This window comes from Castor canadensis, chromosome 6 (assembly GCF_047511655.1).
Source record: "Castor canadensis chromosome 6, mCasCan1.hap1v2, whole genome shotgun sequence".
Lineage (NCBI taxonomy): Eukaryota > Metazoa > Chordata > Mammalia > Rodentia > Castoridae > Castor > Castor canadensis.
The window spans coordinates 148,898,351-149,002,719 of NC_133391.1; the positions used below are offsets into that span (position 1 = coordinate 148,898,351).

The 104,369-nt window shown below is 37.0% G+C and overlaps 1 protein-coding gene and 1 pseudogene across 3 annotated transcripts; both read left to right on the top strand.

The window, feature by feature from the left end:
• Positions 1 to 8,422: 8,422 nt before the first annotated feature.
• On the top strand, positions 8,423 to 86,539 carry Zfr (zinc finger RNA binding protein). Of its 3 annotated transcripts, XM_074077654.1 has the most exons (21): positions 8,423 to 8,580; positions 8,867 to 8,966; positions 26,795 to 26,818; positions 28,536 to 28,818; positions 30,550 to 30,694; positions 33,649 to 33,867; positions 39,731 to 39,978; positions 42,124 to 42,315; positions 42,825 to 43,116; positions 45,203 to 45,399; positions 47,156 to 47,275; positions 53,091 to 53,236; positions 57,412 to 57,574; positions 59,244 to 59,449; positions 60,296 to 60,446; positions 64,037 to 64,178; positions 68,664 to 68,761; positions 69,597 to 69,692; positions 79,570 to 79,681; positions 79,789 to 79,886; positions 85,021 to 86,539. In XM_074077654.1, the coding sequence occupies exons 1-21, from the start codon at positions 8,544 to 8,546 to the stop codon at positions 85,198 to 85,200; spliced, it is 3,249 nt and encodes a 1,082-aa protein (XP_073933755.1). In that variant the 5' UTR covers positions 8,423 to 8,543; the 3' UTR covers positions 85,201 to 86,539. The 3 variants fall into 3 exon arrangements, 2 of the variants coding, with proteins under 2 accessions (XP_073933755.1, XP_020036113.1); XM_020180524.2 differs by lacking the exon at positions 26,795 to 26,818; XR_012449200.1 differs by lacking the exons at positions 68,664 to 68,761; positions 79,789 to 79,886; positions 85,021 to 86,539 and having other exon boundaries at positions 79,570 to 79,585.
• An 806-nt stretch (positions 86,540 to 87,345) lies between these two features.
• On the top strand, positions 87,346 to 89,532 carry LOC141424221 (UTP--glucose-1-phosphate uridylyltransferase pseudogene; annotated as a pseudogene).
• Positions 89,533 to 104,369: the final 14,837 nt, after the last annotated feature.

Genomic DNA, 104,369 nt, shown 5'->3' on the forward strand with positions numbered 1-104,369 from the left:
AACCATCACCAAAAAGGGTTCATGGAGTGGTTCAAACAGTAAGAGTACTGAGTTCAAACCCCAGTGCTGCCAAAAGAAAATTATGATGAGAGTAGTAGTACTTTTCCTATTCTATACATGGGGAAAACAAGATACAAGCAGGTTCAGTCATTTAGCCAAAGTCATAGTGTTAGCAAGTAGTGGAGCTGGGATTTGAACGTCAGTCATCAGACTCTAGGACTGTACTATTCAATGTTAGCCACTACGGCATTTACATTTAAATTAATTTAGTTTCTGTTACATTAACCACATTTCAAGTCCCCAATAGCCACATGTGGCTAGTGATTGTCATATTCGCAGATAGAGAACAGATCTATGTTAGGAGAAAATTCTATTGGATGGTGTTGCTCTGCGTGTGGGCTCTAAACCAATGTGCCCTTTGGTAGCTCTCATTGATATGATTATCGAGCTCTATATCAGGTTACAGGATGGCAGAAACTCTTCTCCAAGCTTTACTTATTTTTTATTTTATTTATGCATTTATTAAGCAGTGGGCTTGAACCCAAGGCCTTGATCATGCTAGGCAAGTATCTATCACTGGATTATACCTCTACCCCTCCAAACCTTTAGTTATTCATTGTGGCTGCCTTGAATCCTGCAGGTTCTTCAGATTCTTAAGAATGTATCACTGGCACAATGAAACCCTTATTACATTGGTGTTGGGTGTTGGGACTTGGCAGCAAACACCATGTGCTAGAATGTCAAGGGAGCTGGGAGGACTAAAATAGGCTGGCATTTGCTTATGTGCCTATTACCATGTCAGGTGGCAGTTGGAGGAGGGGAGAGGAAGATATCAAAGATGTATGTCATAAAACCATTGCCCTCAAGAAAGAGACACAATGAATTTCATTCATCCCACCAATATTTAAGTTTCTACTTAAATAGTCCTCAGCATTTGAACAGACATAGTTCCTGACCTTGTAAAGCTTATGTTTTTTCCTGAGAGAAAGAGAGACATTAAGCAAGAAATATCAGGTTTAATGAGTGTTGTGATGCCAAATAATTAGAGAAACAATAATACAAGTGCTCAAGTTTACATAAATGAGAAATGGTCACGTGCACTAAAACTGAAAACACAAAGGTATTTCCAAACACTACAAGTGACTCACCATTAATAGGACATGTTCCTACTTTAGACAAGTAGTAATCTTTGCAAAGTTTTCTGGAGGGTTGTGACATGTTGGTCAGATGTGTCCCAGCAAGACAGCCATAGAGTTTTGGCATTCTGGAGTCAGGTAGGCCTACTTTAAATCTGGACTCTGCCATGGATTAGCTTTGTGAACTCAGTTTTATCATTTCTAAGTGAGATGGTCATAGTAGTACTGACCTCATAGGGTTTTATAACAAATAGGTGAGATAATGCATCATAATGTACAAGTTTTTTATATTACATGAGAAACATACTTACCTGCCCAAACTCAATGGACTCAGAGATACACAGAGTACAGTGAAAGTGAGACTTTAATGGCAACCTTGCAAGGTTGGGTGCCTGGTGAGCAGAGACCTTGGAAGCTGTTACAAAAAGCATTATATTGTCTTGTGTGCATGTCCCTACCCTAGTTCCTCATTGGCTGGGTACAATGGGGTTTACATTCTCTTCACAGACATCGCCTTATTCCTATTAGGTTATTTAAAAAATATACCTCTTGGGATTGGTCAAATTTTAGAGGTAGGACTTTCGGTGGTTATTTGCCTTTGTGACAGGAAGGTCTCTATGTGATATGTGCTTTCTGGAACGTAACCCATTCCCTCACTCTATTGTGATTTAGCCCATGCAGTTTAAGTTCCCTTATCAGTTGCTCCTTCCCCAACATCTGTAAGCTGATACATAGTAAGGTGCTAGGGTTAAATGCCTTGAAAATGGGCCACCACTGACTTTATTCCTAACATATTACTACTGTTTTTAAAAATCTTAGATACTTTTATAGATGCGTAGAGATGGGTTTTTAAAAATATTTTCATTGCAATATTTTAGTGTAATAATTATGATTGCAGCATTATATTCCAACCATCAAACTTAGAGATAGGTTTAAAAGCATTAGATCCTTAGAAAGAGACCAGTAGGTGGTTGGAGTAGCCTTGGGCAAGAAATGAACTATGGTGGTGGCTGTAGATAATAGAGTTTTAGACATTTATAAAGTTCAAAACAAAAGATATATCAGCAATTCCACTCCTAGCTATGTATAAGAAGAACTGAAAACAGATGTCCACACAAATACTTGTATTATCAGGCAAGTATGGTGGTACATACCTGTAATCCCAGCACTTGGGAAACTGAGGCAGGAAGACCTTGAGTGTGAGGTCAGCCTAGAGTACATAGCAAAACCCTGTCTCAAAAACAAAATCAAGGCCAGGTACCATGGTTCATGCCTATAACCCAACTCTGAGGTGGAGATGAGGAGGATCACATTTCAAGGCCAGCCTGGGCAAAACAAAGTTATCAAGACTCCATCTCAACCAATAAAGCTTGGCATCTGTCATTCCAACTACTTGGGAAATGTAAATAGGAGGATTACAATCTAGGCCACCTAGGGCAAAAATGCAAGACCCCAATAGAAAAATAGCTAAAGCAAAAAGGGCTGGGGAAGTGCCTTAAGTGGTAAAGTGCTTGCCTAACAAGTGTGAGACCCTGAGTTCAAACCCCAATACTCTCTCCACAAAACAAAATAAAAAAAAAAAAAAACCCTCAAACCAAAACCTTGTCTATCAATGTACATAGAAGCATTATTCATAATAGTCAAATAATGGAAATAACCTAAACGCCCTTAAACATATGAATGAATAATGAAAATGTGGTATGTCTAAACAATGGACAATGAAACTGCAAAACATTATACTAGGGATTTAAGCCAGTCACAAAAAGCCACATATTGTATAATTGCATTTATAAACAGAGTAATTTCATGGTTGCCAGGGGTTAGGGAGGTGAAAATGAGGAGTGATGCTAATGGATATAGGATTTATTATTGGGGTGATGAAAATGATCTGAAATTAGATTGTGGTGACAGTTGCACAACTTTGGGAGCATACTAAAAACCACTGACTTGAACACTTTAAAGAGTGAGTCTTATGTGAATTATTTATTTATTAATAAAAATTTAATTGAAAAAAGTAGCTATAACAGTGACAGAGACCAGAGCCTCTCTATGTAAAAGAGCCTTTACTCTCAAAGATATTGCTGCTATCTATTCTGTCTTGGTAGTAGCAAGCAATCAACAAATAATCACAGATAGCAGTAAAGTCAATAGCACAGTAGGGGAAGACGGGACTGCTTTACTAAAATAACCAGCTGCTGGGGTAAGTCCACACAGAGATTTATACCTCTGAGATAAAGTGTCTCAGCAGGTCCCCAGAGTTCAGAGGACTGAACATGGCCCAAAAATTTCTAGAGGGTTCTCTTTCAGTCTGATATCCTCTATACACAATCATCCATGATATATACCAAGACCACCACAGAAAGAACCAAAAGGCTATGCCGGACACCAGTGGCTCACACCTGTTATCCTAGCTACACAGGAGGCAGAGATAAGGAGGATCGGGGTTCAAAGCCAGCCAGGGCAAAGAGTTCAGGAGACCCTATCTCAAAAAATCCTTCACAAAAGTAGGGCTGGTATAGTGGCTCAAGGTGAAGGCTGAGTTCAAGCCCCAGTATCACAAAAAAAAAAAAAAAAAAAAAAAAAAGAACCAGAAGGCTGTATTGCTCAAATATTACCCTGGAATGCCTCAGGGAAACTATCACCCAGGATTTCACAATGTGTTTTCATGAAAAGCCTGTCCCTTCTACAGCCATGATCTTGAGGATGATAACATAACAAAAACATAACAACAATACTAATAACAAGTAATACTTTTCGAGGACTTCTTATATGTAAGCCATGTTCCAAGAACCTTAAGTTACTTAACTCTCACAACAACCATATGGAGGAGATGTCATTATTTCCACAAGAAACTAAGACTCAAGAGAGGTTATGATTTACCCTAGGTCCACAAAGTAGTGCAGGAAGGATTTGAACCTATAAAATCTGGCCCTGGAAGAAACCACTATGTCGCCAAGTCTCTTACTGAAATGACTTGAGTCATCTTCTGTACAACCTTCCCCCCCTCCCTTTTTAACCAGTGGCTGTAACTGGTTTATCAAGAAAGCATTTTATCTCCATGGACTTCCCTAGTGTCTGACCTTGGACCATGGTTCTCATTTTGTTCTTTAATTCATTCAAAGTCCTTCATTTGTCTACTGTCCACCATCCATTGGTCAAAAACTAATGAAGACTATTCATCTACCACAGTACATCTCTTAGACCACACACTGATGCCTCCGACCTTGCACAGTGCTGCACTTCTCAGGGAGCCTATCATTCTATGACTTACTCTCCCATAGTTTCCTACCTTACTGACAGGGTAATTTCATAGTCCTGGTTGTAAGATAGTAAGTATAAGGGCAAACAGCTACCTCAGAAGGTCTATTGAGTACACTCACTGATACTTAAAAGAGCAAATGTATACTGATGGACCAGGTGCCCAGCAAACACTGACTGGTTTTCCTTTCAACACAAACTCCCAATATGCACTTCCTAAAAAACTTGAAAACTGCTTTCTAGGCCTGTTCAATATCATAGAAATGACCTTCCTGTCCTTTGACCCACTTTATGAATGTGAGAAGAATGGTGGTAGAGTAAAAGCCCACAATCACATGGTGCATACAACGAGCCAGACAGTTATCTACAGCTTTACATCTAGGAAGAAGTTACACCCTACCAACAACCCACCAGATACAGCTTCTACATCTTGATTTACAGAGGAGGAAAAATGAGGCACAGAGAGGTTGTGGCTGAGGTCACACAGCAGTGAATGATAGGGTGGGATGTGAAGCCAGCTGGCATCAGCTTCAGAGTCCTTGCTCTTATTCATCTTGCTATATTCTTTTTGGCATAAAGTAGCTAAAATAACATCTATTCTGGCTAATATATCTGTATTTTAACATGGCCTTTCAGGACACCAGGTCTTGACTCAAAGGCATGACTGAAGGTGAAGCTACATACAGTTATTTTCGATGACTCTAGGGGCTGACTTTCTTAAGTTAGTGCCACCTTGTGGCTACAGGACTGCCAATTAACATTTTCTCATTTGCCTTCATATGCTAATTAGGTTCATAATTATGACCCTGAGGCATTACAGGTTCTTAAACTGCCTTCTGAATCATCAAAGAAAAATTAAGTTGTGCACCATCTGGTTTTCTCATTCCACAAGTACAGACTGAGTACCTATCAAAAGGCACTCAATACTGGTGCTCTGCCTTTATAAAAACTGTAGTTTGAGGGGAGAAATATATATCAATCAATCTATCATACAATAAGTATAAAATTGCAGCTGTAACAAAGCAGCTAATGAGATATATCTGGTACTCTGAGAGCATAATAAAGGTCTGACCTATTGAGGAGGTCACAGAAGAATTAGGAAAGGTTGACTGAGTTGAGATCTCCAAGATTAAGCAGATAAAGGGAACATTCTAGACAAGGAGAACACGTGAATCCCTGTGGGAAATAGGAGGCCAAAGTAGTTGGAATGTAGAGAATAAGAAAGAAGGTTCAGGCGGCCAGACATAAAAAGTATCGTGGGCCATGTGGAACTGTTTGTTTCGTCCTGTGAGGTATGGGAGACACAGAAAGGTTTAAGCAGATTTGCATTTTGAACCATTTCTGGATATGAAGAACGCCAGATATTATAACTGGTTGCCTCCAGTGAAGTCTCATTTTCTGTTGTTGGCACAAAGGTTTGTATGCTGCTGTGTATCCTGGACTGGGTACCCTGGGACATACACATCTTTTTTTTGGATGTAGGTGAGTGACCTATACAGTGAATTACTAGAAAGTTGATTTGAAAAAGATTCACAAACATCATTTTTGTGTGTGTGTGGTACTGGAGCTTGAACTCAGGGCCTACAGCTTAAGCCACTCCACCAGTCCTTATTTGTGAAGGGTTTTTTCGAGTTAGGGTCTCCCGGAACTATTTGCCCAGGCTGGCTTCAAACCACGATCTTCTGGATAACTGCCTCCTGAGTAGCTAGGATTACAGTGTGAGCCACTGGCACCAGACTTACAAACATCATTCTTTTTTTTTTTTTTTTATTCATATGTGCATACAAGGCTTGGGTCATTTCTCCCCCCTGCCCCCACCCCCTCCCTTACCATCCACTCTGCCCCCTCCCTCTCCCCCCCAACCCCCAATACCCAGCAGAAACTATTTTGCCCTTATTTCTAATTTTGTTGTAGAGACAGTATAAGCAATAATAGGAAGGAACAAGGGTTTTTGCTGGTTGAGATAAGGATAGCTATACAGGGAGTTGACTCACATTGATTTCCTGTGCGTGTGTGTTACCTTCTAGGTTAATTCTTTTTGATCTCACCTTTTCTCTAGTTCCTGGTCCCCTTTTCCTATTGGCCTCAGTTGCTTTTAAGGTATCTGCTTTAGACAAACATCATTCTTTTTAAAACAAAAAGCTTTGGTACTGTTCTATATAAAATTACCTCATTGAGCACCCCCCAAATTCCCCCAGTCCTTTGAGGGAGATGATGCTGTTATTCCATACAGGTTCAAAAGGTTAAATATTGTATTCAGGCCATTCCACTATTCACTTTTCATTCCAGTCCTCTCTAAGACTTTCTTAAACATGCCCAACGTTAGGGGCAAGTTAAGACTCTTCCTACAGGCTGCATCTTTGAGAGTACCGATGTAAACAATTTTCACCACTGCCACACCTAGTCTGACTCCTAAGAACAGTCACCAAAGGGAAGAAGCAATTTTTCCTCTCTCTATTTACATGCTTACTCACTGGAGTGTGCCAACAACACACAAACCTCTAAAGGCCTGCCAACCAGCCAATCATAAAATTGGCCTACACAGAATTTTGGGGATAGGTGACTAACACCTGTGTTTTTCTCTCCCAGTTTTTTTCAAATGGGCTAGTTATAGTGAAGTTTACAAGAGCAGTTACATGTCTTGAAGCTCAATTGCTCAATGAAGTTCCAGGCAAATCACCTTTAAAATGCAGTTCTAATAGTCTACATGCAGGAGATACTTTTTCCTAGCAACACGCTAGGATCACAAATAACTTTGCCCTGGAAAACATCAGTAATCTCCAAAACAATGACACTGATTTTTCTCAAATGTTCCTACATTTTCTCTTTTGAAATGAGTAAGAGGACAAATCAGACAGGTTCTCAGAACCTGTACTTCTGTAGGAGGTGTGGGGGAGCAGGGTTGGCACAAATAAGAACTGAGGCATTGTTTCTGCTCTGAAACAATGTGAGATAAAGCCCTGAATTCATGGGTGAGTTCTGATTCACTCTGAATTTCTTTTTAATGTTCACATCCAACACTGAGGAGAGATAAGTAGTAGGGGCTGAAGGATGGGCAGGGAGCAGGTAAGAAGTGAAATGGAGCACTATGCCTTGATGGAAGGCAGGAAAAGAGTTAATGCAGCAGAAAACAGCCCATCAGAAGAAAGGAAATGGTTGCAAATTAACTAGGGAAGTAAAGGGAAACCAGTGAGGAAGCATGAAAAATGGTTACACAGGGACCAGTACTATTCCATCCTGACGACTAGAGATGTAGCACTCTTATCTAGCACGTTTTGAACTGATGTCTCTCTCACTCGGTTCCAGCCAGCCTGACCTTCCTTGTTGCTCTTGAACTTTCTTGAGTTAGGACCCTTCCACTTGCTGCCCTTCCCCCGGGTATCTATCAGGCAGCTTTCCTCACTTCCTTCAGGTCTCTACTCGAGAGAGGGTGTCCTAACTGCACCCGCCATAAAACAGCAGCTCCCCTTTTTCTTCTTTGCCCTGCTGTATTCTTAAAGCTCCCATCATCATCCAACAGACGTAATGTGTTTTGGCTGTGGCCTCTCTCATAAACCCCTCCGAGACGGTAAATTGCACGCGAACGGGGACTGTTTTGCTCACTGCCGTGTCTCCCGCAGTTCTATCAGCGCCTGACCCCTCGTGGGGGTCAGCGTTCGCGGGGTAACTTGGAGTGGGCGGGGCAGAGGTCTGGCAGGGGCGCTCGGGTAAGCTTGCAGTCCAGCACAATTGTCATTCTTTTCCTCTTCCTCGCCTCTTCTCTCCCTCCCCACTTCAAAGGCCGAGGAGCCACAGCAGGGAATACAGAGAATGGGGCAGAATCCTAAAAAGCTCAGCTCAAATTCGGATGAGAAGTGAACGAGCGAGCAGGACTGAAACACAGAGAACCTACGCACTCGGAAAAGCCAAAGGAACTAGTAGAAGCAAGGCGAAAAGGCTAACTACGTCACTCTCCCGGGTCGCGCGCTCTGAGGAGATCCGGCGCGCGCCCGTGGGGGCGGCGGTGACTACAGCCCCCAGGATGCCGCGCGCCTGCGCGCCTGCGCAGTGAGGGCGGCGGCGGCGGTCTGTTCTCCGCTGAGGAGGAGCGGGGCAGAGGAGGGAGGCAGCGGGTGAGAGTTCAGAGTTCAGCAGCAGCAGCCCGAGCCCATGATTCCCATATGCCCTGTAGTTTCCTTCACCTATGGTGAGTCTAATGTGGCCCGGGAGGCCTCTGCCCTTCTCTTCCCCGACCCCGGGGCGGCGGGGGAGAGCGGGGGTTGGGGCTGGCTCCGGGGAGGAGGCGGCGGCGGCCACCCGGGCGTGAGTGAGTGAGGGAGTGCGGGGCGGGAGGCGGACGGCGGCGCGGCCGCGGCCGGGCGGCCAGGGCGGCTTCTCACGGCCCTCTTTCTCTCCCTTACCCTCTCTCGGTATCCCGACCACTCCGTGTCTCTCCTCCCGCCATGGGACCCGACTCTCTGTGCCCGCCGCAGTGCCCAGCCGGCTGGGGGAAGATGCCAAAATGGCGACCGGCAACTACTTTGGATTCACCCACAGCGGGGCGGCGGCGGCGGCGGCTGCGGCCCAGTATAGGTAACGGCTCCCCACTGTCTTCCTCTCCCTGTCCTCGTCCCCCCCACCCCCGGCCGGGATCCCGCCGACGCGACGCCCCCGAGGCCGCCCCCGCGCCAGCTTTCACCCGGTGGCCCCCAGCCCAGGCCGGGCCCCCGGCCTCTGCAGCCGAGCCCCGCCCCGGCTCCGGCTCCGGCTCCGGCCGCGGCGGGGAGCGGCCCCTGGGGGGCGGGGAGGGGGAGAAGGCCGAGGTCTGGGGACGTGGAGGACCGCCCGGGCCTTCGGCGGCCCCGGAGGTAAAATGGCCTCCCGCGGCCTTGGAGCGGAGCCTAGTTGCCCTCCACCTCCCGGCTTGCCCCCCTTCGCGCCTCGGCCGGTCCAGCCTCCACCGCTCTCCTCCTCCGGCCTGAGGATGGAGAAGGCGAGCCCCGGCCCTCTCGCGACGCCTCGCTCCGTCCCAGCCCCCAGATCCCAGATAACGTGCCGTCGTCTTACTGCCGTCTTCCCTGTCCTGAGCCCTGGCCTCCCCCGCGGGTCCCGCAAACCATCTACTCGTGTCGCCGCATTTACCTTGTCCCCTCTCCCCCCCTCCGCCCCGTTTCCCCTGCACGGGGAGATGTTAATATACCAACCACCTGTGAATTGTGTAGCTAGGCTGGCAAAGACGTGCAAAAGTTTTCAGTGCTGGAAATGAGGGCTCAGTCTTGTCTTAGCCATAGACTTTAGGCCCGAGGTAGACTAGTCATTCTCGTTGGGGGTCTTTTACTCTCTTGGGGAAAAGAATATGCGAGCTAGGTTATACGGAGTCATTGTAATGCACGCGATGAAATCTCTACCTTAAGGCAAACTGTCAATCAGAATTGTCTGTAATTCTGTATACATCTTAGCAAAGAAAAAGACAAAGACGCACCTGACTGAATGTTTTATTGTTGCTACTTTTGAGTCAGTTTCTTGGTAGAGACCACAAGCGCACTGGGCTCCTGAGTAATAAGCCTATCTGTATATATCATTTTTATTGGCAATTGCTTTAACCCAGATAGTTTTTGTTTTTTGTTTTTTTCTTTTCTGTCTCCAGGAGGCAGATTGTGTAGTGGAAAGGGCGTCATTGGGAGTCAGAAGAGTTGAGTTTCAACAAGTCTGTTTTGTTCTTGATTTTAGGATGTTGAGGACATTTTATGTTTTGAGTTTTCATTTTCCTCATCTGTAAAATAAGATACTGGACTATGTTTTGGGGATGAAACTTGTGATTCCAAGGAGAAAAAAAAGTTGCCCTATTTTAGGGTGTTCTCACATAACCACTTATTGTAGTACTGCGGTTTTATGTATTACTGAAAAAAATCCCAGTCAATTAAAATAAAACATAATGCTTAAGACCTCATTGATTTTTTTTAAGAGCTGTTAAGATGTATAAATGTGCATTATATTGATGAAATTGCTATTTTACTGATTATTCAATGCCTTGATCTTAGGTGACATTTTACAAGTCTTTTATCTTGAGGCCTGTACTGAGAAAAAGGACTGAGGTGACGTTGTTACAGAAAATATTGGAATTTTTCGGATATTAACAAATCAAGTTGTGATACTAAACAGCAAAAGTTTCGGTTACTTTGGTAAAACTGTTTGGAGCATTTTGTGGAGGAAAAAAAAATCAAAAACCATTTTCTTTTTCTGGGAAACAAGACTATTGGCATCTGTGTCATAAATCTGCTGGCAAGTACCATGTGTTCTATGAAAAGCCGAATGTAGCCATCAAAAATTGCTTTGTTTTACATGGGTTTTTTTCTGTTTTCTTAGTATACACTAAGTGATAGATTAAGTGCTAGCTCGTTGAGAAGTTGTAGTTTGTTGCAGTTTTGAAATACTTTTTTTTTTGTTTTTTTGTTTTTGGTGGTACTGGTGATGAACTCCATGCCTTATGGTGTAGGCCTGTTACTTGAGCCATGTCCCAGTCCTTAATGTTTTTTCTAGATGCAAACCTACAGATCGAAATAAGGGAAGAGAACTGGGGGTGTGACTCAAGCAGTACATCACCTGCCTAGCAAGCCTGAGGCACTGAATTCAAACCCCAGTACTACGGGAGGGAGGAAGGAAAAATTTAAAAACACTTAATTTTTTGGATTAAAGTATTTATGTGTGTGTTTTATCTATTGCTGAATTTCTGTATTCAGTAAGTATTTTGAGGGTCTTGAGATTCAATTTCGGAAACTTTAACAACAATCCAAATTACTGAATTGATTGTTAATGTGCATGTTTTATGAGAAAATAGTTTTTGATATTACTCATCTATGCATACATCACTAAAACTATTAAAGACTCTCTGTCCTTTACATAAATGTGCATGAAAATTATTTGCATCTAAGAGCAAATCTTAACTTTATTTAAAGAGGATGAATAAGTAACATTAATAGTAAGTATATACAAAAATCTCCAGTGATGTTGCTAATTATCCTTCTGGCTGGAAATAGTTACAGTGGAACTTTTAGAGGCAAAAGAACAAAGCTTAGTTTGCAAAAAAAAAAAAAATTTCTTTTCAGTTTGAAAGATCTCAGCTCAGGAAAATCCCTTAAGTATTTACATGTGGAAGAAATGAATGAGTTGCCTCGCCTATTCTTGAATATAGATAACTGAAAGTAAACAGTCTAAATCTAAATTTAATTCTGTTTTTTAATTGTTTTTGTCACAGCTATGTATGTGATATGATTGTTTGTTTTAGGATTTTTTTTTTTTTTTTTAAAAAACAATGCTGAGATTGAACCCAGGGCCCCATGCATGCTAAGCAAGTGCTTTGCCACTGAGGCACACTTCCAGCCCCTACTTCAGGTAGGGCTTTGGTATTCATAATATAATAAACTTTTAGGGTTTTTTGTTATACATTTTTGTGCTAGGCATTTACTCAGTCTCTGTGCTACAATACAAGTCTTGTTTTTCTTCCTGTTTTGTAAGTTATTTATTTGGGGTGGTACTAGGCTTTGAATTTAGTGTGTGCTCTACCATTTGAGCCACACACTCAGCCTTTTTTTGCTTTAAGCTATTCTCAGATAGGATCTCATGTTATTGCCAGGGCTGGCCTGTACCCTGTAGCTAGGATGACAGGTATGAACCACTGTGCCCAGCTTACTGGTTGACATTATTTTTTGGTTTTTTTGCCTGGGCAGTCCTTGAACCAGAGGTGGCTTCATGGAAAAAAGGGAACTTGAGTGGGTAGTCCACTTAAATGGAGTATCTTTTGTGTTTGAAAGGATGTATTTTTAGACACAATTTTGTTTTGTAATAAGGTCTTGGGAAAAGAATTACTTTAATAGTTAATAAGTATATTAGGAACATGAGGAAAGTCTTCCCCCCCCCCCCATACTGGGGTTTGAACTCAGGGCCTACACCTTGAGCCATATCTCCAGCCCTGTTTTGTGATGGGTTTTTTCAAGATAAGGTCTCCTGAACTATTTACCTACACTGACATCAAATCATGAGCCACCAGCATCTGATGAAAGATAATTCTTAATGGCAAAAATACTTTCTGATTGTTTCATATGAATAAAATCTTTTTTCCCCCACTCCTTTATTGATAGTGATGCAGAATTTTAATAGTAATTCTTGAGTTTTTGAAGGAAATTTGTGGCATATACAAATACACATAATGACAGTTACAAGGTAATCCCCATTGTATTCTACAATTAATAAGATCCATTTCTTTGAGAGTTACAAACAGCCATTTTCCCTTCACTTGTTCTTTAGAAAAACCTTGGACATTTCTTGTCATTTTCCTATTCATTCAGGAGACTTGTCTGTTACCTGGATAACCTAAATCTTTAGCTTGTGCTTAAACTAGTTTTCTTTGTCCTATATATAACTTTTGGTGTCACTGATGTTTGAATGTTATTCTATTTTCGATAAAGTTGGATATTGGACATAATCATTTGGCAACATTTTTTACCATTCTTATATCTAGTGTTCATTGAATTTAGAGAATTTAAAGATTGCATAAATGTGCAAAATAATTAGCCCCATCTTTTTAGGCTATTAGCAAATGTTAAACGATAAATGTTGAAGTGAATTTTTACTATTAATGGATGTTTAAATTAAGGTTCTGCTAGTCCAAAGAAGGCAGGCATTTCATCTAATGATTTAAGGATGATTTTGGGACATGTGCTCCTAAATAAGTATCTTCATATCACTAACATAACTTGTTATTGATTAGTCTAACAATTAGCTTGGGTATCCTGATTGACCAGTGAGCTTTGTTCTTTTATACTTTTATGTTTTTTTACTTGAATGGAGTTAATAATGTGCCTTGAAGGAAAGAATAAAGGTAACACTAGGAAGGCAGAAAAAGAATTTATCACTGAGAATGTGAAAAAAACAGGTGAACAGGTCTTTGAAACCAGCTGTGGTGATGGAAATTTACTGGGTCTACTGAAACAAATTTTTTTCCAACTGCTAATCATGAACTCTCCTATTGTTGAGTCATAAACCCTAAAATGCATATTGTATGAATGAGTTTGAAATTAGTGAAAATTTTCTTTCTAAAAGGATAGCTGCTATTAAATTTGTAATATTTTCTGTATCTTATTAATAACCTTAGGAGTAGGTTAAAAGGGCTGGTGTATAGTTTGGTTGGTGGAGTGTTTGCCTAGCAAGCCCAAGACACTGGGTTCAATCCCTAGCATTACTTTTTTTTTTTTTAATGAAGATTAGGATGAGCCAATATATACTTTTATAGAATACTGAGTTGTATGCTTGGGTATGGTTTTGTAAACTGAAAAGAACATGAATTTGGACCTAGTCAGACTTGGATTTGAATTCCAGCTCCATCTCTTTGGCCACTTGGCTAAATCACTTGAACTCTGAGATTTGTTTTCCTCACCTAACTTGCCTGAGATACAGATTAAATATAAAACCTTGTAGATTAGAGCCTGGTTTTCAGTAAGCATTCCTACCAGTGCTGTAGGATGTCCCTACAAATAGAAATTTGAACTATAAGAATTTTAAAAGAACTTGAGAACTATCTTGTACTTCATATGTAGAGTTTCATAATAGCATAGTAAAAAATATATATATATTTTGACAGGACTGAGGTTTGAACGCAGGGCTTCACTCTCTCAAAGCAGGCACTCTACTGTTTGAGCCACACCTCCAGTCCATTTTGCTCTGGTTATTTTGGAGTGCTTGCTTTGCAAGAGTAGTACAACCCTGAGTTCAAACTCCAGTTATACCACCCCCCCCCACACACACACATAAAAGAATAAAACTAATGAACTGTGTAAAACATTTTAAGGAGAAAAATAATAGAATGAAAAGCCATAAATGAAAAATGGGCCAGACGTGGTGGCCAAATCTGTAATTCTAGTACTTGGGAGACAGATCATAGGGTTCTAGGTTTGAGGCCAGAGCCACCTAAAAAGTTCACTAGACCCCATTTCAACCAGTGGCTGGGCATGGTGGTGCCTGTCATTCCAGCTACACAGGGAAGCACAAATAGGATCACTGTCCAAATGGCATAGGCATAAAATGAGACCTTATCTCAAAAATAGCCAATGCAAAAAGAGGCAGCAGAGTGGCTCAAGTGGTGTAGTTCCTGCCTAGAAAGTGCAGTGCTCTGAGTTCAACTTCTAGTAATGACCCCTCCCCCCAAAAAAGAAAACAGACAGGTTGTATTCATAGAGTAAAAAAAAAATCAGTACCATCAGTTACTGATCATATCCTAATAATCTGTATATTTAAATACTGATCTTTTGAGATTTCAAAAAAATCTCTTTGTAGTAACTTGATAAAGGTATTTTATGTTTTGTAATGAAGAGAATATTATTTCAAGATTGTCATAACAATCTAGTAAGAAATGATAAAGGACTTGGAATATCAGATACCAAAACTATTTATTTTTTATTTATTTATTTGATTGTTTTTTGCAGTACCAGGGCTTGAACTCAGGGCCTACAGCTTGAGCCTGTCCACCAACTCTTTTGTGTGTGTGTGTGTGTGTGTGAGAGAGAGAGAGAGAGAGAGAGAGAGAGAGAGAGGGAGGGAGAGAGAGAGGGAGAGAGGGAGAGGAAGAGGGGGATGGTTATTTTCGATAGGGTCTTGAAAACTATTTGCCAGGGCTGGCTTCAACCCGCAGTCCTCCTGATCTCTGTCTCCTGAGTTGCTAGATTTATAGGTGTGAGCCACCAGTGCCTGGCTTCAAAACTTTATTAATAAAAAAGTGATATTGTACAGGGATAGACAAATAGAGCATTGGGTTAAAATAGAGATCCCAGAGAAAGCTATGGTTATGTAGACAGTTGGATTTGAATGTATAGCTGCTTAAGTAGGGATATTCGTTTTAAACAAAGAACCAGCTACATTATTACTCAGAATATGCCATCAGGTTAATCAGATGACAGTTCTTGGGCTTAGAAATGTAGAAATTAACTAAGTATGTTAGAATCACTTAGATAAATCTTTAATGTACTGATTATATCTTTAATCAGCTGATTAAAAGTGAGTAGTCACCTATTGTGTTTACTATGAATTGTCCTTGATATCACTCTTAATTAGGATACAGAATTAGGGTCATTTTTCTGAATATGGCATTTCTTGCTGTTTCATAAAGCCATGTGCAGCGTGTAAAGATCAGTGGAACAAAATAAACATTGGGCTTTTGTGTTGCGGTTTTGTATACTTTGTATATTAAAAGACCGGAGTCTCTGCTCAAGCAGTTTACACATCTGGAGCATGAGGGTGAAAACAAAATACACTTTCAAATAACTATGCTGTGTTGACAGAGTTTTAATGAAATGTAAAATGGGAAATTGGAGGATTCGACCATAGAGTTTGAAGTAGACGTGATGGTCTGTCATTTTGAAAATCGAGATAACATTTTAGATAAAGAACTATGTAGAACTGAGGCAGGAATGTGTTAATTGCATGGGTTTTTTGTGAGTTGGTTGTGTTTTTGGTACTAGGAATTGAACCCAGGGCCTCTCTCATGCTAGGCAGTTGCTCTACCACTTGAGCCAGGCCCCCAAGCACCTCCCTTCTTTTGCCTGGGCTGACCTGAAACTTGAGATCCTCCTGCCTCTGCCTCCTGAGTAGCAGGAATTACAGGTGTGTATCACTGCAACTAGCTGAATTACATGTTTGGAAGTGGATGGGCTCTGAAGTCAGACTCCTGAGCTGTATCTGGTTTCTTTTACTACCTGCCATGTGACCTTGAACAAATAGTTCTCTTTGTACTTTAGTTTCTTTACCTATGAATTAGAGATAATACCCTTACCTCATAGATTTGAGGTTTTTAAAAACATTTTTTACTGAAGTGTGATATTTATACAAAGAAAACTGCACATACAATAAGAGGATAGTTTGAAATGTCATAAACTAAGCAAACCTGTGTAACCTGCACCCAACTTTAATAAAACATTATTAGCATCCCAGGAAGCATCTACATTCTTCCATTGTGTTGCTTTTAGGATTCATTATTATTTGTGAAGTGCTCAGAACAGTAGCTGATATATCAATGTTAGCCACTGTTCAAGTAGGTATTTGGAAATGGGACTCAGAAAAGGGAGATGGGCTGGTAGTATAAATTTGATAGTATAAGAACCATATGGTGGTGATCCACTGTTAAGTTGTGAATACAGTGAAACCACAGAAAGTACAGTGCCTGGCATGTATCAGGCTTTTAGTAAACACATTTTGAATTAATGAAAGAAAAATAGAGAAAGTAAAAGGGGTATGGTTATAAACTTGGGGAGTATGTGTGTAGAGCCAGAGAGAGAAATACTGGTAAAGAATGTCCTTGAAATTGGAATTAGAGAAATATAGTACTTTTTTGGTGAGAAAACAATCATAAAGCCTTTTTTAAGCAATAACTGGATGATGAGGGCAAAGGATGTTGTGATTTATGAAGATAACTTCATAGCTTCTCTCACTTCCCCAATTCTGTTCACCCAAACTAGTTTTTTTTTTTTTACCGTAAGCAAAATTGTCTTTATAAAAATAGAAAGTTAATCATAATAATCATCTGCTTGTTACTATCAGGATATCTGGTTATTAGCGCTTTTTTGTAGATGTCTATAATCACCCACATTATAAAATATAAACAACTGAAAATATTCCTAGTGCTTTGGTTTAAAAAAAAAATGAGTTGACACAGGCTAATTTTAGTTCTTTTTTTCCATCTATGAATATTCTTATCACTCCCTAAAGAAATGTTAATGTTCGAGAAATGATGAAATACTTTTCTTGAGTACAGCATTCATCCATCAGCTTTTAGTGTCCCCGGTAGTAGTTGGTGAGTTTCTTCCCCACCCTCCACCATGTCTGACTGTTTACATGTAGTTACAAGGACTTCATTTGCAGATTTTGGAGCAGTAATATACTATTAGATTTTTTTTCTTTTTCTTCTTTCTTTCTAGAAGAATTAAAGTTTTTAAAATTCAGCCCTTTTTGCTCTAGTTACTTTACAGATAGGGTCTCACCTTTTGCCTTGGCTAGCCTTAGACTGTGATCCTCCTATTTATACTTCCTTCATAGTTGGGATTACAATTATGTACTACCACACCTGGCTTATTTGTTGAGATGGGGTCCTTGCTAACCTTTCTTGCATTGGCTGCCCTCAACTGAGATCCTTCCAATCTTTACCTCCCAAGTAGCCAGGATCATAGAGAAAGGCCACCACACCTAGCTATTGTGGATTTTTTTTAACTTTACAACCAATTGTTGGTTGTAAATTACAACAATTCTGATTTTATATAGTCAGTGATTATTTAAGTTGGCCTTATTTATGGCTTTTTGTTTAATAGCCATTCATTCGCAGATCATTCTGCCTAAAAAAAATTTTTTTTAATGTACTATTTTCTTTAGTGTATGTGTAACAGTAACAGGTTTCTCCGCTCCCTTGTATAATCTCAAGCTTTTAATTAATTATTGGTGCAGTCCTGAAAATTGAACCCAGAGATTTGTGCATGTTAGGCAAGAATTATACATCTAGTCTGTATCCCCAGCCCCAAAGTATCTTTAACTTACCCTCATGCTTAAGTAATCATCGCTTGGCCTCTATAGACGGTTTTTCCCTCTGGCTGCTTGTAAGAGTTTCTGTGTCTTTGATGTTTATTGTTCCACTTAGATATGTGTTGGTGTGAATTCTGTTCTATATACTCCTCCTTGGGGATTGTTAGTGTTCCTCAATCAGAAGATTGTTATCTTTCATAAATTTTGAAACATCTCTTACATTCTTTTTGGTTATTTCCTCTTTCCTGTTCTCCTCCGCTTGTAATATTAACTGGTTGTCAGTTAACAGTTTTTATTCTGTTCTCCAGAATTTGAATCTCTTTAATGTTTTGTTCTTCATCTTTGTCTTTATACATTCTGGGTAGTTTTTACAGATATTTTCCAGTTTACTAATTTTTTGCCATTTGTGTCTAATCAGTCATGTAATACCTTTCTGAGTTCCTGGTTAAAATTTTTATACATTGTACTTCATTTCTGGAAGTGCTGCTTCCACGTGTTTTTAAAAGTCCATCTGAGGGGCCAGGCATGGTGGTGTATGCCTGCAATCCTAGCTGCTTGGGTGGTAGAGATAGGAAGATCCCAGTTCAAGACTAGCACAAAAGTTAGCAAGATCCTGTCTCAAAAACCATGCCCAGCATGGTGGTACATACACTTACGTATCCTCAACTATTTAGGAAGCTGGGATTGGACGGTTGCAGTCCGAAGCTGGCCCAGGTAAAAGTGTGAGACCCTATGTGAAAAATAAACTAAAGCAAGAGAGGTCTGTGGTTATGACTCAAGTGCAAGCACCCCATCCCCACCAGAAAAAAAAGTTCATCTTGTGTGTGTGTGTACACTCAGGGCTTCACACTTGAAAAGCAGTGCAGCCCTGAAAGTGAAGTTTCATTTCACTCGAGACACATCTCCAATCTATTTTGTTCTGGTTAATTTGGAGATGGGGTCTCTCACTATTTAACTGGGCTGGCCTCAAACCATGGTCCTGATCTCAGCATCCCGAAGTATCTAGGATTACAGACGTGAGCCTGTGTTGTAGGCTTGGGGAGTCTCTGATCAGAAGATTCCCACAGAGTAGCATCCAGGCAGGATACACAGGTGTAGTAAGAGAGTTTATTAAAGATTATGGAGAAAGTTAAAAACAGCTATAATGGGCTAGGTTTGAGACTGAAGCAGAGAGAGAAAAGGGGTCCTTTTCCTGTTTCCAGGTGCTTTTAAAACCTATGCAAAGGGAAAAACTTGATGATTCCCAACCATCAATATTCGATGAGGGGGCGGAACACAGGTGTTCCCTGGGCTGAGATGGGAATGATTTGAGCTGTCCCTGGGCCAGAGTATGAATAATCTGGATGTTTTTTCAGTTGAAAAGAAGGCTTAGAGAAAGAGAAGAATGTTTAACCTAAATACAGTATTAAGCCATATATGTTTTAAAAGTCCTGAATTTTTCTAATCTTAGCCTGCCTCACCACAAGTACCTGATGATTTTTCTTGGTTTTGTTTTTATGATACTGGGGTTTGAACTCATGGCCTCATGCTTGCCAGGCAGGTGCTCTGCTGCTTGAGCCACACCCCAAGTCCTCATCTTATTTTGATTATTTTTGATGTATCTTGCTCCTTAATCTCAGTTTTGATAGTATCTTTTACTTATTTAAATATATTTGTATTCTGCACCCTTCACCTTAGCTTGTTTTCTTATGGGATTTGTTGGGGTGTGTGTGTGTGTGTGTGTGTGTGTTTAATCTTGAGATTTGTTTCTTGGAATATATTCCGCAGTATTTGGAGTGAAATACTCACTTTGTGGCATCTGAAAGCACTGTCTGCGTAGTTATATTCAACTAATTTTTTTACTTAGATCCTGGACAGATGTGAATTCCAGAGCCAAACCTAGAGGAGAGACTGTCTTGTTTTAAAAAAAAATTTTTCTCCTCTTTACTCAAGAGTCACACCTGAGACAGGAAAAATGTTTCCTTATATTTTCCTTTAAAGATGTAGGAGAGCTTTTTTTCCTAACTCACCCACTTTGGTGGTTCCTTTTCAGAGCCCCAAAATTCTAAGTTGTTGCTTCCCAGTCTTTTATGCCTGTATTAACACACAAAATGATATTTGTGCAAGCTGCAGGCATAGGCTTGGGGTTGTGAGCATTCGTGCACTGCCCAGTCTTCCTAAGAACTAACACCCACATGTGGTGGGTGGCTGGTTACTCTTTTAGACCAGAGAAGTGCTGCTATGTGACTTTATTAGCCCATAAAAGATATTTGTATGAGAATGCAAATAATACTGCTCACTTTTTTTTAAATTCTCACTTTTTTTTTTTTTGGTAGCAAAATTCTCTCCAAGGAAGCAGTACATTGATTGACATTCTGTGTGTAATTTTCTTACTTCCTTACAGAACAATAGTTTGAAGACCAGGGATCAGCAGATACCATCAGAATAGCCTCATCTACTCATAACTTTAAGCTTCAAAATTTTCTTTCTTTTCTGTTAGCTTGTTCATTCATTTAACAAAGCTATTTTATTTATTTATTTAGCAGTACTTAGATTTCAACTCAGAGCTTTTACCACTTGAGCTTGAGCCAGGCCCCCAGTCCTACAAAGATTAATTTTTAAAAATACCGTGTCCTCATTTTTAGATGTCTTAAAAAATTTTTTTTAGTTCTCTTATATTTAGCTGAATGCTAAATATTCATTTGTTTTTACCACTTTGAAAAATTGTTTTAAGTAGCAATAATTAAATTGGAGTGAAGGTAGTGCTTTATTCAGATTCATCCTAAAATTTATCATCTTAATCATTTTAAAGTATATAGTTCAATAGTATTAAGTATCTTTACACTATTGTGAAATATCTTCAGGCTTTTTTTTTTTTTTTTTTTTTTGCAAATTTGAAATTTTTCTTATCAGTTGAAATTACCGCATGAATTTTTATCTTTTCATTCTATTAATTTGGTGTATTGCAGTGGTTGGTCTTTTTTTTTCCCCCATTGGTTGATTTTGTATGTTGAATTTGTTGCCACAATTTAGACTGTTTAAGAACACAGCTATTATATAGAGTGGATGTGATGACAGAGTACACACACGAAGGCCACATTGCTCAAATTCAGGCTTTGGCTCTGTTTTTTAAGTAATGTTCTGCTAGGTTTCTATTAATTATAAACCTTACTTTGGTCTAAGTGGTAGTTTTTATTAATAAAAACTAGTTCCTTTTCCCTGTTGCATCATAGAAGGAACATTTTTGCTCAAAGGGGTAATAGAAAGCAGGAGAAAAATGAGTGCTGAATGATTACAGATTTCCAAGTTAATGGACTATATCATATGTTTGCACTTCTCAAACTTTACGATTTTTAGAAACCCTCTGACACTTCTAATTATTGAGAACCCCAGGAGTTTTTGTTGATTTGGATTACAGTAATGTTTACTATGTTACAAATTAAAATTAAGAAATTAAAACTTTATTAAACCATTTAAAATAGAAATAATAGAGCCAGGCTTTGTGGCACATGTCTGTAATCCCAGCACTCAAGAGCCTGAGGGAGAAAGATTACAATTTCCAAACCATAGTGGACTGCATAGAAAGACTCTGTCTCAAAAAAATAGCCAAGCATGATGGCATATGCCTATAATTCCAGCACTGGAGGCTGAGGCCGGAGGAGACCCTGTCTCAAAAACAAACCAAAACAAAACAAGATATTAAAGACTTGGTGTTCTTGAAGACCTTCTACCCTTAATGCATTCTGCTTTTATTTTTTTGATATTAATTCCCATATAGCTAAATAACAGGCTTCTTTTACTAGTTTGTAAATTTGCCAGCTTTGTGCAATTCTGTGTTTATTTCCTGTAATTGTACTTTAAGACATAGTACTTATGGGCTGGTGGAGGGCTCAAGTGGAGGAGAGCCAGCATGAAGCCCTAAATTCAAACCCCAGTAACAAAAAAAAAAAAAAAAAAAGACTTAGTACTTACCCTCTCTTGCTTCTCATTTCTCTTTCCAAATTCAGTGATAGGTTATTTTTTTTTCTCAGACAATGCATTCTGTTTCTAGTTTCATCAAAGATAAATAGTATCTCAGTAGTCTCTACTTTTAAGAATTTTGAAACACTTTTGCTTTAGTTTCTCTTTCCACACACTGTCTTGAAACTTATCCTATAGTTTTTACTGGTGACAATATCTGTGTTTTGTAATCATAATCTAGCTTTTGTAATTTAGGTTTATTCTAAAACTTTAAAGCAAAAAATGTTTTGTTATTCTGATAGTGGAAATAGTGTTTACTGTGGTCTCAAGTACCATTCTATAATTATAATTCTTAATATGTTCAATTTTGCAATCCTCTACCACTTAACAAAAAAAAATCTTCCTTAAGTTTAAATGGATTTTCTTTTTTTTATTGGCAGTACTTGAACTCAGGACCTCACACTTACTAGGCAGGCACTTTACCACTTGAGCCATTCCTCTAACCCTGATTTTTCCTTTTTTTACACTTGCTAATTGCCTAACTATAAAGTCTTCTACTGGGATCATGCCCTTCTTAAGCAGTTTCGTATTTCCTGGAGTTTTTCATTACCTTTTTTTTTTTTCCTTAAACCTTGTTGTCAGTGCCTTGAAATACCTTAATTTTTCTAGATTTCCTGTCTGTTGTGTCCAGTCCTGTCTTTCTGACATCTTTCTCTCAGAGACTATTCTTTCTCTTACTCTAAACCATTGATCTAAACCAGTGATCTCTGGGCCTGCAGCACAGCTGCTGATCTAGGCTTTCATCTTTCTCCACTGTTTGCAGGATCCCATGTTTTCTTCATTTGCTTTTTGTTTAACCTGAATATACCTTCATGTAACTTCCTAAGAAAAGGTATATAGGAGGCAAACTTCACTTTTTTTTTTTTAAACAGTGCTGGAAACTCAAGCCCAGAGCCTCTAGCATGCCAGGACAGTGCTCTACCACTGAGCCACACCCCAGCCCCTAAACTTCACTTCTTGAATGTTTGGTTTTTTTTTTTTTTAAATCCTTATTCTCACCTCACAGTTAGGCTGGGTATAAAATTCTACATTAATCACTTCTCTCTGAATTTGGAAGACATATTGTCTAATAACTAGCCAGTGGTATTATCAGTAAGTACTCTAATTTTTAGTTAGTTGTAAAGTAGGGTTAGGCTGGGTATAAAATTCTACATTAATCACTTCTCTCTGAATTTGGAAGACATATTGTCTAATAACTAGCCAGTGGTATTATCAGTAAGTACTCTAATTTTTAGTTAGTTGTAAAGTACCAGGTGTTTTTGTTTTGTTTTGCATATTTTTTCTTGAGGATTGATGGATCTTTTTTTTTTTCTGTTGATAGGTTGAAAAATACTATGTCTCCAAGCTTGGTTCTTTCATTCTGTTTTGTACCCTGTAGGCCCATTGAATTTGAAAACGTGCTTCCCTTCAGTAGGGGGAAGTTTTAATTTCTTTTGTCAGCTTTTTTTTTTTTTAATGTCTATAATTCCTTCTAGTTGGATGTTGGCCCTCTTTTCTCTTTTGTATTCTTGTCTATATTCCTTAATTTTATCTTACAGCCAGTGTGAAGTTTTTGTTTTATAGATGCAAATTAGATTTTTTGAAATTTTTCTTCTGTTATTTTGAGAATTTCCTACATGGAATACATTTGACCATGTATTTCCTACATGGTCATTCTATTTGTTTTACAGTTTATAGCAGGGTTTCTAATGCCTGATGATTTGGATTGTCCTTTTTTTATTAAAAAAAAAAAAAAAACCAATACAGTATTCTGGGAGTCCTGTTTCAAGTCCTCTGACTCACTTTTTGGGGGGCTTTACTGGAGTTTGAACTCAAGGCTTTGTACTTCCTAAGCATGTACTCTGCCACTTGAGTCATGCCTCCAACCCTGAATCACTTTTTTGATAAGCAGGTAGAGAACTGATTATTATCTTCCAGGGTAAATCCAAGAATATTAAGAGTTGGTGACATTAGTAATTCCCTAGATACTTTCTTTTCCATTTTTTTCATCAAGGAAAGTAACCTCTTATGTGTGACTGGAAGGATTTTTTTAATCTTTCTTACACATATGCTTGTTTCAGGATTTGTTATTTAACTTGTTTCTGTTAAAACTGAGAGAAGCTGATTTGATTTTATTCATTCACTAAGTAAAAGATTATTCAAATAGAAGCTTTTGCTGTAGTGGATGCTTAGTGATTTTTATTAAGCTTCACAAATGCATATTTATGGAACAAAACTTGGATTTTTATTTATTTCATTTCCTATTTTATTTAGGAAATAATTAAAAGAGTTAAATTTTACATCTTATGCAGGGAGATAACTGACACCTTTTAGCCTAGAATTTTTGTTTTTGTTTTTTGGCGGTATTGAGATTTGCACTTGGAGCTTGCTTCACACTTGCAAGGCAGGTGCTATACCAGTTCAGCCACTCCACTAGCCCTATCTTACTGTCTTTTTGTTTTGTTGTTGTTTTTGTTTTCGTATTTGAGACAGGGTCTTCCTACATAGTCCAGGCTTGAATACTAGATCCTTCTGCCTCAACCTTCCAAGTGGTGCACCACCATGCCCACTTGAACATCTTTTATTTTCAATACTGAACTATTGACCTACAACTAATTTTGCTTAAACTAATTTGAACTCAATTTGACCTGAACTTTATTTTCCGCCTCCTCATGCTGAGGACCACGCCCAGGGTCTCACTCATACTGGGCAGGTATAGTAGTATACCACTGAGCCCTACTTCAAGCCCTTGACCTGAATTTCATAAACTTACTTTTTTTTCAGTGGCACTAGGGTTTGAACTCAGAACCTTGCACTTAAATTTTTTAAAGTTAAAAAAAAATTTACTTAGCCACTGGATATTTAATTGAATTAGTATGAGTAGTCATCTGTATCATAAAAGATTATTTCTCGAATATTTGGAATCAAAAGAGAATTTTCTAGATGAGTTTAGGATAATAATTCAGAGAACCTTCATTCCGAACAGCAGTCTGCTGCCCTATTCCTTGGCCCAACAGAAATAATCATTCTTCCTGATGCTTCTGGTGAAAGTTAGGATTCCAGTCTGCATTATGAGTAGGGACCTGGCTACGTGGCCTACAGTTGGGTTAAGCAGCTGTAGGGATGTATATAGAGTAATTGCTGACTTCACAGACATCTTTTTATAAGGTCTCTGGGGAAAGATAACTATAAAATTTGTTATTAAACTGAGACACTTAGGAGAGTGATAGGAAATACAATTGATAATTGTAATGGGACAGCGTAAACCAAAGCAAATGGTCTTCCTTCCTGACTCACATGGACTTTTAGGTTTAGGATCAGAAGTGCAATGTGTGTCAAATTACCTGCATAGTTGATTTGAATTTTCGACTCTATTCCTACCTGCCTTTTGTCTGACAAGTGTTGATGATCAAGAAATGTATTAGTTCCTCTGGAATGGGGACAACACATGCTTTCATGTTTTGGGTTTTCTGCCTATTCCTGTATCTCTTGTATGTGCTCTCCCCTTGTCATGTGATCCAAGTCCAACCACATTGCTGCATTTGCCCTAGATCTAAAGTCCGCATATGAGGGAGAACATATGATTTTTGGTCTTCTGAGCCTGACTAACCTCGCTCAGAATGATGTTCTCCAGTTCCATCCATTTACCTGCAAATGATAAGATTTCATTCTTCATGGCTGAGTAAAATTCCATTGTGTGCAATACCACATTTTCTTGATCCATTCGTCAGTGGTGGGGCATCTTGGTTGTTTCCATAACTTGGCTATTGTGAATAGTGCCGCAATAAACATGGGTGTGCAGGTGCCTCTGGAGTACCTATGTTGCATTCCTTTGGGTATTTCCCCAGGACAGAAACCTTAAAGTGACAGAGGTTAACATGAGAAGGAGATGAGTAACCAGTGTAAAGATCAGTTAGAGATGAATCAACATGGGTCGTAACACATGTGTACACGAAAGCAATGCTAGGAATATTTCTGTATAGCTATCCTTAACTAGCAAAAATGCTTTGTCTTCCTTATTATGCTGATGTCTTTTCTTCAACAAAATTAGAGATAGGGCAGAACAGGTTCTGCCTGGAAGTGATGGGGGGAGGAGGTGGAGGGGGGCAGAGGGGGAGAAATGACCCAAACAGTGTATGCACATGTGAACAAATGAGTAACTTTTTAAAAGAGAGAGGGAAATGTGCTCAGATAGGTGGGATGAAAGTAACAATGCATTTGGCAGTTGACTCTATAGCTGCAGGTTCTGCACCTTGGGTGGCAAATATTGATGGGGGGTGGGGGAGGATGATTGTGATTGTACTGATGAACATGTATAGACCTCTTTTTTGGGGGGATCATTCCCTAAATAATATATGGAGATGACTTATATATGGGTGAATATGTATGTTATAAAGGATTTGAGTAAGCATCATTGGGTTTTAATAGGCCCTGGGAGTCCTGGAACTAACCCCTTATAGATACAATGAGATGACTATGTAATAATCTAAGGCTATATGAATTTTTGCATAACCAAAATCAGTCCAATGTAATATAATCTGAATTCGTGAAATTCACAGACTTGATGTATTTATATTTTAAATATAATTTCTCAAGTCTAGGAATTTTGAAGGAGTACTAGCATTTTTTTCTTACTGTCCATAGAAAACATCAGTTCCAGACCACTTCCCCACTAGTAAAATGTAAACTTTCCCTTTCCTGCTTTATAATTGGCATATATGTAGAAAGTGTTGGCTAGTTTTATATCAAAATATGGAAGCCTCATCCAGATAGAAATTTTAAGAGTTTCTTTGGACTCTAAGTTTTCTGTTTTTGTTTATTTTTTGTTTTCTTTTTCATATTGGACTGAAATCTGCCACCCTGTAACTTCCATCTGTTGGTTCTAGTTCTGTTCTCTGGAGCAGCATGGAGTAAGTGTCTTCTTTTAGAAGGCAACTATCACCTTTTCTAGACTGAACTTCCTTTTTTTAATACGAACTTCCCACTTTTATATGAAATAAAACCCATGCCTATAAGCTTAATATTGATTCCCTTTGAGTACATCCTAGTTTATCAATGTTCTTCTATAATACAGGTGAAATAAGATGACCTAAAATTTTAATTCTGTACTGGTTTTCTATGGTACCATGCACACCAATGCAGAATATCCTATACTATGTAACCAGTGAATTTGATACTATTAATTTATGAGTGCACCTTCAGTTTATGTTAGGTTGTTTTCTCTATTAGCCGTTCTTAACCGTTGGCTCATATTAAACCTTGGGGTCATCTAAAACTTGCCAGCTAAATAACCATTGATGTTCTTTTTTTTTTTTTTTAAGAAGGTATCTGCATTGGTAATAATTGCCTTAGCAGGTGGAATTAGGAGTAAATTACTCAGAAAATCTCATAACAACAAAATACACTTTCAGATGCTGATACCTTAGGCCTTTAGCTCTCAAATTTAAAAGTTAAAATAACATTTCTCAAAGTATTTTAGTTGATATTCATTTGATTACTGTTTTGGAAAAGATTTTTGACTCTTGAGGCCTAAATGGTAACAATTGCAAAGCATCTACCTTTGGGCTCCTTTCACAACGTGTCCTATTACATTTTTAAGAGAAAAATTAATTTATGCAATGAAATGCTGCCTATAAGCTGGAAAAGTTATCTAGAATATTCCATTGCAAGTTTTCTACCTCAGAGCAGAATTCCTCAGCCACAGCACTATTGACATACTTTTGATAATTCTTGGTGGTGGTAGTAAGGGGTGCTGTCCTTCACATTTTAGGATGTATAACAGTGTCCCTGGCCTCTACCCACTAGATGCCTAGCATACATCACCACTATCTCCTCTGCAGTTTGGTTGTCAAAGATATCTCCAGGGCTGGGGATGTAGCTCAGTGTTTTTAGTTCCCAGCGCCAAATGAAAAAGTAAATAGAGACAAGGCAGAAATCTTCCCCAGTTGAAAACTGCTGCCCTAGAACAACAAAAGTGTTTAAGTGCAGTGGTTATAGTAAAGTCATTTTTTTAATGACTTTGTTTTTTTCAGTACTGGAGTTTAAATTCAAGACCTCATACTTGCTAGGCAGGCACTTCATTATTTGAGCCATGCCCTAGCACTGCCTTAAATTTTTTATAAGATTTTGATTTGGTTGGGTTTTTAAAACTGTAGAATGTGATAAAGAACTTTACATACAACAAATACTTTTTTTGTTTATTTGTTTTTGTTTTGCAGTGCTACGGATCAAACCCAGTTCCTTGCACATGCTAGGGAAGTGCTCTACCACTGAGCCTCATCCCCAGTCCAACAGATGCTTTTTAAGTTCTATTTTTCTTTCCTTCTTTCCTAATGGTTCTTATTCCAGTTTGTCATCCTTGCTTTGCTATATGATCTGTGATTGGAAGCATAATATGTGTGAATATATATATATAATTAATAAAATTAAAGACTGAAAATTAAAGAACAGAAACCAATACAGTATCAAGTAGGAAGTTTATTGAATTCAAATACTTGGCCTTTGTAGTCCATGATTGAATTACTTGGAAATGTGTTTTTTAATTTAAGCTGATAATTTTTAAGATGATTAATTCCTTGATTTTAAAATTAAATTTTATTATATTTATTCTTCTCCTTCACAATATAGCCAGCAGCCAGCTTCGGGTGTAGCCTATTCTCATCCAACTACAGTTGCTAGCTACACTGTCCATCAAGCTCCAGTAGCTGCTCACACAGTTACTGCTGCCTATGCACCAGCAGCCGCTACTGTTGCAGTTGCCAGGCCGGCTCCAGTAGCTGTGGCAGCTGCTGCAACAGCTGCTGCTTATGGAGGCTACCCTACTGCACACACAGCAACTGACTATGGTTACACCCAGAGGCAACAAGAAGCACCACCACCACCACCCCCAGCTACTACACAAAACTACCAGGTAAGAAAACTACTTGTCTCAGTTGCCTCAACATGTAAGTTTAGTGGGCTTAGTGTATAACATAATACCCAAACCAGTGCTTCTCAGGCTTGAGTTTTTCAAAATATACTTGTAATAATAGAGAAAAGTGGAGGGTTTTCCTAGATGTTTTGGGATATGGTTCAAGCATTAAAAGTTTCCTTGCAATGAATTTATATTAATAATTCTGCCTCAGTATTTTGTTCTGCCTGTCTTAAAAAGTTGCACATGAATTACTAAGTGTTTTCATTTTGCCCTAAGTATTTGAGTAAAATAAAACATAATAAAGATGTCACTTGTTTGTACTATGACATTGTGTATCCATTTAAAACATAGGTAAGTCTCTTTTTTTTAAGGATTGTGGACCTAAACTATGTAAGACAAAGATGCTACATATTTTTTTCTTTGAACTTATCAAAGTAGTAAGTCTTGTTGCCTGTTAATGCTGTCAAGATGTTCTTTTTTAGTATATAACAAATTTTTCATGCTCTTTCTCATCTTGGTGCTTCTTCTTTAATCTTACTGTAGTCACAAAGAAGCAACATCTAGTTGCTACTTGTTAACTATTATGGGGCTTCTAAATTCTCTTTATAGTATATTTGAAACATTACTAGATCACCACTTTGGTTATTTAATTAAATTTGGTCCTAATTTCTTTAACCCATTTTTTAAATTTGCTTTTAAACTTTGGTCCTTCTGGACTTAGTTTTTCTACATTCATTTTGTAGCATAGAAATGTCTGTGAAATGTCTATGAAAAGAAGTTTAAATTAGCAATGTTCGTATTTTATTAAGTTCTGGCAAGTTTTTAATTCCTTTTGATTTGTGTCATTGTTTCATTATACCCAGATACTGAGTGTAGTAAATTTTGCTATCTTTAATAGAATTCGTTAAACCCATCAATTTCTGCGCCTTTTGAGCTTAGTTTCTGCCTTTCCATCTGCATGTGTTCCCTTTTGTCACTTGGTAACTCACCTTGATCTGTCTTGTTAAAAAAAAAAAGGGAGGAGCAGGGGGAGTCAAAACAGGGGAAGTGAAAAGAATATAGGAGTCATTGGTGGATTAGTTCAAGCAGTAGAGCACCTGCCTGGCAAGCATGAGAACCTGAGTTCAAACGACAGTACTGCAATACATACATACATTCATAAGTGAAAGAAAAGCGGGAGTAATCACAAAGGATATTAATACAGAGATGTTTTTGTTGTTTTTGGGAGAGAGGGGTGATACCATGCATGGTGGGCACAAGTTCTACCACTGAGCTATATACCTTCCAGGCCCCAGAAGTGTTCTTTTCTAATTCTATAGTTTCCATCTTTAAGGGAGAATTGCCATGATTTTTTTCATGAGGCACTGGGGTTTGAACTCAGGGCCTCATGCTTACCAAGCATGCTTAACATGCTTATCAGCCCAAGTGAGCTACCACTTTAGCCATTCCACCAACTCAGTACCATGAATTTTTAAATGAAATTTTTATTTGAATAAGTATTTTATTTGAATTTTAGTGATTGTTCTGATTGTAGAAATTAAACATGCTGCTTGATCTTATTTAATAAAGTCTAAAATGAGTCCTCTTTGTATTAAACTTGATTCTTTTAAATTTAGGTCTAACATAGAATTACATATTTAGTTTGTTTTCCTTTATATTTTAATATAGTAAGTATATTTTTCCTGCCACTTGTCCATAGCAGGGTTTCCTTTTATTCTTTCTCTTCAGGACTCATACTCATATGTAAGATCCACAGCTCCTGCTGTAGCTTATGATAGTAAGCAGTACTACCAACAGCCAACAGCAACTGCCGCTGCCGTAGCTGCTGCTGCCCAGCCTCAGCCTTCTGTTGCTGAAACCTACTATCAGACAGGTGGGTTTTATTAACATATACAGTTTTGTTATAAACTAGTGAAGCTAGGCTTTGTGGCACATGCCTGTGTTCCCAGCACTCAGAGGGAAGAAGCAAGAGGATCCAGGCCAGCCTGGGGTATATAGCCAGCCCCTGGTTCAAAAAACCAAGGAGAAAAAAAATGACCTATTAAAATGGGGTATTTTTTAATGAAGATAAACTTCTTTGTTTTGTTTTTGCAGTACAGGGGTGTGAACTCAGGGCCTATATCTTCAGCTGTCACTCCAGCAGCCCTTTTTTGTGAAGGGTTGTTTGGAGATAGGGTCTTGTGAACTATTTGCCCAGGCTGGCTTTGAACCACTAACCTCTGATTTCTGCCTCCTGAGTAACTAGGATAACAGGTGTGAGTCACCAGCGCCTTCCAAGATAAACTTCTAAGTGTATCTAAAATCAGTGTGTTTTTGCACAATGATTGAAAGACAGATTCTAGCCATGTCCTTGTTTTCAACTTCTGGAATACCTTTGAGAAAGAGGTGGTTATAGAAGCAGTTCATAAAACATACCCTTTTTTCCTGGAAATAAAAATTCCTTTCCTACCGAAATAAACTGTACAAAAGAAGTTGTGTCAATAACTTATCACATTCTGGCGAGAAATGCCCAGAACATTTTATATTGCTGATTGCCCTTGTAACCAACAGGACTTCTTTAATGTGGCCATATCTTTATCTGTAATGATAATTGGTTCTGTTATCAGCCACTGTACATATAAATAGTATAGATACTGGTTTGAATGAAGAAAGTGATTTTGTTTTGTAGAAGCCTGCATATTTGTAGACTTTTAAAACATGGATTTGGGCCAGATATGGTGGCAGACATCTATAATCCCACCTCCTCAGTATGTGGAAATCAGGAGGATCTCAGTTCAAGGCTAGCTCACACAAAAAGTTAACGGGTGAGACCCCATAACAGGTGTGGGCCTGTGGTCTCAGCTATTAGGAGGCATAGGAAGGAGTATCACAATCCAAGACTGGCCCAGGCAAAAAACATGAGACTCTCTCTGAAAATTAACTAACCCAAAAAGCAGGGGGCTGGGGGATTTGAGAGTACATACCTAGCAAATACAAGGCCCTGAGTTCAAGCCCCAGTATTCCTGCACTCCCTTCTCCCCCAAAAAAGATGGATTCTTGGGGGTTTTTTGTATTGGCTTCATTGAAAACTTTAAAACAATGCTCTCTGATGTCTGAAAATTGAGCAAGTCTTTTTTATTTATTTTGGCAGTACTAGGGTTTGAACTCAGGGCCTCATGCTTTTATTGCTAGGTAGGTGTTCTACCACTTGAGCCACTCTGCCAGCCTTTTTTGTATTTGGTATTTTCAAGGGTCTGTGGAACTTTTTGCCTGGGCTGACTTCTAACCATGACCCTCCTGATCTCCACTTCCTGAGTATCTAGGATTAAGGCATGAGGCACCAGCCCCTGTTGTTTTTTATTAATTTTTGAAGGACCTAAAGATGTGGGTAGAGCCTTGGATTAAAGGAGAGTAGAATTGGCTTCCAGCATTTGCTTTACCATTAGCATGGCCAAGTGATGTTTTTTTTCTGTTAAATAAGAAAACGTTACCTATAAATAATGTAGTTGACCAAGATTTCTAGTGTCCCTTCTTAGTTTTGTGATTTTATAGTGTCTCTTAAAAGTGGTTCAGAAATAATTTTAAGCTGGGCATCCACTAGCTTGTAATCTTAGCACTTCTAAAGCAGGGGAGGATCATGAATTTGAGGCTAGTCTAGGCTACTTCATGAGACTGTCTCCTCCTCCCCAAAAAAAGATATATGTATATGTACATACACATATATAAAATTGAATTATAATTAATGACTTAATTTTTATGGTCTCTTCTGATCTGTATGTATAATAATCTCTAATGAACTTCCTAGATAATTATCAGGCTAGAGTGCTGAATTATCTAACAGTCAGAAGATCTTGGTTTAGGCCTATGTTTTGACATTGACTGTGATTTTTGTAAGTCATTTAAGTCTTGGATATTAGTTTTCTTTCTGTAAAATAATCATCTGTGTGTTGTATGGCTCAAATTTCATAAGTAGTTAAGGATAAAAGTTATAACATATCTTTACTTAACTGAGCATAAATGAGTTTGGCCTTCTGATATTTGGATCTTTCTCTGCAATAAAATTTGTATGTTTTAGTGATTATTAATAAATGATTGGTGATTGATAATCAGGTTCATAAGAGTCTTTCAAAGTAGTCACTTATTTTGATTATAGTCATAGACAGTAGAAAGTTGAGTGGAGACATTAATGGTAGCCATTTAAGAGTAACTTTACTCAAGCTGTTAACATTTGAAGAATTAAGTCAGTAGCACCTTGTGAGTTGGAATTAAATTGAAGTTCACTACGGGTAAGTCAATAGACACAGTGGGTGGTATATGAACCGGTTCATAGAATTAAACACTGAACTAATGTGAAGTGAAATGTATACTTACAGGCTCTCTATTCAATTCCCAGCATTAGGCCTAACTCTCAAGTAGACTTGACTAACTTAATACACACAAATAACCTCCCCACACCCTTCTCCCCCACACATACTTTATCTTACAGTCTGCCATTTGTAAGATTTTTTGACAAAATATCATGTTAGAAATATGTGGAGTGGGGGAGGTGGCCCAAACAATGTATATGCATGTGAGAAAATGTAAAAACAAAACATTTTTTAAAAGGATGGGGAAGGGCTGATGATAGAGAGTTGGGGGAATATAATGTAGTGGATGCGTATATGGAAAACAAAAGAAATACGTAGAAAGCACTTAGGAAAAAGCAGTAGATTAATTTGTGGTCATTAGTGATATTCTTTTGCCGAGAAGAAGTTGCTTGCTTGCACTGCTAGCATCTATTCTTTTTAGTTTTTAATATTGTTATATAACTATAGTGACTCACTCTTCTTTGATGTCTTCTCACTTTAGCTCCCAAAGCAGGTTATAGCCAAGGTGCAACTCAGTATACTCAAGCCCAGCAAACTCGACAAGTGACAGCCATAAAACCAGCGACACCAAGTCCAGCTACCACTACTTTCTCCATTTATCCTGTGTCCTCCACCGTACAGCCAGTAGCAGCTGCAGCTACTGTGGTGCCGTCCTATACTCAGAGTGCTACTTACAGTACCACAGCAGTTACTTATTCTGGTAAGACTGATAAGCTGTGTTTAAATGAGTAAACAATAATAGAAACTGCCCAGATTTTCTATGGAATTACCTTATTCCCAATAGCAGAAATTGAATGAATCTATAGGTGTTAATAAAGTGTGCATAGTCTGACAAAAGGACCATAGTGTAAGTAGTTTGTTGTTGTTACTGTTTTTTAGTAATAAATCTTAGCAGAATAAAAAGCACTCTCTGGGAATTCGAAAGCTAATCATGAGCCTTGAGTATGGTATTCTAATTAGAGGAAGTAGCACACTGTCTTGTACAGGATCATTTCCTTTCTGACTTTTCTAAATGAATTTGAAAACTCAAGGTTAACACTTGGGAATACCATAGAGGAATTAATTATATTGTTTCTTTTCACCCTCAAAGAGCCATTTCATACTTATCAGGAATAAGTAATCTTAAAAATACTGGATAGCCATAAGATGGTAATGTATCTACCTCAGAAGGATGGAGTAGCTTTATTTTTCTTAAATAATCATAAGTTTTCCCTAGAGAAGTATGATTGCTAAAACCTTACATATCCACTACTCCTGCTAATTTCTAGCTGAGGTAATTGTATTGCAGTGACTAAAATCACATACTGTGTTTTTGTAGACACTAACTTTGTACTGTTGTTTTACATTTTATTTAATACCCTATTTTGTTCCAGGGAGAATTTCATATCTCTTACCTCTGACTGTAGGACACTGGATATATAATAGGCAGGCAAGTAGTACTTAAGAACAGCAGTTCATTGTGCCCAGAATAGAGATACGTGGAGTTAATATTAGGATATGAGACCGAAAATGTGTGTGAGAAAAGTGTTGTATACTCTCCCATGGTGGCTGTCTTACCTTGTTGGCAGGAAACAATGGGTATTGATTTGTTAAGTTGACTGTATGACAAACACATGGAAAGGAAATGGAATGAACAAACATTATTGTCTTTGAGTGCACTGGCTGAGCTGATAAATGATGAGGACCTGGGCAAAGGGGGCTAGGATTGTGAGGCATTTTATAATCTATTGAGAGTAAAGAGGTAATCCAAGATAGTCCAGGACATTTCTTATTTAGGAAAAAAAATCTTGTTAAGATCATAAGAAACTAACTTACTATTCCTTGTCATAGTAGACTTCCCGGGTACAGGTTTCCAGCTTCTCTCTTTGGTTGATTAGTTACAGTTGTAAATAAGATTACTGCAATGAAATGTGATTGGACATAGTTTTTTTAAGTGTCTACATTGGCAGTCAACAAAATAGGGAGTACCAGAGTATCCTTTCCTATTCATTCTTTCCATCCTATATCTGTTCCTATAAGGTATAATCACATAACTTGGTACATTGCCCTGAATTCTTCACAAAGTATTTCCTAAGAATAAAGCTCTTCTTTTACATTGCCACAATATTAAGAACTCTCTCCAGTAGCTTGAGTATATCTTACATAGTATAAAAATGAATTTGTCTATGGAGGGGTCGGGAGGTGAGGTAGTACTGGAGATTGAACTCTACAATTTTAGCCACACCTCCAGTCTGAATTTGTCTTAGACATGCTATTTTGTAAACTGCTTTATTCTCATTGTGACTGTCCTTTCATGTCACTAAGTATAGTGACATGATAGTGGTTATCCTCAACTTACTTTGGAAAACTTTTAATTCTGTAGAACAGTTAAAAAAAAAAAAAAAGTACAAGGAACACCCATATACCATTAACTTACAACACCGGTTACTAATAGTTTGTCACATATGCCTTAGCTTTCCTTTCATTTAAAACCTGTTTTCATATGGTTCAGCAATGTATTTTAGAAGTTTCAAGCAATATAATACTTTCTCCTGAATTTTTCAGGAAGTATTTCCTAAGAATAAGAACAGTCTTTTATATAGCCACAGTGTCAGTTTATTAAAAGAAATTTAATGTGGATACTATCAAATATGTAAGTTTTCCCAATTTACAAATCTCTCATATCTGAGGTTTATGTATGTTTGGTGTGTTCATATTTGTGCTTTAAATGCAGGTCCAATCAAGAATTTGGTTGTCATACCTTGTTAGTTTCTTTTAATCTAAAACAGTCTTCTATTGTCTTATCTCTCATAATACTGGCATTTTTGAAAAGTAGTTCCACAGTCTGGGTTTACCTCTTGATTTCTGTAGATTAAAGCAGCTTTTTAGATTAGAAAACTACTTGAGTGTACTTTCCATTTCATCACATGAGTAACATAAAATAAGTAATGTTTATGTATTACCTGTTGATAACGCCATCCCTGGTTCCAAGTGGCATTTACCAGAGCTCTCCATGGTAAAGATATCTTTTCTCTTTGTAATTAAGAAGTAATCTGTGGGCTTGTTGCCCACGGAGTAACAGGTGTTAGAGCTTTTAAAAATGTCTAATTAGTTTCCACAGTGGGAGTTCCAAAAAATAATTTTTGGGGATAGTACTAGGGTTTGAACTCAGGGCCTCTTTCTGTTAGGCAGGAGCTGTACCTCTTTAACCATGCCCCCAGTGTTTATGCCCAAGCCAGCCTGGACCACAGTCTTACTCACACTTCCTGAGTAGCTGATATAATAGGCATGTACCATCACGCTAGTTATTACTGGTTGAGATGGGGTCTTAAGAACTTTTTGCCCAAACTGGTCTTACACCAGTATCCTTCCCAATCTCTGCATCCCAAGTAGCTAGGATGACAGATGAGAACTATTGCACCTACAAAAAAAACACTGAGTTCTTAGGGATATTTTCATAAGTCTTCAAATCCATAACATGGGCTATCTTTCTATTTTTTGTGTCCTCTTCAATTTATTTTATCAGTGTTTCATAATTTTCATTGTAGAGATACTTATTTCCTTATGTAAGTTTATTCCTGGAGTTTTATTGGTTCTTTTTGTTTCTTGTAGTTACTGGAAATGGGATTATCTTTTTGATTTCTCTCTCAGCAGTTTTGTTACTGGCTTACGAGAAAGTTACTGAGTTTTATCAGTTCTAACCTTTTTTTTTTTTGCGTGGAGTCTTGAGGGCATTTAATTTTATTACAGAAAAACTAAAAACAACTCTAGAATAATACCTGCAAATATTTGTGCATTTGCCTGCTTGTTTCCTTTACGATAAATTCTAGACATGGGACTTGTACTACAAAGAGTATGTACTTTTTTAGAATATGTGATACATGTTGTGAAATTGCCATCCAGAAGCCATTGTAAGGACTTGTTCTGAGTTCTGTATCTGTAGTTTGGGACAGTTGTAACTTAGGTCAGCTATTCTTTTTATCTCATTAAAGTGAGGAATTCTAGAATATCACCTACTGAATGATGATTTGTAACATGAAGAATCTACTGAATTTTATACAATTTTTGTTTCTAACATTATGCATTTAAAATTATATTTCCGTTGTTATAGCTTACTAGTTAATAAGCATTTTTTGTAAGAATGCATTGTAAGTGAAACTATTTTAGTGTTCAAAATTTTAACTTTTAAATAATTTATAGACAGGTTTATATTTGTTTTCCCACGGTGGTTTTTTTTTTTTTTTATAGAAAATGTATATTTGTTTGGTAGTAGATAGGGGAGAAATTAAAATGTTTAACAGAGTTCCAAAAAATCCAACCCACCTTTCAATATAGACTTTGACTTTAAAAAAAAAAAAAGTATTAAGTTATAATTAAATTTGCCTTTGTTAGTTTTAGACTATATGTGTACAAATTACTTTATAAATATTATATTTTTGTCATTAAAATAACTCAGTGTTAAAGAAACTCACTTTCTCTCAGCCTGTTTTCTCATCTATAAAGAAAAGATAGTGATAGCTGCCTTACATATCTCTTCTGAAACTGTGCTGTGGCTGGCACACTGCTTCCTATATTGCAGATGCTTAAATTTAAAAACAAAAGCCCTGGAAGACCTGGTCATCTAGCACAGTTGGCATCTGTTGCTCTTACTTTTGTTTTTTTATACATAATTCCTAAAATTATAATTAAGTAGCACTTTATAGTTTCTATGTAGAAAGACTAAAGTCATTTAGAAAGTGTTTATTATAAAGATGTTCCTTAGTGATAGAGAGCCTGCCTAGCATGTGTCAGGCCTTGGTTCAATTTCTGGTATCAAAAGAAAAAAGATTATATTTTTTTTAAAAATCATTGTCTTAATTAGTAGTAATCTTAAAACAGCTTTATTTATTTTTAAATTTTTAATGCGTTCTCGCCATGTCACCCAGTCTTACCTTGAACTCCTGGGCTCAAGTTAGCTTGCCTCAGCCCTTATTCTCCTAAGTAGCTGGGATAGAAGATAGGCTACATTTTTAAAATTTTAATTAGACAATTTTGTTGTATTTCTTTATAGTGAAATTGAAGCTGTATATGTTTTTGCCTATAAATTTGAATGTAATTGGCTATGTATATGTTCTTTTATCATGCTCTTAGATACCAGAGGACATAAGCAGAACTACCTAATAAAGAGTTTGTTGACCTATAGGGTTTTTCTTTTAGTCATTCATATTAATTATTTATGATCATGTGCTTATCACTGATACAAGTCTACCTACCTTCTGCAATTTTCATTTTAGGTGTTTTCTTCTCTATTACCACTTAAAAATTCATAAGCATTTGTAATAGTATTACAGACTGACATAAAAGTCAGTCTTTTTTCAAAATTTGGCCTTTTTTTTTCTCTCCTGCATAATGTCCATTTTCAGTTTCCTGATGATTCTGGTTTCCCATACATCGTAGCTGTCATCCATCCAGGTCATGTTTTCTTCCCTTGTATGTATGAGATGTATTGTAATCACTGGGTCATAAGTCTTCTCAGGATAGCAGGCTGCATTCAAGAGATCAAAAAGTTGTATTCTCTTAAGTAGTTATTCTGTGCTGTCCTGGAAACTCGGAATCTGTTGCCTGAGCCTCATTCCTTGCCAACTATTACCATTTAAGGAAATATAAAAGAGCCTAATTAGAATATGGTGAGTAGGGAATGCACCAAATTTCCACACATCTTGTTTTAGACGTGGTAAGTTTTCCAGTTTTCAGGTAGGCTTATATTTAAAATCAGCTAGCTTATCAAATTTAAAACTTTTACGTATCTTAAAATCTGAACTCATTGAACATAAACATGTATTTTATGTATCAATAGCTAGCATAATGTTTTAATTAAATAGCTTAAGCAATGGAAATGAGGAGAATCCATATACACTTAACCAGAAGACACAGTGCTTTTTCATCTTTTGGAAGATAGGTCTTTTAACTGTTGTCGTGTGTTTTCATCTGAATTCTAACTCCATGTCAGACACTTGTGCTAAGTTTTATTTTACCTTGCCCCCTCAAACTAGCTTCTGTTAGCATGTTGCTTTTATCAGTTGTACAACCCATCAATCACTGGGGCTCAAAATATTGGTGTTACCTTTATATTTTTTCTTCTTTGTCTCTTTTTAACTTCTTAGCCACCAACTTTGTCAAGTTTTTTAGGCTTTTTTCCTATGTCATATCCTACTTGAGATCTTCCTGAAATCTAATGCTTCTCAAATTGTATTGGGTGGATTTTTGTTTGGGGAAATATCAACAGGTCCTAAACAACATAAATTTATCAAAACAGTATCACATCCATCATCTGATTGAACTATAGGCTTCTTAAGGCTGGGACCAAATCTTATACTTTCTTTATACCTCTATAAACCTGATGTGTCAAATAAATACTTGTTGGTTGATTTATGTAGAAGGAAGATAAATATTTTTCTGGGTTCCAAAAGATATACATTATTGTAGATATGCAAATATAAATCTTCCTTTTTTGGCAAGATTTATTGAATTAAAATTTATAACTGACATTTAACTTATTCTTTTAAACTATATAACATAATCTTTGTTTGATTTTTATTTGTAAGGTACGTCTTATTCAGGTTATGAAGCAGCAGTGTATTCAGCTGCGTCTTCCTACTACCAACAGCAACAGCAGCAACAGAAGCAAGCAGCAGCAGCAGCAGCTGCTGCTGCAGCAACAGCTGCCTGGACAGGGACCACCTTTACTAAAAAAACACCATTCCAAAATAAGCAACTGAAACCAAAACAGCCTCCCAAACCACCCCAGATTCACTATTGTGATGTTTGTAAGATCAGCTGTGCTGGACCACAGGTACTTGTGTTGTATGTTTACCATGAATATCAGTGGTTATGGTAAAGTATGGGTGACATTTGAACTCTGCCTATAAAGAACATACATGTAATTGGCCCCTCTGCATCTGTGTATTCCATATCCACAGATTTAACTAACCACAGATTGAAAGTATTTGAGGATGGGGGAATAACTTGCATTTTTGCTGAGTACATAGACTTTTTTTCTTATTGTTATTCCCTGCACTTTATTTACATTGCATTTATATGGCACTAGGTGTTACAAATAGAGATGACTTAATGTATATGGGAAGAAATGCATAGATTATATGCAAATACTGTGCCATTTTATACAAAGGACTTCAGCATCCTCAGTAAAAATAGTTACCAAAACCAACCCCCCTGCTGTCACTGAGGATGATTGTTGTATTTCATTAAAGTCATTTTTAAAAGGTGTTTATATTGAAACAAAACAATATAAATTATAGAAAGATTATGAATGTAAATGACAAATGAAATTGAGCTTTTTTCAGAAGGCTACTTTGCTTTTTATTTAAAGTTTAAATTTAGTTTAATAGTTTTAAATTAAATTTAAAATTAATCTAAATTTTAGGATCACATTTCTGAGACTAACTTTATACATGCCTTCTAAGATGTAACTTATTTCTGCAACCTTTGTGTGGAGAGGAGGAATGTTGGGAATAAGAAAGTTAAAAGGAAATGTCTTTTTCAAAAAGATTAAAGAAGCATAAGTTTTTTGCATTTTTTTTGTTTTGTTTTATTATGGTATTAGCCAAACCATAAAATCTTTGGTGTAGGTATGAATCTGTTTATAAATCCCTTCCCAGCCTTACTTGTTTTTACTGGAAGTGACCAGTTTTAACCAAATGTGGTGGCATGCTCCTGTGCCACCAGCACTTAGAAGGCGAATTTGAGGTCAACCTGGGCTACGTAGCTATTAACCAACAAAAAAAGTATCCAGTTTTTGTATAAAAATTTGACAAGCATCTTGCAGGTTAAAAGCATATTATTTGAAAAGATGAGAGTTTGACTCTTAGTTTTAAGTTATTTCCATCTTCTGCCTCTACCTCATTAATGTACATTCTTTTAAATTCTAGTTTTAATACTAAATTTCAGAGTGTTTAGTTTTGTTGTTTGCCTTCAGTATTGGGGTTTGAACTTGGCCTCGCACTTGCTAGGCAGGTACTCTATCACTTGAGCCACACCCTCAGCCCTTTTTTTGCTGTAGTTATTTTCTGGATAGAACTCGAATTTTTGCTCAGGGTCAGCCTCAGACTGCAGTTCTCCTTTTTATACCTCTTTCATAGCAGTTATGACAGATTACAGGTGTGTGCAACCATTCTTAGTTTATTTATTGAGATGAGGGGAGGGAGACTTTACTAAACTTTGGCTCAGGCTGGCCTTGAACCCTAATTCTCTTGATCTCCGCCTCCCAAGTCATTGGGATTACAGGCATGCTCCAATGTGCCCAGCATTTTTTTAACCTTCTAATGGTGTGGTTACATTTCCCCCACCTCATGTTAATTCTGTAATTGAATAGTTGTTTGTTGAAATGATCACTATCCATTAAGATTCTCTGTCCAACATTATACCTAAGTAATAAAAGATAGAAATTCTTGAAACTTTGAAAGCAGTTGCTTTATATTATAGCTATATATAAATAAAATGCTTTGTAAGTCTTTTGAATGTATTCTTGAGAGTTGAGGTGTAGCTCAGTGGTAAAGTGCATACTTAGTGTATACCCTGGATTCAGTCCACAGCACCATCTCCTCCCTCCCCCCAAACAGGGTGCAGACAACCATAGATAAATCACACGTGTAGGGAATTCCTCGTGCTCTTGTTCAGTTGTTTTAAAACTTCTAATTTTCATTTTTAATGAAGTTATTACAGGTTTTTTGTTTTGTTTTGGTGGTGCTGGGGTTTAAACTCAGGGCCTCATGCTTGCTAGGCATGTGCCCTACTGCTTGAGCTACTGCACCAGCCCAGTTTTGTGTTGTGTATTTTCAAGATAGGGTCAAACCACAATCTTCTTAATCTCTGCCTACTGAGTAGCTAGGATTACAGGTGTGAGGCCTATCAGTGTTAGAGATTTGAGAACTGCATAAGATGATGCAGAAAGAAAAGTTTCCCTTTTTGTTTGAAACAGACTTATAAAGAACACTTAGAAGGCCAGAAACATAAAAAAAAAGAAGCCGCATTGAAAGCCTCACAAAATACCAGCAGCAGCAACAGCTCTACTCGTGGGACTCAAAATCAACTACGTTGTGAGCTCTGCGATGTGTCTTGTACAGGAGCAGATGCATATGCTGCCCACATTCGTGGTGCTAAGCATCAGAAAGTAGGTGGTTTTTTTTTTTTTTTTTTTCCACACACAGTCTTATGCCTTACTGTTTTCTTTTACTTCTTCAATGGGGGTTAAAGAAAAGGTGGCTTCAAATTTTGAAATTTATATGTTAACATACATAAAGGCAATATCAAATAAATACTGCTTAAAAGGGGAAAGGCTAGTGGCCTTCTTTAAACTGAATTAAACCACTTATTTCACTCTTTGAATATTATGTAATTACTTTCATCCTTTTGTCTTGCTTAATCATAGATTGATTTGCATGTGGCCAAGTCATTTCATCTGTTTCTGCCTGTTTCCTTACCTGGTTAGTAGATGGAATATATATCCACATCTGCTTCACAGAAATTATGTTAAAAGTAATGGGTTTGGGTTCAAAAAAGTAATTTTTAAAATGTGGGAAAGAAAAACATGGTTGAGATTTTCATTTATAATGTTATTTAGGCCAACTTAAAAATCTGCACTTAGAGTTTTCTGACAAATACTGTGCTTTTGTTTTGTAGGTGGTTAAATTACACACAAAACTTGGTAAGCCTATTCCTTCAACAGAACCAAATGTTGTTAGCCAAGCTACTTCTTCAACAGCTGTATCTGCTTCAAAACCGACTGCCTCTCCTTCAAGCATTGCAGCCAGCAATTGTACTGTGAATACTTCATCAATTGCAACTTCTTCAGTAAAAGGTCTTACAACTACAGGAAACTCGTCTCTTAATAGCACATCCAATACTAAAGTGTCAGCCGTTCCTACCAATATGGCTGCCAAGAAAACATCTACACCCAAAATAAACTTTGTTGGCAAGTACTGAAGCTTCTGTGTTCCTAACTCAAATCTAAGTGGTGTTCCTTCTCCATTTCAGGATTGAACTTTTTTCTTTTTCTCTTTTTCTTTGTTTTTCACTGGTCATTCTCTTTATGGTTCTAGAAATGCTCAAATGATTCTGTCCCACGAATCCATCACAAGAATACCACAAAATAATTTTACAAAGTTTCTTATTTTTCAGATGGAAAGCTTAGCCATCATTAAAAAAGAAATATCTTTTTTATTGCCATTTTCTTGTTTTTTAGGTCTTTATGGTGTCTTCTTGCATCTGTTTTTTACTACATCCAATCTCTTCAGCATATTCTCCATGCCCTCATCAGTCATCTTTACTAAAATACATACAAATTGTGGTAGCCGTCTGCTTTAAAGTCTCATTGCCCTTCCCCTTGCATATAGGATAAATTCTCTATAAGGTCATATAAGATCCTTCATAATCTGACCCCTACCCACTTTTCTACCTCACATCTCATCATCTCTACATCGGTAGTCACTGATGTTGAAGTAGTAACTCTGCCTTGAATTTACCAGTCTTTTTAATATCATATTGCTGTACATTTTTGTATATGCTGTTCTTTCAATTTAGACATTATTTTCTTTTTTCCTGACCATTTCATACTCATTACTCACCTTTTCAAAGCCTGGTTCATCATACCCTTTGTGAAGCTAACTACCAGCTTAAAGGGTAGTGTGGCTCCTTTCCTTTGTATTCCCACAATACTCACTTCCTACTTATTACAGTACTCATCACATGCTTGTGTGTGTGTGTGTGAGAGTGATTATATACATATATATATTTATATATTCCTCCCCACCCCAGGACCTACAAAAAAAACCTTTTTTGTGATGGGTTTTTTTTAGATAGGGTCTCTCAAATTATTTGCCCAGGCTAGCTTCAAACTGCAGTCCTCCAAATCTCTGCCTCCTGATTAGCTAGGATTACAAGCATGAGCCTCTGTTGCCCGGCTATTACAGCTATGTGTATCTTCTTTAAATTGTAGGACACTACATGGTCTTATTCTTAACTATACCCCCAAAATGTAGGACTTGGCCCAGCATTTTATAGGTACTTTAAAATATTTTTGAAAGGCTTAAAAGCAGAAAAGTCACAATTGATATGGCATTGTCTTGAAGATGGGTAAAGTGTTGAGTTTAATTGATTAAAATAACAAGATTTATGGTTACTTTTTAAGGTTACTCATAATTCCAATTTAGTATAACAATTATCAAACATTGTAAGTAACTCTTGGTGTGAGTGCATGTCTGATTTCAGCAGATTATATACTGAAGAAAATGGTGGTGATAAAACCTGTATTGGTTTCCCCAAACCCCGCCCCCACACCTCTTAGTGGAAAACTTGATTTGAACTAAGTTTTCCATGATAACTGACCATTAAACTTAACCTTGTCTCTTTTTTTGTTTTGTTTTGGTTTTTTTTGGTTGCTGGTACTGGGCTTTGAACTTCAGGCCTTGTGCTTGCTAGACAGGTACTCTCCCAGTTGAGCTACATCCCCCAGCCCGTTATGCTTTAGGTATTTTTCAAGGTCTTGAGTTTTTTGCCCTGGACAGCCTGGAACATAGCTGGAACAACAGTCCTGCATCACCACACAGCTTTTGTTGACTGAGATTAGGTCTCCACCTCCTGATCTCCACTTTCCAAGTAATGGATCCAAGGCGTGAGCCACCTTGCCTGGTCTTATCCTTTTTAAAAAGGAAAAAATACTACTTGTTCAGTCATGTGGCAAGGAGCTCAGGATACAAACATGAATTAGGCTTAATCTCTTACCTTTTCAAGTACTTGCTATTTAGTTTTAGATAATGGATGTTAAGAGTGCCAACATTAGAATTGGAGGTATTGTGAGTGTTGAAAGATGAAGAAAGGGAAAATTCAGAATGTATTTCATTAATAGGATTTTAAAAGTCTCATAGTTTATATGGTTCTTTAAAATTCTTATCTGTTGTACATAAACAGGAGTTCATTGGTAGAAAAGAATTTTATCTGAAGTTTTCATTGTATAAGGTTTATACATTTGTACAAAAATCATCCTTTGATGTTTTTTCTAGGTGGGAATAAGCTACAGTCAACAGGAAATAAAACAGAAGATTTAAAAGGGACTGAATGTGTTAAAAGTACTCCTGTCACTTCTGCTGTGCAGATTCCAGAAGTAAAGCCAGACACAGTGTCAGAACCAGTCACACCTGCATCTCTTGCTGCCTTGCAGAGTGATGTACAGCCAGTGGGCCATGATTATGTGGAGGAGGTATTGATTTAAGAATACCGTTGCTATGAAATTGGATAAGGGGAGAAGTATGTCACTTTGTTGAAAGCATGTTTTATATGTAAAATCAAACTGTAGTTAATTCTGTTTTATCTTTAGCTTACTTATGAAGAAATATTAAAAATACATATTTATTTAAAAAAAAAAAAAACTGGTACTGGGTTGTGGCTCAAGTGGTAGAATGTTTGCCCAGCAAGTATGAGGCCCTGAGTTCAAACCCCAGTATTGCCTCTTCCCCCCCCAAAAAGAAATTGTGCCCTTTCAGTTTGACTGTTTTTAATTTTAAATTCTTTACTTTATTAACACTGTCACTGTGGTATATAACTTTCCATTTATGTGGCAGTCATTCTTACAATGTATCCTTTAACTGTCATAAAACATTAAAAGATTAAAAGTCCCAAGCAGCAAAAAATGTCAATGAAGAGAGACAGTAGTATCTCTTTTTGAAGTCACCTAATGTGTAAAATTAAGATTGCTGATTCAACAGATGCCATTTATTTGGTTTCTCAGGCTGGTTAGAAATCAGTTCCTGTTTTGTAAGTCAAATAAGTTCAGTAAACGGAGGAACAAGGGAAAATCAGAGACACTACAGTTTGCTTTCACTTCATTGTAGTGCATGTATAAGTTTTCTGAGCTTCATTGTCCACATCTATAAAATTGGAATATTCTCTCAACAAAGTTGTGATGGTTAGATTAAATCAAGTACCTAGCATGGTGCCTCATGTATAATAGGTTTTTGATAGCTGTTAGTTTCTTTACCTGTTTTCCCTATTAAAAAAGATTGCATAGTCAAGCATAGTGATTGCACACCTACTTAAGAGGCAGAAGCAGGAGGATCTCAAGTTTAAGGGAAGCCTGGGCAAAGTTAAGACACTATATCAGAAACAAAATACAAACAAAAGAGAGTAGGGCATGGCTATTGGTAGAGCCCTTGCCTACCGTGCTCCAGGCCCTGGGTTCAATCCCAGTAGCACCAAAAAATACACGTATGTATTATATTGAGTGCTTTATAAGGTAGACAACTGGGTTATATAATTTGTGTAACTGTTCATGAACAATTCTCAGTTATATGTCTTACTGTAATTAAGATTTGATTATCTTTTTTAAAAATGCTCTCAACCTAAATACTCTCATTTCTAATGGTTTGAGTTATATAATCTTAAACTTCAGAGAATTGCATTCAGAGCCAGTCTTAACACTTGTAGAAGTTGAATTTAGTGTATAGTTTAGACTTCATAGTAGCATTCCAGTCTACTTATCTAACAGATTGTGCAGTTAGAAAAAAAAAAAAGAATCTTGGGTTTAAGTAAAGTTACATGCATAAAATTTTGAGCTTTGAGAATTTTACATATCCAAATACTTTAAATCATCTTTATCCATATATGTGAACAATACTTAGCCAGCAGCAGGTATTTAGTAACTATTAGAGAATGTACCACACCTAGCTATATTTAAATCAAATGTTTACATATGGAAAAAATATTAAAGTGAAAGATGCTAGCATCTTGCAAGAGTTAAAAATCTTAGCTTTTAGTCAGTTTCTATCCTTTTAAAAAAATTACAGACATTGCCACTTATTTTTCCTCCACTTTGCTCATGGTTTTATAATACTAGAGCTTGAACTTAAGGCTTCCTGCATGGTAGGCAAGCACTCTGCCGCTTGAACTATGCCCCCAGCCCTGTTAGGGTTTATGGATGAAATCTGAAAACTGTAGCATTCCTGTTTTTCCATACCAAGGTACGAAATGATGAAGGAAAAGTAATTAGGTTCCACTGTAAATTATGTGAATGCAGCTTTAATGATCCCAATGCTAAAGAGATGCACTTAAAAGGACGAAGACACAGACTTCAATATAAAGTAAGTAAATTTTAACTTTTGTCTGTATTTTTTGTTTTTTATAAACAACTGTGCATAACAAAGCATCAAAACACAACTCACTTAGTCCAGACACTACAGTGCTAAGTTTTCTTATCCTCTTGGTAAACACACTTAGATAGTCAGATGTTTGTTTTTTTATTAGTTATACTTACCATTTTAGTAAGCAGCAAAATGAAACTACTATGTTGCTTGCATCAAGTAGTCCTGCAAAACAATTGCTTAACATAAAGTGTTTGAAAAAAAGCATTAGCTCCTCACCTACCTCCTTTATCGTGGTAGAATTCCCAGTAAATGAATTTTGAAGTGAGTTGATGTATTGGAAAAACCCTTCTCTTAACTTACCCTGGGAATTCTTCATTGAATGCATTATAAGGATTAAGATAAATCTAAATATTGAAATTTTTGTGGGTTTTTTGTGTTTTGGGGTTTTTTTTTTTTTTTCTGTAGTTATTTTTCTAATAGAGCTTCAGGTTTATGCCTGGGCCAGCCTGGACCACAATTTTCCCAGTCTTTGCCTCCCTAGTAGTTACTGGGATTATATTAACCACTGCGTCTGGCTTAAATATTAAAAGTTTTTAACTAGACTGGACTAATATATAAGGTGAATGTTTTGTCTTAAAAACTGAGAACATTTCCTTACGAGATATATAAATGAGCACAGGGGTAATTTAAAAAAAAAAAAAAGTATTGAGGGGCAATACTTCTATATATTTAAAAAAAAATCTTTAAACCTCAAGGCAGCCAGGCACTGGTGGCTGACATCTGTAATCCTAGCTACTTGGGAGGCTAAGAGCAAAGGATCACAGTTTGAGGCCAGCCTAGGCAAATAGTTTGTGAGACCTCCGTCTCCAGAGCAAAATGGACTAGAAGTGTAGCTCAAGCAGTAGAGCACCTGCTTTGCAAGCGTAAAGCCCAACCCAAGTCCCACCAAAAGCAAAAAAACACCCCAAAACAGACATATAGGATCATGTGTTTATAAATAGTCCTCATAAGGATTTTGTGTGGCTTTCTGTTGGTCAGCATTAAGTTGCATATGTTTTACATACTAAGCCATTTTAAATTTGAGTAATGAAGCATTTTAGTTAACATTCTTAATCTTTTCTTTGATGTGACTTAATTATACTGATTTTACTTTCTTGTAGTTTTTTATTAGTGCATATTAATTGTACAGAGGTTTCATTGTGATACTTCCATAATATAGTTCGGTCAGATTCACACCATTTGTTACTTCCTTAACTCCCACCTGCCCCCCACCCCACCCCACCCTACCCCACCCTGTAACAATGGTAACAAGCGTCATTGTTCTCATGCCTGGGTATAAAGATCTTTATCATATTCACCGCTGCCTTTAAACCATTTTTGTCCTCCTGCTGGTTTCTATCCTCAAACATGTCTCATGTTACACTTCTGTCATTCTTTTTTTTGTTTTTTTAAGTTTTAGATTCTGCATATGAGAGAACATGCAATATTTATTGTTATCTGTCTGGGTTATTTCACTTAACATGATGATCTCTAGTTCCATCAATTTTCCTGCAAATGAAATGATTTCATTCTTTATGGCTGAATAATATTCCATTGTGTATGTATACCACTTTTTTTTTGGCTGCACTGTGGTTTGAACTCAGGGCTTCATGTTTGCTAGGCAGGCACTCTACCACTTAAGCCTGGCATCTGGCTCATTCCATATTTCGGTGATTGCGAGTAGTGCTATATAAAAATGGATGTGCAGGTATCTCAATTGTATGCTGACTTACATTCCCTCAAATATATGCCCAGGAGTGGTATAGCTGGAACTTTTTTTTTTTTTTTTAAAGGAAGCTTACATACTGATTTCCTGTGTCTACACTAATTTGCATTCTCAACAACAGCGTATTAAGCCCCTACCGCCCCATCCTTGCCAGCATTTGTTTTCATTTTGGCAGTACTGGGGTTTGAACTCAAGGTTTGTACTTGCAAAGCAGGCCTCCAGTCGTATTGTCTGTTTTCTTGATAGCTATTGTGGCTGAGGTGAGATGGAATCTCTGTGTCTGTCTGTCTGTCTATTTATTTATTTAGGTTGGACTGAGGTTTGAAACAGAGCTTTGTGCTTGCAAAGCAGGTTTTCTACCACTTGAGCCACCAAACCATTTTGCTCTGGTTATTTTTGGAGATGGGGGTCTCACAAACTTTTGTCTGGGCTGAGTTTGAACCGTAATCTTCCTGATCTCAGCCTCCCAAGTAGCTAGAATTACAGGTGTCAGCCACAGGCACCCAGTTCTCAGTGTCGTTTTGATTTGCATCTCCTTTATGGCTAAGGATGCTGAACATTTCTTTGTGTATTTACTGGCCATTTGTACTTTGTCTTTAGAGAACTGTCCGTCAGTTCATTTGCCCTTTTATTAATTATATTGTTTGTTCTTTTGATGTTTCATTTTTGGAGTGCTTTATATATTCTGGATATTAAAATATTCTGGATTTTCATTCCTTGAATGAAACCAGCTTGATCATGTTGTACAAGTTCTAATGTGTTGTTGAACTCAGTTTGCAAGTATTTTTATTGAGAGTTTTTGTGTCTATGTTCATTAAGGAAAATTGGTCTGTAATTCTTTTTTTGTTGTGCCCTTCTCAGGTTTTGGCATAAGGGTAATACTATGTTCATAAAATGAATTTGGTAGGGTTCCTTCCCTCTCTGTTTTATAGAATATTTTGTGGAGTGTTGGTGTTAGTTTTTTTTAAAGCTCAAGTAGAATTCATCAGTGAATCCATCCAGTGAGTCCATCCAGTGAGAGCTTCAGTTTCTTTTCATTGCTTGTTATAGATCTGTTAAGTATCCTCTTGACTTAATTTTGGTCATATGCATCTATTAGAATATAGGTTTTTAAAATATTACTTAACAATCTTCTGAATTTCATTGTTATTTTTGTGGGGGTATCCTCTTTTTCCTCTCTAACTTTATTACTTTGGGTCTTCTCCTTTCTTTTGGTTAGTTTGGGTAAGTGTTCGACAATCTTGTTTTTCTTTTCAAAGAACCAACTTTTTGTTTCATTAATTCTTTGTGTTGTTTAGTCTCCATTTCCTTAATTTCTGTCCTGACCTTTATTCTTTCTATCCACTGTTGTTGGGTTTGGCTTGCTCTTGTTTTTCTATGAGTTTGAGGTGCATCATTAAAATATTAGGGATTTCACTGATTTTTTTTTTTTTTTTTTTTTTTTTTGGCAGAGGATTTGAGCTCAGGGCCTGACACTTGCTAGGTTGAGCTACTCTGCCAGCCCTGTTTTTTTGTGTTAAATATTTTTCCAGATAGGGTCTCAAGAAGTATTTGCCCAGAATGATTTCAAACTGTGATTCTCCTGATATCTGCCTCCTACGTAGCTAGGATTATAGGGATGAGCCACTAGTATCCAGTTTCTCTTGATTTTTTAATGTAGGCATGCATAGCTATAAACATTCCTCTTTGTTGTGTCCCAAAGGTTCTGGTAAGTTGTGTTTTCATTTTATTCGAGTCTATGAATTTTTTTTATTTTGACCCCCACCTTATTTCCAATCATTCTAAAGTAAATTGTGCAGTCTTTATGTGTATGAATATTTTCTGTAGTTTCTCTTGTTATTGATTTGTAGTTTTATTTCATTGTGGTCTAATAAAACACAGGATATTTCAGTTTTCTTGTATTTGTTAACACTTGCTTTCTGTCCTAAAATATGACCTATTTTGAGGTGGTGTTTATTTGTTTTGGAGGTACTGGGCTTTGAATGTAGGCCTCACGCTAGCTAGGCACAGTTACACTTAGGCCACTCCACCAGCCCATTTTTGAATTGGATATTTCAAGGTAGGGTCTCATGAATTGTTTGCCCCAGCTGGCTTTGATTCTCCTTAGTAGCTAGGATTATAGACCTGAGCCACCAGCGTCCAGCTAAATACGACCTATTTTGGAGAAAGTTCATGGGCTGCTGAAAAGAATATGTATTCTGCAGCTTTTGGATGGAATTATTATGTAGATGTTTGTTAAGTCCATTTGGTCTATTACAGTATTAATGTTTAATTCTGAAGCTTGGTTGGTTTTTTTTTTTTTTTTTTTTGGTCTGAATCGCCTGTTGGTAAGAGTGGGTTATTAAAGGCACTCACTATTATTGTGTTGGTGTCTGTCTGTACTTTTATGTCCATTAGTGCTTTCATGAAATTGAGTACACCAACATTTGGTACATATGTCTTTACAATTGTTATATACTCCTGATGAATTGTTCCTTTATCAATATGAAGTGACTGTGTCTTCTAATTTTGGTTTAAAGTCTGCATTTATTGCTTGCTTTTATGCTGTGTTTACACTTTAAATCTTTTTCCATCCTGTCGCTTTCAGTCTCTCATTCTTCCCTGCTCATTTGCTTGTCTATTCATGTGATGAAATTTATTTACTTGTTTACTTATTTTGGTGGTGCAGAGGGTTGGACTCATTGTCTCAGGCAAGTACTCTACAACTTGAACCATCCCCCTGTCCTTTTCCCTATATTTTCATTTCTGTACAGAGGATTCTGTGTTGCTTGTTTAGTGGTTATGAATTGCTTTAGTTTTGTTTATCATGGAACATTTTTGTTTCTCTTTCAATTATGAAAATAACTGGTGGATAGAGTTGGCAATTTTTTTTTTCATGGCTTGAAATACATAATTTCAAGCTCTTCTTTTTTTTTTTCTGCAGTACTAGGGCTTGAACTCAGGGCCTACACCTTGAGCCACTCCCCCAGTCCTTTTTTGTGAAGTTTTTTTTTTTTTTTTTTTTTTTTTGAGATAGGGTCTCAAGGAACTGTTTGCTGGTGCTGGCTTCAAATCGTAACCCTCCTGATCTCTGCCTCCTGAGTAGCTAGGATTGTAAGCGTGAGCCACCAGTGCCTGGCCCTTCTTGGTTTTAAAGATTCTGTTGAGAAATCTACTGTCATTCTTACGAGTTTGCCTTTTTAGGTGACTTGGCACTTCTCTTTTGCAGCTTTCAGTATTCTTTCCTTGTTCTGCACACTTAATGTTTTAACTGTAATAGACATGACAAAGTTCTATTCTGTCTGGTCTTGTCTATTTGAAGTCTTCAAAGCCTATACCTGAATGGCCACCTCTTTCTCATGATTTCTGTTACTACCTTATTGAGTATGTTTGACTTTATAGAACTTTTATTTGCAGAATTTCAATTTGATATTTTTTCAGTATATTTTTATTAAACTTCTCCATATCTTGCATTTCTTCCTTATTTTCATTTAGTTGTTTATTTCTATTCTGTTAAAATTCATTGGGACATTTATACCTGTCCTCTTTAATTTTGTTGCTCATTCATACCATTCTTTCGAGTTTAATATTTGAGATTTCATCCTCTCTGCTACTATTTAAATCCTTTATTGTGTGGTTACTGACTTTTTAGGGTGTCATGTTGCCTTGTTTCTTCTTATTTCTTGTTTCTACATTGAGATATCAACAGAGTAAAGATGTTAGTTGGAGTTTTTAATCACCTGAAGTCCTTTAGTTGACTTATTCTCAATGTTCTGTGAGGCCTGGGTAGTTGAATGGTTGATGTGTCATTTCTTATCCCTGGCCTGGGAATATAACTTAGCAATAACAAATTCACCAATTTGGAACCAAATCAGATATTTACATGGAGTAGAAAACGATTGGCAACATCATCTACACCCGCAATAACGTTATATGTGGTTATATAGAATAGGAAATTTACAACTAAAAGTCTCTGGTATAAGAATATCTGGAATCGTATAATTAAAAATACATGTAGCTTGTTGGAATGGGCTGATGTTTTTTAAAATGTCTTTTCTATGTTAACAGAAAAAAGTAAATCCAGATTTGCAAGTAGAAGTGAAGCCCAGTATTCGAGCAAGAAAGATTCAAGAAGAGAAAATGAGGAAGCAAATGCAGAAGGAAGAATACTGGCGAAGACGGGAAGAAGAGGAACGCTGGAGAATGGAAATGAGGTAATGGCTCTAACGTTTATTAGCATGATAGTAAGTGGTTCTTCCTGTCTAACAAACTTAGCTATTGTGTATATGTGACTCCCATTCAGAGCAATCTAGTTTTATTTAATGTACCTTTTACAGAACTAGGCATTGAACTGAGGGCTTCCCATATGCTGCCCAAACAAGCACTTTACCACTTGAGGTATGCCTTAAGCCCCTTCGGTTTTATTTTGCTTTGGAAACAGGTCTTGCTACCTTTGCCCAGGTTGGCCTCAAAGTCAGGATACTCCTTCCAGCCTGGCCAGGCAAATAGTTCATGACCCCATATCTAAAATAACAAGTCTAGCTGATAGAGTGGCTCAAGCGGTAAGAGTGCCTGCCTTGTGAGCATGAGGCCCTGAGTTCAAACCCCAGGGCTGCCAAAAGAAATAATAATAAAATTTTTAAAAATAACCAGTCTAAAGTGGACTGAAAGTATGACTCAAGTGATAAAGCGCCTGCTTTGTAAGTGTGAAATCATGAAGATCCTCCTCTCTCTGAAGCCTCTTAAGTAGCTGGGATTTATGTGTGCATTACCAAACCTGACTATCTAATATACTTTTCAGTGTTCAGTGTGATCCTAAGTCTAAGAAAGGTATGCATTAAAATTCAGTTAATGGTCATACTCACATTTGACTATGGCCTTGATATTAGGAATTTTTTGGTAAATTGTATCTTACATATATCAAATATGAAACAATTGTTTCATATTAGGTAAGTGCCTCTGTTTAAAACTAGCAGAATCTCATCTTTATACAATTCAGTGGATCTTTTAATATCTTCACAGAGTTGTGCAAAAGTTACATCATCACAATCATCACCCCTTAAGAAACCACAAACCCAGTTTGTGCCCTGTAATCCCCTTCCCACCATAGCTCCTTGCAACCACTAGTCTACTTTTTGTCTTTATAGATCTATTCGATTTGGAGATGTCGTATAAATGGAATAATGTAATATATCTTTGTGTCTGGCTTCTTTCATTTTTCATAATGTTTTCAAGGTTCATCCATGTCATAGCTTGTATCAGTATTTCATTCCTTGTTTTGTTTTTGGTTTTTTGATGGGACTGGGGTTTGAACTCAGGTTTTCATACTTGAAAACCAGGCACTCTACCACTTGAGCCATCCCTTAAGTCCATTTTGTTTTGGTTATTTCAGGGATGGGATTTTGCAAACTGTTTGTCCGGGCTGGCCTCAAACCATGGGCTCAGCCTCCCCAGAAGCTAAGATTGCAGGTGTAAACAACCAGTGCCTGGCTTTTCATTCCTTTTTATGGCAGAATCATACTTGGTTCTATCAGTGTATTGCAGTTTTTTATCCCTTCATCAATAAATGGGTATCGAAGTTGTTTCCATGATAGGCTATTATGAATACTTCTGCTATGTGTATTGTGAACAAGTTTTAAAATACAATTTAAAAATAGAAACAGAAACATACTGATACATAACATACTTTCATTTACAAGTCTTCAGTTTTAAAGTTAGTATTATTTTGTCTTATTTTTCATGCCAGTATAGTAATCTTTTGTTCAGATAGAAAATTCTTTATATCCAGTCCCTTCTAAATTTGTTTCTCTACTACGATTATTACATTGACCTTCCTTGTGGCTTTATTAATACTTATATCATGATCAGTTGCTAATAGAAATGTTTGGTTACAAAATATATATCTGCCTGTGCTGGATAGTATAACTTAGTGGATCTCAAATTTTTTTGGTTTCAGGACCCTTTATTTTCAGTTAACTATTGAAAATTCCAAAGAGCTGTTGTTCATGGGGGTTATATCTGTCAAGGTTACTATAATAGAAATTAAAACTGTGAAGTATAAATACTTACTAATTTATTTTAAAATGTTTTGTTTTAGATTAAATATATTATAAGAAATTAGCTAGAAAATAACTATCTCTTCCCTATAATGTTGGAAAGAATTACATTGTTTTACACTGTAAATATAGAGATTTTTGCACATCTCTTTTTATTTGTCTTAAGGGAAGGCAGGAAGGTTCTTATACCTGCTTTTATGTTCATTATAACATAGTGCTGTATGTTGCTTCTCATAAATCCACTATATTTTCAAGAATAAAATGGAAAGGGCAAATGTCTTAATGCTTTATGAAAATAGTTTTGACCTCATGGATTTCCCAAAAGGGTCCTAGGGACCACCAGGAGTGTCTTTATCACACTTTGAAAATGCTTGCTATCGTTTACTTAAAATCTCTACCAATGAGATATTGTTAAACATGATAGCCATTTTTGTTTCAGTTTGGATTATTTTCATGCCTGGCCACTGGCATGTTGGTGTCCTATATTCCAGGCTGGCCTGGAACTTGAGATCCTTCTGCTTCAGCCTCCCAAGTGCTGGGATTATAAGCATGTGCCACAACATTTGGCCTTTGTTTTTCTTTTTCATTTATTTACTTATTGAACTCAGGACCTTGCACTCACTAGTAACTGCCACACTCCTAGCCCTTTTCTGCTTTAGTTATTTTTCAAATAGGTTCTCACACTTTTTTGCCCAGGGATGTTCTCAGACCATGCTCTTCCTTCCTACATTTTTCACATAGCTGGGACTACAGCTGTGTACCACCAGGTCTGACTGTTTTTCAGGGTTTTTTTATTACGTGTTGTCCATACTTATATTTATTCACCTTGGTCTTTGCTATTAGATATATACCAGTTTTTACTTTTATATGTATAACATAAAAATTTTCCTTGATTATTAATACATTATTAAGTAGTAATTAATAAGTAACTTATTAATAAGTATTAATAAGTGCTAGTCAGTGTGTTGTGTGCAGAGGGTGAGTTGGCAAACAGTGGTTAAAAAAGTCCCTGCCCTCATTTAACCATAACAAAACATTCATACCTGGCTGGTGAAGTGGCTCAAGTGGTATAGTGCCTATCTAGCACACATGAAGTCCTGAGTTCAAACCATAGTTCCACTAAAAAAAAAAAATTCAAACCTGAATTGAACATGATTTTCCAGAACCTTTAAGCTGCTTTTATTCTTTTTTCTAAAGGCCTAAATGAAAAAAAAGGCATCACCTGTCAGTCCTTAGTTAAATGACCTAATTTGAGGCCATGCCTCCTGCCCTTTTCTGCTTTAGTTATTTTTCAGATTGGGTCTTGTACTTTTTTTTATGCAAGGCCAGCCTTTGAGCACACCTGGAGAAAGTGATAGTTTTTATGGTGGCTAAAAATCATATTCCTTTCTTAACATTTTCTTTTTAACAGATTTTGTTATTCAAACCTTATTCTTACCAAAATTTGTTTGACATGTGCTTTCCTAAAGAGATAGTGGTATCTCAGTTTGAGGTTGAAAGTAAAGATAGAACTGAGATCGAGAGGACTTTTCAGTGAAAAAGATAGTCGAATGGATTCTGGAAATGTTGATCAGTAAAGCAGGGGCTGTACACTATATACCCACTTTCCAAATTCATCTCATGAGTATCTTATTTGGTAATTTTTAATCTGAACTAACAGCACTTAGGTGTCACAAAAATCTTATGACTTTGGTAATACAGACTATTCCCTTTTGGTAACAATTTTTAGAAGCCAAGTCTAACTATTATCTCTAGCCCAGAGCATTTGCTTTCTACTTTACCATAGTCCTTGTCACCCTTAGTATTTTCCCTAGAGTAAAATCGTGAGTTGGCCATTTATCACTATCTGGCACTATTGTTTCTTTTCCTCATAATCAGGAAATATTTTTTTTCTGCTTGCATGGGAAATTTAAGATATTACAAGAGGTTCTATGGAAAAATATAGGAGGGAGTTCATTTATTTGAAGACATGAGAAAAATGCTGAACTGTGCTATATGCACATTGGATTTTTCACATATATTATTGGTTTGACCCCCTTAGATATAGGTATTTGGGTTTACAATCCCTACCTTAAAAGGAGAGAGGTTGGAAGGAACTCTGTTGTTTCTAGTGCTTGTCCTTTCTGTAATTTTCTTTGCTCTTTCAAGTTCTCCTTTTACTTCCATGAAAAGCAAATAAGGGAAGTCAGATAAAGCAGGGAAGAAGAACAGTGCTACTAAGCTGCTTTAGGTGGGTTTTTTTTTTTTTTTTAATTGCTTTTTAAGTCATTATCGATGGTAGTGTTAGGGTTATATTTTGCCTCGTGTGCTCATAAATATCGCTTGTGTTCCAGACGTTATGAAGAGGACATGTACTGGAGAAGAATGGAGGAAGAACAGCATCATTGGGATGATCGCCGCCGAATGCCTGATGGAGGGTATCCTCATGGTCCTCCGGGCCCATTAGGTCTCCTGGGGGTCCGACCAGGCATGCCTCCTCAACCGCAGGGTCCTGCAGTGAGTGTCATCTTTGTTTATATAAGGGGTGAGAGTTTAGGCTTATTTTTTAGACTTAATCTGATCTGAAATGAATTTCATCTGACTTAGATTTTTCCCTCCTTTCATTACATTACAAGTTATGTATCCTAATGTTTATGTGCATAAGAATTTCAAAGTTTTCATTACTCTATTTTTTTTTTTTTTGTGTTACTGGAGTTTGAACACAGGTCCTGACACTTGCTCAACAAATGGTCTTCCACTTCAGCCACTCTGCTAGCCCTACTCTTCCTTATTTTTAATATTTGCTAAATTCTGAAAGCAGAGCTTCTTTTGCTAATTCTTTCACATAATTGACTGTTGCCTTAGTTCTTTATATCAGAAAGAATAGTTATTTTAGAGGTAATCGCTATATCAGAAAGAATAGTTATTTTAGAGGCAATCGCTTTGTCTTCACATTCACTTTTTTCTTTCTTTCCTTTTTTTAGTGGTACTGGGTTTTGAACTCAAGATCTTGCACTTGGCTAGGCAGGCACTCTACCCCTTTAGCCATGCCTGCAGCCTCCAGTCTGTTTTTTAACTTGTGCATAAAAACAAAAATTGGCTGTGAATGCTAGTACACACCTATAATCCCAACACTCGAATTTGAGGCAGTAGGATCCTTGAGTTCAAGGCTGGATTTACTGGGCTACATAGCAAAACCCTGGATGGATGGATGGATATAAAAGTTCTTACAATATATCAAATGCATGTTCTTGTCTTCCCATTACTTGTAGTTTAGAATCTGTTTCTTCAAATTGTGATCATTTAAAATCTGCTAAGTTGAGTAAAAGATAAGAAGACAAATGATTTAAGATAAGTGCCAGAATTAATGTGTGAGGAAGATGGGAAAGATCTGCCCTTGAGAATTTGTTCTTACAACTGGGTAAAAGAGTTACAAGGAACATCTCATACAAGTTCAGACTACCGAAAAGAAAGTACATTTTTTTTTTCTTGAGAGCAATCACAAGAAAAGAGAAAGCTTTTTTTTTTTTTCTTTTTCCTTTTTTTGCAGTAAAACTCAGGCCTACACCTTGAGCCATTCTATCAGCCCTGTGTGTGTGTGTGTGTGTGTGAGAGAGAGAGAGAGAGAGAGAGAGAAGAGAGATGGGGTTTTTTGAAATAGGCCCCCATGAACTATTTGTCTGGGCTGACCTCGAACCTCGATTCTTCTCATATCTGCCTCCTGAGTAGCTAGGATTGCAGGCATGAGTCACCTGGCTAACAACCTATTTTCTTTCTCATTTGTCATCACAGTGTCTTGGCAGTTGTAAAATTTGAATTATTGAAAAGCATTTAAAGGGCTGAGGATGTAGCTCAGTGGTAGAATGCTTACTTAACATGTGTAAGTCCCTGGGTTCTTTCCCTAGCACCACAAAATATTCTAAAGTGTTTTCATAGCTTTAGATTATATATATTGTAATTTTCTTGTTTTGAGGCAAAGTGTATATATATCCATCCAAGCATATGTTGTGTGGATGGTATAACTTTTCCATAGTTTACACCTTTTTTTTCCCTGAAATAAAAAAAAGATTGTTTTAAATGCACATCTTATGTAATTGACTTGTAAACATATGGCAAATATTTGTACAGTTGAAAATAATAGTTCAGAAAACATTTTTTTAAATGAAATAATAACTTTTCTTTCTAGCCCTTACGTCGTCCTGACTCATCTGATGACCGTTATGTAATGACAAAACATGCAACCATTTATCCGACTGAAGAAGAGTTGCAGGCAGTTCAGAAAATTGTTTCTATCACTGAACGTGCTTTAAAACTGGTTTCAGACAGTTTGTCTGAACATGAGAAGAGCAAGAGCAAAGAGGGAGATGATAAGAAAGAGGGAGGTAAAGACAGGTGTGTTTTCAAAGTTCTTTATGTATTTTTGGTTTTCCTTACATGGACTTCTTACATTTGAAATAAAGATTACAAAGACTGGTAACTCTGGTGTAAGTCTACATGTCTTAACTAGCCTTGTGTTAGATTTTGAAGGTATTCAGCTGCTTTTTGCTAAAATGAGAAATAATGCAGTTCTACCAACAGTTTCAAATCTTATAATTTTACTCATTTAAGTTTATATAAAAATATGTTGAATTTGCTTCAAAGCAGCCCTTACGGTTTTCTACTTGCATTCAGCTACTTTTTTCTGTTTTATTTGTTACATCTGTCTTCCCTTCAGTCTTTGTTTTAATAACTGTTTTCTTATAGCAGTGACCACAAAGCTCATGAATAACTGAGCTTTAGCAACATCTTTCATATCAAGTTTGTATTGATTTGTAACTTTTAACTTTCTCTTTGCCATTTGGAAATATTTTAATTATATTAAATATGGCTTTTACTATTCTTACTTACAAAATAAATACAGGGGGCTGGATGTAATGTTGCACCCCTATAATCCTAGCACTCAAGAGGCAGAGGTAGGAGGATCATGGATGATCATTGATAATAGCCTGAGCTACGTAGTGAGACCTTGTCTCACAAATAAATAAATAAAAGTAAGTAAATAGTAGACACATTGGTGTCCTTACTTATTCTTAATCCATGTTGCTTATCTAGATGAAGTGTAGCTTAAAATACTGTATATTTTTCTAGTGTAGTCAGTGAAAATTTTACATTTCATTTACTGTTGTGGGTTTAAAGAATATTATAGCTCTGTTTGAGAAAAGAAATGTCATATTATAATATAAGTTGGTTTTGCTACAGAGCTTTGAAAGGAGTATTGCGAGTAGGAGTATTGGCAAAAGGATTACTTCTCAGAGGAGATAGAAATGTCAACCTTGTTTTGCTGTGCTCAGAAAAACCTTCAAAGACATTATTAAGTCGTATTGCAGAAAATCTACCCAAACAACTTGCTGTAAGTATTGTGGAAATGTTAAATTTACCTCTCATCTGGTTCAAAAGTTTTTGGCAGTACTAACTGTGCTTCTTTTTAAACATCAGCCAGCCTTTAAAATTTTGGCTTGAGTTTCAGTGTTGAGTTTTTTGCTTAATTGTACAAACTGATGAAACTATTTTTCTACTTTTTCTTTTTAGGTTTATAGTCTTGTATTGGGCATGAAGCCATTTTGCTAATTTATTTTAAAATGTAGAATTGCAGCATATGCCGTTTTTTTCCTGTTCTTTTCTCAAAATTTGAATCATAGGAAGGCAGTTGTTAGGCTTGCAGAGTGGCTCAAGTGGTAGAGCGCCTGCCTAGCAAGCATGAGGCCCTGGGTTCAAGCCCCAATATCACAAAATTTTAAAAATCCTATTTGAAGGGGAGTGTAAAAGAAAGAAGGTGAATATGGGCCGGGTGCGGGTGGCTCACGCCTGTAATTCTAACTACTCAGGAGGCAAAGATTAGGAGGATCACGGTTCAAAGCCAGCCTGGGCAATAATTCTGCAAGACCTTATCTCAAAAAACCCTTCACAAAAAATAGGGACTGATGGAGTGGCTCAAGGTGAAGGCCCCAAGTTCAAGCCCCACTACCTCACCAAAAAAAAAAAAAACCTTGCAGAATCAAGGAATAAGAATGGCTATAGAATTTTTAAACTTGTTGAAGCCACCATAAAAAGGGGACTAAGATAGAAGAAAAGTAGGAGATGAACCAATTCAGGCTGTATTTTATATATATACACATATAGAAATGTCACAAGGAAACTCCCTGTGTAGCTATCTTAAACAAAAATATTCTGTTTTTCTCTTACAAAACCGGAGAACAGGAAGGTGGAACAGATCCTACCTTGGAGGGGAATGGGATGGGGGAGGAGGTGGAGAAAGGGCATGGGAAGGTGAATGTAGTACAAATATTGTGTACACGTGTATGTAAATGGAATTATGGTACCTGTTGAGCCTCTTCCAGGAATGGTGGGAGGAAGGGGTAAAGGAAAATGATCGAGTAAATTCAAGTATCATATATTTTATATATTGTAATAACTTTTGTAAATGTCACAGTATACCCCTACCCAGCACAACAATAAAAAAAAAGAAAAAAGAAATAATAAGTAAATATAAAAGTAATTTTTTTAAAAAAGACAGTTGTTTAGGGAGGAAAAAGGAATTTTTTTCTTTCAAACATGAAATATATAATCTTAAACTTTTTAATTCATGAACTTCCTCTATCTAGTTGTATACATGGTTTTAATATAGTAGCTAAAGCAGAAAGTCTTGCTAATTTGAATTTTTCTGGTTTTATTCTGATGAATGTAGTAGTCTCATATCCCTGTCCCCTTATCCTTGGGAATATGGTCCAAGACTCCCTGTGGATGACTGAAACCTCAGTACCAACCATATATGTCATCTTTTTCCTATACCTACATACTCATGATAAAGTATAAATTAGGGGCAGTAAGAGATTAGCAATAAAAATTCACCACCATTAGAAAACCTCAGCATGCTTCTTTTTAATTTCTTTTTTTTTTTTTTTGGCGGCACTGAGATTTGAACTCAGCCTCATGCTTGCTAGGCAGACACTCTACCTCTTGAGCCACTCACCAGCCCTGTTTTCTTTCTGTTTGTTTTGGTTTTTGGTGCTATAGACTAAACCCCCATCCTCATGCAAACTAAACATGTGCTCTAACAACTAAACTACAACTTCTTTTCTCAAGTTGACAACTTGCCACCTTATATTAAGCTTCTCTTTGACATATTTGTTTTTGTTTCTGGTGTGTGTGTGATAGCACAGGCTTTATTGGGGAGATGAAATGTGAGAAGGGTTCTCCAGCAAGAGAGCTAGAGCCCACAAAGCTGCTTACAGACCTGTAGTGGGTGGGGGAGTAGGTATCTTTGGCATATTTGAAGACATCACCACTCTTGGCTCTTTGGAGCCATTACAGTATAAAATAAGGGTTTCTTGAATACAAGCACTGCCATATCTAATAACTCAGACAACTGCTAAGTTGCTCATGATAGGTAGCTCGTATAACATAGATACACTACTAGGCAAAGAGATGATTCACATAGCAGTGAATGTGGACACTGCAGTGAATGTTGGACAGCGTGGCTGAACAGAATGCAATTTAAAACACATAAATTGCTATTTCTGGAATTTTTCACTTATTTTTGAACTTCAGTTAACCACAGGTAACTGAAACTATGGAAAAAATCACTAATGTTTATAATGGTTGGAAACACTTCTCTTGTGTCCCTTCAGCAACTCATGGCAATATACAGTTAATAAAAGATTCCCCTTACTTCTACAAAAACATTTTTTAAAACTTGTCTTTAAAAATTGTACTAAAAAACACAAAAAAAGTACTATATTAGCTTATTAGAGTAAAATTTACAGTAATGATTCTTTGAATAATATATAAAATTTATTTTAAACCTTGGAATTTAATTAATCTCTCCAGATTGAGAGATTGGGATTTCATACCTGACCCCAGTAGAACAACAGATAACAATAGGAATAATGAAATGCCATATTGAACGTAAGCTGTAACAATTGGCACTCACTGTTGTTTGTTTTACATTGCTCTTGTTCCAGATCTGGAGATGAATCTTTTTATGTATTACGAACAGCAGAATCAACATTGTGTGTCTACTTCTTGTCTCTCTGATGACATAATTAGGACAGTGTAGTGGGTGAAGAAAAGGTTTTGGGGGCCTTGATTAAAAAATCATGGAATTTTTGAGAAACAGCTTGATATTAATTGTAGTCCTTACTAAAACTATAAAGCAGGAAATAATGAGTGAGTGACAGTTTTGTGAAGATTATTCTTCCAAAATCCACCTGCTTATTGTGTTAAGTGATAAACAAGTAAAATAAAGTTAATTCATCATCATTATAGTTAACATGTACATAGTGCTATAATTCCCCAAGAATCCTTTAGGTGTTCCATATAATTATTGTTCCTATTCTACAGAAACAAGTACAGGGTAGTTAGCAATTTGCCCATCTTCACATTACTCATAGAGTTAGGATTTGAGCCCAGTTCTACACTGTCAGCACTTCATGTAATTTCTGTTTAGAACTTTTATTCATATAAATTGGGTTACTACATGTCTACCAAATTGGAGCAAGTCATAGCTTTTCTAGTTATTGACCAGGAATTTCTTATCCCTGGTAGGATAAGATCTGTTGAGTTTACAAAGAATGTACAATGGGAATTGTTGAAATGTGGCTCCTTTAGGTACAGGTATTTATTTTAGTTCCTTTCAAAGTCTGTAAATATGGTAGTGTTTTTGTTACTGAAGAATTCATCATCTAAGATAAGACATATCCATGTACAAATATCTTACATAATACAAAAAATAGTAGTATTAGCTCAACAAAAAATTCTGAAAGTAAGGAAGAGAAGACATTAATGTTATGGGTATATCTGGCATGTTCTTCTTAGATGGAGTAGTATATTATTCAGTCCTTATAGAATGGTTAAGGCAGTAAGAAACTGAAAGCTGTGATGAACTGCTTTTGTCTGTTAATGAACAGATCTCACTAATTTCTTATAATCTTCCTTACTTAGGTTATAAGTCCTGAGAAGTATGATATAAAATGTGCTGTATCTGAAGCGGCAATAATTTTGAATTCATGTGTGGAACCCAAAATGCAAGTCACTATCACCCTGACATCTCCAATTATTCGAGAAGAGAACATGAGGGAAGGAGGTTGGAAAGCCATTAAGCATTCTACTTTTCTATCAACTGTGGTTTTTTGTTTTTTTTTTTTTTTGGTTTTTTTTTTTGTTGTTTTTTTTCCCCTACTCTTTTAAGATGGCATTAAGCCCTAGAAGGCAACATGCTGGCATTATGTATGAATTTGATCGATTTAACTTACTTAGCAACTAGTTTTGCTTAAGATCATTTCCCACAAAGTAAATGCTCTTCTTAGTGATGTGCTTATATATTAAACACTTAATGTGACTGGTTTTCTTGATTTTTTTCTTTTCTTGCTAACCTCAGATTTCTGGAAAAATAACTTCAAAATTATTTTTATTGGTACAAATGATGCACAAAAAAAAAAGTTTAAAATGTTTGCCAGTAACTAGGGGTTACAATTTTAACCTGTGTTAAGAAGTACTTGATCTTGCCTTGTCTTTAAAAAAGACAAGAGTTTCACAGACAAAATTGGCTAAATATTCATAGCACATATTTTTAAGAGATTGTTATGTATATAATCGTGGATTTGGCATGTCCTGAGGTAAATATTTCTAGTTCTCTGAGGTTGCTTTTTGGTTTGGAGCACTTCTTAAATGCAGAACATCCTAATGCACACAGATTGGGGTATTTGGCCCAAATATACTAGAGATATTAAAAAATAAATAGTGTAGTTATAATTAGTTATAGTGCAGTTTAGGGATTTTAAACTTCATTTACAATTTGTAGACCATGAATCTTGCTGGTGCCAGCAATGTTGCTTTAGGGACTATTCTGTAACATTTTCAGAGCTTCAAAAGCTTTTAAGCCAAAAAGCATGATTGGTGTCTGCAGTATGTTGGTTCTTTGTTTTATGGGTCAGATAAAATTTACTTTGTTTCCTTTCATGTTGTTTTTATATATCTTAACTTGTTGAATATAGCCATTATAATCTACACTAATACTTCTTTGTGATACAGGTTGAGGAGAAAAGGCTCCTAGTTACTGTCCTTTTAAATTTGTAAAGAAATTTTTTTAAGACTCTGGGCTTTTCCACAACCCAGGAAAAGGACATTTTAACCAAAAGTGTCATTGGGAGACATAATCTAATTTTGCATACTTTAGATATCCACTATTTTAGAACTCATATATTGTATCTTAAGTTTTTCATCTTAAAAATAAATGGATTTTCCATAAAGGATCTTCTACTTCCACTCAAGTCTTGCTATGGGTGTTGCTAGAGAAAGTTTCTGAGTCAATTTGGCCAGATCATATGTAGCATGTTGCCCTTTACTTAGATTTGAAACTAAAAGTCTAAATGATACATTATAAATCAAAGTTACTATATTTTGTGTGAAATTATGTAACCATTTAGCTTTTCAGGATAACATTTGTCCAATTAGCCTTTTAGGCTTAATTAAATTAGTGCAGTGTCAAGCATTTTATTAGTTTGTGAATGTCTAAAGTTAATAGTGTCATATTTATAGTAAATTCTTTGATAACCTATCCTTTCTAAAGGAAACAAAATTATATTTTTGTCTGACCCAGACCTGAGTTAGAATTACTGTTGTGAATTTTATAAATATGATCGTGAAGAAAATGGTCAATCTAAAATTGAAAGATTTTGCTTCAAGACACTGAGCTGGAAAGTTGGATGTGCAAAAGTGTAGAAACATTGATAAAATGTTCCTTGCTGCAGATAACTGCAGTAAACCATGTCTTTAGCTTCATTACGAAGATTGCTTCTTTCTTGCTGCAGAATAACGGTATGTATTCTCTCTCACTGCAGCTCCCAATGCTCTGTGTCTTAAAATCACTTAAAGCCTATAGCTTGCTTTGGGAAGTTAGTACCGGGGTAAGGAAGGCTTTGCCGGAAGAACCAATGTAAATCACAAGACTTACTACTTGCACATAGTGTGGTAGCCTGTTTAATGTGTAGTGGTCCTGTTAATAAGAAAAATTAATTATTAAAGGAAATGATTACATTGTCCAAATAACTGTTAAACACATGAAAGATCTATTTTGTGGTACTGTGTTTGACAGTTAAATATTTAGTAAACATTTAATTGACTTAAAGCTTAGAAATGTTCAAAATGTCTAACCCTTGCTGCAGAAGTCTTTTCTGCAGCAAATGAAGTATTGTGTGTGTTTTTTTCCACCTATAGCTTATCAGGCCCGGTCCAAAGCCTTCTAGCAGAGGGAATTGATTCCTGTCAGGGGTTGCTGCCAAGACATCGGAAGGATTTTTGACCAAGGTTTTCAGAAGCTCAGTGTCACATCTGCCATTTGATTAAGGAGGGATTTTGGATGCAGAGACTAGCATTTATAGTCCTTCTTGTGGCTGTTTTGTTTTGTCTTTGTCTCTTCTGGAATTGAGCAGTGTTCACACTAGTTTTAAGTAGATGAGTGGATTATATACTGTACATAACCATGTTAATTTAAATTAATATTTTCCCATTAACTTTTAACCATAAAATAGTGTGGACACAGCATGTCTTCTGATTGGTGATTAACCCCTTAAATACAGTCATATAGGATGAGAATTTGCATTTTGTTTTTATAAATTTACTGGTTTTCATTTTGTTTTGTTAACTGGGTGTTAGGCAATGAATGAGGAGCATGATTTTAGCACAATATATATATAAGGGGTTAATCCATTTAAAATGTAAAAATGGGTGCAAAAATCCACACTCTAAATGTAACAGAAACTTCCTACTTGCAGCTCTAATTCATTTTTAACTTGCAATAGGTGTCTTAGTATCTTTGAATTTGATGAAAATTTCATAGTTACAAATACAAAAAGGACGTTTTTCCTTGCATATTGGAGGAGATAAAAATTTGTGAATTGTTATTTTAGAAACTTCTTTAGTAGATTGCAAATTGTCACCTATTTGCATCCAAGCTTTAGCAAATAATGAAAATAGGGGCCACAGAAAAAGGTCCTTTAGCATGTTCTGCATGCTTGAGTAAGTGGGATTGGTTGGGGGGGAGGGTTTTTTGTTTTTGTTTTGTTTTGTTTTTCTTTTTTAACATCTTAGTTAGCTGTGCTGTCCTGTGTCCCTTTCCATTATCTCAAAACAGTCTTTTTCTTATATTCAAATTCTTGCTAGGGTCAGTAGTTGGTCTTGCACGTTTTGAAATTATTACTAATATTTTTTATCTTAATAGTTTTTTTTTTTAGCACCATATTTCTCTGTGTTCCACTCTAAAAATATTACCTAGTTTTTCTTGATTGGTAGGCTTCCTCTTTACATGTCTTCTGAAAAATCTGTGTGATTATTTGAGGAATAACAACTAAGAAAAGAAAGCCCAGTCAGGAAACAGAATCCTTTATCAATTTAAAATGTGCTTTTTAAAATATGTCATTTATGCAGCATAATGACATGTCTTTTAAAGCTTTTAAGTGTTTATGATAAGGTTTGAGTAGTTTGCCCAGATTTGTGACTATTTCTTCTGCCCCACATATTTATTTGAGGCACTCAGTGAATTAATTGTGTCATAATTGCCTTACGAGTTTTGTGCTCTTTAGCCGAGGAATTGTTTTATACTCATTATTTTTTATATAATGTTTCTGTATTTAGAAAATATACCATAAAATCACTGAGACCTATGAATTAGTTTGAAATAAGTATAATTTTGCTTATTAATAGTTTTAATAACATTTACTTATATGTACACTTATAGGTATGATTAGATGAATATGTAGCTGGCCCTTTGACTTTCACTTTCGTGAATGACTTTTACTTAATGTAAAGTTAACTTTCTGTCATGGTTTAGTTTTACATTTTCTCATGTTTTGTGTAGTTCATTTATGTTTTAACCAATTAAAATTTTACATATAATTTATTATGAAAGCATTCTGCTTATTGCACTTTTCTGTATATAATTGTCTTTAACCATGCTAGTTTCTATTGCTCTTCTTCTTTGCTCATTCTTTCTCTTAATTTAGTTTCTTGGAATACTTCTTAAGAAAACTTTGATTTTTAAAGGGCATTTCTTAATCCCTTTTACTTTAAAATTCTCTTGTGGAAGAAAGGCATTACAAATGTCTTAATTGGGTTCTTAATTTTTTCCTGTGTTTAACATTGTATGAATCATTTCATATTTATCTTGAGTTCTTTGCTATATTAGCCTCAGAATAACCTACGATCACCTAGAATACTGAACAAACTCAGTTTTATTGTGCATTCTCATTTATTAAGGTGGATTTTTGTGTTCCCTCTTGTCTTTTTTGTGCTGGTTCGCTGTGTCCAATAATCTTTCCTTTAGGTTGCATTTGTGGGTAGGGTTTATATTTCCAGAAAACATTTACTATAATACTAAATTAAAAACTTAATTTCTGTTTGTTTTTCATACTCGGTTATGTAAATTCATTGAAAGTCACTCCCTTGGGTACATTAAAATTCTGACAAACTCTCAAATGGCTCATGTGACACTGATGCTACTTTAAGGAAGTGTCTTGCTCACCTGGTCAAACACCCATTCCTCACTGCATTTTGCCAATTCAATCCATTTTAGATGTAACCTCGGGTATGGTGAAAGACCCACCGGACGTCTTGGACAGGCAAAAATGCCTTGACGCTCTGGCTGCTCTACGCCACGCTAAGTGGTTCCAGGTTCGGAACATCATTTTACTTTTTTCTTGTAGCCTTATGAGAGAGTAGTTCAGTACAACATGTTTAACTGTGCTTAAACATTTCAAAAGATTACTCAAGCAATACTATTTTAAATTAAATAACCATGAACTATGTGAACATAGAAAGATGAGTATGAAGATCTGCATATTGCAGTTACTATTAATTTGACAATAAGCAGGTTTTGGGGGTGTTTTGTAGTTTGGGGGTTTTTTTGTTTTTTATTTTTAGTGACTATATTTAAAGTTTACTTGTTTAGGAACACCACATGTTTGTGTATATTCCATAAGGCTGCAGATTAACTTTGCTTTAAATAATGGAATATGTGTTTAAAGCTTTGTGTATAGTTTTAAGGTTTTTTTTCCCTCCTTCTCTAAGTTAATGAGTGTAGGGAGTGAAAGGTGGGGAAGCAGCTGTTTGGTTTAGTGACTTTGCAGTCATGCAAAGGCACAGAAATGAAACCAAACAGATTTCCTTAACCTTTCAGTCCCTAGACAAACTTTTTAGCTCTTTACCTTTTCTTCTAATGTAGGCAGAGTTTTTAAGCTTACTGTTTCAAATGAACACAGGTCAAGGTTCACAGGGGATCAAGAAATATTATTCTTGTATAATCTGTTTACTTTGACCTAAATACTAGCTTTCAAATACTAACTCTGGCATAAAATACTGCTGTAAATGGCAGCTCATTGAATCCAATTTGTGTCATTATTTTTATTTTTATCTGAGCTTCCATTGAACAGTGGTATTTTAACCTTTTTTCATCAAGGGGTATTTTCAGTATTTCTAAGGTTAATTCAGTTGGTTTTTGTGTCTCAAGGCTAGAGCTAATGGTCTGCAGTCCTGTGTGATTATCATACGTATTCTTCGAGACCTTTGTCAGAGAGTTCCAACTTGGTCTGATTTTCCAAGCTGGGTAAGTAGTATATAACTGCATAGTGTAAAAAATAAGCATTTAGAAAGTATTTCTGCAGTTACTTTTTGTTTTTCAGCCTTTTTTTTTTTTTCTTTTTTCTTTTTTCTTTTTTCCCATTTATATGCAGGGCTTTTGTTAATTGTTGTTGTTGTTGTCTTCCCCGCCCCCCACCCTTCAGAATTTACTAGTGAAATAATTAGACTGCTGGGCACCAGTGACTCACACCTGTAATCCTAGCTACTTGGGAGGCTGAGATCAGGAGGATTGTGGTTTGAGGCCAGCCTGGACATATAGTTTGCGAGACTCCATCTCAAAATAACTAGATCAAAATGGACTTGAGGCATGGCTCAGATGGTAGAGTGCCTGCTTTGCAAGCATGAAGACCTGAGTTCAAACCAAGTCCTACTGGAAAAAAAAAACAAAAAAAACTTTCATTTGAATTTTCCTTTTCTCTTTTTTTTCTTGCTCTTCTTACAGTGCTTAATAATTTTCTAAAACTATTAAAGCAGTAACTAGTTTACTTTTATATATATATATATAGAGAGAGAGATGTACAAAGAATATTGAAAATGAGTTGCTAAATCCTCTATACAGGGTTCTGTTGGCTTTTTTTTTTGTATAAGGTTGAGAATTTTAAAAATTCAGAGGTACACATTATTCATTAAATGTGCAAAGATAGGAAATTCAGTAATTCAGAATGGTACAAAATAAGTGAAGCCACCTTGTTTATAAGCACATTGTCTTAATACTTTGCATGTTTTCTTTCAGGAAAAAAAAGTGTGTGTGTATCTTTTATATGTTTCTATTTTTAATTTTTTTTGGTGATGCTGGGTATCAATTCCAGGACCTTGCACAAGCACTCCACCACTGAGCTACACCACCCCAACCCTTGTAGGTCTATTTTTATATCCCTCACTATTTAAACCTTTTTGATTCCTAAATAGCAAAAAAGTGAGGTAGGGATTCATTCAAAAAATGAACAGAACCTGTTAGTTTCTTAGTGAAGTTAGTGCAAATTGAATAGTCAAGGTTTCTTTTTGTTTGTTTTCTAACAGGATCATGCTATTATTTATACCCCGTTTGCATGTTTCTTAACAAAATGTGTTGTGGGGCTCTTTGAAAAGGCAGCCATCTACCTCTTCTGCATTTACTGTATGGTAGTCCCTTTATATATAATACCATTTTTTATTTAACTAGTATCCATTTATTGGACATTAAGATGGTTTTCGGTCAGCTATTCAATCCTCATCATCTATGTTATTGTCAAGTTTTTGGGGATGGAATAAACTGCCAGGACTGAAATCCCAAGATTAAAGAATAATGCTAATTGTTTGCCAGGAAGGTGGATAATTTATAATTTCACAAAAAAATTGGGCGAATTTGTTCACCATCCCTAGATCTGCGATATCATATTTTGTAATGGTTAGCAATATTATAGGTAAGATGTAATACCTCATTTTTATGTGCATTTCTTTATTTGAGTGACTATTAGCATTTTAAATGCTAGGGATGGTATGAAGATGTTGTTTTTTAAACTCTTTCCACAATGAAGAAATTGGCCTTTATCTGCATTAAATGATTTTTTCCAGATTTTTTAACATTCTAAGGCTTAAATTTTTTCATCAAATTATATTTTCTAGTTGGGCACAGGTGGCTCATATCTATAATCCTAGCAACTCAGGAGGATCATGGTTCCAGGCCAACCCAGGCAACTAGTTCTTGAGACCCTATCTCAAAAAAGGGGCTGGCGGTAGAGTGTCTTCCTAGCAGGTGTGAAGCTCTGAGTTCAAATCTCAGTGCCACCAAAAAAAAATTGTACAGGTACATACATGTTTAATGTATTTAATACACATCAAAAATTCCTAGAAGAATGTGATCCAACTTACAGTAGTGATTATTAATGAGGAATGGGAGAAATGAAGGATTAGAATAAAAGCCTGTAGTATTTATTTTTTTACCAAGAAAATATATACGTGTGTTTCTTGTATAATTAAAAATTAATTATATACAGAAGCTGGGTATGGTGTTGCATGCCTGTCCTCAACACTCAGGTGAGGGAGGAAAATCTCAAGTTTGAGACCAATCTGGGCTATCTCAGAAAAATAAAACAAAATTATAAGTAGATCAAAAATAAATTGAGCATATACATTTCCAGACAAATTGCTAAATCAGTTCTGTATTTAAATGGTTCAATGCCAACTACTTAGTCCTTAATTGGAGCTTCTCTTTTTCATTTATTGACTGTTTGTATTTTATCATCAAATAGTTTTTAATCACAGAATATCTTCTAAATTTCGTATTTGAGAATATTTGCCCATTAATGAAATGAAACTTTCTTTGTTAAATCAGTTTTTCCTTTTTTCTTTTTTTTTTTTTTCTGTTTGTCCTCCACTTTATTATTTCTGTTAATCCTCTCTATTTGTTGATGTCACTGCATTATCTTCTGGTATTCAGTAGTAGTAAGTTTAAGTCCAGCCTTTTTCTCCAGTCTCCTTAATTCTTTTTTTACCCTGGAGTTTGAGTAGCTTAGTGGCCAGATTTGATTTGGGATCTGTAGTTCATTATCAGTACTTCTCTGAAATTTTTGTCTTTCTGTCCTGCAAATCTGAATTTTTTTAGATGAGGGGTGAAAATTTTTTCTGTTATGTTTGGTTAATGTGATCCTCAATTTTAGGGATACCAGTTACCTGTTCCTGGGTTGCTTTTGTCCAGCTTATCTGTTACTTTTCTATAATTTTATGTATGTGTGTACTGGAGCTTGAATTCAGGGCCAATACTTTGAGTTACTCCACCAACCCTTTTTGTGTTAGGTATTTTCAAGATAGAGTCTCGAGAACTATTTGCCCAAGCCCTCCTGATTAGCTAGTATCTGGTGTGAGCCATTATTGCCCAGCTCTGTTGTTTGTTTGTTTGTTTAGAGGTACTAGGGTTTGAATTCAGGTCCTTGTGATCTGCAGTTGTTTTAATCTTTGTCTCTTTCTTGTGTACTCTGTCTCTTTGGAAATAATTTGGTTTTCAGACCTGTCTTCTTACTTGCTATTTGTTATTCCTTTATAGTGTGATTTTACATCAACTTCTGTATTAGCCCCATAATCTTCTTTTTATCCCAGCTTTGAGCTCTTAATTTTATTGGCTTCATATATTACCACATTCTTCTAGAACTCAAAATAGTAACAGTTTAAATCTTCATTTTCATAAATTCAAAGTCATCCAGAACAGATTTTTTTTTTTTTTACTTTTAATAGATTTCATTTTTTCAGCACTTTTTGCTTCACAGGAAAAATATTTTATGTTTTTATTTCTCATTGATGTGTAGTTACATTTATGGGGTACAGTTTGACATTTCAGTACACATACAGAATGTGTAATGATCAGATCAGGTCATTGGCACATCCTTCACCTCAAACATTTATCATTTCTCGGTGCTGAGAAAATTCAAAGTCTCTGTTAGCTATGTTGAAATACACAATTAGGACTGAGGATATAATTCAGTGATAGAGTACTTGCCTAGCATGTTCTAGGTCCTGGATTTGATCTCCAGCCCCACCAAAAAAGAAAGACAGTTTATTATTAACCATAGTTATCCCGTTGTGCTATGGAAAATGAGAAATAGTTCTGCCTATCCCCTGTACCCATTAATCATCTTCCATCTCCCCTCCCCACCTCACCCCAATATATACTTCCCAGACTCTGTTTGAGATCAACTTTTTAGCTTCCAAAAAAGAGTGAGAACATTCAGTATTTGTTATGCCTAACTTACTTCATTAACATAATGTCCTCCAGTTTCATCGATGTTACTGCAAATAACAGAATAGCATTCTTCTGCATGGCTGTGTAATATTTCACAGTATGTATATACCACACCTTCTTTTTCCAGTTATCTGTAGATAAACTCTCTTTTTTGATACTTCTCCATTTTCATGCCCTATGAGAAATGCTTTTAAGGATTTCTTATGTAAAAAAGTAGGATTTGGCTACTTGTAGCCTTGCTGGGATACATGGGCTGTGCTCCTTCTTGTATGTTACCATGTGATACTCTATGTGAAGTGTATTTTATTGACATACCTTTAGCCTCAGGTTTCAAACCCAGCATGGACCCCTAGTGCCTTTCCTCTTATAAAAATCGCCATATGTTTCCTGAACCTAATCACCATATGCTTTAAGGAACAACTTCATTCTGATGACATGAGAGGGTTTTTGGATATGTGAAGCTAGTTTGAAGTCCTTGTGTTGAGAGTTTACAACCATCTTTGATGTTATCTTTCTCTACTGTTTAATTCTTTGGAAGATTTTACCTTATTCCTTTCTCTTTTTTTTTTTTTTTTTTTTTTTGTGGTACTGGGGTTTGACCTCAGTTTGAACTCAGGCACTCTACCACTTGAGCACTATTTTCTTCTTTAAACTATATTTTAGCCAAATGTGTTTAGTTATTGAAGATAAATAGATGTGAATGATTGTGATTCTTTGGCCTTTTCCTGATTTCTACAAAGGCTTCAGGATTACAACTCTAGTGCGTTTTCTTTGTTTCCTTTCTCTGGTGAGGTGGAAAGTGATCACAAAGGGTTTTTACTTTGAAGAAAATTTCTTGTGCTGGGACTGACTACAACATGACTCATTGTACCTTTCTTCAAATTGGAGGGTTTTGTTCATCCACTTGCCAGTCCCACCCCTACTTTCTATCTGGAGAGTAAGACCTACATGAGAGCTGCCCAAGCAGGATAAGGACTCAACTTCTTGGAAATGTTCTTTTTTCACTGGCCTTTCCTCTGTTTGATTCAAGCTGTTACATTTTTTGTGAACAGCAATAGCATGTGCGTTGTAACATTTCTTAATTGTGTTTTCGAGGTCCAAGAGGTCTTGAGATTTAACTACTATTACTTTAACCCGAATAACTTTTCTTCTTTATGCCCATAAAAGAACTTTGAGATTCTTAGGAACTCCATTATTTTCAGTTTTATTTAGCAGGTATATAATTTGTTTTGAATACATACTCAGCTGTGCTTGCTTTTATGGTCTTCTGTTTACCGTTACAATGAGTATTGCTATGGTATTGTACCTTTCATATTAGTTCCTTTTATCCTGACTCCATGATAATGAAGTAAAGAAAATATAGGTAGAGTTCTTTTGTAAGGTTGGTCTGATGTAAGAATTGCTATAAATATCCACACCTTTCTTAGAATAGAATACTGCTATAATTTACAAAAAGGCATATAATTTTTTGAATATTTTATTTATAAACAATATATTGGAGTGAGTATAGATGAACCTCCAAAGCATGCTAAAATGTAAGACGCAGACAAAAAAGGTCACATATGATTCCATTTAGGTGAAATAATGAGAACAAATAATCCATGGAGACAGACTGTATATCTCTTTGGGGATAGAGAGATTACTGATAGGTAAGGAGTTTTACTTGGGGTGATGGAAATGTTTTAGCACTAGAGAGGTGATGGTTGCACAACATTCTGATTGTACTAAATACTGTTACTCTAAAATAGTTAATTTTATGTTTCAAGTTTTACCTCGAGTTATTTTTCTAAATGATCAAGTCAGATGGTAAAAATTGCTATAATCATACTTTTGACTCAGTTTTGAATTATGTGATTTAACATTACTTTCCACATACTTTATTGGGTTTTCCCAGATGTTCATAAACAATACAGATTTTTTGGTGGTGGTGGCTTATGATAAAAGAGTTCCAAGCTATCAATGGCTAACCAATGAAGTTTTTAAATGCTTGAAAACTGGTAACTTAGAGCAAAGAACTAAAGTTCTCTTAGCTTGCAAATACGTGGATTTTATCATCTCAGTTACTTCAGTATAAAAGAATAATTTAGTTAATTTAGCTATCTCATAATCCCCCCAAAAAATCTGTTTAACTGTAAACAAATCCCCAAAAGCTGTAAGTAAACATTTTTCCCCATAAATCATGACATTTAGGCATATCATACATTTCATTCTATGAAATAGGGTGCTGTGCATACATAATATTAGAAAAAACATTATCTCCTGCAGTTGCACTTAGAAATGCAAATATGTCACGCATGTGTTAGTATTAACAATAGTTATATCTACCTCCAGAACGTGATTTAAGTATATCAGCAATGTTTAATACATGCTAAACTCTCATGGTGAAACTGCTATTAACTACTTAAATCAGAGCCAGTGCTAGAGATTATTTCTAGTCTATTAGAAATATAAACAGCTGTAAAGAATATAAGTGTAATAGTCCTATTTTAAAGCCTTACTACTGACATTTCTGGGTTAAATTTATGCCTTTAGATTTTTGATAGAGCTTGCCAGTTGTGCCTGAAAAAAGATTTCACTGGTTAATGCTCCCACCAATTCCTGTGTTACTATAATCTCTAGTGCTTAAAAAAAAAAAGACCAAACAGACACCCGTGGCTTATGCCTGTAATCGTAGCTACCTTAGGAAGTTAAAATCAGGAGGATCACAGTTTGAGGACACGGGAATAGTTCGTGAAACTACTCCATCTCTAACCAAAAGTAAAATGGACTTAGAGATGTAGTTCAGGCAGTAGAGTGCCTGCTTTGCAAGCACAAAGCCTTGTATTCTAATCCCTGTCCCACCCAGAAAGCTGTTTACTACTGCCAGATTCAGAAATTAATACCAAGGAAACTAATGTCTTCTGTCTGGATTACCTGTTGATGGAAAAATACTTACTAAATATGATACAAAAAATGGTTTGAGTCAGAAAGATCTGGGTTCAAAAGTCAGCTTTGTCACCTAGCTGCATGCACCTTGGGCAAACTACTACCCTCTTACAAGGTTTTGTTTTGTTTTTTAGATCTTTAAAATTTTCTGGTATTATAGCATCTAGTTATGAGAATTAAATGAAATCACACATTTAAAGTGTTTAGTTTCCATGGTGCTTACCATGTGGTAGGAGTTGTTCTTACAGTACTGGAGATGAGAAGGAAAAAATGCACTTCATGAGTGATTTTAATGCAGATATAAGCTGGGGATGGAACTCAGTGGGAGAAAGCTTGCCTAGCATGCACAAGGCCCTGGTTTTGATCCCCAGCACTGCAAAGGAATAAAAAACAAGCAAATATATGATAGTCATAGGTTTTTTGGTTTTGTTTTTGTTTTTTTCTTTTTTGGCATTACTGAGGTTTGAACTCAGGGCCTCACACTTGGTAGGCAGGCATCCTACCACTTGAGCAAGATAGGGTCTTACTTGCTTCAAGCAATGATCCTCCTGATACTCTTTAAATAATTCTAGCCACCAAGATCCTTTGCATTAGGGTCTTAACTGTCATTTCTCTAAAGCACATTTTATGTCTTAATATACTTATTGTGATTATAACTGATTATTAATATTTTTCTCATCATTCTCTAAAAGTATGTAGCAAAAGCCTAAGACTTAATGGATTAAGTTGTGTATTTTATTATTTAACTTGTAATTTTAAGCATATCAAGTTTGAGTTTTTTATTAATACTATTGCCCTTTATTTTATCACTGAATCGTCAGCATTCTTGTATTCTTTCTAAAAGTTTTCTATTTCATAAACATTTAGTATTTACTATATGCTGGCAACTTAGACTAGACATGGGGGTTGAAGATGAATAACACTGATCTTTTCCTCGAGGATTTTACACTGTCTTTCGGACATAGAACTTTATAGATGACTAAAGGTCATGCCTTAAAACACTAAAACCTTTAAAAGACAATTTTAAAAATATCTTATGGCTGGTGGCATGATAGTCAGTTGAGCACCTGACTATCTTCTGAGTCCTTTAATAAACTGAACTATCATAAATTTTTTTCAATGTGATTTACATTATGAACTTTTTTTTTTTTTTTTTTTGCACTGGGGTTTGAACTTAGGGCCTCACACTTTCTAGACAGGTGCTCTTACCACTTGAGCCAGTATGCCAGCTGAACATCCTCATTTTCAAAGTTTGTTTTGGTTTTGGTTTTTTTGTTTGTGTGATTTTTCTTAGATGAGTGCCAATGGCTCATGCCTAGAAATCCTAGCTACTTGGGAGGCTGAAGTCAGGAAAATTGAGATTCAAGGCCAGCTTGGGGGTGGAGGGAAAGTGAGACCCGATCTCAAAAATTAACCACAGAAAAAATGACTGGAGGTAGTAGCTCAAGTGGGTAGAGTATCTGCCTAGCAAGCACAAAGCCTTGAGTTCTACAATTAAAAAATTTTTCCCTTTTGTTTCTCATACTTCTGGTTGTCATTTTTCACAGCTGTCAATGTGCTGTGTTTCTATAAATTCCATCTCTCCTTTGATGGGGGGTGTACTGGGGTTTGAACTCAGGGCCTCATTCTTGCTAGGCATTTGATTCACTCCACCAGCCCTCCATCTCTTAAAATGTATTCCTAGCCAGGTGCCAGTGGCTCACACCTGTAATCCTAGCTATTTAGGAGGCAGAGATCAGGAGAATCTTGGTTCAGGGCCAGCCTGAGCCCAAAAAAAAAAAAAAAAGTGAGATTCTGTCTGAAAAATACACAACACAAAAAGGGGTGGCAGAGCACCTATTCTTACCATCATGAGACCCTGAATTCAGTACTGCCAATTAAGAAAAAAAAGTATTCCTAATTTGTTTGGGACTACAATCTCCATGTGCCTAAACTTTTTAGAATTAGTCTTTAGAGTTGCTGAGTATTGGCCTTGGAGTAAATAGGTGAACATAGTTGTTTTGTTTTTTTTTTTTTACCTCTGATGAAGTCTGTGAACGTTATAGATGTATAACTAAACAAGAATTTTTCCACTTCTGAACCATCTTAAGGATTTCACTGCCCGAATTTCGTAGTTTCTTTGAATTGCTTTTGATGATCTTACTTAAAATTTAAATAAAAGCTACAACATGGATGAACCCTAAGGATTATTCTAAGTGAAGGAAGCCAGTCTTTATATGGTTCCATTTGTATGAAATGTCCAGAGTAGGCAAATCTATAGAAGGTTTTTAATGTTAAATTTTTTTGGGCAGTACTGGGGCTTGAACTCAGGGTGTTACATTTGCTGTACTTTACTAAGTAGGTGCTTTTATCACTTGAGCCACTCCACCAACCCTCAAATCTGTAGAAGTTTAAAGCAGTTTGGCAGTTGCCAAGGTTGGAGAGAAGGGGGAAGGAAGAAATATAACTGCTGATGAGTATATGGTTTCTTTTTGGGGTGATGAAAATGATGAATTAGATAGTGGATTAACTTTTTAAGTAAACTAAATTGTGTACTTTAAAAGAGTGAATCTTATATAACTTACAAAACCTTTTAATGTTTTAAATAAGAACAAATTTTTCTAATAAGAGAAGAATAAGAACTCCCTGGCATATCAATATGTAGATATCAGAGAACAAATGTATGTGAGACTAAATATCTAAAGAACAAAAGCTATCATTTTTTATGGTATGGTAGTAATTTTTTTTAAATGTATTTTATTTTTCTTCATGAAACAAATTTTTAAAATCTTTTCAGAATGTAAATTTTATATTGCCTTAATTTTTCTTTCTTTGGTTTTTTGAGACATAGTCTCACTATGTAGCCCAGAGTGGCTTTGAACTTGCAGTCCTTCTGCTTCGGCCTCCGAAGTGCTAGGATTAAAGACATGCACTACCACAAGCAGTTTATTGCCTTAATTTTTTCTTTTCTTCTTGTTTTCTGTTTTTGTTTGATTGGTTGGTTGGGTGGTTTGGGTTTTTTTGGGCAGAATCTTGCTATGTTACACCTTGAACTCCTAGACTCAAGCAGTCTTCCTGCTTCAGCCTCCAAGTAGCTGGTTTTATACATATGCATCACCAACCCTTTGTTTTTGTTTCTTGATACTGACTTGCTCAATCTAATTTTTTACTCTAATACTTGGTCTTTAAGCTATCACACACATTTTTTGGTTTTTATTCTTAGGCTATGGAGCTGCTAGTAGAAAAAGCCATTAGTAGTGCTTCTAGTCCTCAGAGTCCTGGGGATGCCTTGAGAAGAGTATTTGAATGCATTTCTTCAGGGATTATTCTTAAAGGTAAGTTTTATTTTGTTTTTAATAAAATTACATTTGTTTGATTTGTAAGGACTCTGCTTTTACAAATGGATAATGCTGCTCTTATCTCCCTGTGGTGATTATTGTAGGTAGCCCTGGACTTCTGGATCCTTGTGAAAAAGATCCCTTTGATACCTTGGCAACAATGACTGACCAACAACGTGAAGACATTACATCCAGTGCACAGGTAATAGAATTCTCTAATCCCAAAACTTTGTTAGATAACTGATTTTAAGGAGTTTTTTGTGGGAGAGGGGAGCAGATGTTGTTTCTATTTCTTTTTTTAAAATATTTTTAAACAAAGATTATATAATCATTCTTCTTCTTTAGAAAGAAAGCCTTTAGAGAGGATATTAAAAGGTTTACCTTGAGCTTGAAGGGTGGCTCAAGTGGTACAGTGCCTGTCTAGCATGTTAGGAATAGTATCATCATGATCAGTTATCCTATTGGAACAATAATGATGGTGAAGAAAAATGAGAACCTGATGAATAAATTCTTAAAATGACTGTAGTTATTATAGCTGTCTTTTATGATTCCAGAAATGTTGTGAGTAGAGAAGAAAAGACCTACTAGCTGTGAGCGATAATAATCCACTCTAAGGTGATAAGAGTTTTAGACTTAACGTCTTGGTTTGTTGCCTCTATTGGCAAGAATAATTTGGGATTTGAAAAATGTCAGAATGAAGTTACTAACACCAGAAAGGGTATGGAGGTGAAAAGACTGCAGTATTATAACATCACAGTTATCTTATAGACTTACAAGCTGACCAGTTATTATATATTAGGTAGTTTTGGTTTTGGGTTTTTTTTGGCTTAATTTTCTAGAAAAGCAGAAACTAGTTATAAATTTAAGGCAAAGAAAGTTTGAAATTAGGTATTTGAAAACTTCATAATTTAAAAAAAGTTTTTTAAAGTTATCTTGAAGAAAATGGTCTAGTTTTAGGATGTAGTTTACAATGCTTCACTAAAAGTGAGGAGTTACAGACTTGATAAATTTGTTTACATAACATTCATGGAATTATAGTTACAAAGATGAAGGACAGATTAGTGATTCCTAAAAGTTAGGGATCGAGAAAGGGAATGGTGTGGCTTTAAAGGGAGTATTGTGGGAGTGGTTACACAATGCAAAGGTTCATGTGGTAAAAATCTCCTCTGGTTGTACATGTACTCTCCCATAACTGCGTATAAAACTGATGGACCCTGAATAAGCTCTATAGTGTACCAGTGTCTGTTTCTGGGCAGCCTATAATGCCTGTGCTTGTGTTTTTCTTCCTTTGTCTCTGTCTGGGACTTTACCTTCTTGTATTCCTATATTTATCATTTCTCCAGTAATCTGCTTTTGTCTGTTTCCTTTTGAGGCTGGGTTTGGTTGTGTTGCCCAGAATGACCTGGAATACATCATTCTCCTCAGCCTCCAGTGATCCTTTTTTCAAAAGTTGCTTCTGCCAAATGGAGCCTTTGTCATTTCTTCAAATTCCTTCCTATAGGTATACATAAGCCAACACACAACTTTAAAAATTAACATTTATAGGGCCAATCTCCCTTCCCCCTTCCCCCCCCCCCACACGTCCCTCAGAGGAAATGGATTACAAATTGAACTCTAATGGACTAAGAGTGTAGCTTAGAAGTAGAACACTTGACTAGGATGCACAAGGTCCTGGGTTCATCTCCAGCACTGCAAAAATAAAATAAAATCTAAAGTAAACCTTAACTCCTCCTCAGTAGTGTTAAAAATCCCAAGATGTCTTTGTATGGCAATAATTTATGTCAATCCTTGAATTTTGTTGGCTGCTAAATAATGGTCAATTATGTATCAAAATTCTCTTATATCAAACATTAGAAATACATACAAACCACAAGTAGAAAGGAGATTTATATTGTATTCACTTGTGCCTCAAATGTTGTCTTGGTTTTTCTTGGAATAATCTTCCCTTGAGAGTAATAGTGAGGAGAAATAACCCTGTGGTATAAATATACTAACATTCATTATTATATACTAGATGTCTTTGTTTTCTGTTAATGCAGAGAAAAACATTTTATTATCTTTGACAAGGATCTATTATAAGGATATGTTGGTGAAAAATTAATAAATTATGAGGTGGAGTTGTGACTCAAGTGGTAGAGCACCTGCCTAGCTATTGTACAACCACCCTGAGTTCACCAAGAAAAGAAAAGACACACAAAAAAAGAATAATTTATTATAAGTATTCCTAGTTCTTACCTCATGAAGTTAGCATGCTTATAGCATAAATGAGATGAAGAAGCATCCTATACTGGCAAAAATCCCTAATAATTATAGACTGAGATGAATTTTTTATACCAAGTCCTGACCACACATGATTTTGGAACTTTCAGGATTTGAAAAATAGATATGTGAGGCAAAGTTCTAAGGAACTGGAATTATCTAATCTGGGAACAAAGTTTTAGGCTAGTAAATTCTCACATGGATCATAGTGAACACTAATTTCTGTATCTCAGTTGAAGAAAATAAACAGATTTAAAATAGTTTAACTGGCACTGGTGTCTCAGGCCTGTAATCCTAGCTACTTGGGAGGCTGAGACCATGGTTCAAGGCCAGTACAAAGAAAAAGTTATCAACATCCCATCTCAACCAATAGCTGGGCACAGTAGCGTGAGCCTGTCATACTAAGCTATGCAATGAGATCAAGAGGATCAGCCCCAGCAAAAAAACAAAACCCCATCTCAGTGGGAAAGGATGAGTGTGGTGGTTCAGGCCTGTCATCCCAGTAATGGCAGGAAGCATAAAATAGGAAGATCATGGTCCAGGCTGCCCTAGGCAAAATCTAGACCCAGCTCCAAAATAACCAGAACAGAAAGGGCTTAGAGGCATGACTACAGCTATATAGTACCTGCCTAGAAAGCAAGAAGCCCTGAGTTCAAACCCCAGTGCTGCCATAAAAGCAGCCACTTTAAAAAATAGTGTAGCAGTTCCTCAAATAATTAACATAGCCATATGCCTTGTCAGTTCTTTTGATTCCTAATTATAAACTCAAGTGAACAAAAAAAATACGTGCATAGAAAAACTTGTCCACAAATGTTCACAGCAGCAATAAGCATAGTAACCAAACAGAAACAACCTAAATGTACATCAAGTGATGAATAGATGGATAAACATAGTATTTTAGTAGTATATAATATAGACAGTAGAATATTACTCAATCATTAAAAGTATTGAAGTACTGATAACATAACTATAATATGTATGAACCTTGAAAGTCTTACACTAGTGAATGAAGTGAGACACCAAAAGCCACATACGTATGATTCCCTTGTTTGTGTGTATGTATGCTTTGGCTTGGGTTTTGGGGGTTTTGTTTGTGTTTTTGTGTGTGTGTATGGGGTTTGAACTCAGGGCTGTGCTTATTAGGCAGGCACTCTATAGTTTGAGTAATACCTCCTGCCCTTCTTGCTCTGGTTATTTTAGAGATAGGTTCTGGCCTTTTACCCAGGCCAGCTTGGAGGTATCAGGTGTGTGCCATCACACCCAGGTTTTTTTTTGTTGAGCTGGGGATCCTATGAAGAGTTTTTGCCTGGGCTAACCTGGAATCTTGATACTCCCAATCTCAGCCTCCTGCTTAGGCATGAACCCCCACCACCTGGTTGAAAATGGCATTTCTTTTTTCCATTTTTGCCGTACTGGGGATTAAAACAAGGGCCTCAGTGAGAGCACTACCACTTGGGCCATGACCCCAGCCCTGGGGTTTTTTGTTTTGTTCTGTTTGTTTTTTTGAGATAGGGTCGCACTAACTTTGCCCAGGCTGGTGTCATACATGCAGTCCTCCTGCCTCCATCTTCCAAGCATCTGGCACCACCCCACCCAGCTGACGTTTCTTTTTGTAGTAATGAAAATGTCATGGAATTAATTTAACAGCTTTGTAAGTATACTAAAAACCACTGAATTGTACTCTTTAAAAGACTTGAGATCCCAGAATGGTGGTACACGCCTGTATTCCCAGCACTTAGAAGGTTGAGGTAGGAGAATCATGAATTTAACACCACTCTGATTTCAAAGACCATGTATATCGAGACTGTGCCTCAGAAGGGTAGGGTGGGGGATCTTGAATCTTGGGCCTGGGGTATAGCTCAGTGATAGAGTGTTATCTAGCATGCTTGATGCCCTGGGGTTTGGTTCCCAGCACTTGCCCAAAAGAGGAGGGGGAATGGGAGTCTTAATAGATGCAAAATGTAGCTCAATTTTTAAAAACAGTAAATCGTAAAAAAATTGTCAGTATCTACCAGTTTTACATGTTCAGCAGTTCCACTGCTAAAAGTTCATTCTGCAGAACTTGTCACGTAAGTGTACAGAAATATCTTCATACAGGCATGCACTATAGCACAGTAAGAAGCCTAATGTTCACCAATAGACTAGCCCAAACAATGTATGCACATATGAATAAAGAAAAAAAAAGAAAATTAAATAAGTTTAGTACATCACATGAGTATAATTGCAGTTCCTAGGCTACCAAATGCATAGAGATGTCATCACCAATCACTATGAAAGCAGGTAGCTCCTATTTTATTTCATTATTCCACATCCTGCTTGTTTCCTTAATGTCACTTATCGTAAGTGGCATTTTAGCTTTTCATGTGTCATCTTCACCAACTGGCAAGCTGCCTGAAAGCAGAAATGTTGCTTAGCATTTGTACTCTAGCAAAGTGCTTCCTGAGGTATCTGTTAAATGAGCCAAGCATGAATGGATGGTTGAATGGGAGGGAAAAGTGAAGACACGTGATCCTTTTTTAGAGCCAAGGGAGTATGTTTCTGCAGCGTATGCCTGAAGTCTGTGCATGTGGGTACCTGAGGAAAAGTATGTGCGGATGGGCTATTTCAAAGACAGACACTTTCTTTTCCTATAGTTTCAGGGTAGTGTTTGTGTGTGACTTTTTTCAATGAATATAATACTAAATTTATTTTAAAATTTAGTCTTTTAACACTTTCAAAAACAATTTAGCATGACACACAGAAAGGCCTGTATTATGAGAACATAAAGATTTCAGTTCTGATTAATTAGTTGCAAAACTAATTTGTTAAAGGTGTTTCTTTCATTAAATGTGCTTAATAAGAATTAATCTTGTGCCGGGTGTCAGTGGTGTGTGTGCCCATAATCCTAGCTACTCAGGAGGATCCTGGGCAAATGGTTCATGAGACCCTATCTCAAAAAAAAAAACATCACAAAAAAAGACTGGTGGAGTGGCTTAAGGCGTAGGCCCTGAGTTCAAGCCCCAGTACCTCAAAAAAAAAAAAAGAATTAATCCTTCAGTTTTTAAATTAACTCTCTATTTTGATTGTGTTTCTTGCAGTTTGCATTGAGACTCCTTGCATTCCGCCAGATACACAAAGTTCTGGGCATGGATCCATTGCCCCAGATGAGCCAGCGCTTTAACATCCACAGCAACAGGAAACGAAGAAGGGACAGTGACGGAGTGGATGGATTTGAAGCTGAGGGGAAAAAAGACAAAAAAGATTATGATAACTTTTAAAAAGTTTGTGTAAATCTTCAGTGTTAGGTGCCGGTTTGTTGGTTGTTTTCCATTCAGAATAATGTCTACTTTGAAAAACTCATCAAGAATTTAAAGAATTTCATGGAAGAACCAAGTTTTTCTATGACATTATAAACTTAATGTACAGTGTTAGGTATTATATGAATGGAAAGACACCCCCCCAAAAAAAATTGTGCTCCAACTAGGGGATAAACAGTGGTTCCAATTTTTTTCCCTTTATTTTGATTTAACTTACTGGTTGCCCTAGTTTCCTATATTTTTGTGTCTTTTATTAACTAGTGTATTGTCATATTAAATCTTTACTGTATTTAATGCAGGATTTGTGCTTCAGTTACTCTGTGTATTTTGATACTTTTATTTAGAGGTTTTGTTTGCTTTTTGACACTAGCTGTAAGTTCCTTTGTGTTCTAGATGATACCCTTTACCCCTTAATATTTTACAGCAGTACGTTTTTTTGTAACGTGAAACTGCAGAATTTTTTCCTTTTGTTACTCTGTATGTGAAGGATTACAAAACAAAAAGTTATCCTGCCATTTGAGTGCTCAGAACTGAATGTTTCTGCAGATCTTGTGGCATTTGTCTCTCTAGTGTGATATATAAAGGTGTAATTAAGACAGATTTCTGTTAATCTAATCAAGTTTGCTGTTAGTTGTGCATTAGCAGTATAAAAGCTAATATATACTATATGGTCTTGCAACAGTTTTAAAGCCTCCACATAATTGATAATAAAAATGCATGACATTTTTGTTTTTAATAGACTTTTAAAATTATAATTTTAGGTTTAACACGTAGATCTTTGTACAGTTGACTTTTTGACATAGCAAGGCCAAAAATAACTTTCTGAATATTTTTTTTCTTCTGTATAAGTGGAAAGGGCGTTTTTCACATATAAGTGGGCTATTATTTTCAAAAGAACTTTATCATTGTGTAACTAACAACAATAACTAGCCCTTAATTATGGTGACAGTTCCTTATTGGCGTGTGTGAGATTAATTTAGCAACTATTACAGTATAACACAGTTGAATGATTCCCCCACACACATACCCATCACCCAGATAATTTATAGGTCTGTTAACAGGCTGATAAAGTATTACTGATAAAAAAAAATTAAGAATATCTAAGGAAAAAACAGAAATTTATTTGGTGTGGCCATCTTACATGCTTATGTCTCCTACAAGAAACTTAATATTATAGCAGTGGTGTAATGAAAAGTTACACCTTACTGTTGATGTACGTATGCTCTGGTATACAAATGTCATTTTGTTGTCACAGCACTACAATGAAATACATAAATAAAAAGTTAAATTCATACAATGACTTATGTATGTTACAATTGTTACTATAAATACACTTGCTTTGAAATGACTTAAACTTCAGTAAAACCATATTTGAATTTATTGGGTACTACATATTGTTACTCTTGACAAATGTTTGTTGCCTAAGCACATAATTCCAGAAAATTTTGTAATTCACCATGTTGGTTCAGTTTTTTTCTAGAATCAGAATCTTTCCCCAAGACTCTTAAGAGTACACTGGGGTAATAGAAGTCTATCAGATTTTTCTCCCAAATCTGCCCCATACTATCTGTATATCTTTGGCAAGCCTTTTTACATTTTTATCCTTTTAACCTAAAATTATTCACACCAGGCACCTGTGGTACATGCCTGTAATCCTAGCAACTCAGGAGGCAGAGATCAGGAGGATCATGATTTAAAGCCAGCCCTGGGCATAATAGTTCACATGGCCCTGTCTGGAAAATACCCAACACAAAACGGCTAGCAGAGTGGCTCAAGTTGTAGCACTTCTGCCTAGCATGTGCAAGACCCTTAGTTCAAACCCCAAGTGCCACCAATAAATAAGTGAATAAATAAATAATTCTTTGAGTATTTAGTCACCCAGTAAAATTTTAGAATTATTTCTGTTCTGTTTTCTTCTCACAGTTATTTTTAAAAAGGATGGGAATTAACTTTTAATCATATGCTGGATAACAGACACCATGCTAGGTCTTTTCACATATCTTCCCACTTAAAATCACTCATAATACTCATAACAGGAGGGGGAGGGGAAGCGTTTGGGAGAAAGTGGGGATTGGGATGTCAGGAGCCAGCACACTGGTGGGCAGAGGGGTTCAGAAGCTGGGCTGCAGCTGCTGGCGGAGGGCCCAAGGTGTGCATGTGTGAGGGAAGAGAGGGGGAGAGGTGACATTTTCTCAGCCTGCGAGCCTTCTTCCCGGCGCACCATAAACGCCCCCAATTTCCCAGCTGCTAAGGGAAGAGAGGAAGATCTTAGCAAAGCAATGTCTCAAGATGGTGCTTCTCAGTTCCAAGAAGTCATTTGGCAAGAGCTGGAATTATCTGTGAAGAAGTAATTAGAAAAAATACCACAACACCCTCACATGAGTTTGAGCACACTAAAAAAGATCTTGATGGATTTCAGAAGCTATTTCATAGATTTTTGCAAGAAAAGGGACCATCTGTGGATTGGGGGAAAATACAGAGGCCTCCAGATGATTTGATTCAACCCTATGAAAAAAAGGCCAGAGGCTGGTGGTGGTGAAACTCAGTGGTGGTTTGGGAGCCAGCATGGGCTACAAAGGCCCCAGAGGTCTGATTGGTGTGAGGAGTGAGAATACCGTTTTGGATCTGACTGTTAGCAAAATGAACATTTGAACAAAACCTACAATACAGATGTTCCTCTTGTTTTAACGAACTCAACACGGATGAATATACACAAAAGATGCAGAAATTTAATGATCATTGTGTGAAAATCTACACTTTCAATCAAAGCAGGTACCCAAGGATTAATAAAGAATCCTTACTTCCTGTAGCAAAGGATGTGTCTTTCTCAGGGGAAAATACAGAAGCTTGGTACCCTCCAGGTCATCGTGACACCTATGCCACTTTCTACAGCTCTGGTTTGCTCCATACCTTTCTAGGAGAAGGAAAAGAGTATATTTTTGTATCTAACATAGATAATCTGGGTGCCATAGTGGATCTTTATATTCTTAGTCATCTAATGAACCCACCCAATGGGAAACGCTGTGAATTTGTCATAGAAGTCACAAACAAAACACGTGCAGATGTGAAGGGTGGGACACTCGGTATGAAGGCGAACTGACTGGTGGACATCACGTGCCAAAAGCACACGATGAGTTCAAGTCTGTATCAAAATTTAAAATACTTAACCTATGGATTTCTCTTGCAGCAGTTAAAAGACTGCAGGAACAGAATGCCATTGACATGGAAATCATTGTGAATCCAAAGACTTTGGATGGAGGCCTGAATGTTATTCAGTTAGAAACTGCAGTTGGAGCTGCAATTAAAAGTTTGGAGAATTCTTTAGGTATCGTTGTTCCCAGGAGTCATTTTCTGCCTGTCAAGACCACATCAGACCTCTTGCTGGTGATGTCAAACCTATGTAGCCTTAATGCAGGATCTTTGACCATGAGTGAAAAGCGGGAATTTCCTACCATGCCCTTGGTTAAATTAGGCAGTTCTTTTACAAAGGTATGGAACTATAAAGATAAGTAAAGATATGCTCGTCAGTCTGCAAAAAACTGAAACTAGATCCATGTTTATCACCCTATACCAATATTAACTCAAAATGGATCAAGGACCTTAATATCAGACCCCAAACTCTAAAGTTGATACAGGAAAGAGTAGGAAATACTCTGGAGTTAGTAGGTATAGGTAAGAACTTTCTCAATGGAACCCCAGCAGCACAGCAACTAAGAGATAGCATAGATAAATGGGACCTCGTAAAACTAAAAAGCTTCTGTTCATCAAAAGAAATGGTCTCTAAACTGAAGAGAACACCCACAGAGTGGGAGAAAATATTTGCCAACTATACATCAGACAAAGGACTGATAACCAGAATATATAGGGAACTTAAAAAACTAAATTCTCCCAAAACTAATGAACCAATAAAGAAATGGGCAAGTGAACTAAACAGAACTTTCTCAAAAGAAGAAATTCAAATGGCCAGAAAACACATGAAAAAATGCTCACCATCTCTAGCAATAAAGGAAATGCAAATTAAAACCACACTAAGATTCCACCTCACCCCTGTTAGAATAGCCATCATCAGCAACGCCACCAACAACAGGTGTTGGCGAGGATGCGGGGAAAAAGGAACCCTCTTACACTGTTGGTGGAAATGTAGACTAGTACAACCACTCTGGAAAAAAAATTTCGGTGCTTCTTAAAAATCTAAACATAGATCTGCCATATGATCCAGCAATATCACTCTTGGGGATATACCCAAAAGACTGTGACACAGGTTACTCCAAAGGCACTTGCACACCCATGTTTATTGCAGCACTGTTCACAATAGCCAAGTTATGGAAACAGCCAAAATGCCGCACCACTGATGAATGGATTAAGAAAATGTGGTATCTATACACAATGGAATACTACTCAGCCATGAAAAAGAATGAAATGTTATCATTCGCAAGTAAATGGATGGAACTGGAGAACATCATTCTGAGTGAGGTTAGCCTGACCCAAAAGACCAAAAATCATATGTTCTCCCTCATATGTGGACATTAGATCAAGGGCAAACACAAGGGGATTGGACTTTGATCACATTATGGGGTGAGAACACACAAGGGGGGTATGAGGATAGGAAAGAAACCCCCCCCAAAAAAAGAGCATTTTATGTCCTCAATGCAAAGGAACTAATGCAGAAACTTTAAAGCGACAGAGGCCAATAGGAGAAGGGACCAGGATCTAGAGAAAAGGTTAGATCAAAAAGAATTAACCTAGAAGGTAACACCCACGCACAGGAAATCAATGTGAGTCAATGCCCTGTATAGCTATCCTTATCTCAACCAGCAAAAACCCTTGTTCCTTCCTATTATTGCTTATACTCTCTCTACAACAAAATTAGAAATAAGGGCAAAATAGTTTCTGCCTGGTAGCAAGGGGGTGGTGGGGGGAGAGGAAGGGTGAGGTAAGGGACGGGATGGAGGGGAAGGTGGAGAAATGACCCAAACATTGTATGCATATATGAATAAAAGAAATTTTAAAAAATTTTTAAAAGATACGCTTGTGAATTGGAAAAAAAAATTACTCATAACAAAGCTAGGGTCATAGCTCAGTAGTAGAGCACTTGCTTAGTAGCAAGAAGGTCCTGGCTTTAATCCCCAGCGCCACAAAATGAAAATATCCATAATAATAAGCAAAGGTGCCGTATTGCTTATTTTCTAGGTGAGGAAACTGAGGTCCAGAGTGGCTAAAGAGGATACATCTTTGTTTATGTCTATATTTAAGTGATAATTGAGACCCAAGTTTCAAAGTTTGTGTGGTCAGCTTGCCTCCTTCACAATTCTGTTCTAAAAATGTTTTCAACGCATGTTTCAAAAGTTGCCTTTGGTTTGGATGTATTCATCTAGAAATTGAATAATAATAATTCACAATAGCCAAGTTATGGAAACAGCCAAGATGCCCCACCACTGACGAATGGATTAAGAAAATGTGGTATCTATACACAATGGAATTTTATGCAGCCGTGAAGAAGAACGAAATGTTCTCATTCGCTGGTAAATGGATGGAATTGGAGAACATCATTCTGAGTGAGGTTAGCCTGGCCCAAAAGACCAAAAATCATATGTTCTCCCTCATATGTGGACATTAGATCAAGGGCAAACACAACAAGGGGATTGGACTTTGAGCACATGATAAAAGCGAGAGCACACAGGGAGGGGTGAGGATAGGTAAGACATCTAAAAAATTAGCTAGCATTTGTTGCCCTTAACGCAGGGAAACTAAAGCAGATACCTTAAAAGCAACTGAGGCCAATAGAAAAAGGGGACCAGGAACTAGAGAAAAGGTTAGATCAAAAAGAATTAACCTAGAAGGTAACACCCACGCATAGGAAATTAATGTGAATCAACTCCCTGTATAGATATCCTTATCTCAACCAGCAAAAACCCTTGTTCCTTCCTATTATTGCTTATACTCTCTCTACAACAAAATTAGAAATAAGGGCAAAATAGTTTCTGCTGGGTATCGAGGGGGGGGACGGAGGGGGTGGAGTGGGTGGTAAGGGAGGGGGTGGGGGCAGGGGGAAGAAATGAACCAAGCCTTGTATGCACATATGAATAATAAAAGAAAAAGGGAAAAAAATAGAAATTGAATAATAATTATTTCTGTATTTTTTATGGCTTACTTGTTGCTGTAGCTGTGGCTAGGTCCACATTAACCATCTGGTATGAAAGAATAATTTACTCTCTAGTCAAAAGAAGTATTTGTTATCACCCTACTTGAACTAGTTGATTTGGCAACTCATTTTCTTACCAGTTATTCTTTGCATCTCAGACTTGCTCTCTGTGTTTCTAGTGCATGCTTATGTTATAGTAATTTAATGATAAACATTCTTACCCTCCTTCAGTTGCATGACTCATTCCAAGTTAGGTATTTTTCTTTATCTTAACCACAATTACATTTCTATTTCTTTGAACAAATCAGAATTAAAAATGAAAAACAGCAAACAATTTTTGATTTTTTAAGTCAAAAGTATTGTAAATCATCTTTTCCTACTTATTGAACAAAAATATTTTGTTTTGCATGGTTATATTGTCAGTAGGTGTTATGAATTTAAGTTATAAACAGTTCCTGTAATGGACTCACCATTTTTATACCAATTAGGCAAGGCTATCTAATTTTAAATTCTTTCCCAATATAGGGCAAATGCGGTGTCATACAAAGATGATGATGTTCAAAGTAAGGGTTTCAACTTTTGTTCATCAGTCATCTAGTTAACATCTAAAAATTAAGATTTCTAAAGCTAGACATGGGTGCCTATAATCCTAGTATGAAGAACGATCTTGAATTCCAGGCCAGCCTGACCTATATATAGCAAGACCCTGTCTCAAAAGAAAAAAAATCTGGTGGAGCCGCTCAAGCAGTAGAGCATCTGCCTAGCAGGCATAAATTCCTGAGTTCAAATCCTAGTGCCACAGAAAAAAAATAAATACAAAGTTCATTTGCTGGCGGAGTGGCTCAAGTGGTAGAGCGTCTGCCTAGCAAGTGCAAGGTCCTGAGTTCAAACGCCAGTGCAGTCAAAAAAAATTTTTTTTAATTCTTAACTGAGGAAGGCCAGCATAAGCCTGAGAATCTACATTTTAAGCTGACTTGCTCCTTATTTGAAGGAATGGCTCACACTCTTGTGCCTTACCTTGCCTTCCAGTTACGTCACTCCCCTTTCAGAGGCAGCCAGTGTTGGCTTTTTATGTATCCTTCCACAAAAGATCACTTGGTAGCATAAATGTATGCAACCTATGTTTTGTACACAAATAGCAGCATACTATATCCATTTTTCTGCACCTTGCTATTTTTCATTTAATGTATCTTAGAGGCTTGGAGATTGTTTCAAACTAATATGCATAGGGATCATTCAAATTAGGATCATTTCATTAGATTTTTTTTCTAGAGGCTGCAGAGAACTTTATTTTTTATTTTACTTATTTTTTGCCTGTGCTGGGGTTTGAAATAAGGGCCTCATATTTGCTAGGCAGGCACTCTCCCACTTGAGCCACTCCGCCAGCACAAATGCCTTTATCTAGTTCCATGTATACACTATCACAATCTTATTTGTTACTCAAGTTACATTTTTGTAGGTGGTTCTGCAACTGGTTCATAATCATACTGTATAGAAGTGCCTGTTCAGTTTTGTAGTTGACATGTGTGAAGAACTTCCTAAAAAAGCAGAATTAACCACCTCTATGAAAAAGAAATTGATTTCAAGAAATGGCTAATTGCTCTTAAAACAGATAAAAGAGCAAAAGTATAAAAAACAGCTAGGGCTTGGATAAAAGTGACTCTTAAAAGTAAGGGATATCTCGGTATAAGGTTCCTTTTGAGAAAAAATCCAGATTATTGTAATTTACCTCAAACTTTGCTAGAAGCTGTTAAAAACTATTTCATATAATCTCATTGTGCTCTATAACGTAGACAACAAAAGGCCTGCCTCTTGTATGGTCTGGGAGTGCTGCTAGAAAGTTCCTACCCTGTTCAAAATTATAGCCACCTTTTATTTAAAGGTTCAGGCCTTGGCTTGCTATGTAAGATGATTTTTTCCAAGTATAGTAAAAAATTATATTTGTCCATGTACCTAGTGCAGAACACTAAGAAAAGAACTCAAATGGCTTTAAAGTTGGTAAAAAGAATTATCTTCATGGCAGCTAAGATACAGGCATAAAGGTTTGGCGAAAATGGGTGGTTAGTTTTACTGTACCTTCTTGCCTTGTGTTGGTGATGAATTTCCTGGAATCACTCACTTTGGTTTTGCTTTATTTTTTGGTAGCACCAGGGTTTGAACGCAGGGCCTTGTGCTTGCTAGTGGCAGGTGTTCTACCGCTTGAGCTGTGTTCACAGCCCCTATGCTTTATTTTCCAAACAGGGTCTCACACTTTTGCCACTGTCAGCCTGGATGGAGATCCTCCTATTTACACCTCCGAAGTAGCAAGGATGGCAAGGTGGGCCTATGTGCCGCCACACCTGACCTCTTGGGTCTTCTTGGTTTTTTTCCCCTACTTGAACATTACTTCTTCTGGTTTTTGTCTGTTTCCTGTACTGGGGCTTTGACCTCAGGACCTACACCTCGAACCACTCCACCAGCCCTTTTTTATGAAGGGTTTTTTCAAGAGAAGGTCCTGCGAAGTACTTGCCCTGGCCGGCTTCCTATCGCTATCCTCCTAGTCTGTGCCTCCTGGGTATCTCGGATTACAGATGTGAGCCACTGGACCCAGCCCTTCTCTGCTTCTAAGTAGCACTTTCCATGCGTCTGTTTCTTATGTACAGCTATTTATGATCCCATTCATCTTCCAAGCTTTAGATTCGTCCTTGTTAAAATTATCTCCAGCGAGTGTACAGGGCAGGACGCCGCAGTCAACGAACCCGAGAGGCGAGCAGCCAAGACCCCCAGATGCAAAATTAGCGCCCCTGGGCCCCTCATGGTGCACTAGTGTCCAGATCGTACTAAGGGCCCTGAGAAGTCCTACGGGAAAGAAACCTGCTTCTGTGGTTATGGAGCCCTTTTATTTTTGAAGACATAAAATAACATGTTCTGCAATATGATTTGGAAAATTTTGCTTTACTAACAAGTCTCATCCTTGCTACACATTAGAATTCTATGAATGACAGGAACTCAGCCATTCTTTCAACAAAGGCTGAGAGCCTCCTGTGAGGAGCTTGGCCCCACCCAGACCAAATCAGTTAGAATTACTGAGGGAACCAGGTGTTGGACTTTTTTGTTTTTTGTCTTACATCTCCTTCAAATGATCTCAGTATGTGATGGGTGAAAGCTACTGCTTTCATCACGCCCTTAGTTGAATTTCACATTATAAAGCTGTATTGTTTGTATTGTTGAAAAAAAAATTATTTCCAGCTGGGCACAAGTGGCACTTGAACCACTCTACCAGCACTTTCTTGTGTTGGATATCTTCGATAGGATCTCGTGAGGGGCTGGCTTCAAACTGTGATGATCCTCCTGATCTCTGTCTCCTGAGCAGGTAAGGATTACAGGTGTGAGCCACTGGCACTGGGCAAAATAAATGTTTTTAAATGAAAAATAAGGCTAAAGGGAAAATACGATTTCAAAATTCTTAATTGTATGAGCTCTTAAAGTTTTTTTATCTATGAAATCTCAAAGAAATGAAGTGTTAGTATTATATAATATCACATATGGTAAAGGAGAAAGGGAGTTAAACTAAAGGACTAACTGAAAACAATTTTGGGAGTTACAGTTAATATTAAATGGAGTAAGCACCTCTCTTCCTGTCTTTTTTACTGAAACTGAATGCAGCTATAAAACCTGAATAAAGTGCATAGAACAGTCAGCACCGATGGTTCACGCCTGTCATCCTAGCTACTTAGGAGGCAGAGATCAGGAGGATCTCCTCTCAAAGCCAGCAGGGGCAAATAGTTTATAATACCCTGTCTTGAAAATACCCAACACAAAACAGGAAAACAGAGCTGGCTCAAGTGGTAGAGTGCCTGCCTAGCAAACATGAGGCCCTGAGTTCAAACCCCCAAAAAAGCTTAGTCATAGGTTATGAGAGATCCTTTATGACTTCTGTCCACTAATTCAAATCATTTGACTACTAACATAGAATACTTTGGACTTTGTCAATAAATAATACTAGGATAAGCGTGAGTAGGCCGTGGTGGGCACATGGCTGTACTCCCAGCACTGGGGGACTGAGAACCTGTTATGACTCAGTTATGACATGTCCCTCAACAGGCTCGAGTACGGGGCTGCTCATGGTTCAGTTGCTGGCTGATGGGCCTATGGAAGTGACTGGATCGTGAGAGCTCTGACCTCAAGAATGGATTCATGATCTCATGTTGCTATGGGGAGGTGATGAAAACACTATGGGGAGGCCATGTCACTATGGGGAGGTGATGAAAACACTATGGGGAGGCCATGTCACTATGCGGAGGTGATGAAAACACTATGGGGAGGCCATGTCACTATGGGGAGGTGATGAAAACATTGGGAGGTGATGAAACACTATGGGGAGGCCATGTCACTATGGGGAGGTGATGAAAACACTATGGGGAGGCCATGTCACTATGGGGAGGTGATGAAAACATTGGGAGGTGATGAAACACTATGGGGAGGCCATGTCACTATGGGGAGGTGATGAAAACACTATGGGGAGGCCATGTCACTATGGGGAGGTGATGAAAACATTGGGAGGTGATGAAACACTATGGGGAGGTCATGTCACTATGCGGAGGTGATGAAAACATTGGGAGGTGATGAAAACACTATGGGGAGGTCATGTCACTATGGGGAGGTGATGAAAACATTGGGAGGTGATGAAAACACTATGGGGAGGTCATGTCACTATGCGGAGGTGATGAAAACATTGGGAGGTGTGGCCTAGATGGAGGAAGTAGATCACTGGGGGCACACCTCTGCTCCTTCCTGTATGTTACTCTCTCTACTTTCTGTCAGCCATCAAGTGAGCATCCTCTCCCACACGCTTCCACAACCATGATGTTTGGCCTCACCACAGGCCCAAAAGAAAAAAGAAAAAAAAATGCAGAGAACCCAGCAAGTGCACTTCAAGAAATTATTTATTTTATTTATTTTTGTGGTACTGGGGCTTGAGCTTGGAGCCTACACCTTTAGCCACTCCACCAGCCCTTTTTTGTGATGGATTTTTTGGAGATAGGGTCTCTCAAACTATTTTCTTTGGCTGGCTTTGAACCTCAACCCTCCTGATCTCTGCCTTCTGAATAACTAGGATTATAGGCATGAGCCACAAGAGCCCAGCCAAAGAATTTATTCTAGAAAGTTAAATCTAATCAGGTAATCATACAAAATTATTCATTCTAATATATTTACTGATGTATTATTGACAAGTAAGATTAGAAACAATTGAAATGCTTAATGAAATACAGCCCAATGATCTGAATATTTTACACCAGCGTTTCTAAAGGGGAGACTCCCATCCTTTAAAACCCTCCTTACTCAGTCCATGGTACTAATGGCTGTATCTTTTTCTTCTAAGAACTATGTAGAGTCTTGGGAATTGTAGTTCATGCCTGTAATCTCTGCATTCAGAAGGCTGAGGCCAGAGGATGGCAGATTTGAGACCAGTCTGGATTGCATAAAGAGATCCCGTCTCTAAATGCAAAAACAAGTAATAAAAAAGTATGTAGGAGGGCTGGTGGAGTGGCTCAAGTAGTAGAGTGCCTGCCTAGCAAGTGTGAGGCCCTGAGTTCAAACCCCAGTGCTGCCACACAAAAAAGTATGTAGGAGAATAACACATGAAGAGTTTTATGAATGTTATATGAAAAATCAGAGTGTAAAGTATTATTCCTTCCTATTTTAGATATTCATGGATATACATATGCCATTTTCCCCCAAAATGCTCTGAGAGGCTACCATGTGTAGTAGGGGGGCTTTATTTCTATTAGAATCACTCATTTCTAGTTTCTGATTTTTTACTATAGTAAATGGTTACCTAATAAAACTTAAATAATTACTAAATATTTTTTAAGAGGTATAAAGTCTCTCCTAAGGCTAAATTGCAACTCACCTGTGGATAAATTACAAAATCCTTAGCATGACGTTCAAAGCCCATCAATGTAACTCCAACCTGCCCCTCAGGCTGGGTCCCCCAGCACTCCCTGCATTAGAACCGTGTTGGGGACCGGGCATGAACCCTGGACTGGGATATAATGGAGTTTGCACAGCCTCTTCTACCATCATTCCCCCAGTACCTGGTGTCTTGACCTTTGTTCTCCCATCTCCTTGAAGACTACAACCTGCTGTGTCCGCATACCAGCCCCCAATGCAAAACTAGATGAAGTACCAGAACTCTTAGGAGACTCCCTGATTCCACATTCATCAATACCTTAGATAAGGTGTCCTGTGTGCTTTGATGACTCCAGAACTGATGTGCTGTAATTAAGCTTCATTAGCCTTAGGAAAATTAGCCCACCAACCCTCATTCTTTTTACCTTGCATCAAGAATTGTTAAAGCTTGATTTTTACCTGAGTTTTTTCCTTGTACTGACCTATAAAATAAACACTCTGGCTCAGGTAGGCGCTCACGTTTCCTATCAGGAATGTGCAACCCTCCTGTCCCCAACTGTTCTGTTTTATGTCTGTATGTCTGTGTGTGTTTTATTTCTCGTTCCCTGTCGCACTTAGTCAGGTTCATGCAGCATACCCACGCAGGCTGGGGCAAGTGGTGCCCATCCTTGGAGCCTGACTACAAGAGAACCCATTGGACAATGCTCTCCGAAGGGGAGAGTGAAATTCTGAATATAGTCGGGAGTAATAAATATGGGACAAACTAGAGCTAAAGAAAGAGATCCTTATGAATGTATGCTTAAAACTAGAGGTAAATCTAAAGTCTTCGATGTTTAAGAGTGCACTCGAAATTAATGTAATTGTTTTGTGTTTCATTGTGTAAATTTTGTGTATATTAATGTATTTGTGTGAGTTTTGTGTATGTCTATTGTGCAATTAACTTATTAGAGACAAAAAACTGATAGCTATGGCAACAGTCTTATTAAAAACTGAGAGTGACCTAAAACACTTTCCTAAAATTGATTCTTTCCTCAGCTGTTAAGCTGCCCAAAATAAGTTCTAAAAGAACAGAATGGGACACTTCTCATTCTGCCCCTAAAAATTAAAAAAAAAACTTATCAATGTACTGTGGCCACTTAGTTAATTTTTACATGTTCTTGAGCTCTTGAATTTATACATGCTTAAATTGACATTTATGGCATGCCTAATTTAAAACCTTTTTTACATACGTGTATTTTTAAACATCTTTAGGAGAATTTTTATTATAAAATTATTGTAAAGAAATACAGTAACTTCTGTTCTCTTCTCTCCCCCCACCTCTTCTGCTGCTACTTTTAAGAAAAACTAGTTTTTTAAAGGCTATGTTAATCAGGTCTAACTGATTACAGGCATTATTTTATGGACAGTAACCTTAATCTGTTTCATTTTGTCATAGGTGTAATTTACATTCAATTCTTTTATAATTAGATATATTAACAAAAGGTATCTTTAAAAATAAGGCTAATTGAAAAAACAATTTTATTTAAATTTTAAGTTCTTAAAAGTTATTTTAAAATACAAGTTACAAAGTGAACAAGCAGAAAGGATATAGATAGGTATTGAGTGTATATTTTGGGAAAAAGTAAAGGAAAAAAGGAATGTTTTTAGATGAGAAATGATTTTGTAAAGAAGGTTATGTCCTAAAGATTGTTTCAAATATGGAGAGTAGGGATAAGGACAAACCATCAGAGAGTTTAGTATGTTGTATGAAGGTCAGAGTAAGTTTTAAAAGTGTGTAATAAAAAACTTCAGTGTGTGACAAAGTTAAAGTTGACTATAATATAAGGGTTGCCTAAAAGAATGTTTTTAGGGTCATGTCAAACTAAAATCTAATTCTCTATGTCCATAAAATAACAAGGCTATTTTAATATTGTTCTGCTCCGAGTAACATCTACAAAAAATTGTTATTTGGATAGATTTTATCAAAGTAATTATTTGTGTTTTCTGTTGATCTTGTCAAGCTTTAAGTACTACTAAATCAGAGTTCATTTACATATTTGCTCACGCAAAGGTCTCTTAAATGACTGACCACCTTATAACTGTGTTCTGTGTCTATACTTTATCTAAAATTGGTACAAACATTTGCAAAGTTTAAAGTGTCAGTTTATGTAAAATGATGAGCTAAAGCTTTCTTTTATCCAAAAGTGTTACTGTTAACTGACCAGCTAAAGTTGTTTATCCAAAAGCGTTAATTCTAAACCTTTGACATATAAAATGCTTAATGAAACTTTTGGCAGGTGTGCTATTTATTATCAGTAACATTCAGAAAAACCTTGCCATTTGAGCAATCCTGCTACTTAAAATCTGGCCTATACTAGTTTTAGTCAATAAGTGTTACTGTATATGTATAAAATGTAACTATACATCAAAAAATAAGGTTATTTGGGATCACAGGCATTGGTTTCCTAACTTGAAGAGAGCTAAAGTTAACAATGCTAGACTTTTACAAGCTTGTGTCCATGTGTTCCTAATTGTAACAAGGAACATTAGTGCTGCTGTTTTAATACTATCAGTCAAAATTATTCTCCTAAAAATACAGTCTACAATGGAAATAACTAAATGTTCTGACCATTCCCAAACTACTTTTCAGTATTTTAACCATGGATATTCTAGGTCTTCTTATTCTTAGCCTGGGTCCTTCTTCAGAGCATTTACAATTACCCAATACCTATTTTCAATTGAGTTCAGCCTTCTAAATATTGTTAGCTTTTTTCAAAACCTTTAACTGTTATCTGTTGACATTCTGCAGCATTTTTGAGTTGTCAGGATATCTATCGTCCAGCCAGAACTAAAAAATGGATGCCAGGTAAGCCCACTTCTCCTAATCTGCTTTTGTTGTTTTGAATTTGGCCAGATGGGCCTTATTGTAGCTCCAGATAAGGTACAAAAGCAATCTCCCTTTTCATATTTGGGACAGACTATCCTCCCCCAAAAAATAGAAACCCATAAAGATAATTTAAAAACGTTAAATGATTTTCAAAAATAATTGATATCACTTATCCCCCGAGAACAAGCTTGTCAAATTGTTAAGTCGTTTTCAAAATGTGCTCCTCATTTGCCCGTGCCCAGTGAGGGAGCTAACCCTCATGGCCATCGTCCTCTATCATATGGCAGATGGATGTTACTCACATTCCATTTTTTGGATGACAGCGTTATGTCCATGTTGTCATTGATACTTACTCTGGTTTTGTTTTTGCCTCTCCGAGATCAGGAGAAGCAACACGCCATGTCATGGATCACTGGCCACCTTTGTGGTGGTGGGCAAGCCGCTCCATATAAAAACTGATAATGGTCCAGGCTATACATCTACTGCCTTTAAGGCTTTTTGTTCCTCCTACAAAATTCTTCATACCACAGACATCCCCTACAATCCACAAGGCCAAGCTACAGTGGAATGAGCTCACCAAACTTTAAGAGTTCAATCACAAAGACAAGAAGGGGGAGCCAGCTCCCTGTTCACTCAAATTAACAAAGCTCTTTTTACTTTAAATTTTTTAAATTGCTCTTAATCTCATTTTATTCCAGCTGAAAAACATTGGGAACATTGCAATAAACAACATTTGCCACAGGTATTGTGGAAAGATGTAATGACTGGGGCCTGGCAAGGCCCTAGCCCGGTCTTGTGATGGGACCTAGGCCATGCTTGTGTTTTTCCTGAAGGTGCAGAAAGCCCAATTTGGGAACCCTCACAGTTCGTGAAGACCCATGGAACCCATCAGCCATCAGATGCAGAAGCTCCACCTGACTGAGGAGGAGAGGAGCCCAAGCCCGCCGAAAACCAAACCAACAGAGATCCTGTCACTGAAAGTGATAAAGAACCACCCTTACCGGTCCTACAAGAGATAACTTCATCACCTTGACAAACGCAGTATAACAACCCGGGGATCTACTGGGGTCAAATAAAATGCTGGGTAGATATGACCAAGAATGCCATTAAAGGGTGGGGACAGAAAGAAACGCCTGCTGTTCTTCTGCTAGCTATGATTGCCATCATTAGTCAGCAGGTGAATGCTGCAGAGGCCCAGAACTTAGTACATTGGGCTTCTGTGCCTCATCCACCTCTGCTTCATGCGGTTACCTGGAAAAGTCCATCTATGTCAGTTTTTACTAATGACTCTGAGCTGGTAGGAGGTCACTCCAGTGGACACCTGGTTTCTACTTTCACTAATTATAGTTTTACAGGACAAGCTGCTGCTTTACCCATATGTCTGGGGAATTTGCCTTATTGGCTCCCTCTCATACCTGTTATGAAGTGGTACTCAGTTTCTTGATAAAAAACTAGAATTTTTCGGCTTTAATGCCACTGAGCCGTATAATGCTACACACTGGCCTCACTTTCCCCGCTGGCATGACAAGCGCAATCCCTGGCACCCCCTTAAGGGAGCCTCATGGAAACAAGGTATATTTGCTTCTCCAATGACCATTAATATTACAGGCTACAAGCTTGTGTATTGGTCTTACAATGGCACTTCTGAAACTAATATTATGGGGTACTGGACCACCCCTCTGGTGAGACCAGACGGAGGGACCATTCAATCAGATATATGGAAAGTAGGAGCTGCTACTGCTAATATCAATCTAACTAGCCATTCAGGCAGCTCTGTTATTAAAGCTTGCGAGTTGTGTTCGACATCCTTTTGCTTTATTGGCTTGATCAATTAACATCTCTAAAAATAGAAGTATTTGTGATACCTCTTGTTCTAATTGCAATTTAACCTCATGTGTGGACAATTACATAAATGGCAGCCTAGTTATAGTAAAACAAAGGCCCTATGTCTTGGTACCTACAAATTTCACAGGACCATGGTATCACGATAGAGGACTACAGGTTGTCAAAGAAATAAAATCATTATTAGTAAAAGAAAAAAATTTGTAGGGCTCTTGACAGCAGGCATTGTGGCAGCCATCACTGCTATTGTCACCATGACTACTGCTGCAGTAGCCCTCTCCCAAAGCATTCAAAATGCTCATTACATTAACACCTTAACACAAAATGTCAGTTATGCCTTTCAGCAATAAGTTGCTATAGATGAAAAAATTGATACCCACTTAAATTCTCTAGAAGCTGCTTTGCTGGCTATGGGAGATGAAGCTCAAATGCTGAAATTCCATCAAGATTTACTGTGCTTCCAACATATTTGTGTCACTGCAGCACCTACAATGCCACGGACTTCCATGGAAACTCATTAATGCACACTCATGGGAGCCTGGGAAAATAACAATGATTCCCTTAACTTACAGCGTCAAGACAGCAAATTTTAGTCATGCAGTGAACACAATCAGGTGGCTGCTCCTGCAGATATAGCAAAAGCTACATTAGATGAATTGCAAGGATTTAACCCTTTTAATACTCTGAAATATTCCTTTTGGTATTTCATTGGCATTGTATTATTAATGATTTGTTGTTTTTGCTTACTTTCAGTTGGAACTCGAAAGATCAAAAGGGGACTCTTCGGATTAAACATAGAAATGCATTGGGAGCTTTAAGAAATAGAGTAGTGGGAGATGTTGGGGACCAGGCATGACCCTGGACTGGGATATAATGGAGTTTGCACAGCCTCTCCATGTAGGAGTTTGCACAGCCTCTTCTACCATAATTTTCCCAGTACCTGGTGTCTTGATTTTTGTGCTCACATCTCCTTGAAGAATACAACCTGCTGTGTCTGCATACCAGCCCCCAATGCAAAACTAGATGAAGTACCAGAACTCTTAGGAGACTCCCTGATTCCAGATTAATCAATACCTTAGATAAGGTGTCCTGTGTGCTTTGATGACTCCAGAACTGATGTGCTGTAATTAAGCTTCATTAGCCTTAGGAAAATTAGCCCACCAACCCTCATTCCTTTCACCTTGCATCAAGAATTGTTAAAGCTTGATTTTTACCTTTGTCTTTTCCTGTACTCACCTATAAAGTAAACACTCTGGCTCTGGTAGGCGCTCACATTTCCCATCAGGAACATGCAGTCCTCCCAATCCCAGCTTTCTATGTTTTATGTCTATGTTTCTATGTTTTATGTCTTATTTCTCATTCCCTGTGGCTCTTAGTCAGGTTCATGCAGCATACCCATGCAAGCCAGGGCAGAACCGCAGTGTAACCTCCAAGGCTAAGTCTTCATTCTTGCCGGTCTACACATTTGCTCCAAGTTCAGCATGCTTGGCCTTTGTGAGGTGTTCTTTTTCTAAGAGTGACAGAGCCTTTCCTTTGGGAGTGGGGAAAGGTACCTCTGGTGGTAGGAAGAGACCAGAAAAAAAGCAGAGCAAAAAGAATTCTTTCTAAAAATGAATGGATTATTTCTGACCTTATGTGTTTCCAAAGTGAGTTTCTGTGGTATTTTCTCTTGTGTTGACATTTTTTCACATGAGGTTGGAAAATGAATCAACAACATCCTTACACACACACACACACACACACACACACACACACACACACACACACATGACTGAACCATAGCACTGTGGAAGACTTTCACAGTCTGAGATTGCCTGCTTTCTTCTTGGCTGCCCTGAGAACTTGATTCAGAGACCAGGTGAATGAATGGTGAATAGACTGCTGTGCTGGAAGGAAGGCAGGGATGGAGAAATGGCAATCATTAACAGGGTTTGGGTAGACAAGTCCTCTGTAAAAAAGCGTGGAGATGTTTCTTTTACATTTTAGTGATTTGGATAAAGTGGGTTCCCACCCCCTCACCCCCCAGGTTTTTGGTTTGTTTTTTTTTTTAATTACATTTTAACCTTGGAACAGGTGACTACTTCAAACATAAAATAAGGGCCTTTCACAACCCCTGTGTTCTTTTCCAGGCACCTGAACAATAAGCCTTTCAAGCCTTTCAGTAAGTGGGGACAGGAAGCCAAGTTCAAAACAGGCCTGACTGCACTTTCAGCAAAGATCAAATATCCAGGCCAGCAGCAGCGAGGCATGCCTGGCCTGTTTTATTTGACAAAGTTCTCCTGGCCCTTGCAATTACAACAGCTTCCTCCTTCCAAGATCTTTTATTTTTTTAAAGTTCTTATTAGTTTATAACAGCTGTAGAGGGTGTTTCATTGTGACATTTCCATA

Excerpts from the sequence above, each read along its gene's own strand:
- Zfr (XM_074077654.1), top strand. The coding sequence starts at position 8,544 with ATGATTCCCATATGCCCTGTAGTTTCCTTCACCTATG. Across the intron at positions 45,400-47,155 it reads GCCATGATTATGTGGAGGAG|GTACGAAATGATGAAGGAAA; the intron begins GTATTGATTTAA and ends TTCCATACCAAG. Across the intron at positions 59,450-60,295 it reads AAAGAGGGAGGTAAAGACAG|AGCTTTGAAAGGAGTATTGC; the intron begins GTGTGTTTTCAA and ends GTTTTGCTACAG.